At 40.8% G+C, this 144,179-nt stretch overlaps 2 protein-coding genes across 3 annotated transcripts; one reads left to right on the top strand and one right to left on the bottom strand.

Annotated features, from left to right (window-relative positions):
• The first annotated feature begins 40,512 nt into the window (after positions 1-40,512).
• Positions 40,513-111,437, top strand: LHFPL1 (LHFPL tetraspan subfamily member 1). Of its 2 annotated transcripts, XM_005227930.5 has the most exons (4): positions 40,513-40,652; positions 49,428-50,066; positions 61,967-62,065; positions 110,192-111,437. In XM_005227930.5, exons 2-4 carry the CDS (start codon positions 49,616-49,618, stop codon positions 110,371-110,373), a joined length of 732 nt encoding a protein of 243 aa, XP_005227987.1. In that variant the 5' UTR covers positions 40,513-40,652; positions 49,428-49,615; the 3' UTR covers positions 110,374-111,437. The 2 variants fall into 2 exon arrangements, with proteins under 2 accessions (XP_005227987.1, NP_001178056.1); NM_001191127.1 differs by lacking the exon at positions 40,513-40,652 and having other exon boundaries at positions 49,685-50,066; positions 110,192-110,373.
• Positions 98,037-105,087, bottom strand: LOC132344287 (uncharacterized). The gene has a single exon (XM_059883681.1). The coding sequence runs from the start codon at positions 101,384-101,386 to the stop codon at positions 99,248-99,250; it is 2,139 nt and encodes a 712-aa protein (XP_059739664.1). The 5' UTR covers positions 101,387-105,087; the 3' UTR covers positions 98,037-99,247.
• Positions 111,438-144,179: the final 32,742 nt, after the last annotated feature.

The following is a 144,179-nucleotide window of genomic DNA, read 5'->3' as shown; positions in this document are numbered from 1 at the left end:
GCCTTGACTAGACAGACCTTTGGAGAAGAGCTAATGCCTATCCTAAAGCTCTTTCAAAAAAATTGAAGAGGAAGGAACACTTACAAATTCATTCTATGAGGCCACCATCACCCTGATACCAAAACCAAAGACAACACAAAGAAAGAAAACTACAGGCCAATATCACTGATGAACATAGATGCAAAGGTCCTCAACAAAATTTTAGCAAACAGAATTCAGCAACACATCAAAAAGCTCATATACCATGATCAAATTGGGTTTATTCCAGAGATGCAACAACTCTTCAATATTCACAAATGAATCAATGTGATACACCATATTAACAAATTGAAAGATAAAAACCATATGATAGTCTCAATAGATGCAGAGAAGCTTTTAACAAAATTAAGCACCTATTTATGGTTAAAACTCTTTAAAAATGGGCTTAGAAGGAATCTAGCTCAACACAGTAAAGGCCATATATGATAAGCTTACAGTAAACATTATTCTCAATGGTAAAAAACTGAAAGCATTCCCCATTAGATCAGGAACACGACAAGGGTGTCCACTTTTGCCATTATTATTCAATATAGTTCTGGAAGTCCTAGCTACAGCAATCAGAGAAGAAAAAGAAATAAAAGGAATCCAGACTGGAAAAGAAGTAAAGCTCTCACTGTTTGCAGATGACATGATACTGTACATAGAAAACCCTAAAGATAGTATCAGAAAATTACTAGAGCTAATCAGTGAATTCAGTAAAGTTGCAGGATACAAAATCAGTACAGAAATCACTTGCATTTCTATATACTAACAATGAAAAAAAGAGCAATTAAGAAAACAATCCCATTCACCATTGCAACAAAAAGAATAAAATATCTAGGAATAAACCTACCTAAGGAGACAAAAGAACTGTATATGGAAAATTATAAACACTCATGAAAGAAATCAAAGATGACATAAACAGATGGAGAGATATTCCATATTCCTGGGTAGGAAGAATGAATATTGTGAAAATGACTATCCTACAAAATGCAATCTACAGATTCAATGCAATCCCTATCAAATTACCAATGGCATTTTTCACAGAACTAGAACAAAAATTTTCACAATTCATATGGAAACACAGAAGAGCCCGAATAGCCAAAGCAGTCTTGAGAAAGAAGAATGGAGCTGAAGAAATCAAGCTTCCTGACTTCATGTTGTATTACAAAGCTATAGTCATCAAGACAGTATGGTACTGGCACAAAAACAGAAATACAGACCAATGAAACAATACAGCCTAGAAATAAACACATGCACCTATGGGTACATTATTTTTTAAAAAGGAGGCAAGAATATACAATGGGGCAAAATAGCCTCTTCAATAAATGGTGCTGGGAGAACTGAACAGCTCCATGTAAAAGAATGAAATTAGAAGACTTCCTAACACCATACACAAAGATAAACTCAAAATGGACTAAAGACCTAAATGTAAGACCAGAAACTATAAAACCCTTAGAGAAAAATATAGGCAGAACATTCGATGAGATAAATCAAAGCAAGATTCTCTATGGCCCACCTTCTAGAGTAACAGAAATAAAAACAAAATAAATAACTGGAACCTAATTAAACTTAAAAGCTTTTGCACAGCAAAGGAAACTATAAGCAAGGTGAAAAGAAAACCCTCAGAATGGGAGAAAATAATACAAATGAAACAACTGACAAAGGATTAATTTCTAAAATATACAAGCAGCTCATACAACAACAATACCAGAAAAACAAACAACCCAACCAAAAAGTGGGAAGAAGACCTAAACAGACATTTCTCCAAAGAAGACATACAGATGGCTAACTAACACATGAAAAGATGCTCAATATTGCTCATTATTAGAGAAATGCAAATCAAAACTTCAATGAGATATCACCTCACACCGGTCAGAAAGGCCTTCATCAAAAAGTCTACAAACAATAAATGCTGGAGAAGGTGTGGAGAAAAGGGAACACTCTTGCACTGTTGGTGGAAATTTAAATTGATATAGCCACTATGGAAGACGGTGGAGATTCGTTTAAAAACTATGATTAAAACCACCATATGACCCAGCGATCCCACTCCTAGGCATATACCCAGAGGAAACCAAAATTGAAAGAGACACATGTATCCCATTGTTCATTGCAGCACTATTTACAATAGCTAGAACATGGAAGCAACCTAGATGTCCATTGACAGGTGAATGGATAAAGAAGTTGTGGTACATATACCCAATGAAATATTACTCAGCCATAAAAAGGAACACATTTGTGTCAGTTCTGATGAGGTGGATGAACCTAGAACCTATTTTACAGAGTGAAATGAGTCAGAAAGAGAAAGATAAATACTGTATTCTAACACATATATATGGAATCTAGAAAAATGGTTATGAAGAATTTATTTACAGGGTAACAGTGGAGAAACAGACATAGAGAATAGACTTATGGACATGGGGAGAGGTGAGGAGAGGGTGAGATGTATGGAAAGAGTAACATGGAAACTTACATTACCATATGTAAAATAGATAGCCAAAGGGAATTCGCTGTATGGCTCAGGAAACTCAAAGAGCGGCTCTGTATCAACCTAGAGGGGTGGGGTGGGGAGGGAGATGGGAGGGAGTTTCAAAATGGAGGGGATATACGTATACCTATGGCTGATTTATGTTGAGGTTTGACAGAAAGCAGCAAAATTCTGTAAAGCAATTATCCTTCAATAAAAATAAATTAATTAAAAAATTTATTTAAAAAATGCTAAATTTTAAAAATAAAGTGTAGTTGGGCTACTCCGAATCTTGCTTCCAGGTAAATTCTCCTTCTATTATTCATATGAATATTAAAATACAGTTATAGCATTGTAGGGTGACTGCAGCCATGAAATTAAAAGACGCTTACTCCTTGGAAGGAAAGTTATGACCAACCTAGATAGCATATTCAAAAGCAGAGACATTACTTTGCCAACAAAGGTTCGTCTAGTCAAGGCTATGGTTTTTCCTGTGGTCATGTATGGATGTGAGAGTTGGACTGTGAAGAAGGCTGAGCGCCGAAGAATTGATGCTATTGAACTATGGCGTTGGAGAAGACACTTGAGAGTCCCTTGGACTGCAAGGAGATCCAACCAGTCCATTCTGAAGGAGATCAGCCCTGGGATTTCTTTCGAAGGAATGATGTTAAAGCTGAAACTCCAGTACTTTGGCCACCTCATGTGAAGAGTTGACTCATTGGAAAAGACTCTGATGCTGGGAGGGATTAGGGACAGGAGGAGAAGGGGACGACAGAGGATGAGATGGCTGGATGGCATCACTGACTCGATGGACGTGAGTCTGAGTGAACTCCAGGAGTTGGTGATGGACAGGGAGGCCTGGCGTGCTGTGATTCATGGGGTGGCAAAGAGTCGGACATGACTAAGCGACTGAACTGAACTGATAGCACTGTAAACATAAAATTTCATAAGATATAACTTCCAGACACAGTTGTTGGTTTTGTTAGCTTTGGTCTTCTATAGGCAACTGTGTTAAGTAGCAGTATTTGCCTAAGTCTTTGTGCACACTGATTTCTTAAACAGTTCTCTGTTGCTTATTTGTTGTAAATATGAAGAAACTCCACTTACAACAGAAATAATGGAAGTGATGAGACTTCTTATAGATAAGAGCAGGAGAATGTGTTTTATGGTGTCCTTTTCCCTTTCCCTATCTCTCCTCCTCTCCTTTTGCCTTTCCCTACTTCCCTCCCTCCCCTCTCCCCTCCCTACCATCCCCTCCTCTTGTTCCTCTTTCTCTTTTTTTGCTGCAGGAGTCCTCATAAACCCTAAGTTGTTCATTATCTTCTAAACAACTAGACCTTTCTAAACCTGCCCTGCTGTGTAAAATTCTGTGTATTTGTACTGGCTATTAATGCATCAATGCTCTAACATAAAAGTATAATCTATATGAAGGAATATATAGTTATTTTTAAAATAGATTTTTGAGTATAATATCTAACAGATATAAGAAATTCCATAGAACAAATGTATAAGTCAACCAGTTTTTATGAGGCAGACAACTTTAAAACCACCACCTAGGTTAAAAAATAGAATTTTGCCATGTATCTACCCTACCCACAACCCCTTTCCTCTTCTCAAAAGTAATCACAATTCTGACCGTCATAGCATTACTTCTTTCTTTATAAGTTTATCACCCAAATGTTATTCCTGGATTGCGAAGATCCCCTGGAGGAGGAAATGGCAACCCACTCCAGTAATCTTGCTGGGAAATACCATGGACAGAGGAGCCTGGCAGACTACAGTCCTTGGGGTCGCGGAGTCGGACACACAACTAAGTGACAAAGACTTAACTTAAGCACTAGTCTAGTTATACTTCCCTCTCTGCCAGAAGTCTCTCTCTCTGTCTTTTAAAATCTTTATTGAATTTCTTACAATATTGCTGCTGTTTTATGTTTTGGTTTTTTGGCCATGAGGCATATGGAATCTTAGCTCCTCAGAACAGATCAGATGAGATCAGTCGCTCAGTTGTGTCCGACTCTTTGCGACCCCATGAATCACAGCACGCCAGGCCTCCCTGTCCATCACCAACTCCCGGAGTTCACTCAGACTCACGTCGATCGAGTCAGTGATGCCATCCAGCCATCTCATCCTCTGTCGTTCTCTTCTCCTCTTGCCCCCAATCCCTCCCAGCATCAGAGTCTTTTCCAATGAGTCAACTCTTCACATGAGGTGACCAAAGTACTGGAGTTTCAGCTTTAGCATCATTCCTTCGAAAGAAATCCCAGGGCTGATCTACTTCAGAATGGACTGGTTGGATCTCCTTGCAGTCCAAGGGACTCTCAAGAGTCTTCTCCAACACCACAGTTCAAAAGCATCAATTCTTCAGCGCTCAGCCTTCTTCACAGTCCAACTCTCACATCCATACATGACCACAGGAAAAACCATAGCCTGGACCAGACGAACCTTTGTTGGCAGAGTAATGTCTCTGCTTTTAAATATGCTATCTAGGTTGGTCATAACTTCCCTCCAAGGAGTAAGAGTCTTTTAATTTGATGGCTGCAGCCACAATCTGCAGTGATTTTGGAGCCCAGAAAAATAAAGTCTGACACTGTTTCCCCATCTATTTCCCATGAAGGGATGGGACTGGATGCCATGATCTTCGTTTTCTGAATGTTGAGCTTTAAGCCAACTTTTTCACTCTCCACTTTCAGTTTCATCAAGAGGCTTTTTAGTTCCTCTTCACTTTCTGCCATAAGGGTGGTGTCATCCGCATAACTGAGGTTATTGATATTTTTCCCGGCAATCTTGATTCCAGCTTGTGTTTCTTCCAGTCCAGCGTTTCTCATGATGTACTCTGCATATAAGTTAAATAAACAGGGTGACAATATACAGCCTTGATGAACTCCTTTTCCTATTTGGAACCAGTCTGTTGTTCCATGTCCAGTTCTAACTGTTGCTTCCTGACCTGCATACAAATTTCTCAAGAGGCAGATCAGGTGGTCTGGTATTCCCATCTCTTTCAGAATTTTCCACAGTTTATTGGGATCCACACAGTCAAAGGCTTTGGCATAGTCAATAAAGCAGAAATAGATGTTTTTCTGGAACTCTCTTGCTTTTTCCATGATCCAGCGGATGTTGGCAATTTGATCTCTGGTTCCTCTGCCTTTTCTAAAACCAGCTTGAACATCAGGAAATTCACGGTTCACACATTGCTGAAGCCTGGCTTGGAGAATTTTGAGCATTACTTTACTAGCGTGTGAGATGAGTGCAATTGTGCGGTAGTTTGAGCATTCTTTGGCATTGCCTTTCTTTGGGATTGGAATGAAAACTGACCTTTTCCAGTCCTGTGGCTACTGCTGAGTTTTCCAAATTTGCTGGCATATTGAGTGCAGCACTTTCACAGCATCATCTTTCAGGATTTGGAATAGCTCAACTGGAATTCTATCACCTCCACTAGCTTTGTTCGTAGTGATGCTTTCTAAGGCCCACTTGACTTCACATTCCAGGATGTCTGGCTCTAGGTGAGTGAGTACATGCTTGTGATTATCTGGGTCGTGAAGATCTTTTTTGTACAGTTCTTCTGATTATTCTTGCCAGCTCCCCAACCAGTGATCAAACCCAGGCCTCCTGCAGTGGAAGGCTAAATCTTAAACATTGGACCACCAGGAAATTCACGATATGCCTCTTTTTATTTCAGGGACTATCCTTCTATTATTGCAATTTATTTGTTGAATAAATGGTGTCCTTTGTCTCTAGAGTTTCCCACAGTCTTGATTTCACTTGATAACATTCTCTGTTGCAGTTTAATATGCTTCTCAGTCCTGAGTTTCCTGTAGATTAGTAGTTAGGTCTACAGGATTAATCAGATTTGGGTTTATTTTTGTTTGTCTTTTGGCTTCTTAGGCAGTGGTGTGTTCTATTTGGAGGTACACAATGTGGGTTTCCTCTCTTTTCTGTCATTTTAGCTGCCATTAATGATCAATGTCATCAGGCTTTAGGTTGATAATATTTCTGGATGTTTTGATTGTTAGAAGATAGTTCTCTAAAATAAGGAGAGAACTGTGGGAACAAGATTCCCTGATTTCTCACATGTTGGTAAATTTGTTGCCTTTCTATTTGAAAATCAGACTGGGTATAAAATCTTTGGCGCAGCTTTTCTTTCCTTGAGTATATTAAACATGCTATTCCATTTCCTGCTGGCATAATGATTGTTGTCAAAGTCTGACAACAATCTGGCTTTCTCTCCTTTATGAGCAATTTTGTCCTTTCACTGACTTTTTTCCCCTTAGACTCTAGTAGTTTTACTTGAATATGTCTCATTGCTTTGACTGGGTCAATTTCCTTTTATAATATGCAGTCTCAAATTCTATTTCAGATATATTTTCATGAACTATACTTTTTTGAAATTGTTCTGTTTCCTTCCTTTGATTGTCTTCTTTGAAGATTGAGAGCCTATGAAGAGTGAAACAATTTTGAACAGCTGCTTGAGGGACATCAACATAGGGGTGAAGAAATAAAGAATTGCCAATCAGTATTTAAAGCTGAACTGAGATTAAATGGCATTCACTTGTAGTGGAGCCAAGTTTGTATTGCAGAACTCAGCAGATATAAATAAAACAGATGTTTGGGTATGGTGACAAAGCAGATAGCATGGAACAGTAAGGGATTGAGGGATTCTAGGATGCTACTTATGGAGAAGGCAATGGCACCCCACTCCAGTACTCTTGCCTAGAAAATCCCATGGACGGAGGAGCCTGGTGGGCTGCACTCCATGGGGTCGCTAAGAGTCGGACACGACTGAACGACTTCACTCTCACTTTTCACTTTCCTGCATTGGAGAAGGAAATGGCAACCCATTCCAGTGTTCTTTCCTGGAGAATCCCAGGGATGGGGGAGCCTGGTGGGCTGCCGTCTATGGGGTTGCACAGAGTTGGACACGACTGAAGCAACTTAGCAGCAGCAGCAGCAGCAGGATTCTACTTAAAGTATAGCTGGAATAATTATCAACATATTCATTGCACAAATAAATGAAAAAAAATACATCTAGGTATTTCTGGGAGAGTTTCAATTTATTACTATTTTACTTAATTTTTTGTTTTCTTGAAATGATTTTCTATGTATTATGATTCTGAAGTATTTACTTATTTATGGCTACACTGGGTCTTGATTGCGCTGTGTGGGCTTTTCTCTTGTTGTGGAGAGTAGGGGCTACTCTCTAGCTGTGGTGTGCAGGCTTCTCATTGGGGTGGCTCCTCTTGTTGTGGAGCACAGGCTCTAGGCATGCAGACTTCAGTAGTTGTTGTGCATGGGCATTGTTGCCCAGCAGCATGTGGGATCTTCCTGGACCAGGGATCAAATCCTGTGTCCCCTGCATTGGCAGGTGGATTCTTTACCACTGGACCACCAGGGAAGTCCACTGCTTTATTTCAACTGAAGGGAACATAAATGTGTAAGTCAGTGGGGGTTAATTCTTATTCATTTGTAAGAATGTTCATAATATATCAACAAATCAGAAAAGATAACCTTGATAAACAATCTGTCTGGATTTTTTGTTTCAAACAAAAATATTCTGTGTGTGTATGTTATATCAGCTAGGTCACAAAAATAGTCACACATGGATTTTTGTTACACAGTAATAATGGCAATGAAAACAGTGCCTAGGAGTCAGGACTTTTTAGTTGGAAATTAGTTCTTATAAGTCACATTGGCAGATGTCTCAACAACATTATTTCTACTAAATTTTAGGTCTGTGGCACTGAAACTATCACTCAGAAAGTGAGCAAAGTTGATCTTTGTTCATAGGCTCTATTTCTGAAGTAGGAATTCTTCAGTTTCTGGTTATTTTCTACATTTACACTTACCTTGAAGTAATACTAGACATAATTGTAATGTTAGAAAAGTGTATTACTTTTTGGCCTCTTTTCCTCATAGTAGTGGTAAAAGGGCTCCTTGGTCAAATACTTTTTCACTCTCCTGTAAGATTTCCCGTGTTCCTCTTGTCATATCTGTACCTCTTGTCACATCTGCACAATAAGCACCATTGATGTTTATTGGTTGGTTTTCTTTGCCACTTTCCCCTAGGTGTCTGTTAAACAAGAGTTAAGATACTGATGTCATCTCAGATAAAAATGTTTATGTCCACATGGTCTTGCCCTGCATGGCAGAGGAGGGAGGAGCAAGCTAGATATACATCAAATATATATCCAAAGGAATTCTGCAAGCAACTTTAGAATCTCACATGAAGTTTTATTATTTCCAACCACAAACTCTTGTTCTTTCCATACCTACAAAGTCCATTCTTTCTTGATGCCCTCCCTTGTAGTTGTCCAGGCAGTAGCCATTTCTTGCTTGCTTTGACAAGAATGGTGAAATGCAGTTGGGATGCTTCACAGTGAGCTGAATAGGATCTTAAAGTGAGCTTCTTGACTAATTTGTTCAGCCTGCAACAATCTCCTTCTAAAGGATCTCAACCCATTTCTGTCCCTATCTATTGTTAAGATGCATTTTGGGGCTACTCTCCACAGATGGCTCCAGGATGCTGATGCTTGCACCAGGAACACCAGTGCCTAAACTCTTTGTTGGACCAAGGTGACATTGTAGATGTTGAATTCTTTGTTGTAACAACACTGCAGGTACTTGCACTTAGAGTACTGACACTGTATTAGAGGCCGTGCATCATGTTGCTGCCAAAGCTGTTGGCACCCATGCTACTGATTCTTTTGTTTTCAATGTCCTATGGAGATTTACTGCAGTAAAGCAGCCTCTTTGCTAAAGGGTTCAGACTCCAGTCTCCAAGGCCTGGCCTAAAATACAATCTGATATACACCATGCTATTGTTAAAGTCTACCTCTCCTCATCCTCAGATACTAATTTATTTCTGTTGAATCAGATTTGTTTACTTTCCCATACAACTGTTTCCCAGAAGAATCCTTAGGTCCTAGAACAATATCTTTTCTAGCCTCACCAATGATCCTGATAACGCTCAGATTGTATCTGGAGCCCCTGTTAACATTCTTCCCCTTCCCATTAACCCTAGTAAAAAGTTTGCTGTCTTTATTTAGAGTCTAACCCCACCCAATAACCAGCCTGAGCAACTGACAGTCCTTCCAGTGAGAGCTTACGCAACACTAAGTCATTGAGAAGAGACAAAAGTGGAGCCATCTGGTCTTGTTTATTAGCTCACACAAGTTGCCACAGCCCTGTTGATACTGACCCTGTCTGATGACTCATGGGACCCAGCAGGAAGCTGCTATTCAGTGCCTGCTTGGGACATGGTAATCTTTCTGTTGGGACATTGGTATATTTTATGAGATGTCTAATGGTCCTATCTTAGACGCACATCCCATAGCCATTTCCTTTTCAGAATCAGGAGACCTCACTATCCACACTGCCAAGAATCGGGATGCAGGCCTTTGTTTTTGTTATCCACATACCTCTTGCTTTCTATTTCCATTGTCTCGTAGCTCAAGGAACTATCCAGACTATAGGAAAAACCCCAGTGGCCCCACCATTCACAACGCTTACAAATTAATTTAACATACTTCTCCCATGTAGTTTAGCCAGAGTCAGGGTAGGGTGAGGTTCACAGGAACATTTTAAATATCTGTTAGAAAGAACTAAAGAGCCTCTTGATGAAAGTGAAAGAGGAGAGTGAAAAAGTTGGTTTAAAACTCAACATTTAGAAAACTAAGATCATGGCATCTAATCCCATCACTTCATGGCAAATAGATGGGGAAACAGTGGAAACAATGACAGGGCTTTATTTTTGGGGGCTCCAAAATCACTGCAGATGGTGACTGCAGCTATGAAATTAAAAGACACTTGCTCCTTGGAAGATAAGTTATGACCAACCTGCTACTGCTGCTAAGTCGCTTCAGTAATGTCTGACTCTGTGTGACCCCATAGACAGCAGCCCACCAAGCTCCCCCATCCCTGGGATTCTCCAGGCCAGAACACTGGAGTGGGTTGCCATTTCCTTCTCCAATATATGAAAGTGAAAAGTGAAAGTGAAGTCGCTTAGTCGTGTCTGACCCTCAGTGACCCCATGGACTGCAGCCTTCCAGGCTCCTCCATCCATGGGATTTTCCAGGCAGGAGTACTGCAGAGGGGTGCCATTGCCTTCTCCAATGACCAACCTGCTAAGTCGATTCAGTCATGTCTGACTCTGTGTGACCCCAGAGACGGCAGCCCACCAGGCTCCGCCATCCCTGGGATTCTCCAGGCAAGAACACTGGAGTGGGTTGCCATTTCCTTCTCTGGTGCATGAAAGTGAAAAGTGAAAGTGAAGTCGCTCAGTCGTCTCCAACTCTTCGCGACCCCATGGACTGCAGCCTACCAGGCTCTTCCGTCCATGGGATTTTCCAGGCAAGAGTACTGGAGTGGGGTGCCATTGCCTTCTTCATGACCAACCTAGACAGCATATTAAAAAGCACAGACATTACTTTGCCAACAAAGGTCCATCTAGTCAAAGTTATGGTTTTTCCAGTAGTCATGTATGGATGTGAGAATTGGACTATAAAGAAAGCTGAGTGGCAAAGAATTGATGCTTTTGAACTGTGGTGTTGGAGAAGACTCTTGAGAGTCCCTTGGACAGCAAGGAAATCCAACTAGTCCATCCTAAAGGAAATCAGTCCTGAGTGTTCATTGGAAGGACTGATGCTGAAGCAGAAACTCCAATACTTTGGCCACCTGATTCGAAGAACTGACTCATTTGAAAAGACCCTGATGCTGGGAAAGACTGAAGGTGGGAGAAGAAGGGGACTACAGAAGATGAGATGGTTAGATGGCATCACTGACTCAATGGACATGGGATTGAATAAGATCCAGAAGTTGGTGATGGACAGGAAGCCTGGCATGCTGCAGTCCATGGGGTCGCAAAGAGTTGGACATGACTGAGTGACTGAACTGAACTGAGAAAGCCTTGGAATAGGTATCTAGCATCTGCTTGAAACTTTTTTTTTCTTTTCCTTTTTGTAGATAGGTAGCTCCCCTGGTGGCTCAGACTGTAGAGTCTGCCTGCAATGCAGGAGGACCCATGGTTGACCCCTGGGTTGCAAAGATCTCCTGAAGAAGGAAATGGCTACCCACTCCAGTGTTCTTGCTGGAGAATTCCATGGACAGAGGAGCCTGGTGGGCTACGGGGCCGCAAATAGTTGGACATGACTGCGCGACTAACACTTTCACTTTCAGTTCACTCTTACTATCTTCAGCTTTGAGATTTTTAATTGAAATTGTGACCAAAAAGTCCCATTTGTAAGTCTGTAAATTTTCCCTCAATAAATGTCAATCTTCCCCCTGAGTATAGCAAAGTGCATGTACTTCCCTAACTCTTACCTGTTCTCTTAGTAATAGTCCTCTTCCAAGGCTGGAGAGGGCCCTTTCTAGCATCCTGAAATGCAGGCACACTTAGTGTGCTGGGGATGGATAGCATTGTGGGACTACCTCAAGGGGAGTGCTGGTCAGAGATAATGAGAAAAATAAAATAAGGAAGCATTTTATTTATTGTATTGTAGGGCAAACCAAGGAGAAGGCAATGGCAACCCACTCCAGTACTCTTGCCTGGAATAATCCCATGGGCAGAGGACCCTGGTAGGCTGCAGTCCATGGGGTCACTAGTAGTTGGACACGACCGAGCAACTTCACTTTCACTTTTCACTTTCATGCCTTGGAGAAGGAAATGGCAACCTACTCCAGTGTTCTTGCCCGGAGAATCCCAGGGATGGGGGAGCCTGGTGGGCTGCCATCTCTGGGGTCGCACAGAGTCAGACACGACTGAAGTGACTTAGCAGCAGTAGCAGCAGCAGCAGCAGCAGCAGGACAAACCAAGGATATGTACTTTAATTGCTTTCATTTACATAGTCACTAGTTAGTATAAATAAGTCAATTGTTAACATAGAATTCCAGGGCAGATAGTAAGCTCCTATATCCCAGGGATGCAAACACCTTATTTAATATATTGTGAGGGATAGGTAAAGAAGGGCATGAGACTGGCACTATGGAAAATACAGGTTATAGAGTGCTTTGTAAATAGCAAGTTACTGCAGCAGGCTACCTTGCTCATTAGGGGACTATATTACTAGATATAGACCATGCTCAGTTCAACTTTGGGATGCTATCAAGCACAAAGTTCATAGAAATTATGGGAATTAAAAGATTTGAAATGTGTATAACAGACCTTATGGGTAAGATCCAATGACTGGGGTGTACATGTGTATGTGGCAGTATTGCAAATTTTTGAAATTTTACAAGAAGACAAGGGTGTCTGATAAACACTCAGAGGAGATAGTGTGAAGAAGTGTACTTTCTCAAATATAAGGTGACCATCTTATTATCGATTGATTGATCAATTGGCAGACTTTCCTTTTATCCAGCATCACCTAATAATGTGTGGTAACCCAGGGTGGAGACTCCCTGACTGATATCTAACTGTGCTGCAATCTTTTAGTGACAGTGCCCTGCAGCCCTTCAGCCCAGATGACTGTCTCCTTTGAACAGTCTCCTCAGTTTTTGGAACAAAGCCAAAGGAAGCAAACCCCAGGGTTTTCAGGGAACTCTTTGGTTCATTCAACCAGGAAGCCCCACACCAGGACAGTCTCCAGGTGTCACACATGTGGTATGGTCACAGCATTCAGGGCAAAGCCAAGAACACATTTAATCGAAGGACAAATGAAACATGGGTTCAGTGGAAGGAGTAAGCCAAGACATTGAAACAAGGCTGCAGGGTGCACATCTATCAGTGAGGAAACCTTTAAACCTTCCAATGATGCATGATGGGAGTTTGGTCTAATGAACTATGAGACATTATTCTCTGTTAAATAGTAGGAATTCTTTCCACTTATAAATAAAAAGAGGAAAATAAAAACAAGTTTCCACATGGATCACTCCCAGCTGTATATGGTGCCTTGTAAATGTCTAGTTAGGTAGTTTCCTGAGGATTCATGGGGATTTTTCCTCTCAAGGTGAGATCTTCTTAATTAGGTGGCCTAAGAGTGTGAAGGCTGCCAGGAGGAGAGTCAGTCGTCTTGACCAAGGGAGTAATAAGACAGATAATGGAAAAGAAGTTTCTGACTTTTCAGGATCCACAGGGGATTGATCACCTTGGCTGAACTCATGATGTGCTGTTGTCCAAACTGAAGGAACAACAAAGCAAAAAATAACTGTGAAAACTAACTAACAGGCTAATGGTGTCAAAAATGGCAAAAGATATTTGAAAATTCTCTCCTCCACAAAAGCAATGAAAAAACAGGTAAAATGTGTCAGAATCAACTTTTTCAGAGCTCTGGAAATTAACAAAAAGTTTATGGCAACTTTGGAAATGTTTATTTAAGAAAAGTGGCTAAATCTGGAAACAGTGAACTTGTGGTTTTAACACCTCTTATTTACACTGCATTCTTTCCAGCTCAGTGGTAGTCTTGAAAACCAGTAGTTCATAATCACAATAAAAACCAACATAATGGGAGCACTAGAGGGAGCAGGACAGTTTTGGAGCTCCTTCAAAGTCTCACTCCAAGAGAACTGCTATTATTTGACTGATCCTGGAATGCTCCTACTTGCAAGGATATAGTCAGAGCTTACATAGTCCTAAAAGCCTTTTTTTGAGGGTATTTGTCAAAAATATATACAGGCATTATTTAACTTCAGTATTGCCTTAAGTGGTGGATAATAGGGCAAAAAACAAAAAACAGGCTAACCGAAATCTTAAAATGAAAAGCTGGAGAATGAGAAGTCCAATGGACTTTCATGTTGATATATGGCAAAACCAATACAATATTGTAAAGTTAAAAAAAAAAAAAGAAACAGTTGATCAGCAACATAAAGTTTAAAAAAAAAAGTTCTTATGTATTCCTGAAAATCTAGATGGCCAAACACATTCCTAGACTGTGAGCAGCTCATCAAAAGACTGAGAAAGCCCTAAGTACTGAAAAAGGTAACTATATAGGTAAATATAACAGATAATTAAATATATTTTTGTTTATAATTTTTCTATATAATTTGAGACATTTATCAATCAGTTATTATAAATCTGTGTTGATGGGCATACCATCAGTTCAGTTCAATTGCTCAGTTGTGTCCAACTCTTTGCGACCCCATGGACTGCAGCACACCAGGCTTCCCTGTCCATCACCAACTCCCCAGGCTTGCTCAAACTTATGTCCATCAAATTGGTGATGCCATCCAACTATCTCATCCTCTGTCATCCTCTTTTCTTCCTTCAATCTTTCCTGGCATCAGGGTTTTTTCCAATAAGTCAGTTCTTCACATCAGGTGGCCAAAGTATTGGAGTTTCAGCTTCAGCATCAGTCCTTCCAATGAATATTCAGGACTGATCTCCTTTAGGATGGGCTGGTTGGATCTCCTTGGAGTCCAAGGGACTCTCAAGAATCTTCTCCAATACCACAGTTCAAAAGCATCAGTTCTTCAGTGCTCAGCTTTCTTTATGGTCCAACTCTCACATCCATACATGACTACTGGAAAAACCATAGCTTTGACTAGATGGACCTTTGTTGGCAAAGTAATGTCTGTGCTTTTTAATATGCTGTCTAGGTTTGTCATAGATACCCAGGACAAATGAGAACATATGTCCATACAAGAATGTGTACACGAATGTTCATTACAGCATTATTCAATAGCCAAAGAATGGAAGCAACTCAAAAGTCTATTAGCTAATATATGGATACAACAAAATGTGATATATCCATACAATGGAATATTTTTCATCCACAAAAAGGAATGAGTTTCTGAGACAAGCTAAAATATGGATAAACATTGAAAACATTATGCTAAATGACAGAAGCCAGACAATTGTATTGCATTTACCTGAAATGTCCAGAATGCACATTAGTGCATTAGTGCTACCACATTAGTGGTAGCCAGGGGCTTGGACAGGACAGAGAAGTGTGAATGCTAATGGGTGAAAGATTTTTTTTTTTGCATAAATGAAAATGCTCTGATATTAGTCACTCTTTCATAACTGTAAATGGAATATAACCTTAAAAATTGTGAATCATTGTATTGTATACCTTTAAATTATATAATGTGGTGGTGGTTTAGTCGCTAAGTCGGGTCCAACTCTTGCAATACCATGGACTATAGCTTTCCAGGCTCTTCTGTCCATGGGATTCTCCAGGTAAGAGTACTGGAGTGGGTTGCCATTTCCTTCTCCAGGGGATCTTCCCAACCCAGGAATCAAACTTGGTCTCCTGCATTGCAGGCAAATTCTTTACTGACAGAGCTATGAGGGAAGCCCAAATTATATAATATTGTACATCAACTATATATATCACTTTAAAAAATAAAAACAAATCAAACAAAAGTAAAGGTGATAGAATAGGTAGGTAGACATTGATGAGGATGCATCTTTTAGGACAAATGATTTCACCTTGGCCAACCACATGACTGAGGTTCTGATATTTAAAAAGTATAACATTTGAAAAATATAGTAACTATTAGTATCCTTTCGTGGGATAACACCTGAAGGGCACCATTCCTGTGTGGTGCCAGTACACTTAGAATAAGATTTTATGGCTTAAGTGAATATGGAGTGATAATCTTGATTTTTGTGGGGGTACAAGGAAGAGGTTTACCAAAATTCTGGCTTCCAGTCAAAAAAAAAAAAGCCAGAATGCAGAGAGCCTCCTGGAAAGGCAAACTCCTTGTTTAGAGGTACCATTGGCTAGACTTGAAGTTAGGGTTCAAGAGGAAGCAGAATGCTCAGATTTTGGGACTCCAGAGTATATAATCATATGAGGAAATCTCTATGTCTTCATGAGAAAATCTCTCTAATGCATAGTGCAAATTTCCTTTAGCTAACTACGTGGTAGTATTCTCTGTCTTAAAGATAAGAAAATTCATCCATTTGCCAAAAGGGGGAAGAATTAAGACAGAGGAATCTACCACATTGAGGTCCCCAGTTGTTCATAATCTAAATTGCGAAGCCCAAATGCCAAGGCTGCTCCTAAGGGAATCACTTGGTCTGACCTAGAGGGTACAGTATGCTATTGAGTGATAGTTGCTCAGTCATGCCTGACTCTTTGCAACCCCATGGACTGTAGCCTGCCAGGCTCCTCTGTCCATGGAATTCTCCAGGCAGGATTACTGGAGTGGGTTGCCATTTCCTTCTCCAGGGGATCTTCCTGACCCAGGGATTCTGCATTTCTTAAACATTAAAGAATAGGTAGACACTGGTGAGAAAGTCTTTTAAGTTTTTAGGACCCACGTTGGCTGATGAAACAAATAATTTTTTGAAATAAAAGAAAACAAACATTTCAAAACTGAAAAATAGCAACAAAAGTATTGATTGCAGGGAGCACAAGAGAAGGCCACCACTCCTTTGTGTGATGCCAGGACCTATTAGAGAAAACTTTATGGTTTGCATGTTTTACATAGTGAGGTCTGAGGAGTATTGATTTTTGTGTGTATGCAGGAGGGAAGGGGGTTGATGAAATGAAAATTAGCTAAGAAGCTAGCAAAACTCAAGACACAGAAGGCCTCCTTCTGGGAAGGCCAACTCCCTATTAGAGGATCCATTGGCTAGACCCAAGGACAAGGTGAGCAGAGGGCCTGGAATAGGTAGTCACTAGTGAGAAAGTTTTTTCATCTTTCTGATCTGTCCTGAATATTTGCTTTAGCAAAGCTGAAGTGGTCATCTTTTATTAAAAGATAATAATATCTTCCTCTCACTAAAAAAGAAAAATAAAAATGTAATTGAGCAACAAAACAAAAAATACATGCACAAACACTGCAAACTACTATAACTCACTAAAATGGGGGCTTCCACATTGAAACCTACCAAAGATGTTTTTATCTCCTTAAGATGTGGTTTGTTTGTTTGTCTCCTGTGGAAAGCCTACCAAAACTTAGTTTTCAGTGATAGTGTTTTTATTGAAGGCTCCCTTTATTCCCAAGGGGAAACATTGGGAAACATTCCTTACCCCTGCCTCCCTGGTGGTCCAGAGGCTAAAGCGCCATGCTCCCAATGCAGGGGGCCCAGGTTCAATTCCTGGTCAGGGAACTAGATCCCATAAACTGAAACTAAGAGTTTGCATGCTAAACTAAAAATATCCTGTGTGCTGCAACTAAGACCCAGCATAGCCAAATAAATAAATAAATAATAAATATAAAAAGTAAAAGACAGTAAGAAGAGCTAGGGGGAAAACCAGGAGCTTATATACAAATGGCTCAATAAACTATAATTTGTATGTACTCTACACTTTTTATACCTTCATGTATATATTGAAAAGTCAATTTTTATAGAAATTACATATAATAAGACAAAAAACACCTGGAACCTCCATATATGGTAATTTCACAAAAGGAAAATCATGTTAAATGCATCAAATATCAGTTGCCTTCTTAGGAATAATGAAGAAAAACTGATGCAAGCTTCAGTTAAAGGTACAATCTATGTGTGATTCAAAAAGTTGATTGTCATCTCTTATTCTGGGCTAAAATGGAAGCTCTGAAGAGGCAGCTGTTGCTTTGTGTAACAATCCACATTTTAATAATTTCTAGCCAAGCTTGGACCAGATGACCTTCAGGACAATTGGCCCATTAATCAGCAGGATGCCTCATGATTATTTGATGTCATTCAGCTCTCTATTTTCACACAAAACTCTATTATTAGCCTAATTTCTATCAAAGAGCCACAGGCACAAAGCCAGCCATGGTCAACCTGAATATTTGCATTTACAGGAAGATGTTGTTCTGCAAAGGATGGAAGTCATTGAGAACTGAAGCTGGCTGTGGTATGAGAGATAAAAGTGGAAGTGCATGTCATTGGTAGACTTATTGCTGCAATATCTAGTTTTCTTGCCATTGCATTAGCTTATAAGTGGTCTTCCCTTTAGGTAGCCCTCTCAGAGATTACTTTGAAGGGTTCCACTCAATAAAAGGGTTCAGGAGTAGTCTTAAAAACTAAGTACTCAGATGTGGACAACAATATTCACTCTGAAAGCAGAGTTATGTTAGTTCAGAGGGCCTGACTTCCAAAAAAGTTAATTGCAGACATAACAAGAATTCTCATTTTTGTACTTTTCATTTTCCCTCACAGAAAAGACTTTGAAGACCTCCATAAGCCTTGAAAACAGCCAACTCTGGATTTTAAGGTCACAGAACACTCTTGGCAAAAGATGAGATGAAGGAGGCTCAAAGGGTTGAAGTTCCTTTATGCTCCATTCTATTTCAATGGTAAGCAATATCACAGAGACTCCCCTGTTCCAAGTCTGCATAGACCCCTAGATCGATTTCAGAAATGGAGAGAAACCCTGAGGTTTCTCTTACAAAAGGACTTAAGTTGTTGAAGTACCATCTCATTGGTCAGAGGTGATTACATAGGAGCAGTGGGAGATTTTAGAGAAATGGCCTCATGAATGTATAGGCAAGACTCTCTGGTACTCTACCAACCTCCTCTGAGGGGGGCTAGTCAGACCCATGGGCGATTATAGAACTTGCTCTTTAGTCCACTCATTTATGGGAAAAATAACAGAATAGCTTAGTAGCACACACCTAACTTCTAGAAGGAACTCAGGTCATCCTCTCTCACTCTACAAGAGGATACCTGAAGGGAGACAATGGATTGCAGGGTAGGGTGGATTGGAGTGTGGCCAAAAGAAAGGGCTATGATGCAAATGGTAAGCTAAAGACAGCAGGGATGGCAATACCAATATCAGACAAAATAGACTTTAAGTCAAAAGCTGTTACAAGAGACAAAGAAGGACATTTATAATGATAAATGGGTCAATTCACCAAGAAGATATAGAAATTATAAATATTTATGCACCAACCTCAAAGCTTCTAAATATATGAAGTAAATTTTGACAGAATTGAAGATAGAAATAGATAATATGACAAGAATAGATTTGAATACCCCACTTTCAATAACGTAAAGTACAATCAGGAGATGAGTAAGGAAACAGAGGACTTGACTAACACCGAAGACCAACTAATTGATCTAACAGAAATGAACAGAACATTTCATCCAACTTAGCAGAATATACATTCTTTTCAAGTACAGAGGAACATACTCTGTGATAAATCATAACTTAGGCCACAAAACAAGTCTTAACAATCAGAAAGATTGAAATCATACGAAGTATCTTTTCTGATCATGATGAAATGAAAATAGAAGCCAAGAGCGTAAGGAGAACTGGGAAATCCACAAATATGTGGACATTAAGCAGCACATTCTTAAACAACCAATAGGTCAAAGAAGGAGTCACAAGGGAAGTTAGAAAATACCTTGAGACAAATGAAATGAAAACACAACATACCAAAATTCATATGACACACCAAAAGTAATAACAGAAGTTTATAGTTGTAATGTGTACATGAAAAAGAAAGAACTCAAAATAACAATCTAACTTTACATATTGAGAAATTAGAAAAACAAGAGCAAACTAAACCCAAAGCTAGCAGAAGGAAGAAAATAATAAAGATTAGAGACAAAATAGAGAACAAAACATAATAGAAAAAACAATGAAATGAAGTTTGTTTTTTGAAAAGATCAACAAAATTGACTAACCCTTACCTGATTTAACTTAGAAACAAAGAGAGACGATTCAACTAAAATCAGAAATGAGAGAGGAGATATTAGAGATGATGGCAGAGACATAAAGAAAAGGTTATAAAAGGATACTCTGAAAATTATGTACCAAAAGGTTGGATAACTTAGAAAAAAATGAATAAATTCCTAGAAGCACTCAACCTACCAAGACTGAATCATTAAAAAATAGCAAATCTGAACTCACTGACAACAAGTTAGAATATAGAATCACTAATCAAAACTTCCTAACCAAAAAAGTCCAAGACCAGATGGCTTCACTGCAAATTTTTACTGAATATTTAAAGAAGAATTAATACCAATCTTCCTAAAACTATTCTGAAAAACAGAAGCAAAGGGAACACTTCTAAGCTCATTCTATGAGGTCAGCATTACCTTTATACCAAAGCCAAAGACAATACAAGAAAGAAAACAGATCAACATTTCTGATGAATATTGATGCAAGAATTCTCAACAAAATACTAGCAAACCAAATTCCACAGCACATTAAAACAATTATACATCATAATAAGGTGAAATTTATTCTTTGAATACAAGGATGGCTCAACATACAAAAATCAATAAATGTAATAAAACACGTTAGCGTTATGAGTGACAACTACATGATCATCTGAATTAAGGCAGAAAAAAAACACTAGACAAGAACCAGCATCCTTTTATGATAAAAGAAAACACTCAGCAAACCAGGAATAGAAGTAAATTACCTCAGCATAATAAAGACTATATATGAAAAACTCTTAGCTAACATTATACTTAATTGTGAAAAACAGAAAGGTTTCCCTCTAAGATCAGGAACAAGGCACAAATGTTCACTCTCACCACTTCTATCCAACATAGTACTGGAAGTTATAGCCAGAGCAATTAAGCAATAAAAATAAATAAAATTCATCCAAATTAGAAGAGAGAAGTAAAATAATCCCTGTTTGTAGATGACATTTTAAATGTAGAAAATCCTAAAGATTATACACAAAGACACACACACACAAACTGTTAGAGCTAAAAAACTATTTCAGCAAAGTCGTTGGATACAAACTCAACATTCAAAAATATGTTTCATTTCTGTACATTAACAAACAATCCAAAAAGGTAATTAAGGAAACAATTCCATTTAGAAATAGTAAAAAATTTAAGAATAAACCTAACCATGGAGTTGAAAGACTTATATACTGGAAACTACAAAACCATGATGAAAGAAATTTTAAAAGGCACAAATAAATGGAAAGTCAGCCATGTTCATGGATTATAAGACTTAATGTTGTTAAGATGTCCATACTACCCAAAGCAATCTACAGATTCAATGCAATTGTTATCAAAATCCCCATAGCAAATTTCCATAAAAGGAGTCAAAGAAGTTCATTACATATTATAGTTATTAACTGTTTATCACATATATGATTTGCAAATATTTCTCCATTCTAGAGGCTGCCTTTTCACCCTGTTGTTTTACAAAAGTTGCTAAGTTTGATGTCCCATTTGTCTATTTTTGTAGAAAAAGTTATCCTAAAATTCATGTGGAATTTCAAGGGATCCCAAACAGCAAAACAATTTGAAAAGAAGAAAGTTGGAGACCTCACACTTTCTGATTTTAAAACACATTACAAAACCACAACAATCAAAAGTGTTACTGACATAAAGATAAGCATATAGATAAATGGAATAAAATATAGAGTCTAGAAATAAATTCTCATGTATATGGTGAAATAACCTTTGACAAGGGTGCCAAGACCATTCAATGGGGAAAGGATAGTCTCCAAAATGCATTTGGAAAACTGAGTATCCACATGAAAAAGAAGGAGGTTGTACACTTATCTTACACTATATACAAAAATTAATTCAAAAATGGATTAAAGATGTAAACATAAAATCCAAAACTATAAAACTTCTAGAATAAAACATAGGGGGAAATCTTCATGACATTGGATTTGGCAATGATTTATTATATAGGATACTAACAGCAAAATAGTCAAATAGGACTATACCAAACTTAACGTTTATACATCAAAGCACACAATCAAAACAGAGTGAAAAATCAACCTATGGAATGGCAGAAAATATTTGAAAATTATATGTCTGCTAAGGGGTTAATATCTGTAATATATAATTAACTACTGCAATTCAAAAATATCAAATAACCTAATTTTAAAAATGGGCAAAGTACTTGAATAGACATTCTTCCAGTGATGATGCACAAATATCCAACAAGCATACAAAAAGATGGTCAACATTTCTAATTATCAGAGAAATGCAATGCAAATCAAAACCACAATGACATTGCAATCATTAGGATGGTCACTATTAAGAAAACAAAACCACTTTTCCAAAGAAAAATACAGATAGCCAATAAACACATGAAAAGATGCTTCATATCACTAATTAGTAGAGAAATGCAAATCAAAACTACATTGAGCACCAAGCATCCTGTATCCTGCATCGAACCTGGACTGGCAATTCATTTCTTATATGATATTATACATGGTTTCAATGCCATTCTCCCAAATCATCCCACCCTCTCCCTCTCCCACAGAGTCCAAAAGACTGTTCTATATATCTGTGTCTCTTTTGCTGTCTTGCATACAGGGTGGGATGATCCAGAGGGATGGTATGGGGAGGGAGGTGGGAGAGGGGTTCAGAATGGGGAACATGTGTACACTCGTGGTGGATTCATGTTGATGCATGGCAAAACCAATACAATATTGTAAAGTAATTAGCCTTCAATTAAAATAAATAAATTTAAATTAAAAAAAAAAAACTACATTGAGGTATCACCTCACACCAGTCGGTATGGCCATCATCAAAAAATCTACAAACAATGAATGCTGGAGAGAATGTGGAGAAAAGGGACCCCTCTTGCAGTGTTGGTGGGAATTTATTTTTATTTGTGCATCATTTATTTTTTTAATTAATCTATTTTTTATTGAAGGATAATTACTTTACAGAATTTTGATGTTTTCTGATATAGCCACTATGGAGAACACTATGGAGATTCCTTAACAAAAAAACTAGGAATAAAACTACCATATGACTCAACAATCTCACTACTGGGTATATATACCCTGAGAAAACCATAACTGAAAAGACACATGTATGTACCCGAGTTTTCCTGGCAGCACTATTTACAATAACTAGGACATGGAAGCAACCTAGACATCCATCAACAGATGAATAGATAAAGAAGATGTGGTACATATATACAATGGAATATTACTCAGCCATAAAAAGAATGAATTTGAATCAGTTCTAGTGAGGTAGATGAACCTGTTATTCAGAGTGAAGTAAGTCAGAGAAAAACAAATATATTAATACATATAAAATATGGAATCTAGAAATATGGTATTGATGAAACTATTTGCAGGGAAGAAATAGAGACTCAGATACAGAGAATGGATTTGTGGACACAATGGGGTAAGGAAAGAGTGGGATGAACAGAGAAAGTAGCATTGACATATATATGCTATGTGTAAAATAGATAGCTGGTGATAGGTTGCTATATAACACAGGAAGCCCTGTGTAGTGCTCTATGATGACCTAGAGGAGTGGGATGTGGAGAAATCTGGACCTTTGTGCACTGTTGTTGGGACTGTATAATGTTGAAACCATTATGAAAAAACATTATGGAGTTATAGAATTTCAATTCTGCAAAATGAAAATGTTCTGGAGATCTTTTGTACAGCAATGTGAAAATATTTAACACTGTTAGTATGAGTCACACATTCATGTCTTTTTGTGATGCCGTGGACTGTAGCCTGCCAGACTCCTCTGTCCATGGAATTTTCCAGGCAAGAATAGTGGAGTGGGTTACCATTTCCTTCTCCAGGGGATCTTCCCAACCCAGGGATCAAACCCAGTCTCCCTCATTGCAGGCATATTCTTTACCATATGAGCCACCAGGGAAGCCCCTTTTAACACTGTTAAGAAGTGAAGTCGCTCAGTTGTGTCTGACTCTTTGCGACCCCATGAACTGTAGCCTGCCAGGCTCCTCTGTCCATTGAATTCTCCAGGCAAGAATACAGGAATGGGTTGCCATTTCCCTCTCCAAACACTGTTAAGATGTAAACTTAAAAATGGTTAAGATGGAAAATTTTATTTACGTGTTTCTTACCAAAATTTCTTTAAAAAATCAAGGGCTCTGAGATCTGACTGACTGAAAACTGGTCATTGGTTTGAGTATGTTCATGAGCTGAGAGATCTATGACAAGTATGTTATAGTGGTGTTTCAGTATTTCCAATTATTAAAAAAGAAAATAACATAGTACCTCTCACACAAGTTTGCTGTCAGAAGCAAATGAGATAAACTATGTCAAAGCACTTAACCACAGTACTTACTAGATAGTATTTGTTAGCAATGATTGCTAGTTCAGGACACCTTTAGGCTACAGTTCCAGAGTAAGGGTTTTTATGTGATGAGGAAAGCAAAGCCTGAACTCTGATGACCAACATACTCTTTTCTCACAGGCCTTAGGTGAGTCAGAGAAGCAGGGTCATGAAGGTGTACAGATAGGATATTTCTGATACTCTGCCTATCTCCTTTAAGGCAGCCAGCTACATCTCTGGTTGGCCAAAACTTTATCTATTTAATCCTCTGAATTTACCAGAGAAAGAATTAAAGGTGTTAGGAGCATACCCCTAACTTTTAGAAGGATCACAATGCTCCCTCTTCTACCTGCAATGAGGGAGACCCAGGTTCTATTCCTGGGTCAGGAAGATCCCCTGGAGAAGGAAAGAGCAACTCACTCCAGTATTTTAGCCTGGAGAATCCCATGGACAAAGGAGCCTGGTGGGCTACAGTCCATGGGGTTGCAAAGAGTCAGACATGACTGAGCAGCTTTCACTTCACTTCTAACTCCACAAAGAGGAGCATTCCTGAGGGTCAGAGGAGACAGGGTAGTATGGTGTGGAGCTTAAGAACAAGTTTAGATTGACAGAACTTGGGAACTGCCCCTTATCTATGAGATCTTAGGCAAGATTTTAACCCAGCTATGGCTCAATTTCCTCACTTGTTGAACTCGTGTTACAAATGTGTAAAATCCTCACTAGATTGTTGTGTGGCTCAAATGAGATAACCTATGCAACACCTAGCATAATGCCTGGCACAGATAAGCATTCAATAAAATGTAGCTGTTAATGTTAGCAAGGTGATCCTTGGGCCACAGTTCTGGATAGTAGAGCTTTTGATGTTATGCACTTGGAACCATTGAACTTTCATATCCTTGGAACAAGCATATCATATCCTCACTCCATTGCGTCCTTGGTTGTATTCATGTCTCTGGAGCATTTAGTGAGAATTGGATGGAAGCTCATACCCTGAACAGGACTAGAGAGGATAGTTGGACTACCTCTGCTCTAGATGCAAAGAAAAGTACTCTCTTTCCCTGAGTTAGAGGGTTCCCTGATCTTTGATTTTAGAGGCCCTGGGCCTAGCACAATGAGGCCAAGAAAGCTGCTTAGCATATGTTTAGCATTATAAGCCTTAGACCTACGAGGAGCCTTAGGAAGATGGTATCCTTAGGTAATTTCCATCTTTGCCCCTTCTATCACTATTTTCCTATAACATTAGTCTGCTTTTTTTGTGATTATAACTTTGGTTGGTTGGTTGGCTGCTAAGTCGTGTCTGACTCTGCAACCCCCATGAACTGTAGCCCACCAGGTTTCTCTGTCCATGGGATTTCCCAGGCAAGAATACCGGAGTAGGTTGACATTTCCTTCTCCCAGGGGACCTTCCCGAACTAGGTTTTGAACCCAGGTCTCCTGTATTGGCAGGTGGATTCTTTACCACTGAGCCTTATTGACAAATAATTCACATATCATTCAGTTTACCCATTTATTTTTTTTTCAATCAGTAGAATCCTTCCCCTCTCAGCTTTATTGAGATATATAAATTCACCCATTGAAAATGGTTTTCAGTATAATCACAAAGTTGTGAAACATCACCATCATCTAGTTTTGTAATATTTTCATCATTCCTAAAGAAAACACTGCACCTATTGAGAAACCCTCTGTCCCTTCCCCCAGCCCCTAGCGAACAATAATCTTTCTGTCTCTGTAAATTTGCCTATTCTAGATATTTCATGTAAATTAAATTATATGATATATGGCCTTTTGTGTCTGGCTTATTTTATTTACCATGTTTTCAAGGTTCATCCATGTATCAGAATTTCATTCCTTTTATATGGCTATACTATAATTTGTTTATCTGTTCATCAATTGATGGATATTTGGGTTGTTTAAACCTTTTGGCAATTATGAAAAGTGCTTCTGTGAATTTTCATGCACAATTCTTTAATACTTGTTTTTATTTTTGGGGGGAGGGCGTATGGGTAGGATTAGACTTGCTGGATCATATGGTAACTATATGTTTAACTTTTGGGGGGAATTGCCAAGCTGTTTCCCACAGTAGCTGTATGATTTTATATTCACACCAGCTTATTGATCATTTACATATCTTCTTTGGAGAAATATTCACTTAAATCCTTTGCCCATTTTAAAACTGGGTCATGTGTCTTTTTTGCCCTTGAGTTGTAAATGTTCTTTATATAGTCTGGATATTAGGCCCTTACCAGATATATAATCTGTAAACGTTTCCTTCCATTCTATGGGTTGTCTTCTCACTAACTTGATAGTATCTTTTGATGCACACAAGTTTTTAATTATGAAGTCCAGTTTGTATATTTTTTCTTTTGTTGCTTGCTTGTGCTTTTGTTGTCACGTCTAAAACACACTGCATAATCCAAGGTCATGAATATGTATCTTTAAGTATTCTTCTATGAACTTTATGTTCTTTAGCTCTTATATTTAGATATTTAATGCATTTTGGGTTCATTTTTGAACATGGTGTGGAGTGAAGTAGGGGTTCAACTTCTCTCTTCTACACGTGGACATTCAGTTGTTCTTAACCCACATTTAATTCCTTAAACATTCTGAACATTTTTATGCCTCTTAATTTTCTATGTCTTCTGCCTCTGCTTTCCCTCTGGGGAAGTTTCTTACCTTGGCTCTTTGCATGCCTTGCTCCTTCTGATCTTTTAGGTCTCATGTCAAATATCACCTCAGAGCCTTTCTGAACTACTTCACCTAAAGTTGTCCTTATTCATACCTCAACACCTTATCTTATGATCAAATTTTATTTTTGTTTTAGACATTATCATTTTATTTTATTAGCTCACTTGTTTGTTTGTTTTCTAAATTTCTTCTTCACTAGAATGTGAGCTTGGTGAGAGCAAGGATCTTGTATTTCTGATACACAACACATGGTCAACACTTCATTGTAGAATGAACAGAGTGGTCCCATCAGTAGTATAATACTGACAACTATGTCCTCTAAGTCATTTTGGAACTTAATAAATGATCTGTTCCCGCTGTGCATGAGGCTGGTTTTTAATTTTCTAAAATCTTTCCCTAGATAGGAAAATTAAATTCTGGGAAGGATATAAGTGACTCCCCAAGGTCAAACAGAGAGTCTTTCACTTGTGGAGTGATTCCCACAGCATTAATTTAGCTTGTGGTATCCCACAAGAGTAGAGGAGGAAGGCACAGGAGAGACTGTTCAAGGCCAAATCCAAGGTGCTTGAGCCTGCTTTTAGCCTCCCTGCTGTTTCTCGATATGTCTCTAAACTCAAGGAAGAAAACTGGGTGGTACTGGAGTTGATGGCTCTTTGCCAAGCACAGCAAGCATCAGTTACTGAGTGGCTCATTAAAACTCATTAAAAATAAAAGAGACTTGTTAAACAACCTGGAAATACTGTAGTGAGATTGGTTTCTCACAGCGCATCCCTGGTTACCCTAGGACAGAGGTTGATCAATAAAGCACTTAACACTGAAAGATTTTTAACCACTCTGCTGCCTCAGCCTCCATATCCCCACATCCTTCCTGAGCCTGTTCTTCCTGAGCCAGCTCTGTTCTTGAGAGGTTGTGGTGTGTGGGAAGCAGGATGATAAGGGGAGGACTGAGCAATTTGTGTCTCCTTCATAGGTCCTTGTCTCTTTGCGTGAGTTCTCAGTCACTCAGTCCTGTTTGACTCTTGTGACCCCATGGACTGTAACCTGCCAGGCTTCTTTGTCTATGGATTTCTCCTGGCAAGAATACTGGGGTGGATTGCCATGTGCTTCTCCATGGGATCATTCCTGACTGAGGGATCAAACCTGTGTCTCCTGCATTGCAGGCAGATTCTTCTTTACCACTGAGCTACCTGGGAAGCGCTCCCCGCCATCTTGTCTCTTTGTGAAAGTTTCTCAGTTGTGTCCAAATGTTTACAACCCCATGGACTGTATTGTTTCTTTACCCATCCTGTTAATGTGGAGATAAACTTTATCAGGGTTATTCATGTCCTCAGCCCTCCTATTTGACAAACACCTTGGTCTTATAATCTACTCTTGAGGCTTCTGTCTTCCACATCTGAACTTTCAGTATAGACTTCCCTCTGAGCTTCAGGCTCATATAAACTATCTATTTACTATGTACTAGTATATTCCAGAGATGCTTCTAACAGCCAAGATGAACTCAGTTATTTCCAGTTCTTCGCTATCCATCACCAAAGAGAAAGGATGTAGGGAGGTCACAGTGCAATCTGCCTTTATTCTTATTTTAATGAAGGATGTCTCCATGCACCTGGTTTCTCAAAGCAGAAATGTAGGGTTCATGCCATGTTTCTCCCTTTCTCTCATACTCCTTTTGATCCATCCCCTCTGTTCCCAGGCAACCTGTCTTCTGTCTCCAAGTCTTTTTCTGAATATATTACTTAAGAGCTCCCTGGCTTTAGGAAAGTCATTTAACTTTTATTTATTTATTTTTAATATTTCATTTATATCTTTGGCTGGGCTGGGTCTTAGTTGCAGCACATGGAATCTTTGATCCTCATTGTGGGATCTTTAGTTGCCGCATGTGAAATCGTTTTAGTTGTGGCATGTAAACTCTCAATTGCGGCCTGTGGGATCTAGCTGCCTGACAAGGGATCAAACCCAGGCCCCCTGCATTGGGAGCATGGAGCCTTAGACACTGTATCACCAGGAAAATCTCCCCATTTAACTTTTCTAAGCTCCAGTTTTCTGCCCTGAAAATGGAGGTAATGTCTACTTTATAAGGCTGCTGTGAGGAACAACTTTACTATTCAAATTTAAGGGTCAATTACTAAGTAAAAGGCAAGTTCTGCTTGTGAAGATGAGGCAATGTCTGCCCCTAATTCCCAGCAAATATCCATGATGACAGCCTTGGAGGCAGGTCTTCTAGATAGAAGGCATTTTACTTTTAATTAATTAATTTTTTTTGTAGTTCTTCTTTACCTGGTGGCTCAGTGTAAAGAATCTACCTGCGATGCAGAAGATGCAGGAGACCCAGATTCGATCTCTGGGTGGGAAAGATCCCCTGGAGAAAAGCATGGCAACCCACTCCAGTATTCTTGCCTGGAGAATCCCATGAACAGAGGAGCCTGGCGATCTATAGTCCATGCGGTTGCAAAGAGTCAGACATGACTGAAGTGATTGAGTACCCACATGTGGATAAAATTTTATTTTCATCTTTAAAATATATTATTTTATCCTTAATAATAATGCTCTTTTTTCTGATTTTATTTATTTTTTTTAATTGAAGGATAATTGCTTTACAGAATTTTGTTGTTTTCTGCCAAATAGATGAGCCTATGATGTCCCCAGAAAGCAGGTACATTCCAGGAAGAGAATGAGCAAAGTTTTTTGGCTGCCAATTGTGTTTTACCCACAACTGCCAGGAAAACATGGTATATGCTGCAAGTCTCTAGGCAAATGCCCTCGGGTGGTCTTACCCCAGCACCCAAACACTCACCCAGAGAACAAAGCCAAGGTTCATAAAGCAGGGCCTTTCTTATTGTGTGGTCCTTCCTTCCTGCAGCTGTTGCTTCATGGGATTTTGTGGGCAAGTAGACTGGCTCATAGTACTGTCTCTGCTGGCCAGCCACTAGCCCTATCAGATAACCTCTATGGAAAATGCTGTCATATATTTCCTGAGCTCTACATCTCATTTCCTGAGCATTTGGGGGTTATCCTGTAACCCTCACTTTCCCTGCAGCCTTTAAGACTGTACTGAACTGGCAGGAGGCACATTCATCGTTTCAGTTCTTTTCATGTCCTTCTGGAGTATGATAGCCCAGGCGTTTTGGAGTAGCCCAGCTGGCTACACCAGTCAGCAAAGCCAGGGAAATGTAGTAATGCTGCAATAACCAATGGGATGTCCAGAAACCAATCTTTGGGAGTGAGGTCCCCAAATTGCCAAAGCTCCATGACTTGCTTCAGGGATCAAAGACAAGGATAATAAGGATTTCTTGGTTCTGGAATGCTGCTTCTCTTGTTTCATCAAAACTCTTATACCTCAGATTATCCCCTGGGAAATGAATCAGGGTGGTTTAGAAAATCAGTTATCCTATCAGAAGACACTCTCCACATGGTTTGGCTGGCTGTGAAGACAGGGGTTTACGCTGATGGCTTTGCAGTGAGAGGTGAGATAGAGAAGGACAGAGGAAATACTGTTGACAGACTTGGGAGAAGACTGTTTTTTTTTTTTTTTTTTAACTATGTGGACCATCATTTAGAACACTGGCCTAGGAATAGAATTCTAGTCACTTTTTTATTGACTGATGCATGAGAGTAGACCTTCTGTTCCTAGGCAAGACAATTTCATATTTAGTCAGCATTGGGATACCTTGAATGCAGAGGCTCAAAGGAAAAGAAAAGTGAAGTTTGGTGATTGTAAATGTAAGATGATTACCTAGAACAGATGAAAGCTTTGAGGAAGACCTGGACTGCAAGGAGATCCAACCAGTCCATCCTAAAGGAAATCAGTCCTGAATGTTCATTGGAAGGACTGATGTTGAAGCTGAAACTCCAATACTTTGGCCACCTGATGCGAAGAGCTGACTCATTTGAAAAGACTGATGTTGGGAAAGATTGAAGGCAAGAGAAGGGGACGACAGAGGATGAGATGGTTGGATGGCATCACTGACTCAATGGACATGAGTTTGAGTAAACTCCAGCAGCTGGTGATAGACAGGGAAGCCTGGCATGCTGCAGTCCTTGGGGTCGCAAAGAGTAGGACACGACTGAGTGACTGAACTCAACTGGAAATGCTAATATTGCATTTTTTTAAAGAGAAGACCATTTTCAAATATAAATCAGATAATACCAATGTATTCTCATTGGTCTGATCTGGCCAGACCAGAAAATCAGGTCAAAGGTCAAAGACTGGTGAAGATAATGACTTAGATTAGGTCAAGGCAGACTAAGTGATAAAGTACTAAAGCTCAGTTTACTGCTAATAATCTGTGAATAGTAGTACCTCAGAAGCCCTGAGATAAAAATAAAATGATGGTTACTGTTTCCTTGTAGCTGCTCCTGTTTTCACAGCAGTACATATGAAGTTGTGTGGTCTTAGAGACCTAGTGGGCTTCCCTGGTGGCTCAGCTGGTAAAGAATCCACCTGTGATGCGGGAGACCTGGGTTTGATCTCTGGGTTGGAAAGATCCCCTGGAGAAGGGAATGGCTACCCACTCCATTATTCTGGCCTGGAGAATTCCATGGACTGTAAAGTCCATGTGGTCACAAAGAGTCAGACACTACTGAGAAACTTTCACCTTCACTTTAGGCTTCCTTGATGGCTCAGATGGTAAAGAAACTGCTTGCAATGTAGGAGACCTGAGTTTGATCCCTGAGTCAGGAAGATCCTCTGGAGCAGGAAATGACAACCCACTCCGTTATTCTTGCCTGGAGAATTCCATGGACAGAGGAGCCTGGTGGGCTACAGCTCATGGGATAGCAAAGAGTCAGACACAATTGAGTGACTAACACTTTCACACTTTCATTAAAGTCCTTGCAGCATCTGCCGTCTGCTCACCTCTCTACCCTTACCTGATACCACTCCTGCTGGGTTCACTATGTTCCAGTGCCATTGGCCTTTCTGTTCCTTAGCATCCCAAGATCCTTCTGCAGAGCCTTTCCATTTACAATCTTCACTCAATTTCTTCCACCTCTTCTCTTACTTTTCATTCTTAAGCTTGTACACTCCAAGCCACATGAGAGAAGCTTTCCATGATTCCTCTATTTAAAGTAGGTCTCTCTCATTTATTCTTTGTCAGTTTTTTGATGATGGCCATTCTGACCTGTCTGAGATGATATCTCATTGTAGTTTTGATTTGCATCTCTCTAATAATTAGGGATGTTGAGCATCTTTTCATGTGTCTCTTGGTTATCTATATGTCTTCTATGGAGAAATGTCTATTTAGGTCTTCTGATCATTTTTTTGATTGGTTTGTTTGCTTTGGTGATGTTAAGCCTCATGAGCTGTTTGTAGATTTTGGAGACTAATCCCTTGTCAGTCACATCATTTGCATATATTTTCTCCCAATGGTTGAGTCCCTTTGCTGTCTACCTGAAACTATCACAACATTGTTAATCAGCTATTCTGCAATTCAAAAAGTTTAAAAAAAAGTAGATCTCCCTCAACCTCATTACTCTTTCAGTATAACTATTTTTTAAATCAGTCAGTATTCATCACTGTTTATTATTATCATGTTTTTTTCCACTTGAAACTATCACAACATTGTTAGTCAGCTATACTCCAAAACAAAATAAAAAGTTAAAAAACAAAAATAAAGTAGGTCTTCCTCAACCTCACTCTATCAGTATCACTATTTTTAAATTACTCAGTATTCAGCACTGTCCATTATTATCATGTTTGTTTGCTTGTTTAATCTTTTGCATCTCTTTGAGTCGAATGTAAACATCACAAGGGACCCTGTCTATCTTTAACTCTTGTGTTTCCAGCACCTAACACAGAGTCTGGCACACATTAGTGATTAGGAAGTAATTGTCAGGTAGCCTTTCTCCAAGAGGGAAACAACAGCATGAGTGATGGATCTCCCCACCTAATATATAGGACTTTTTAAGAATTTTGTTTGCTGACAAACTTTTTCCATATTTTTTTCTTTTTAAAAGTTAATTTCCATATAAACATGCTTAAAGAAAGATACTCATAGTAGTTAATATAATACAATTTAGTTTAGTTTATACTGCACAAGATGGACTAAAAACATTGTACATTATTTAAGTTTTTTTAAAAAAGGATTGCAATCTGTTTTTTTAAAATTTATTATAAATATAATAAAGATTCTCTCTCAGAAGTTGTTAAAGCAGTCAGTAATATCCATAAACAATTTATCTTTGGTTTACTTCTTAATAATACACCCATTGGACTCTAAAGACTCTAAGTTGGTGCAGTAAAAATTTTTGATATGTTTCAGTGTTGGCTGAATAGTGTGTTGAGAGTGGGGAGACGTCTGTGTGCAACACATAAGCAACTATGGTAGCTATTGTATTTTGGTTAATATCGTATACAACTTATAAATCTACACAAACCAAGACTGAAGTAATTCCCTGAATCTGAGTTCCAGTAATGTGTGGGAATTGGATTGTACCAGCTCGTGAGAGTAGACTGTGTATGTATCTTTCCAACTCCACTTTCATTGACTTTAAGTTGGTAGCTTGAAATTGGCCATGATGAGAGTATTTACACCATGGAGATCAGCAAATGTCACCAATCAGGGCTCTCTTGCTCCCATGATGCCAAAAACCAGTTATTAAATTAAGTATTTGCCTGCCCAACACACCACTAGTTAACACTAATAAGGTCATCGTCTGAGGGTAATAAGAAAACTCAACAAAGAGTTGTTAGTTCTAATTTTTATACAAAAAAAGAAATGTAAGTTTCATCCACACTGTGAAAACTCCATTAATAGCTGAGTGGATAAAGAAGATGTACGTATCTATATACAAAGGAATATTATTCAGCCATTTAAAAAATGAAAGCTTGCCATTTGGGACATCTTGAACAGATCAAAACAGTGTTATGCTAAGTGAAATAAGTCATATAGAGACAGACTAATACTATATGATTTTAAGTGTGGAATCTAAAAACTAAATCAAATAAGCATACAAAACAAAACAGAAACATACTCATAGAGAACAAGCTGGTGGTTGCTAGGAGGGTGGGAGAAGGGGCAAGTGTTGGATGAAATAGGTGAAGAGAATTAAGTGTACAAGGGTAGGTAATATGCAACATAAGGAACATATAAATAATACTATAACAACTTTGTATAGTGATAAATGTTTGCAAGATTTATGGTGATCATTTTGTATTAGATTTAATACACCTGAACCTAATATAACACTGTATATAAACTATACTTCAATAAATTTTTAATCTCTTGGTAATGTAAAAAAAAAAAGAAATATAAATTTCATTTCTAGGTTTTCAGTCTGGAACTGAAAATATAGTATAAGCAAAGTGGAGCTACTGTATCCAACCTGCATGAGTGACAGGTCATAGGGTCTATGTGCTTTTAAATTTGTATGCAAAGACCATCCCCATGGAAAAGAAATGCAAAAAAGCAAAATGGCTGTCTGGGGAGGTCTTACAAATAGCTGTGAAAAGAAGAGAAGCGAAAAGCAAAGGAGAAAAGGAAAGATATAAGCATCTAAATGCAGAGTTCCAAAGAATAGCAAGAAGAGATAAGAGAGCCTTCCTCAGCGATCAATGCAAAGAAATAGAGGAAAACAACAGAATGGGAAAGACTAGAGATCTCTTTAAGAAAATTAGAGATACCAAGGGAACATTTCATGCAAAGATGGGCTCGATAAAGGACAGAAATGGTATGGACCTAATAGAAGCAGAAGATATTAAGAAGAGATGGCAAGAATACACAGAAGAACTGTACAAAAAAGATCTTCACGACCCAGATAATCACGATGGTGTGATCACTGACCTAGAGTCCACATCCTGGAATGTGAAGTCAAGTGGGCCTTGGAAAGCATCACTACGAACAAATCTAGTGGAGGTGATGGAATTCTAGTTGAGCTATTTCAAATCCTGAAAGATGATGCTGTGAAAGTGCTGCACTCAATATGCCAGCAAATTTGGAAAACTCAGCAGTGGCCACAGGACTAGAAAAGGTCAGTTTTCATTCCAATCCCAAAGAAAGGCAATGCCAAAGAATGCTCAACCTACCGCACAATTGCACTCATCTCACACGCTAGTAAAGTAATGCTCAAAATTCGCCAAGCCAGGCTTCAGCAATATGTGAACTGTGAACTTCCAGATGTTCAAGCTGTCTTTAGAAAAGGCAGAGGAAAGTGAAAGTGAAAGTGAAGTAGCTCAGTTGTGTCCGACTTTTTGCGACCCCGTTGACTGTATAGCCCACCAGGCTCCTCCATCCATGGGATTCTCCAGGCAAGAGTACTGGAGTGGGTTGCCATTTCCTTCTCCAGAGGATCTTCCTGACCCAGGGATTGAACCCAGGTCTCCCACATTGCAGGCAAACACTTTAACCTCTGACCCACCAGGGAAGCCCAAAAACCAGAGATTAAATTGCCAACATCTGCTGGATCATCGAAAAATCAAGAGAGTTCCAGAAAAACATCTATTTCTGCTTTATTGACTATGCCAAAGCCTTTGACTGTGTGGATCACAATAATTTAAGCTATATGCTAGTAATTATATGGTTTGTTTTTGGGGTGGTTAAAATGTTCTGGAATTATACTACAGTGATGGAGTGTACAACTTTGTGAATATACTAAGAAAACCATGTTGATGTATGGCAAAACCAATATAATATTGTAAAGTAATTAGCCTCTAATTAAAATACATAAATTTAAATTAAAAAAATAAACATACCACATTTTCTGTTAAAAAAAAAGAAAACTATATTCTATACTTTTAAAGGGTGAACCTCATGTTATGTGACATAGGTCTATAAAATTGTCAGTTAAAAACTTAAGGCATATTGGAGACGCACATAAACGCAGGTTCAAAGAATAGCCAGTTAACAGAGAAACACATTTTTGTAGACCTAGTGAAAATTTGGCTTATACTGATCTCTAGTGCATTCTTAACTTCACAGATTGATTCTAAAGAACTGGCAAGGGTTGACTGGCACCTTCACAAAGCTGAAAGCAAGCAGCACTTCTCTTTATTTCACTTTCCCTCCCTCTTTTTTCAACACCTTTCTTATAACAATTAACATAATGTCTCTGCTGTGGTGTGGATCTAAACCAGTAGTCAGAATTTTTTTTAAATAGCCAGAGTGTAAATATTTTAGGCTTTGTGGACCATGAAATCTTTGTCACAACTACGCAACTCTTCAGCTGTAACATGAAAACAGCCATAGATGATACATACATGAATAAGTTATGTCTGTGTGTCAATAAAACTACAAAAACAGGCAGCCTATTGAATTTGGTGCATGGCACAGGCTCCAGCTTGCTGACCCCTTGTCTAGACTGCAAATGTTGTTGGAGTGTTGATTCTGCTTGGGAAATTCTATTGTACAGAGCAGTGTTTTGCAAACTAAGAATGAGGATGAGGTGGGGCAATGTATCAGAATCACCTGTCACCATATCTTATCTTCACAGGATCTCTTGTTTCATACTGATCAAAGGCAAAATGTAGGTATTCCCCAGGTCCCTGACCAATACCCATTTTAGTATTATTAAAATATTATATATCACCCTGTCCCTTAAATGACTAATAAGATGTGTTCCCTTCTCAATCCTTCCCATATGATATTATGGAAGCAGGGTTGAAAAGCCTTTTCAGATGTAAATTTACCAAGAGCTGCAAGATGCCAGCAAATTTTTTTCCCCAAGGTCACTATCAGTTGTTAAATTAAGAACAGGAAACAAAACTTTACCCAATAAATTTGATTGTTATTTAGCATACATTTAAGTTTACATGGTATTCCACTCAAAGGAACTGGAGGCACAGGAAAAAGAGGATAAAAAAGGTAAGTAAAAATTAGCTCTTCTTAGAATTGCAGATAGTGATGTTACCCAAATGTCAGGTGTAGCCACTAAGCAAAAGGCAATCTTTATCAATGCATAGCACAGAATCACTATCTTTCTGATGTCAAAATTTTTAGCCATATCTCACACACAGTGTCTGTTAATATTGACTTATTTTTAATGAGAAAGTGTCAGCATTTCTCTTTATATAGTAACCAGTCCGTTCTGAAGGAGATCAGCCCTGGGATTTCTTTGGAAGGAATGATGCTAAAGCTGAAACTCCAGTACTTTGGCCACCTCATGCGAAGAGTTGACTCATTGGAAAAGACTCTGATGCTGGGAGGGATTGGGGGCAGGAGGAGAAGGGGACAACAGAGGATGAGATGGCTGGATGGGATCACTGACTCGATGGACGTAAGTCTGAGTGAACTCTGGGAGTTGGTGATGGACAGGGAGGCCTGGCGTGCTGCAATTCATGGGATTGCAAAGAGTCGGACGCGACTGAGCGACTGATCTGATGTGATCTGATATCTGAAGCAGTACTACTCAAGAGGACATGAACAGGAAGATTATAAAACTTATCTTGGGAGTTTATACTACTGAAAGTTTGACATTCAACCTATGGGGTCACCTCTTCCTCCCCCAGAAACTGCCTTAGTAAGCCATCATTACAGATGGAAATGTGGTTTATCAGTGTGCTGGAGCAGGAAAAAAATGGTTAGAAAGTGCTGGTGGAAAGTAGCAAGACAGACAAATGCATACATTCATGAATATAAGGCTATATCACTGATGAAAGACAGAAATGCCCGTGGGAAAAATTTCAACAACTTCATTAAATACTCAGGCTACAGTGAATGTGCTAAACTGCTAGTTCATTTGCTCTCATATTCTGAATTATAACAGGTCTGATAACCTCCATAGCATTCTGAGAAGGTAAGTGGGCCATTATGGAAGGAAAGTTTCTTTGGATCAGTCTAGTATGCTCTATTGGGTACTCTTTCTGCCCCCTTCTGATGCCTATGTCAGAAGCTTTCTCTGTCTCCTTTATACTTTGATAAAACTTTATTACACAAAAGCTCTGAGCGATCAAGCCTTGTCTCTGGCCCTGGATTGAATTCTTCTCCTCCGGGGGCCAAGAATCCTGATGTCTTCGCGTGATTCAACAACAACCTTTCATCTTGGGGGCTCGTCCGGGATCCTTCAGGACAAGGTAAGGATGTTTGGAGCTCTAGTTCTTTGTTCTCTTAGCAAACACATTTTCTGCTATGCTTTACTAACTCTACGGTGTGCTTGTGTAAATGAATGACATGCCCTGCATGAAGCAAGTAAGGAGCCCTGCTCTGCGGTTCCACAGTGATCTCATACGGCTTATGGCAGAAACCTTTCTGGGGGTTATACCGACCTGCCAATGCCAAGAGGCACCCAATGTCTCCTTTGGGAACCAACCAGAAATGGGCAAAGCATGTGGACCGAACTCTCCTTTCTCGGTCAAACTTTTTGGTCTCTTTGACCATTTCATAACTCCTTGGGAATTAGAAGTACTAACCTAATCTATTGGATCAGAGACTTTCAAGGGACTTGTGATCTATACTGTTACTGTGTACTGTGGTTTAGGTCCCAAACTTGGATTGGTAGTCAAGAAAGCGCCTAGCCTCGCTAGGAATTGAAAGTTCAGAAGCTAGATGGAGCTCTAGCTCCAAGAACATCTCTGAGGTTAAAGGTTACTCAGATTGGGACTGCAATGGGTTTACAGGCACTCAGGTGACAAATGTTTTCCCCAGTGGTCTTAGCTTGGGAGGCATTCCAGAAGTTTACTCTGATTGCACCCTGGGTGGCTTCAGAGGCAAGCAAAGTTAAGGGTGAAGAGCTGGACGTCAAGTAGGGATGCTATCAAGTCTACCCCTGGTACATCCCCACCCCATCTTGGTGGTAGAACTGAGAGGGACTCGGACGGTGCCTGCGTGGGTAAGGGACAGACTAAATCCGACCGGGAAGGAAAATCTTTTGGTGTAAAGTCTGTCTACACCCCCATCTAGAGCAGGGAGGGATGCCTCCGCTAGAAAAATGGTGCTGGTCACTTTTTTCCTGTCTTACAGATGGGAGCTAACAATTCCAGCCTCACTCCTTTGAACTGTATCCTGAAAAACAGATAGATTTGATCCCCAGGGCTTAGAGGAGACACACCTGGTCTTCCTATGTGATGCTGCATGGCCACAGTATCCATTGGAGGATGGCGAACAGTGGCCAGTCAAAGGGTCTCTTAAGTATAATACTGTTCTACAATTAGACCAGTTTTGTAAGGAACAAGGGAAATGGGTAGAAGCAATGGCAACCCACTCCAGTACTCTTGCCTGGAAAATCCCATGGACTGAGGAGCCTGGTAGGCTGCAGTTCATGGGGTCGCTAAGAGTCAGGCACGACTGAGCGACTTCACTTTCACTTTTCACTTTCATGCACTGGAGAGGGAAATGGCAACTCACTCCGTAATTCTTGCCTGGAGAATCCCAGGGACAGAGGAGCCTACTGGGCTGCCGTCTATGGGTCGCACAGAGTCAGACATGACTGAAGCGACTTAACAGCAGCAGCAGCAGTATGCTCTATTAGGGCTTCCCTGGTAGCTCAGATGGTAAAGAACCCACCTTCAATGCAGGAAACCCCAGTTTGATCCCTTGTTCAAGAAGATCCCCTGGAGAAGTGAATGGCTACCCACTCCAATATTCTTGCCTGGAAAATTCCTTGGACAGAGGAGCCTGGTGGGCTACAGTCTATGGGTTCGCAAAGAGTCAGATACGACCGGACAACTAATACACAACAACACAACAGTATGCTCTATTAAGTTTAGCTAGTTACCATTCCTTCTTCTAACTCATTTTGTTCAGCCAAGTTCCCTGTTCACAAGGCAACTCAGAGGTGAAAGGATACATACATGCAAAAAGTTGATACAAGGTAGAAGGTAATAAATTTCCTGAAATAAATATATAGTGCCAGGGACATTAGAGGTGGGAGAAATGACATCAGCTTGGAGCAGAGTGTCAGGCAAAGCTTCATGAATCTCCAGACTTCTCAATTCTTCTCTCAAATATAAAAACAGTTATTGGTGCTTTGGGATATTAAACATTGACTTTTGGTAGTGCTGCTATTATTTTTTGATAGTACTGTTATTTTTTTTAAAAAAGTATTATTTAGCCTTTTCAATGTGTGATTTTAACTTTTTCAGTGTAAACTTGGGAGACCTTGGAGTCATGGATGGCCCTGTTGGAGCACCTTCCCCGTCATATAGTGGAAATCAGTTTGGGGAAAAGAGTTTATTCTGTCCTACTCCCTTCATGCATGTGTCTACTGAGTCATTTCCAGCCATGTAAATCTGCTATGTAATATACATGGTGAGATTATTTAGGGTTTGGGAAGTTAGGGAGAACCTCTATTCCTCAGCAGGCATTTGGGCAGCAGGTGAGGAAGTGAGACAGCTATGCAGTTCAAGTGTGGACATGCCTGCACACACTCATACACACACACATATACACACGCATGCACACTCTCACTTACTCACGCACAGCTGACTTGGCATCTGTGAGGATGGAGGTGGGGGACGCTGTGCCTGCTGAGCTACAAGTGCCTGCATGTCTGAGGCTGACTTTGAAGACTCCAGCATGTTTGGAGTTAATTCCCATTAGGTTAGACTCCGCCTCTCTCTCCCAAAGGTAAAGCAAGTTTTTTTCAGGCATCACTGCAAAGAGCAGCTGGAATTCCCATCCCCTCTGACAAGCTGTGAGGAGAAGTTGTTTCTCAGATGTGAGTCCGAAGACAGGGAATAAGTCAATCAGCCTTCGTGGTCAGAAGGTAAATTTGCAACTTGGGCCAAATACAATTGAAACAGCTGGATAAGAAACTGTTTGCTCTCCCCTTGCTCAGCCCCCCTTCTCCCCTTCCTTTCTCAGGCTTCCTGCCCTTTCATCTGACAGCTCAGAGAAGCTGTTTTCTTCCCAAAGGCAAACTGGTTCATTTTTACTTCCTCAAGTCTGTTGTTTGCACAGAGGCTAAGAGGAATCGGGGCTGGATTCCCGTTTCGTGTTGACACGGTGTGAAGACCTAAGAGTTAAATGCTGGTTGGTTTCCCCAGGAGAGTTGGTAACTTGAGGAGAGGAAGTCCGTGTCTCTGGGAGTGGAGGGAAGGATTTTGTTCTGACCTGTCTATAGAAATAAAAGTGGATCGGGTTTGCTGATGTGCTGGGTTGACTTCTTAGACTTGCCAAAATTGGGGTTACAGTACTGAAATGGGGTGCTTGGGTTAAACTGAAATGCAGATGTTGAAGTGAGTTGGTCTGGAAGTAAAAGATTGCATTTGCTCAGTAAATATTTGAGTTCCTACTGTGTGCCAAAGCATGATGATTTCCAGAAAAACCTGAAATAGTTTAGCTATAAATCCATTCTTGAAAGGAACACTGGGCCAAATAATTCTGTTTCGTGGTAGGAAACAAAGCAGAAATAAGTCTCATGGTGAGGAGAAATCACTGAGATACTGGTTAGGGGAGAAAGGGAAGAGGAATAATGTTCTCCTTCTTGAGTGACTCTGAGTCTTCTCTATTACTTAATGGGACGATATTGTCTTCTCTAGTAGATGGGAGAATTACCTATCCTGGTGTTAGGATAACAGCACAGATGATACTTCACTTGAACTCGGTGTTCCATCATCTTCATTTTATAGAGGAAACTCGAACTCATAGGTTTTAAGTGAGCCTTTCAAGTTCATCTAACTTGTAAGGGGCAGACCCTATCCCAGATCTGGATTCCAAAATCTGGACTCTTGTCCATGAAGATGCTATTTCTCAATCATTAGTTTCCATCAGAATCAACTGAGGATTTTTGAAAAATGCAAATTCCATAGATTCTAATTCAATGAATCCTAAAAGGAGGTTGTAGTCTACATTTTGGACAAGTACTGATGGTGATTCTGATGCAGAGGTGTTAGGGGACCCCATTTGAAAAACACTCTTCACATGCCAGGCTGCCTCTCATGTCTGCTGAAGTAGGAGAAGCATTCAGTGCACCTTCTTCCTACACTGGCTAGATTCATTGAATGGAGGAGGTCAGCTGTGGTGGCATTTTATTCATTACTGGAGGTCATGGGTAGAGGGAGTACTGGGCAACAATAGTAGGGCTGGGGCTGTTAACTTAAGGTTGTAGGGAAATGCTTTACCAGCTAATCCATTGATAGAACTTAACGGTGTCTTGCCAGAGCAGGCTGGTTGGAGTAGTTCCTAACCCATGGAGGGTGAGAGATAGGTCTCTTAGCTGACCAATTGAACACTAAATGTGGTGGCACTGGTCCAGGCAAAATAAGACCTGGGGTGAAGATCTCTGATTGATACCCCACTTTCCAAAGCAAAAGAGACAGGGAGCTCAATGAGCAGTATTTTATTTTATTTTTACAAAGAAGGGAGAAGCTCATATAAAATTTAGGGAAATCATTCCAATTTCCACCTTTCTAATCTCAGACTCAGGAGAAAGGGAATAGCCCAGGACATAACATGGAGGTTCTTTTTATGGGCTTTCCCTGTCTCTCCATGGCCAACGTGATTATTTAGAATTGACCTTCTAGGTTATTGATGACTCGGTTGGTCCTCTCTTGGCACTAACTCCCTGGCTTCCTGCCTCCCAATATCTTACCTCCTGGTGAACATCTTCACCTCAGGATGGAGAAATGCAAATAAATGAACAAACAAACCCAACACAGCTACTTTTGCTAGTCTTTCTACCCCAGATTAAAAGAGGATGGGAGGAGGGAGAAGACTTAGAAAGACAATCCACAAGCAAGAAATCTGAGGATTTGAAAGACAAGATTTAGACCTAAAGTGAGGTCTTTATAAGCATAGAGTAGAATGGTGGTTGCCAGGGGCTGGAGGAAGGGGGAATGTGGAGCTGTTTCTCAGTAGGCATAAAGTTTCAGTTACACAAGGTGAAAAACTTCTAGAGATATTCTGTACAGCTTTGTGCCTGTGGTTAACAGTATGGTGTTGTGCACTTCAAAAATACATTGCAAGGACAGACCTTAGGTTAAGTTTTCTTCACACACACAAACTCACAAAACAATACAAGGAACTTGTTTTTTCAATTCGTTTCTTTATTTTTAATTGGAGGATAATTGCTTTACAATGTTGTGTTGGTTTCTGCTGTACAACAACATGAATCAGCTATAAGTATACATGTCTCCTCCCTCTCCAGACTCCCTCCTACCGCCACCCCATACCACCCCTTTATGTTGTCACAGAGCACTGGGTTGAGCTCCCTGTGTTATACAGCAGCTTCCCATTAGCTATCTGTTTTACATATGGTAGTTTATATGTTTCAGTGCTGCTCTCTCAATTCGTTCCACCCTCTCCTTACCCTCTATGTCCACAAGTCCATTCTCTAGGTCTGCATCTCTACTCCTGCCCTGCAAATAGGTTCATCAGTACAGTTTTTCTATATTTCATATATATGGGTTAATACATGATATTTTTCTCTTTCTGACTTACTTCACCCTGTATAACAGGCTCTAGGTTCATCCACCTCACTAGAACTGACCCACATTCATTACAAGGAACTTTTTGAAGATTATGAATATATTCAGTGCCTTGGCTGTGGTGATGGTGTTACAGATGTAGGCATGTGTCCAAACTCATCGAGATATATACATTGAATGTGCGCAGATTTTCATATATCAAGTGTACCTCAATAAACCTTACAAAAAGTGAGGTCTTCTTCAAGTCACCACAATACAAATGGGAAACAAACACAATTCTGCAGGTAGATAAGTCATGAGATGATTTCAGGCATAGGAGAATCTGGAGAGATGCCCATTGGGGAGATGTATAGAGGAGAAAATTCTGGGTGAACTCAGGTGGCAGAAAATAAGGCAAGAAATACTTGGAAAGTGGTTATAGATTCTTTTTGAGGCTGTGTCTGAAGCAGGTCGCACTTGTGGTAAAGAATCCATCTGCAGTGCAGGAGACCAAGGTTCCATCCTGGGTCGGGAAGATCCCTTGGAAAAGGAAATGGCTACCTATTCCAGTATTCTAGCTTGGAGAATCCCATGGACAGAGGAGCCTGGCAGGCTATAGTCCATAGGGTCACACAGAGTTGGACACAACTGAAGTGACTTAGCACGCACTGAAGCAGAAAGATCTAGAATGGTCATGTTGCTTATATACCCAATTCGATACAAGAGCAAGAAACTCTTCTGGAGTAGGACTCTATTTACCTACTGAAACCATATGCCTATGCTTATTAATTATTTCTTAAAGTCTCAACACTGAGTATGATGAATAGGGTTGGCCAAAAAGTTCTTTCAGGTTTTTCTGTAAGCTGTTATGGAAAAACTTTTTGGCAAACCCACTATTTGTTAAAGGGTTGGCTAGTAGGCTATGCACATTGTTTGGGGGTGTGAGGAGAAATGCCCATTCATATTCCCTTGCCAATAACAGTGCCAACAAAGCTGCTTCTCACAAACCAGTCCAAAACAGGTAGTGTTTTGAGTCCTTTTCCATGGAGACTGGGGAGGAGATAAGGTGTTGGAAGAATTTGCTTTATTTTTCTCCACCAAGAAAAATACAAGAGCAATGTTTTCAGTTTCATTGATACTAAGTAAGTGCACACATATAAGTAGGAATACACAGGAGTGAAAAGTTGAGAAATGATGACAGGCTTGGGAAGGAGACACCACAGGGAGAGGTAGAGTGCTCATTTGGGGAGGAAAAGTCCAAAGGTAAGGTACCAGCAGGGCTTCCCTTGTGGTTCAGATGGTAAAGAATCCTCCTGCCAATGCAGGAGATGCAAGAGACATAGGCTCAATCCCTGGGTTGGGAAGATTCCCTGGAGGAGGGCATGGCAACCCACTCTGGTATTCTTGCCTGGAGAATCCCATGCACAGCAAAGCCTGGTGGGCTATGATCCATGGGGTCGCAAGAGTTTGACACAACCGAGCAACTGAGCACAAGATACCAGCAATCTGAGTTAATCTGTGTTGATGAAGGGCTCTTCTCTGGATGACAGTGGCCAATCTGTCCTCCATTTCCTCTGAGGACCTGACCAAAGGAATTGGTCTTAAGTTGGGAGTTGGTGATGGACAGGGAGGCCTGGAGTGCTGAGGTTCATGGAGTTGTAAAGAGTCAGACACGACTGAGCAACTGAACTGAACTGAACTGAACTGTATCAGAAAAAGGTTTAAAATGAGACATAAATTATTTATTGACAGTGAGAGTCATCAAGCTACTGAGAAAAACTGTTGAGTCCTCTTTTCTCTAGAGTTCTTTAAAAGCAGTATAGATAATCATTTGGTATGTATGGCTTAGGAGTGTTTCCTACATCTTATAGGTTGAAATGACCTCTATGCATGAGTCTATTTTAAAATGACCACTGTATCCTTACTACTAGTCTCTAATAAGGACAATAAATTTAGAACAGCCTTCATGCTTCCACCCTGGTCATTATAACTTTCTAGCCACACTCATTGCATCTCATACAGCCACTCTCAGAAACAGGCATGTGATCCATTGAGGAGCTAGAGCAACCAAGGCGGAGAGACCGTGTGATAAACAAAGAGAGAGGGACAGTAGCCAACTTAGCAATACCTGGTTACTGGACCATTTAGCAGGAGCACCAGGCTGAGTTCTTGGTTTCTGAAATCCAGTGTGGCTGGGTGGTGAGGCCTTCCAGGACAGGGAAACAAAGTGATTGCTACATGAAATACACAAGAGAAGTAAAGTGAAGTATAGCACTGTGTGTGACTTTTATTTATGTGAATGTAAAAGAGACTTGTCTAGCTCCTGGGAATGAACTTGATTGCTTTGGAGGGCTGTCATGAAGGGAGGTTACTCCATGACAGGTGGTACAGTAACTCAAAGCATTTGGTTGAATGCATTTCTCTGTGTGAACATATAACAGTGTACATGCAGACCCCACGTGGCCCATTGCCGTAGGAGAAGCTGGGCTGGGACTTATTTTGTGCTCAGAAAATATTGAGCAATGGGATCTCTGACCTCCCTTTCTTTACTGCATGAGGTCAAGCCTATGATTCAGAAAGATTTTACCTTCAGGATATAAAGATTTCATCTCTCCATTATTTAATTCCATGGTAACTTTTCACTTTATATTGTTTGAGTCCTGGAGAGAGAGCAAGAGAAAATTATCTGTGGCAGTGATTCTCAACCTGCTGTCCATGGATTATGCTGGCTCACCACACTTCTAGTCCTAGATAGAATGACTAACTCATCCATTTGGGGACTTTCCTATTAATAGTTTCATCCCTGACAATCCCACATCCCTTAGTCCCAAGTTAACTAGCATGGTTGGACATCCTAGTTCTAAATGAGATAAGGAGAATGAGTTTTTCCTGAAGTTGAAAGTATTTAATTTAAATTCTGAAAGCCAATGAGTTTTTCTAAAGCTAAACATATTTAATTTAAACTGAATTTTGTAATTCCACCTTCCTATCTCTTGGCTTCAAAATGGCATATTTAAAATGAAATGATGGCAACAGTGGTTGGTAGTCTTATAGGTTTTTAAACAGCCTGTCTTGGCACAGATGGTGATTACCTTATATCAGAAGCCCTCCTCCTATTTTAGTATAGCCTAGGTACCACTCACCGATTTAGTCCCTTTCTCCGCCTTATACTCTCTTCCCTTCTATTGGCTTTTGTCCTGGGACTTGATCTCAAGATGATAAACATTCATGGTGGACATACGGGGTTAGTTCTGACTACAAACTTGAAATATCTAATGCCCTGGTCCTGGTGGTGACATGCTGGGTACAGAAAGTCGCCTTCCTCCTGCCTTGCCTGTCCTTCCTGTCTGATTTTTTTCATCATCCTTAAACAGATTTGCCATTGTGGGTGGGAAACCATGGAGGCTTTTCGTTGAAACACTTTTGGGGTGATGAGGAAGAATATGGGGAGGGTGAAGTGAGAGGTGAGAAATGATGGTGTTGCCATTTGAGTCACTGTGTAAATTTGGGCAAGTTCCTTAGCTTTATTTTTTAAATTTATTTTTAATTGGAGAAAAATTGCTTTACAATGTTGGTTTCTGCCATACAAAATGCAAAACAGCAGGAATTATACATATATCCCCTCCCTCTGGAGCCTCCCTCCCCTCCCCACATCCCACCCTTCTGGGTAATCACAGAGGACCAGGCTGGGCTACAATAGCTTCCCACTAGTTATCTACTTTACACATGATAGTGTATATATGTCAGTGCTACTTTCTCCATTCATCCTGCTCTCCTTCCCCCGCTGTGTCCACAAGTCCACTCTCTACGTCTGCATCTCCATTCTTTCCCTGCAAATAGGTTCATCAGTACCATTTTTTTAGATTCCATATTTGCTCATTTGTAAACCAGGGGTACTACCTTTCTTACCAGCCTGAGGAGATTGTTTGCCAGAGCACATGAAACAATGGTCTTGGAAGGGAATATGATGGTGCACCCAGCAGCTGTTTATCAGCTTGTTTCCTCTCATCCTCTGGCCTGGGCTTCTTCACCAGGAAGTGAGCTCATAAAAGAGAGCTGCTTGCATTTTCCATAATCTTACATGCTCTAATATAGCAAGCAGAGGCATTACCTCATTGCGGCCAAGCATACCTGCTTTCTAACAGCAATTACTCAAGACTAGTTTCACTTATCCTGTTGGCTTTCAACCCTGCATCACATCTTTCTTTCATTCCCCCAACTCTCAGGCACAAAGCCTCATTCCCTGGGGCCCAGCTCAGGGCACTTTCTTCCCAAGCCCTAACATTCCAAAGTAAACACCTGCAATTTATAGTCTCTGCTCCCTTCCTGTGCAAAACACACAGCACACAATATATCTGTATTGGGAGGGGAATTGTGGTGAAGCAAGAAAAGAGCATTATACTAAGAATCGAATAACTGGACTCTGATCCAGCCAGGGTACTCCACTAATTCTTTACCCTTGAGGAAATCATTTCCTCTCTGTATTTCTATATGTAAAGTGATAGAGGAGGAAGGTGGTTTGCACTGTGGAGTACAACAGTACTGGCCTAGGCATCTGTAGATTGGGTTTCTTATTCCAGTCTGGCTGCTTGCTAAATTCTCTGTGATTTGGGGGAAATCACTACCCACTTACAAGGCCACACCTCCCCATATGTAAAAAAAAAAAAAAAGGTTGAATTAGGTGATTCATCAAGATTTCTGCCAGCCTAGAAATTGGATACTTCTCTAGAATGGGTTTCATTAAATATACATGGATGGCAGTGCCTGCTTCATGCCAGACATTGTTTGATGATAGTTGTGACATGGCTGGGAAAGGTCCCTGAGACTCTGAATACAACTGCTACTTGTTTCTGGCCATGTCTCAACTGGCAAGGTGGTGACCCCATGGACAGTTCCTATAATTCCCCTGCCTTTAGTCCCCTACCCCTTCTCCCCTTTCCCACCACCTGTAACTTTAAGCAGTGGTGATGAATCATGAAGTTTCTGAAACAGATTCCACCACCTGTTTGCTGGAGATGTTCACAGTGCTGTCAGCAGGCTGCAGTGTGGTCTCTGGCTGCCTTCATTGAGAAACAGGCCAGAATGCAATGGCAGATTAATGTAGTTGGGAAGGAAGCAGTTGATTTTTGACAGTGGGGTCTGTGAAAGCCATTTGTGAGCTGGGCTGAGGAGATTAAATCTAAAAAGGCACTCAGCGTCTTGAATCTGAGATGACTTGTTCCAAAAGGCATCTTGAAAGGCCCTTACAGCTCGAGATCTATGTTCCTGCAGCCAGGCAGGGGGAACCAGATCTGTTTCAGAGAGAGAAGTTTTGATGATTATATTCAGCAAAGGACTGGGCAGCTTTTCTTAGTAGACAGTTTAGTGTTAAACAACTCTCATTGTTTGGGATGGTGCCTCCTTTTTTGTTCTTGGGGAAAAGTGACTAAACAGAGCTCGCTCAGTGATGAACATAAGGATTGAGACTAGGTGCCCCTTATTTTATTTACGCATTTAAACCTAACTGATGCAATATTGGGAAAGCCCAAGTTAATGCTCTCTTGGATATCCTACTAAGGTCAAATGGGCACATCCTTTAACTCCATGGTGAGCGCTCCTTCCCTCTTCTCCCTTGGAGTATGGGCAGGCCCTGTGAGTGATCTTCCTTTTTCCTTCATTCTCTGAAAGCACCTTGGTTCCTGGCCCTCTTGAGGCAGTACCTCCTTCCAGGCCTCAGGTAAACAAGGTCATTCCATCAGAAATTGGGGGCTCTTTGGAGAGCCTAGGTTTGATTCAGGCCTCCCTCTTACCCCTTGTTCCAAATTAGATGTCAAGAACTGAAAGCTCTCTGTTTGGGTTGCACTGGGCTTCCCAGGTGATGCTAGTGGTAAAGAACCTGCTTGCCAATGCAGGAGATGTAAGAGATGTGGGTTAGGTCCCTGGATTGGGAAGATCCCCCGGAGGAGGGCATGGCAACCCACTCCAGTATTCTTGCCTGGAGAATCACATGGACAGAGGAGCCTGGCGGGCTATAATCCATAGTGTCACAAAGGGTTGGTCACAACTGAAATGACTTAGCATTCACACACTCAGGCAGGCTGCATTGGAGTAGACGAAACAGTCACTAATTCACTTCTGTGGTTCTTCCATTGCAGCCTAGAGATCATAGAAGTCTGAACCAGGTGGAAGGAAGGGAAGATGAGAAAAGTGGTGGAGAGCAGAATCCCATAGGGACCCAAATGGTCCTCAAGACAATAACCTTATCCAGAAGTAAGGGCCAAGAAGCACATGACTGAGCCCTGGGGCTGGCCAGGCAGATGAAAACTAGGCTGGTGGAGCCTACATGACAACTTTCTGCATTTGGCGCTGTGAACCGACTCATCTCCCCATCCCCACCGAGAAACCTGGGACTATGAGGAGCAGCCTGACCCTGGTGGGGACCCTCTGGGCCTTCCTGTCCCTTGTTACCGCCGTGGCCAGTTCTACCAGTTACTTCCTGCCTTATTGGCTCTTTGGATCTCAGCTGGGGAAGCCAGTGTCATTCAGCACATTCCGGAGGTGCAATTACCCTGTGAGGGGAGAGGGGCAGAGTCTGATCATGGTTGAAGAGTGTGGGCGCTATGCCAGCTTCAGTGCCATCCCCAGCCTGGCCTGGCAGATGTGCACAGTGGTGACAGGTGCTGGCTGTGCTCTGCTGCTCCTGGTGGCACTGGCTGCTGTCCTGGGCTGCTGCATGGAAGAACTCATCTCCAGAATGATGGGACGTTGCATGGGAGCTGCACAGTTCGTGGGAGGTAAGACTGTGTGGCTGAGATTGGAGAGGTTGGGGAGCTTTGCAGGGGTGGGCATAGTGGGCGTGTTGCCTTACAGGGAAATCCACTTTCAGCTTCTCCTCTTTGTCCAACTCTAAGGCTGTGAATGGACTAAGGCTGTGAATGGGCTAAGGCTGTGAATGGGCTTCCCTCGTGACTCAGATGGTAAAGAATCTGCCTACCAATGCAGGAGACACAGGTTCAATCCCTGAGTTGGAAAGATCCCCTGGGGAAGGAAATGGCAGTCCACTCCAGTATTCTTGCCTGGGGAATCCCATGGACAGAGGAGCCTGGGGTGCTATAGTACGGGGGGTTCACAAAGAATCAGACATGACTTGGCAACTGGATAACAACAACAAGACTCTGAATGGGGGCTCCTTTGAAATACCTGGTCTGGGACTCCCCAAAGCGCAATCTACATCAGGGTTTTATTCACAGCAAGATTGTCTAGTAGGCAGAATTGATATCTGTTTTTTTGGCCCTGATTTTCATCACATTCTTTTGCCTGCAGAGTGCCCATTTAACAATATTATCCAGGTCTGATTTGCAGAGGACGCAACTCTAGTATACTACTAGTATGGTATACAACTATATACTCTAGTATTACAGTTCCCAAATAAACTTGACCTCTAAGATCCCTGGTCGCTGGTAGTTATCTGAGGACCATGATCTCATTAACACGTACACAAAGGTGCTAATTACTGAATGAGTTCAATATGCAGTCCTCACCAAAAAAATATATCTCTAATAGTGAAATGCTAGCTACCAGGCAGACTGCAGTTGACCGCTTATCTGGCAATATCTAAGGCTAGCCCTGAATGGTAGCCATCAACAGTCTATCCAGGTTTCCTCTGGCCCCGACTCACTCTACTTATCTTTTCCCTCATTCAGTCTGCCTCTAAATTTAGTGCGGGAGACCTGGGATGCTGCAGTGTGTGGATGGGCTAAGAAAGAACAAAATGCAAAAATGGCAGACAGTAGGAAAGCAATGGGAGTGGTTTCATTTGAACTGAGAAGAAAAAGGCAAGTTTAGACACACAGGCAAATACGTGTGTGAATATATGAGCTATTTTTCACACCTGGATGGGGAAATGGAAAAAAGTGCTGGTAGAATCTATGGCTGAAGTTTGTTGTTGTTCCTGAAGTTTTAGAATTCCTATTCATTATAACTGTCATCTCCATTAGCAGCACAGTGTGGGTGACTGGAGCCAGGAAACTTCGATCCCACTTCTGGCTCTTTCACTAAGTTGCCCTGTGGTTGTAAGCAAATGACTGACCTCTCTCATGTTCACTTCCCTTCTTTCCTTGAATTGGTTCATTGGCAAGATAGCCCAGATCCTAATTTTCTTCTTCTCTCCGATGACTGCATTCAAGTAGCCTTGAGGTGCAATGGCAGTGATGAGCTAAGACAGTGCTTCTCATCAGGGACTGACTTTTTACACCCTTCACCCCCCCCCACCCCAACCAGAAGACATTTAGTAATGTCTTTGAGACATTTATGGTTATCACATATTCGGGAGAGTGTTACTGACAATCAGTGGATAAAGGTGAGGGATGCAGTTAAATATACCACAATGCATAAGAATAAAACAGTTGCCTACTCCCCAAAACAAAGAAATATCTGGTCCCAAATGTCAATAGTGCCAAGGTTGAGAAACCCTAAGCTAACGTATTATGATTTCCTTGCCTTCTTATGAAAAGTACCGGATTCTCTTTTGTGCCAGTTAAGATGATGTTTTCTGTTTCCCTCTTTCCTCTAAGGAAAAGGGACCAGATATTTCTTTGTTTTGGGACCAGATATTTCTTTCTTTTGGGGAGTAGGCAATTATTTTATTCTTATGCATTGTGGTATATTTAACTGCATCCCTCACCTTTATCCACTGATTGTCAGTAACACCCTCCCGAATATGTGATAACCATAAATGTCTCAAAGACATTATTAAATGTCTTCTGTTTGGGGTGTGGGGGGGTGAAGGGTGTAAAAAGTCAGTCCCTGATGAGAAGCACTGTCTTAGCTCATCACTGCCATTGCACCTCAAGGCTACTTGAATGCAGTCATCAGAGAGCTCATTGTAAAAAAATGGAGCCTGTAAAAAAAAAGCTCATTGTAAAAATTTTAAATTTGAATTAACATTCTAATCTAATGAACTAATCCATGAACTGAGTGGCAGATGTCATGCAGAGGCAACAGAAACATCAGTATCATTTTCATCTCATATGATTCTGCCATTTTATATTCCCCATTGGCTATCGCTCATAGGAACATAGTCACAGTATTTATGCTTAGATGAAGGTCTTTAAAACTCAAGAATAAAATGCCACTTGACAGTAGTCATGGAAAGAGTTAAGACCCAAGGTGTGCTACAAGGTTTCTCTCTGGACAAGGGAATAATATTGCACAGATGGCTGAATTTCCACAACTTCCCCATCTGTAATACCAGCCAACTAAGAGTCATTTTCATTTCCGTTTTAGAAGCTGGAGCCTGTCAAGGTTATATCAGATGTGAAGGAATGGTAAAGCCTGGTTGAATGTATCATATTTTCTAGGCACTCCTTGGCATACAAACATTATCCAAGGTTCTGCAGGATCTTGTGCCTCACTCCTCAGAGATGGGCACTGTTAGTGGCAGAAAGCCAAACCTGAAGAGTGTTTTGAGCTACACGGATAAAAGACATAAGAGAAAGAGCTGTGGGGGTTAAGTTGAAGCCTGTTGTTCAACCGAGGGAAATTGATTTCATTGCTCCAGGCCGGACTGCTTCTCAGCAGCTGGTGCATTAACCAAAATATATCAGGGGGAGGAGCCCATTTGTTTCAGGTTTGGTTTATCTCTGCCAGACCCCAAACCACTGAAGAGATGGAGTATCCATTAAGAACTACTCCCTCCCCTCTGCCTGATTTTTGTTCCCCAGTTTGGCGGCTGTCCACAGAGATGAGCGGTGGGAAGTGGGAGAGACAGGAAGAAATAAAGTACTGCTGGCCTGAGTCAGATTCAGCAAGGTGACCTGATGGGGCCCTTGGGTCCTATTTGCTCCACCTGCAGCCAATCCAGCTGGACAAGTGTAGGATCCAGAGAGCCTTCCACTGGGACCTTCATGCCCTCCTCTAACCAGGGAAGGAAACATCTGGTCAGGAGATTATTTCAACCCCTGGGATGCTGAGGTTTCCAACCAGCTGGCCCCTGATCCCAGAGAATAAGGTCATTATTTACATTCCCCTGTGTATACACATGCAAGATGCTTGTGAATTATCCTCTAACTTCAGTGAGAGCTAACTGAGGAAGAAATAGGTGAGAAGTAAATATAAAGAACTCTTGGCAGGAAAAAGTGTAAGATCTTGGATCAGGTTACTTGAGGGAGGCCAAGAATCTTTCTAGAGCAGGGAATGTATCAGAATCACCTGGAGGGCTTAAAAAAATGGTCTCTCTCACTCTTTCCCATACTGATATACATAGCAACAGGTGGAAGGCTACATGTTTTTAAAAATCTCCCCAGTGACTCTGATGTGTATTCTGTGTTCACTTTCCCCAACCCAAGTGAGAACTACCACTCTGGACTTTTTTATTTTGGTTTAGTTAAGCAGATAGAATTCAACAAACCCAGACAGGCACTAATGTTTTGCTCCATATAAGGTCCTAATACTACATGCTTCAAGCTGAATGAAATTGCCATTGGAGACAGATCACTGAGAATGTAATTCAAGGAAAGGGTGGTGTTTTCTAAAAACCATTATCTTCTCTGCAAACCAAGCATTTCCTGAAAAGTCTTGCAAACTGTCATCAGTCATCATTTAACTTAAATGTACCATGTTGAGCAAGGATTATAAAAGTGGCTTTCTGTTTGGGAAATGGTATTTAAAGGAGTTAATCTATTAACAAAGACTCATGTAGAAGATTTGAAGCAGAGCAGAGAATGTGGTCCAGGCCTTCTGACTCTCAGCCCTGGGCTTTATGCATTGGTGTCATTGATTTTTCTTTATCTCTTTAGAGAGGAAGTTCTATCACAGTGTTTTTCAGAGTGGTCCTTGAAGCACTTGTATAAGAATTTCCTGGTGTGCTTATTAAATGCAGATTCCTTAGGGCCTTCCTAAACTTCTGAAAGAGATGGGAATACCAGACCACCTGACCTGCCTCTTGAGAAACCTGTATGCAGGTCAGGAAGCAACAGTTAGAACTGGACATGGAACAACAGACTGGTTCCAAATAAGAAAAGGAGTACGTCAAGCTGTATATTGTCATCCTGCTTATTTAACTTATATGCAGAGTACATCATGAGAAACGCTGGGCTGGAAGAAGCCACAAGCTGGAATCAAGATTGTTGGGAGAAATATCAATAACCTCAGATATGCAGATGACACTACCCTTATGGCAGAAAGTGAAGAGGAACTAAAAAGCCTATTGATGAAAGTGAAAGAGGAGAATGAAAAAGTTGGCTTTAAGCTCAACATTCAGAAAACAAAGATCATGGCATCTGGTCCCTTCACTTCATGGGAAATAGATGGGGAAACAGTGGAAACTGTCAGACTATTTTTTTGGGCTCCAAAATCACTGCAGATGGTGATTGCAGCCATGAAATTAAAAGACGCTTACTCCTTGAAAGGAAAGTTATGACCAACCTAGACAGTGTATTAAAAAGCAGAGATATTCCTTTGCCAACAAAGATCCATCTAGTCAAGACTATGGTTTTTCCAGTGGTCATGTATGGATATGAGAGTTGGACTGTGAAGAAAGCCGAGCGCTGAAGAATTGATGCTTTTGAACTGTGGTGTTGGAGAAGGCTCTTGTGAGTCCCTTGGACTGTAAGGAGATCCAACTAGTCCATCCTAAAGGAGACAAGTCCTGGGTGTTCATTGGAAGGACATGCTGAGGCTAAAACTCCAATACTTTGGCCACCTCATGTGAAGAGTTGACTCATTGGAAAAGACCTTGATGCTGGGAGGGATTGGGGGCAGGAGGAGAAGGGGACGACAGAGGATGAGATGGCTGGATGGCATCACTGACTCGATGGACATGAGTCTGAGTGAACTCCGGGAGTTGGTGATGGACAGGGAGGCCTGGCGTGCTGCGATTCATGGGGTAGCAAAGAGTCAGACATGACTGACTGACTGAACTGAACTGAAACCTCCCGAATAAGAGCTGATGCCTGGCACTCTGGATTCTACATAGCCTCTCAGGCTGACTTATTTATTTTTGAAAATATAATATGAAATATTTCAGATATATGCATCATAAGGCTTAAGGAATAGACTATTACTGATGTTGTTTAAGTCTTCATACCCTGATCGTACTCCACTGTCTCCACAGCAAAGGTAACTACTCACATCCATATATGACTACAGGAAAAACCATAGCTTTGACTAGATGGACCTTTGTTGGCAAAGTAATGTCTCTGCTTTTTAATATGCTGTATAGGTTGGTCATAGCTATTCTTCCAAGGAGCAAGCATCTTTTAATTTCATGTCTTCAGTCACCATCAGCAGTGATTTTGGAGCCCCCCAAAATAAAGTCCCTCACTGTCTCCATTGTTTCTGCATCTATTTGCTATGAAATGATGGGACTGGTGGAGAAGGAAATGGCAACCCACTGCAGTATTCTTGCCTGGAGAATCCTGTGGACGGAGGAGCCTTGTGGGCTGCTGTCCATAGGGTCACACAGGGTCGAACACTACTGAAGTGACTTGGCATGTATGCATGCATAGTGGGGCTGGATGCCATGATCTTAGTTTTCTGAATGTTGAATATTAAACCAGCTTTTTCACTCTCCTCTTTCACTTTCATCAAGAGGCTCTTGAGTTCTTCTTCACTTTCTGCCATAATGGTGGTGTCATCTGCATATCCGAGGTTATTGAGATTTCTCCCAGCAATCTTAATTCCAGCTTGTGCTTCATCTAGCCCAGCATTTCACATGATGTACTCTGCATATAAGTTAAATAAGCAGGGTGACAATATACAGCCTTGACATACTCCTTTCCCTATTTGGAACCAGTCTGTTGTTCCATGTCCAGTTCTAACTGTTACTTCTTGATCTACATACAGATTTCTCAAGAGGCAGGTCAGGTGGTCTGGTATTCCCATCTCTTTAAGAATTTTCCAGTTTGTTGTGATTCACATAATCAAAGGCTTTGGTGTAGTCAGTAAAGCAGAAATAGATGCTTTTCTGGAACTCTCTTGCTTTTTTGATGATCCAATGGAAGCTAGCAATTTGATCTCTGGTTCCTCTGCTTTCTCTAAATCCAGCTTGAACATCTGGAAGTTCACGGTTCACGTATTGCTGAAGCCTGGCTTGGAGAATTTTGAGCATTACTTTGCTAGCGTGTGAGATGAGTGCAATTGTGTGATAGTTTGAACATTCTTTGGCATTGCCTTTCTTTGGGATTGGAATGAAAACTGACCTTTTCCAGTCCTGTGGCCACTGCTGAGTTTTCCAAATTGCTGGTATATTGAGTGCAGCACTTTCACAGCATCATCTTTTAGGATTTGAAATAGCTCAACTGGAATTCCATCACCTCCACTAGCTTTGCTCATAGTGATGCTTTCTAAGGCCCACTTGACTTCACATTCCAGGATGTGTGGCTCTAGGTGAGTGATCACACCATCGTGGTTATCTGAGTCATGAAGATCTTTTTTGTACAGTTCTTCTGTGTATTCTTGCCACCTCTTCTTAATATCTTCTGCTTTTGTTAGGTCCATACCATTTCTGTCCTTTACTGTGCCCATCTTTGCATGAAATGTTCCCTTGGTATCTTTAATTTTCTTGAAGTGTTCTCTAGTCTTTCCCATTCTATTGTTTTCCTCTATTTCTTTACATTGATCACTGAAGAAGGCTTTCTTATCTCTCCTTGCTATTCTTAGGAACTCTGCATTTAGATGGGTATATCTTTCCTTTTGTCCTTTGCCTTTCACTTCTCTTCTTTGCTCAGCTATTTGTAAGGCCTCCTCAGACAACCATTTTGCCTCTTTGCATTTCTTTTTCTTGGGGATGGTTTTGATCCCTGCCTCCTGTACAATGTCATGAACCTCCGTCCATAGGTTCATGGTCAGAGTTCATAGGCACTCTGTCTATCAGATCTAATCTCTTGAATCTATATGTCACTTCCACTATATAATCATAAGGGCTTTGATTTAGGTCATACCTGAGTGGCTTATTGGTTTTCCCTACTTTCTTCAATATAAGTCTGAATTTGGCAATAAGGAGTTCATCATCAGAACCACAGTCAGCTCCCAGTCTTGTTTTTGCTGACTGTATAGAGCTTCTCCATCTTTGGCTGCAAGGAATATAATCAATCTGATTTCGATATTGACCATCTGGTGATGTCTATGTGTAGAGTCTTCTCTTGTGTTGTTGGAAGAGGGTGTTTGCTGTGACCAGTGCATTCTCTTGGCAAAACTCTGTTAGCCTTTGACCTGCTTCATTCCGTATTCCAAGGCCAAATTTGCCTGTTATTCCAGGTGTTTCTTGACTTCCTACTTTTGCGTTCCAGTCTCCTATAATGAAAAGGACATCTTTTTTGGGTGTTAGTTCTAGAAGATCCTGTGGGTCTTCACAGAACCATTCAACAATGAGGATAAATGACCCTGTGACTTTGTTTTTAAAATAATATGTCTCCTTGGACATCTTTATTCATCTGTGATCAAATGTATTATAATCCTCTGTTACAAGTGCAATGAAGTATGCACTTGTATGTTACAAGTCCATGAAGTATGTTTACAACCTATTGTGCTCACCTGTCTGAAAGGCAGGAGGGAGACTGGGGGATGGGAGGGGTGGTAGGGCAGGTTGAGAAGAGCATGTGGCCACCTGCACTGGGGCAGAACACATACCTGGCAGATTCCTACTTTCTGGCTTGGTGCCTGAGAAAAATTGCAAGAAAACAACACCAAGCAGGTGACTTTTGAATCAAGCCTTGTTCAGCTTTTGACTTTTCATCTGTTATGAGGACAAAAATGTGAGGAAGAAATTAGCATGGCGAATATAAGTAGAAAGTTAGGGAAGAGCGAGAGAGAGAGGCTGCTGTTTAATAATAGTAATAAATCTTTATTGAGCACATTCTATGTGCCTGGCAGCTTTATGAGTACTACTTTTTGAAACAGCCCTGTAAGTTAGAGTACTATTATTTCCATTTTAAAGATGAGGTAATTTAGGCACAGAGAGATTAAGTAACTTGCCAAAGTCACACAGCCTCTAGGGGGCAGAGCTGGAATTAGAAATTAGTTCTAGGGACTGCTGCTGCTGCTGCTAAGTCACTTCAGTCGTATCCGACTCTGTGTGACCCCATAGATGGCAGCCCACCAGGCTCCCTCGTCCCTGGGATTCTCCAGGCAAAAACACTGGAGTGGGTTGCCATGGACTACAGAACCCAATCTCTTTCTCTCTCTCTTTTTCCCCAGCTTCATTGAAATACAATTAACATAACATTGTGTAAGTGTTAGGTGTACAATACACTGATTTGATGCACGTATGCATTGTGAAAGGATTATCACAATAATGTTAGAGAACACATAAATCACCTCACATAATTGTTTTGTGGTGAGATCATTTAAGATCTACTCTCTTAGCAACTTTCAAGTATATAATATTGTATTGTTCTCTTGCTGTGTCTCTGAATCTTAATGCCTATAAGATTCCTAGTGCCTACTATAGATACTGTTGCCAAAAAGTGATCATTTCTGGACACCTGTCTCTAGAAGAACAGCACTTCTAAGGATCTCTCTTATTAGTAAGAAAAGCATTGCCAGCAACTGGCTCTGCGACCTTGAGTAAATTGCTTTCCCTCTCTGGGTCTAAGCACCCACATCTGTAATGGAGAGGGATTGGAGCAGATACTCTCCAAAGGCCTTTCCTTCTCTAAAATTCTGTAGCTGTATTGAATGTCTAGGATGACCTCTCATCTCTACTATGGAGATCCTTTCAGAAGGCTCCCCCCTTGGGAAGTGGGAGCAAAGGAAGCTATCTGTTAGATAGGCAGAGCATACTCTGACACAGGTACATTTATTGAGCACTTATTACATACCAGGTAATAAGTAGGTAACAAGGATACATAGTTGAAGAGAAATATGGTACCTGCCTTCAAGGAATGCACAGTCCAGTAATGAAAGCAAGTGGCAGTTTTAAGGGCTTATATCACAGAATATTCTTATCACAGAAGTAAGCACAGGGTATTTCTGGAGCAGAGGTAAGGAATATGTAACTTTGCTTGGGGTAGGCACTGGGGATGGTGAGGAAAGGTTTCTGGAAAAGGTAATCTGTGACTTGAACTTCTCAGCATGATAAGGTCTAAGGAGCAGGAGGGCTGAAGAAGGTGGAAGGTTTCTCCTGCCATGTCGGGAAAGGCATTTAGCTAACACAGGCCCCTGCTTGAAAAGTCAGAGCTCATGCCCATCCCAGAGATCTGAGTATGGAGGCTGGAATACAGAACTGCTGTTTTTTTTTATAAACATGTGTTTTTTTCTTCCTACTCTGTGTGGGAAAGCTCATTTTTTATTAACTCTTCTCTCAAAGGGTAGACACTGAAAGCAGGAAAAGGCTGAGGTTTCATTTCCAGTTCTGTCCTTAACCCATTGTATATACTCTGGGATCACATACTTTGGTGCATACCTCTTCATATCATATGATTTCAGTTTATCTGTAGTAAGAAAAAAATGAGTGCTGTTCCATTGCCACTGGACAAATTCCAGAGCCTAGAAAAGTCTTTTGAGTGACCAGTTTCATTTCCTTTAAGACTATCAGACAGATAAGAATGTCTTCTAATTTTAAGCATTCCACTGAAGGGAATTTCTAACCTTACTTGGTCACTCTTTTTAGTTTCTAAACGCTCTCTCACCATCAGAAAGCTCCTTCTGTTTTCCTATTTAAACTCTTCTTGTTTTTTCTTTAGGTCCATATCTTTTTCTCTGGCCTCACTGAATATTGAGAACAGCTCATGTTGCCATTGGAGAAGGCAATGGCACCCCACTCCAGTACTCTTGCCTGGAAAATCCCATGGACGGAGGAGCCTGGTAGGCTGCAGTCCATGGAGTCGCGAAGAGTCGGACACGACTGAGCGACTTCACTTTCACTTTTCACTTTCATGCATTGGAGAAGGAAATGGCAACCCACTGCCGTGTTCTTGGCTGGAGAATCCCAGGGTCATGGGAGCCTGGTAGGCTGCCGTCTCTGGGGTTGCACAGAGTCGGACACGACTGAAGTGACTTAGCAGCAGCAGCATGTTGCCATGTTGCTGACAAGCTTAGCGAGTATGTTAAGATCTTCTTCAAAAAGGCTTCAGCTGAAGGCAAAGTGGGCTTATTAGCTTCTCAGAGTGTATACAGAGAATCTTCCTCATTGAGGAAAGAGAAACAAAGGTGAGGCCAGCAGTTCCTGGAGCAGCCTGCCTTTCACTGTCTGGAACCTTTCTGGAACCTCTGAATATGCCAGTCAGTCACCATTAATCAACCTGTCTATGGGGTTGCACAGAGTCGGACACGACTGAAGTGACTTAGCAGCAGCAGCAGCAGCATACTATGTTAGGTTCTGCATCGACACTCGTAGTAGGTGACCATCCCATGACCTGTGGTGTAGCACTCAAGTATAGTGTTCTTGTAGTTAGACTCTCTTGGTTGTAAGTAGCAGAGACTCGAGTTCTCCAATGAAAAAGGGGATTTATTATAACATAAGAAAAGTGGAACTGGAAAGCCATTGACAAGAACTGAATTCCCTAACTCTTTCAGGAACAGTACGGAGTTTCCCTTCATGGTGTATCTGATTTCTGCCACTGTGTTCTCTTCTTTTACCAATCAGTTTGCTCAGCTTACCCAGAACTGATGTCTATTCATAACTTTGGATTGAACTTGGCTTCAGCTTGACACAGACTTGATTTTACCTCCTGGTGTTTTTTTCCTATCTTCTGCTCCATCTGCTAACTAGCACAACGTTTCTGTGTTCCTTGATTAACATTTCCAGAAACAAGAATCTGGCCCAGCTGTTCTCTTCAGAGCATGATATATGACCCATTACTGGCCAGCCAATTAATTTGGTTGCTCTTGTGTCAGATGCCAATGCTTAGTCCAATTCACGATCACCAAAGGCAAGGGAGAGTAGGTCACAGGTTACAAAATGTAAGCCTAGGCAGCAAACAAGAGCTGTAGTTGATGCAAATGTCCTTAAAAGGCAATGACAACAAGTAGACCCAGATTTATATCTCTGGTCAGAAAAGTAATGTTATCACTAAGATTGCACAGAGTTGCCCTCTAATAATCAAATGACCTCAACAAAATGAGATGAAGGCAAGGGACACAATGGAAGGTTTTGAAAGCTAAAGAAAGTAGGAATGCTTAGCATGAATCTGGAATGGTCTCTCGAAGTGTTTCTGGAGGAGGGGATGTGGTCCCCTGCTCACCAGTAGAAGCCTACATACTGTGTATACTTTGTGTAGATCTCAGTCTGGCAACTGATTTCAAGTTACAGAAATCATGACCTATCTTCAACTAGTAGGGACTGACCTGACTCTTAGAAAAGGCTGAATTGTAGGGACAAGTAGCTGTCTCTACCTTGCTGTTCTTTGTAAATCAGACCAACATAGAAAAGGACTCTGGTTGGAGAAGCCAACTCAGCCATGTGAATCATTGGCAAAAACATTTTGGCTGTTAAAAGTACATTGGTTGGTCTCAATCCCCAGTACTGTCCTTTTTTATGATTTGGCCCCTTTACTATCTGTTGCAGCTCACCACCTCTGACACTGTAAAGACATCCTGTTGAGTTGATAGTGTCATAGAAATCTAGGTTAAAAGAGGAAAGGTAAACTCTGAGTGAAAGAGGCAGAATTTGAGCTGAGCTAATCCAGAGGGGATTTTGGGATGACAGAGGCCTGTTGTATTTTTTTCTGCCTGTGTGTATTTTTTTTTTTTCTAGGACTGCTGATAAGTTCAGGCTGTGCATTATACCCTTTAGGATGGAATAGCCCGGAAATAATGCAAACGTGTGGGAATGTCTCCAATCAATTTCAGTTAGGTAAGATGGTTTGTGCAAGATGGCAGTGACGGGGAATCAGTTTCTCAAAGTGCTCTTAGAGGGGCCTGTACTTGCTAGTGGTGCTTGCCTGAGTCTCTCATTGTGTTAGCTTGTGGGAAGTGCTATCTTGGTCAGTCTCATGTGGCCTTGATAATTTACAAGGATTGAACATAAATTCTGCTTCTTTAACGATGTCTTACCACACCCTTATGTACTTTTACCCAGAGTTCTGTGACCGATTTAGGGCAACCCTGTCTACAGAGAGCTTCCCTGGTGACTCAGATGGTAAAGAATCTGCCTGCAATGCAGGAGACCTGGGTTCAATCCCTGGGTCCAGAGCATCCCCTAGAGAAGGAAATGGCAGCCTACTCCAGTATTCTTGTCTGGAGAATCCCATGGACAGAGGAGCTTAGTGGGCCACAGTCCATGGGTTCTCAAGGAGTTAGACATGACTAAGTGACTAACAGTTTCAGTTTTATCTACAGAGGGATTCTAAATGCTTAGAGACTGCAGATCTGTCATCCTTTGAATAAGTCCTAGACTCTATTAGTATTTCTTTCTAGGCAACTATTTTCCAAATACAAATCAATAGTATCTCTTCTCACTCTCCACTGAGCATATAACAAGAGGTAATTTGTTTTATATCATGCATTAGGAACCTAAGTTAAACATTGGGAATTGTTACTGGCATTTTTACATTGTTACTGGCATGTTAATGACAAGAGGTGTTAAATATTAAAATAGGTGACAGAAATAACTTTGGACTCTTCTATGGTTGCCAACTTCTCTGAGAATGGCTTGAGTTCATTATTGTGAATTGGGAATAGATTAGACTCTACCTGGAAGATTTCAAAATACTTGTCCAAACTACCAGGATGGAATGTCTAGGTTTCCTTGATTATTTTCAATTGTAGTAGAGGATTTTGGAACAACGAGGCCACCCATTTGCAGTAGCTTATGCTCCCATACTTCCCTTTTCTCTCTGTTGCCTCAGACTGTTTTTTGAGCCTTACCTGACTCATTTTTGGAGGGAGTTGTTTACTGTACAAACATAATATAAGGAAAGGGCTGTAGAGAATATGTGACAAAATGAAGACCCTAGAATGCATGTCCAGTGTTCCTGGCTCAGGGTGGGGCTGACTGGTAAACACAATGATTCTGCCATAGGTGAAGGAAGGAGTAAAGAAATTCAAAAAGAAACTTTGGGGGCAGGGACTGAAGAAAAAAGAAGCAAGACACTGATGCTGCTAACCAGGGTAGAGAAAGCTGAAGATTTAGCACACATCTCCTACTGGGTTCTTACTCCTATAATTCTACTTTTTTTGTTGTTGTTGTTGTTGTTGTTTTTTAAAACAAATAATGGCTTTAACAGAGCATTTTTAGGGCAGTGAAACTATTCTGTCAGACTGAGTATCTACTATAATGGTGGACACACCCAGGTGGCTCAATGGTAAAGAATCCATCTGCCAATGCAGGAACACAGGTTCAATCCCTAGGTCAGGAAGATCCCCTGGAGAAGGAAATGGCAACCCACTCCAGGATTCTTTCCTGGAGAATCTCATGGACAGAGGAGCCTGGTAGGCTAAAGTCCATAGGATTGCAAAGACTTGGATACAACTGAGTGACTAAGTACCTTTGTCCAAGCATATTGCATGTATGATACCATGAGTGATTTGTAATATACACTGTGGACTTTGGGTGGTTATGATTTGTCAATTTTGATTCATCAATTACAAAAAATTTTCCACTCCATTGTGGGATGTTGACAATGAGGGTGGTTGCGGGTGTGTGGGACAAGGTGCAGAGGAGAAATCTCTGTAACTGTCTGCTCAACTTTGATGTGAACCTAAGACTGCTCTAAAAAGTAAAGTTTATTTTTTTAACTTAAAAAAGTAACAGTTTTATTGATATAAAATTTGCCCTTTTAAAGTGTACAATTAGTGGGTTTTACTATATTCACATGGTTGTGCAATCATCACTACTATCCAATTTCAGAATATTTTCACAATCCCCAAAAGAAACTCCTTACCCATTAGCAGCCACTTCTCCTTCCTCCCTGTGCCCAGCCCCTGGCAACCACTGTCAATTTAGATTCGCCTGTTCTGGACATTTCAGATAAATGGAATCATATAACATGTGGCTTTGTAGGTCTGACTCCTTTTACTTAGCATAATGTTTTCAAGGTTCATCCCTGTTGTAACTTGTATCAGTACTTCTGCCTTTCATGGATGAATAATATTCAATTGTGTAGCTATAGTTTATTTATCCACTTATCAGTTGATGTATGGAGAAGGAAATGGCAACCCCCTCCAGTATTCTTGCCTAGAGAATTCCGTGGATAGAAGAGCCTGGTGGGCTGCTGTCCATAGCGTTGCACAGAGTCAGACACGACTGAAGCGACTTAGCATGCATGCATGCATTGGAGAAGGAAATGGCAACCCCCTCCAATATTCTTGCCTGGAGAATTCCAGGAACAGAGGAGCCTGGTGGGCTGCCATCTATGGGGTCACACAGAGTCGGACATGACTGAAGTGACTTAGCAGCAGCAGCAACAGCAGCAGCAGCAGCAGTTGATGTATACTTTGGCCTTTCTACTTTGGGGCTATAATGAATAATACTGCTATAACAATTTGTGTACACATTTTTGTATGGAAATCTATTTTTATTTCTCTTGGGTGTAGGCACAGAATTACTGTGTCAAATGATAATTCTATATTTAAGCCTTCTGAGGACCTTGCAAGTTGTTTTCCAAAGTGGCTGCATCATTTTACATTTCCACCAGCAATGTACAAGGGTTCCAATTTTCTAGCATCTTCACCAATACTTATTTTACATTTTTGAAATTATAGCCATCCTAATGTGTATGAAATGATATCTCATTGTGACTTTAATTTTCATTTCCCTCATGACTGATGTTGAGCATTTTTTCATTTACTTATTGGCCATTTCTATATCTTTGGAGAAATGCCTATTCAAATCCTTTGCCGATTTTTAACTGGGTTATTTGCCCTTTTTTGTTGAATTGTAAGAATTCTTAATGTATTCTGGACACTAGACCCCTTTCAGATATATGATTTACAAGTACTTTTTCTCATTTTGTAGGTTGTATTTTCACTTTCTTGATGACATCCTTTGAAATACAAATTTATTTAATTTTAATGAAATCTGCTTTTATCTAATTTTTCTCTTGTGGCTTGTATTTTTGGTGTCATATCTAAGAATACAATTAGTAGTGCCAAATCTAAAGTTATGAAGATTGTTTTGGCTACTCTGGCCTCCTTGTGTTTCCCTGTGAATTTTAGGTTCAGCTTGTCAATTTCTGCAAAAAAGTGAGCTGAGATTTTGATGAAGATTGGATTGAATCTATACATCAGTTTGGAGTATATAACCTCTTTAGCCATATTAAGTTTCCCAACCCATGAACACAAGATGATGTTCCAGTGAATCAGGTTATCTTGAATCTCTTTTTATGATATTTTTTAGTTTTCAGTATACAGTATACACGACTGAGCGACTTCACTTCACTTCACTTCTTCATACAGGTCTTACAATTTGTTTGCTGACATATATCCCTAGGTATTCTGTTGTTTTTGATGATATTGTAAATGGAATTGTTTTCTTAATTTTATTTTTGGATTGTTCATTGTTAGTGTATGTGTGTGTGCTAAGTCGCTTCAGTCGTATCTGACTCTGTGCCATCCTATGGACTGTAGTCAGGCTCCTCTGTCCATGGGATTCTCCAGGCAAGAATACTGGAGTGGGTTGCCATACCCTTCTCCAAGGGATCTTCCCAATCCAAGGATCGAGCCTGGGTCTCTTTCATCTCCTGCATTGGCAGGTGGGTTTTTCACCACTAGTGCCACCTGGGAAGCCCATGTTAGTGTATAGAAATATAAATGACTTTTCTGGATTGACCTTGTATCCCGCAACCTTGCAGAACACCTTTGCTAATTCTAATGATTTTTAGTGGATTGTTTAGGATTTATTATATACCTGATCATGTCATCTGAGAAAAGAGAAGTTTTACATCTTTCTTTCCAATCTTTTCCTTGTGTAATTGCCCTGGCTTGAACCTCCAGGACAATGTTGAATAGAACTTGTGAGAGTGCACATCCTTGTCTTATCTGTGATCTTAGGGGTAAATCATCCAGTTTTTCACCACTAAGTACTGATGTTGGCTAGGCTATTTTTGGACTTTCCCAGTGTCTCAGCAGTAAAGAATCTGTCTACAATGCAGGAGACACAGAAGACATGGGTTTGATCCCTGTGTCAGGAAGATCCCCTGGAGGGGGGTAGGGCAAACCACTCCAGTATTCTTGCCTGGAGAATCCGATGGAATGAGGAGCCTGATGGGCTACTGTCCATAGGGTTGCAAAGAGTTGGCCATGACTGAAGTGACTGAACATACATGCATAGGCTATTTTCATAGATGGCTTTCATTGGGTTGAAAAAGTTCCCTTTTATCTATTCCTAGTGTTGTGTTTTCATTATGAAAAGGTGCTGAATTTTGTCAAGTGATTTTTCTATACCTACTGAGATAATCATATGTATTTATTGATTGACTTTCATATATTAAACCAACCTTGAATTGCTGGGACAAATCCTAATTGATCATGGTATGTAATCCATTTTATATGTTGCTGGATTTGGTTTGCTCATATTTTGCTAAGGATTTTTACATCTGTATTTGTTAACCTGTAGATTTCTTGAGATGTTGGCTGGATTTTGGTATGGGCATAATATTATTCTAATAGAATCAGTTGCTGCTTTGATTAATGTAGCAATAAAATACCAGAGTGAAAACCTGGAGATGTGAGTTGCATGTAATCATTTGGCAATTTTCTGCACCAATCACCACCGCTAAGGACTTAGTTCCCAAAAGGGAAATTTTGTTTATGGCTGTCTCTGTCCCAGGTTGATGGCCTTCAATTGTGTTTACCACAGGATCATTACTTTTCTCATCTCCTTTATTTAACCTTCTCTCCTGCACCATATATTTGCCTAAGGACAACAGCGCCCCTCTCCTTAGTGCACTAAACACTGTGCTCTGTGAATCCATAGGGATGAAGGAATTGCAGAATTTTGCTTGAATCAAGTCCTCCTAGTTCCTTGTTTGATTCACTGTTGCATTCTTCCAACTGCTCATGTCTCTTATTCTTCTGAGGCTCGCATTTGCTGCCCATATTTTCCAATAACATGCCCCTATATTAGGACCTTCCTTTAGTTCAGTTCAGTTCAGTCACTCAGTTGTGTCCGACTCTTTGAGACCCCATGGACCGCAGCACGCCAGGCCTCCCTGTCCATAACCAACTCCCGGAGTTTACCCAAACTCATGTCCATTGAGTCGGTGATGCCATCCAACCATCTCATCCTCTATCGTTCCCTTCTCCTCCTGTCCCCAATCTTTCCCAGCATCAGGGTCTTTTCAAATGAGTCAGCTCTTCGCATCAGGTGGCCAAAGTATTGGAGTTTCAGCTTCAACATCAGTCCTTCCAATGAATACTCAGGACTGATCTCCTTTAGGATGGACTGGTTGGATCTCCTGTCAGTTGAAGGGACTTTCAAGAGTCTTCTCCAACACCACAGTTCAAAAGCATAAATTATTCAGCACTCAGCTTTCTTTATAGTCCAACTCTCACATCTATACGTGACTACTGGAAAAACCATAGCCTCGACTAGATGGACCTTTGTTGGCAAAGTAGTGCTTTTTAATATGCTGTCTGGGTTGGTCATAACTTTCCTTCCAAGGAGTAAGCGTCTTTTAATTTCATGCTTGCAGTCACCACCTGCAGTGATTTTGGAACCCCCCAAAATAAAGTCAGCCACTGTTTCCACTGTTTCCCCATCTATTTGCCATGAAGTGATGGGACCGGATGCCATGATCTTAGTTTTCTGAATGTTGAGCTTTAAGCCAACTTTTTTACTCTCCTCTTTCACTTTCATCAAGAGGCTCTTTAGTTCTTCACTTTCTGCCATTTGTCATCTGCATATCTGAGGTTATTGATCCCAACAATCTTGATTCCAGCTTGTGCTTCATCCGGCCCAGTGTTTCTCATGATGTACTTTGCATATAAGTTAAATAAGCAGGGTGACAATATACAGCTTCCTGGTTAATACTAAAAACATGAGATAACCTGTGCCATTCTTGACCCATTTCTAGTCAACTGGCAAAGCATACATGACAATGACAATTCTATTAGCAGTTGTTCCCTTGTAATACAGAGGTGCCAGGAGCAATGGTAAAACATGTAATAGAATTTAAAATAAATATTTTATGATGTGACAGGAATACCAAGCTTGTGAATACCAAGATTTGGGAATGCCAATGCTAGAAGTACAGCCTTTCTTCTTAGACCTTTCTTTAATACTCTAGAAATTCAGGTAGTGTGGAAGCATCCTCACATACCTTAGATATTGTGAGGATGGATGATAAACTAGGAGAAAAGTACCCTGAGTGTCCAGTGTCCAGGCTTTTGTTCTCTTTTCCTTGAGAGGCAGCATGGTATACCGGAAGATCATAGCGTTTGGAGTCAAACGACTTGGTTGGTATCCAGGCTCTGCCACCTATGGGGTAAAGTCAGTTGATGTTTGTGTCTCAGTTTTCTTCTCTGTGAAATGGGGGATACTAATGATACCATGGGGTTTTCCAGGTGGCTCAGTGGTAAGGAATCTGCCTGCCAATGCAGGAGATGCAGGAGATGTGGGTTTGAGCCCTAGGTCAGGAAGATCCCCTGGAGAATGAAATGGCAACCCACTCCAATATTCTTGCCTGGAAAATTCCATGGACAGAGGAGCCTGGTGGGCTAATCATGGAGTGTTGTAGTAGCAATGAAATAAGAAAAAGTGTATTGAAGGACCTAGCACAGTATTTGACTTACAATAGGTGGTGGGCTTCCTAACAAAGTAGAATGTCCTGGGGAGTAGAGTCAAATGATGGCATTACTTTGATTCTGCTCTAGGCTCTGTACCCTACTATGTGCTCTGTAGTTTGGGAAGGGAGAGACTCAGAGCCAAGAAATACATGGAACCTACCCAAGGAACAAAGCTTCTTACCCTGACTGGTCTGAGAGAGATGAAGGGGATAGGAAGGACAATAGAAGCAGAGATTTCAGTTGTTTTCAACTGATGTCCTAATACACATACTTCAGCTTTGCTGTGATATTCAAATCCTCTTAGAGCTACAGAACTATTATGGGATTCCTTCATACCCAATGGCCTATAAGTGTTGCATATACAAATGATCCCCATTGAGAATTTAGAGAAGCTAAATACTTCTAATGTCAGATTGCTGTTTTCAAGCAAGTTTATAAAACCATTGTGTTATCTTTAGCATGTGATTCTAAGGTAAGGTCTCTTTGTACTTTATGAATGGATCACATTTGCGATGTTTTCTCATGAATATGAGCTAATCTGATCCTGAAAATTGCATGCACAGAAGATGGCAATATGCCTATTTTATAATGAAGAAATCCTGAGATATAGAGAGGTATGGCAATTTGAATAAGGTCACACAGCAAGTTGAAGTCAGAACTATGAGTGGAGCCTGTGTCCTGATTCACTGTCCTGTGTGTACTACATTGACTCTCCCCCTCTCTATTGGTGAGTGTGCGTCTTGAATCATTTGAGATTTTTTTCCCCTTAAAATACACTTAAGCTCTATTGTTTTTGGAAACAAATGTCAGAAACACCATGGAAAATACCCAGTATTGCATCCTTTCTCCCCTACCCCCACCACCTGGACTCAGCCTGAGTTCCCTATCAATCTTTTAGTGTAATCAGAGTACAAATAAATAAGGCAGTGGCTGGACCTGATGGAATTCTCAAAGACTTTCAGTGGAATGAATATTCATGGGAAATTTTAAAGTGCCTTTGGGTTTGAATTGCATCATAAAGGCACCTAAATGGTCCTTTAAAACTTGATCATAGAAGAAAGATATAAAGATATATAGAAGAGTTTTTGTGTTCCAAATTCTAAGATCATATGCAGTCTACCTAAGGTCTCTCTCTGGTCTTCTGGGATATCTACTCCTTATGTGTATTTTATCTTCCTGAGAGAAAGAGATTGTATGTGTGTGTATGTGTTTGGGTGTGTGTGGGTGTGTGTGTGTCAGATAAACAATCTGAGGCAGAGAGGGAAGATACAGATCTCAAAATAAAAACTTACAGTTGCAAAATATATCTCAACCCCCTTGCCTTCCAGAAGTTTGAACTCTTTCTTTCCAACCTTCTCCTGTTTCTAGGATCTGCTCTCCTATTTCTCAGTCCATCTTCCAGGTGCCCTGGGGTCCCAGTCCTCCCCTAGTGACTGCTCTACCCTGCTGGAAAATCACTTACCTGGCTCTTACCCACCAGTCAAGTTTAGGGAATTGACTTTCTTCTTTTTCTTCATTTAAAGAAAAAATTAACTTTTATGGAACCACACAACACCCTGAATAACCAAAGCAATCTTGAGAAAGAAGAACAAAGCTAGAGGCACCATACTTCCTGATTTCAAACTATATTACAAAGTTACAGTAGTCAAAAGCAGTATACTGTTGGGGTAAAAACAGACACATAGATCAATGGAAGAGAATACAGAGCTCAGAAATAAGCTCACACATGGGTCAGTTAATCTGTGATAATGGAAACAAGAATATACAATGGGAAAAGGGTAGTCTCTTCAATAAATGGTATCAGGAAAACTTGATGTCCACATGCAAAAGAATGAAACTGGACCACATCTTGCACCATACATAAAAGGTAACTCAAATTGGGTTAAAGACTTTAACATAAGACCTGAAACCATAAAATTCCTAGCAGAAAAACATAGGCAGTAGACTCCCTGACATGGATCTTGACAATGATATTTTTTTTTTTTTAATTTTACCCCGAACACAAAGGCAACAAAAGCAAAATTAAACAAGTGGAACTACATCAGACTAAACAACTTCTGTACAGCAAAGGAAACCATCAACAAAATGAAAAGGTAACCTACCAAATGGAAGAAAATATATGCAAATCATATATCTGATAAGCTGCTGCTGCTGCTAAGTCACTTCAGTCATGTCCGACTCTGTGCGACCCCATAGACGGCAGCCCACCAGGCTTCCCCATCCCTGGGATTCTCCAGGCAAGAACACTGGAGTAGGTTGCCATTTCCTTCTCCAATGCATGAAAGTGAAAAGTGAAAGTGAAGTCGCTCAGTCGTGTCCAACTCTAGCGACCCCATGGACTGCAGCCTACCGGGCTCCTCCGTCCATGGGATTTTCTAGGCAAAAGTACAGGAGTGGGGTGCCATAGCCTTCTTCATGATAAGCTGCTAGTATCCTATATATATATATACATATATATATGTGTGTGTGTGTGTGTGTGTATATATATATGTAGAGAGAGAGAAGTCATATAAATCAATAATTTAAAAAATCTAATTTAAATATGGTCAGAGGGTATGAATAGACATTTTTCAAAAAAAAAAAAAGACGTGCAGATGACAGTTGTCCAACAGGTACGCGGAAAGGTGCTCAACATCACGAATCATCAAGGAAATGCAAATAAAATCCACAGTAAGATATCACCTCACACCTGTCAGGATGGCTATCATCAAAAAATACAGGAAATAGCAAGTGTTGGTAAGGATGTGGAGAAAAGGGAACATTTGTGCACTGTTGGTGGGAATGTAAATTGGTATAGCCACTATGGAGAACAGTATGGAGGTTCCTCAAAAAATTAAAAATAGAACTACCATATGATCTAACAATTCCACTTCTGGGTATTTATTCAAAGGAAACAAAGGTACTTACTTGAAAAGATATATGTACCCCAATGTTCATTGCAGAATTATTCATAGTAGACATGACATAGAAACAACCTTACCATGTCCACCAATGAATGAATGTATAAAGAAAATGTATACAAAGGAATATTATTCAGCCTTAGAAAGCAAGGAAATCTTGACATTTGCAAAAACATGGATCGGCCTTGAGGGCATTATGCTAAGTGAAATATCAATCAGTCAGACAGACAAATACAAGTACTGTATGATCTGAAAAAAACAACCAACGACAAAAGATAAAAATAAATTCTTAGATACCGAAAATAGGTTGGTCGTTGCCAGAGGCCAGGAGTGGGCACTGGGTGAAATGGGTAAATGGAGTCAAAAGGTACAAACTTCTGTTTATAAAATGTATAAGTACTAGCGATGTGATGTATAGCATGATTACTATAGTTAATGATGTCTGCTTAGTCACATCTGACTCTATGACCCCATGGACTGTAGCCCACCAGGCTCCTCTCTCCATGGGATTTTCCAGGCAAGAATCTTGGAGTGGGTAGCCATCCCCTTCTCCAGGGGATCTTCCTGACCAGGGGCCAAACCTGGGTTTCCTGCACTGCAGGCAGATTCTTTACCATCTGAGCCATCAGGGAAGTCATATTTTATGATACTATATTGTATATTTGAAAGTTGCTAAAAGAGTAGATCTTAAAATTTTTCATCATAAGAAAAAAATGTGTGGTGATGGATGTTAACTAGACTTACTCTGGTGATCATTTCATAATATATGCATATAGTGAATCATTATGTTGTACATATGAAACTAACATAATTTTATATGTCAATTGTATCTCAATAAAAATAAGAAATTAATGAATCATATTTTAAATAGAAAAAAAGAATCATGAGCTTGAACTGAAACCTACAAGGCGAGGGACCATGCAGATCAACCAGTGGTCTCATTTATAGCTAATAAGATCCAACAAGCACAGTGACTTTCTCAAGTCCCCACTAGGGATTTGAGACTAGCCCACTGATCCTCATATATACTACTAAGATATTGCTCAATGGCAATCCAATATCTGTTCGTTAAATGTATCACCTATCAGTAAGAAGGGAAGAGTCAGACAACAGCTGCCAGCAATAGCCAAGTGCAAATTTCCTCACACTTAAATTTGACTAAGTAAATGAAAGATGTAAGCTGAGAAAGGTGTTTTGATGGTTATTAATTGAACTCTAGATATCAAATAAAGATTTCATGGACTTGATCCATACAAATGAATCTATCTTGGTTCAACTTTAGCTTTGATGCATTTAATGCCACCTTCACCAAGCCTTTAATTGGCTTCACCAAGAGTAGGAGCCAGAGAAGAACCCATGAAAGGATTGCCTAGTGGTAAGAGTGGGCTTTATCATCACTACACCCTTAGTTCTGTGACCTTGGGCAAATCTTTCAGCATTTGGGAGCTTATTGCTACTTCCTGGGGTTGTTGTGAGGATCAAATGATATCAGACATGCAAAACACCTAGTACAGGGTTTGGAATATAGTACCCTGTCAGTAGTTGTTGTCTGGTATTATCATCATCATCATCATTATAATGATACCAGTTGTTGAAATGAAAATGTTCTCAGTACTTTAGTTTTCAGAAAAAGCCTCTATTACAGCAAGGAGCCACTTGTACAAAGCATGATGAATAACAACACAGGCTATTAGTAGAAAGATCTGGGTTCAAATGTGAGCCCTGCCACTTAAATAGTTGTGCATCTCTGGGTGCACTACTCAACCTCTCTGCATTTCCATTAATGGGGATGGATAAAAATATGTTTTTTCCTAAGGTTATTTAGAAGGCTAAGTGAAGTAAAACATGCATAAAAACATTTAGCACACTCAGTCAGTCAGTTCAGTCACTCACTCAGTCATGTCTGACTCTTTGCGACCCCATGGACTGCAGCACACCAGGCTTCCCTGTCCTTCACGAACTCCCAGAGCTTGTTCAAACTCATGTCCATCGAGTTGGTGATGCCATCCAATCTCTGTTTTCCCCTTCTCCTCCTGCCTTTAATCTTTCCCAGCATCAGGATCTTTTCCAATGGGTCAGTTGTTTGCATCAAGTGGCCAAAGTATTGAAGTTTCAGCTTCAGCATCAGTCCTTCCAATGAATATTCAGGACTGATTTCCTTTAGGATGGACTGGTTTGATCTCCTTGCAGTCCAAGGGACTCTCAAGAGTCTTCTCCAACATCACAGTTCAAAAGCATCAGTTATCAGCACTCAGCTTTCTTTACAGTCCAACTCTCACATCCATACATGACTACTGGAAAATCCATAGCTTTGACTGGACAAACCTTTGTTGGCAAAGTAGTGTCTCTGCTTTTTAATATGCTGCAGAGGTTGGTCATAGCTTTTCTTCCAAGGAGTAAGCGTCTTTTAATTTCATGCTTGCAGTCACCACCTGCAGTGATTTTGGAGCCCCCCCCCAAATAAAGTCTGTCACTTTTTACATTGTTCCCCCATCTATTGGCCATGAAGTGATGGGACCGGATGCCATGATCTTAGTTTTCTGAATGTTGAGGTTTAAGTCAACTTTTTCACTCTCCTCTTTCACTTTCATCAAGAGTCTCTTTAGTTCTTTTCTTAGGTTGCACTAAATATAACCTGCTGTTAGTAGGTAATCAGCCCATTTCTCAAGAGCCTCTTTGGAGAGGATGTCCCAGGCTTGACTTCTGGGAGGGAGGGTGGGAGGGACCCAGTCAGCTTGATAATGGCCCACAACAGAGTCTACCTAAAGGCCTTGTGTGCGCTCCCTGTTTCCTCTCTCAGAGGCCCATTTCCTCTATTTTCCCATCATTTCCTGTCATTCTTGCCAGTTCAAAGCCTTTTACGGTGACTTGGAGTTTAGCTTTTATGGTTTCACTTTACAGGGATTTCCTGTTACCTTTCCTCTCTGCCAGTTTCCTTCTTTAGGGACGGAGTGTTCTTATGCTCATCAGAGCACAATAGAACAGCTTAATACATGCTCATGTCCACAGAGGGGCAGCAGAGTGTGGTAGAAATAGCCCTTGCCTGGGTTTCAGAACAGTTGGGTTTTAATTTTCCTGAGCTTACTTGGGCATGTCACTTTCCCATTCTGAGCCTTGGTTTCCCTGTTTTGACATAGAGAGCCTTGGACTAGCTGATGAACAACCAGAGGCCCCAAATACCTACTGAGCTCCCTGTCATGACCCACCTACCTTTTTTTAAAAAAATCTTCTATTTTATGTGTTTCCTAAAAATGTTACGCAACATTATTACATGCTTTTATAAAAAAAAACCCACAAATCTACATTTAGCTGTTGATGTAAAGAACCAATTATCTTTCTTCACACATGCTTCATGTGGGATGAATTTGATGAGTTAAATAATATGTTTTTATTTTTTTATTTAAACCTTCCTGCCAGCCAGATACACTCCCTGTTTTTCTAAACAGTTTCTCACTTCCACATGAGCATTAGCACAATCCAAAAACCTTAACGGCATATGGGTGCAATTATCTTTTCTCCTGAGGAGATAAGTCAACCGATTTAGAGAAGTGTTTCTCTAGGCCTCCAATGGTGTCAGCCATGGGAATGGTGTCTTAGGGTTTCAGTCATGCAGTGCTGGCTCTCCCACCTCCTTTGTGGGGAGACATTTGATCCAATTTCATATTTACTTTGTTCTTAAAAACCAGAAATAGTGACAAAATAAGCCAATCTACTTAAGGCAACCCTCCTAGAAGAAAGGAGCCTTTTAGTATCGGTCATCCATGGCATCACCAATATTTGAGCAAACTCTGGGAGATAGTGGAGGAAAGGGAAGCCTTGTGTGCTACAGTCCATGCGGTGACAGAGTCAGACTTGACTTAGCAACTAAACAACAACATGGGGGTGGAGTCCAAGGATTGGCCAAAGGCATTGCCAAAAGCATCTCATTGATGGGCAGCATCAACTAGAATGCCCTGGGCAGCCAGTCCTTCCAGAAAACTTGTGGTTCAGGTGTTGCCTAAGGTTTTTCAGTTGCCCTCTTAGTTCACTCAGAGAGGAGTCTCCACCCAGAGAGGAGTCTCCACCCTGAGAGGAAGCTGGGCTAAGCTGGAGGAGGAAGGAGGGAATCAGTGGATGAAGGAGAAACTTAATTCAACTGTGGATCCCTGGTACCTGGCATGCTCTTGGCATTCTCTAAATGTTGCATTGAGTAGAATGAACAAATTGTAGAGTGGTTATGTTGCCATCTTACTGTGATGGCATAGCCAAGTGATTTAGTTCTTTATTTTTTGTGTGTTTTAATTGAAATACATTTGGTATATAACATTGTATAAATATAAGCTGTACAATATGTTAGTTTAATACATTTATATATTATAATATGATTGCCATTGTAGTGATCACTAGCACCTATATTACATTGTGTAATTATAATTTCTTTGTAATGATTGGAATAATTATGTTCTAGTCTCTTAGCAAGTTTGGTGACTATAATACAGTATTGTTTTCTATATTCACTGTACTATGTATTAGATCTCGAGGTCTTATTTAATATTTGTTGCAAGTTTGTATCCTTAACATCTGTCCTATTCCCTCACCCCCAGCCCCTGGTAACCATTTTATTCTTTTTTTTTAATGATTTTGGCTTTTATAGATTTCACATGCAGAGTTCAGTTCTTTACACCTATTTCCCTATGGCTAAAGTGGGGATAATTTTATCTACTTTCAGAGATGGTTTCGTTCATGAAATGACAAAGTCTACTTGAACCTGATTTATGAGAACAATGCCCAACAAGTGTAAGTGATAAAACATGAGAAAGCTGCTTTGTTAACTTCCTCCTCCCTCTCATTTCAGTAGCTAAAATTCAGGGCAAGTTTTTTCACTGACCATCTTCTATTAAAAATAGAGACAAACTTAATGAGATTCTACACATCTCATGGAATGCTAAGCTATTTTCATTTTGAATGCAATACAAAAAATGGTGGTTCTTATAGACATTTCTGTCTTTCCTGAAATTCCCCATATGAAAGGAGGGTGCTTACCCCTAGAGTAGTTAATCTCTAGGGTGGTGTCTAGCCTGGTGACTCCAGAGTGAGTGTCATGTGTGCTAAGTCACTTCAGTCGTGTCCCACTCTTTGCAACCCCATGGACTGTAGCCCTCTAGGCTCCTCTGTGCATGGGATTCTCCAGGCAAGAATACTGGAGTGGGTTGTCATGTCCTCCTCCAGGGGATCTTCCCGACCCAGGGATCAAACCGGTGTCTCTTAAGTCTCATGCATTGGCACGTGGGTTCTTTACCACTAGCGCCACCTGGAGGGAGACAAGCTCTAAAAAGTCCCCAAGGGCAGGTCCTCAGCTTCACTTGGCTTTATTTCCTTATCCAGTGTCCTGGAAAGGGTTTCAGATCAGATCAGATCAGATCAGTCGTTCCGTCGTGTCCGACTCTTTGCGACCCCAGGAATCGCAGCCCGCCAGGCCTCCCTGTCCATCACCAACTCCCGGAGTTCACTGAGACTCACGTCCATCCAGTCAGTGATGGAGAGGGTTTAGTAGGCTCATAGAAACAAGGCTGAATTGTGAACCAGTTGTCTATACATCAGACCACCATGAGGTGGCAGTAAAGTCAGGCGGATTTCTTCTTTTCTCTGCCGCTTTCCCAGTCCTGCCTCTGGTCCTCCGGTCAAAGAACATTATTCACGCTTCATTTCTTTGTTTCCGTTTTCCTCCACTCGATTTCCCTCTGTAAACCTCTACATTGGCTTTCTTTGTTCTCCTCACCTTTAATGAGTGTTTGTCTTTCCCTGCTACTCTAAGGATTATACTGTATCCTAAACCTTTGTTTTAAAATCAGAAACCATTTTTTAATTCAGTTCAGTTCAGTCACTTAGTCGTGTCCAGCTCCTTGCGACCCCTTGGACTGCAGCACGCCAGGCCTACCTATCCATCGCCAACTCTCGGAGTTTACTCAAACTCATGTCCATTGAGTCGGTGATGCCATCCAACCATCTCGTGCTCTGTCGTCCCCTTCTCCTCCTGCCTTCAATCTTTCCCAGTATCAGGGTTTTTTGTTTTTTATTTTTTTTTCAAATGAGTCAGTTCTTCACATCGTGGTCAAAGTATTGAAGTTTCAGCTTCAGCATTAGTCCTTCCAATGAATATTCAGGACTTATTTCCTTTAGGATGGACTGGTTGGATCTCGTTGTAGTCCAAGGGACTCTCAAGAGTCTTCTCCAACACCGCAGTTCAGAAGCATCAATGCTTCGGCACTCAGCTTTCTTTATAGTCCAACTCTCACATCCATACATGACGGTTAGAAAAACCATAGCTTTGACTAGACAGACCTTTTTTGGCAAAGTAATGTCTCTGCTTTTTAATATGCTGTATGGGTTGGTCCTAATTTTTCTTCCAAGGAGCAAGCGTCTTTTAATTTCATGGCTGCAGTCACCATCTGCAGTGATTTGGAGCCCCCCAAAATAAAGTATCTCACTGTCTCCATTGTTTCCCCATCTATTTGCCATGAAGTGATGGGACCAGATGCCATGATCTTAGTTTTCTGAATGTTTAGTTTTAAGCCAATTTTTTCACTCTCCTCTCTCACTTTCAACAAGAGGCTCTTTAGTTCTTCTTAGCTTTCTGCCATAAGGGTGCTGTCATCTGCATATCTAAGGTTATTGCTATTCCTCCCGGCAATCTTGATTCCAGCTTGTGCTTCCTCCAGTCCAGCGTTTCTTATGATGTACTCTGCATATAAATTAAATAAGCAGGGTGACTATATACAGCCTTGATGTACTCCTTTCCTGATTTGGAACCAGTCTGTTGTTCCATGTCCAGTTCTAACTGTTGCTTCCTGACCTGCATGTAGATTTCTCAAGAGGCAGGTTAGGTGGTAAGGTGGGTATAATTTTTTAATTAGTGGTGTTAATACTGCAGCAACCATTTCACTGGGTTCTTGTGATAAAATGAAATTATATACCTAAAACATTTAGTACAGTGTCTCCACTCAGTAAATGTTAATGATAACTGCTATTATTATACATTAGGCTAAGCCAGAAGGAATTTTTTTAAAGTAAAATGAAATGTGTTTCAAAGGCGGGAACCAGAAAGAAAACCGGGGACAACTTCTACACATGCTAAAATCAATTCTCTGGCTAAGTTAATGATACAGGGGTGAAAATATATGTCTGTCTATTGTGTCATATGACTTTTCCAAACCATCTTCTCCAAGCCCCATCCAGGTGAACTGGAAAGAATTGTGTACAAATGTATCTTTCAAATGAAAGCCCCTACCACTGCACTGAGCATACTGTAGAGTCTCAATAAATGTTGATTCCCTCCTACTTTTTACCTAAAAGCTCTGAATATGATCTGGTTCAGGTGATTCCCCAGTGCACTGTACATCAGAATCATTTGGGCCCTCCCCTGAAAGATAACAATTCTGTACATCTGGAGTAGAGCCTAGGAATCTGTGTTGTAAAGCTCTTTTGTAAAGCTCTTCCTAGACACTTTTGGGAACTAGTTCATTAATTGAAAAGTGTTTAGTTGAGAGAAAACAGAGCTGAGAAATATTGATCATTCTAGGTGCCATGCTAAGTGCTTTATATGTGTCATCTCATTTGATCTTCACAGCTGCTCTGAGAGGTAGGTGGTGTCACTTCTATTTTCCCCATGGGGGACCTGAAACTCAGAAAGGTTAAATGCCTTGCCTAGAGATTCAGTAAATGACAGGGCATGGTTTCAAACACAGTTCCTTGTAATCCTCGTCCCAGGCCCTTCTCCCTGTATTGCAGACTTGCCAAGCACACATGGGCCTGGTCCTGTCTCTACCCTCTGACCAAGTGAAAATCTTGGTCAAACACTTCATCTGGCTGCTCATTTCCTTCCTTGATAACAGTATTCTTGCCTCTGACTTAGACTTGATGAATGAATAAAACAAACAAAAGAGAATTAAGCGAGATAATGAATGGAAAAACTAGCTTGTAAAGTGCTATATACATATTGTATTATTTGTGGCATTGGTTATTGTTTAGTCTCTAAGTCCTGTCCAACGCTTTTGTGACTCCATGGACTGTAGTTTACCAGGCTCTGCTGTCCATGGAATTTCCCAGGCAAGAATACTGGACTGGGTTGCCATTTCTTCCTTCAGGGGATCTTCTCAAACCAGGGATCGAACCTGTGTCTCCAGATTCTTTACCAATGAGCCACCTGGGAGACAAGGCATTGGTTATTGCTCAGGGATCCTGGATCTCAGGAAAGTGTGTATGGCCTATATCTATTGACCAATGGAACCTGGAAGGAAATAGATGATACACAAAGCTGGCATTGCTGATATGGCATGAAGTCAATAGCTGGAATGAGGGTGCATTCACTCCAGAGTTCTGAGGTAGGTCAGCTTGCCAGGTCTGGCTTTTTAGCACTTTTAAGTATTTGAATATTATGTCAAAAATAGATAACAGTCACTCAATAAGCATATTCTGGACACTTACTGTATACAAGACGGTGAATGGAGCACTGTACATAATTCACAGAACTCAAGATTACAGTCTTCAAGGAGCTTGTAGTTTATTTGAGGAGACATTATATATATATATATATATATATATATATATATATATATGTATGTATATATATATGTATATATATATTTTTTTTTTAAACAATGGCTATCTAATGAATTCGACCATAGTAATGTCAACCCCAAACTATAAGAATGCTGGTCATCAGAAGGGATAAATACTGCAAAGGTATACAGTGAGACCCCCATAATCTATCTTCTTTCCCTTAGTATCAGTTCTTATCTGGATTATAGAAAACAGCCCCTGACTTTCTCTCTCTCTCTATTCCTTAAGATACTGCACACGACTGCCCTAATCTGTCTCCTGTTCTGTGTCCAAAAGTGATGTTTCAAAACTGCAAATCTGATGTCATTCTCACTATTTGGCAATGGTTTCCCCACTGCCTTAAGGATAAACCCCAGATTCCTTTACATGGTCCATAGGGACCCCGACCATCATTTCCATCACCACCCAAGTTTCTCTTGCCCAGCCACCCTGAAAATACCATGTTCTTTCAAACTTTGGCAACCTTGCATGTGTTCTGCCCTTTGATCAAAAGTACCCTTCTCAGCTTCCTCACCTTGTTGTTGTTGTTGTTCAGTCGCTCAGTCTTTTCATTCTTTGTGACCCCATGGACTGCAGCATGCTAGGCTTCCCTGTCCTTCACAATCTTCCAGACTTGCTTAAACTTATGTCCACTGAGTTGATGATGCCATACAACCATCTCATCCTCTGTCATCTCCTTCTCCTCCTGCCTTCTATCTTTCCCAGCATCAGGTGAGTTGGCTCTTTGCATCAGGTGGCTAAAGTGTTGGAGCTTCAGTTCAGCATTAGTCCTTCCAATTAATATTCAGGATTGATTTCCTTTAGGATTTACTAGTTTGATTTTCTTGCAATCCAAGGGACTCTCAAGAGTCTTCTCCAACACCACAGTTTGAAAGCATCAATTCTTCAGTGCTCAGCCTCCTTTATGGTCCAACTCTCACATCCATACCTGACTACTGGAAAAACCATAGCTTTGACTATACAGACCTTTGTTGGCAAAGTAATATCTCTGCTTTTTAATATGTTGTATAGGTTGGTCATAGCTTTTCTTCCAAGGAGCAAGCATCTTCTAATTTCATGGCTGTAGTCACCATCTGCAGTGATTTTGGAGCCCCCCAAAATAAAGTCTCTCACTGTCTCCATTGTTTTCCCATCTATTTGCCATAAAGTGATGGGACCAGATGCCATGATCTTTGTTTTTTGAATGTTGAGTTTTAAGTCAGCCTTTTCACTCTTGACTTGTTCACCTTCATCAAGAGTCTCTTTAGTTCCTCTTTGCTTTCTGCCTAAGGGTGGTATCATCTGCATATCTGAGGTTATTGATATTTCTCCCAACAATTTTGATTCCAGCTTGTGCTTCATCTAGCCTGGCATTTTGTATGATATATTCTGCATAAAAGTTAAATAAGCGGGGTGACAGTATACAGGCTTGATGTACTCCTTTCCCAGTTTGGAATCAGTCTGTTGTTCCATGTCTGGTTCTAACTATTGCTTCTTGACCTGCACACAGATTTCCCAGGAGGCAGGTAAGGTGATCTGGTATTCCCATCTCTTTATGAATTTTCCACAGTTTTTTGTGATCCACACAGTCAAAGGCTTTAGTGTAGTCAATGAAGCAGAAGTAGATGTTTTTCTGGAATTCTCTTGCTTATTTTATGATCCAACGGATGTTGGCAATTTGATCTCTGGTTCCTCTGCCTTTTGTAAATCCAGCTTGAACATCCAGAAGTTCCCAGTTCATATACTGTTGAAGCCTAGCTTGGAGGATTTTTAGCATGACCTTGCTAGCATGTATTTCACAATTGTGTGGTAGTTTAAACATTCTTTGGCATTGCCTTTCTTTGCCTTTCTTTGGGATTGGAATGAAAACTGACCTTTTCCAGTCCTGTAACCACTGCTGAGTTTTCCAAATTTGCTGGCATATTGAGTGCAGCACTTTCACACAGTATCATCTTTTAGGATTTGAAATAGCTCAGCCATAATTCCATAACCCCCACTAGCTTTGTTTGTAGTGATGCTTATTAAGGCCCACTTGACTTCACAGTCCAGGATTTCTGGCTCTAGGTGAATGATCATATCATTGTGGTTATCCAGGTCATTAAGATCTTTTTTGTACAGCTCTTCTGTGTATTCTTGCCCCCTCTTCTTAATCTCTTCTGCTTCTGTTAGGTCCACAGCATCTCTGTTGTTTATTATGCCCATCTTTACATGAAATGTTCCCTTGATATCTCTAATTTTCTTGAAGAAACCTCTAGTCTTTCCCATTCTCTATTTCTTTGCATAGTTCACTTAGGAAGGCTTTCTTATTTCTCATTGCTATTCTTTGGAACTCTGTATTCAATGGGTATATCTTTCCTTTCTCCTTTGCCTTTCATTTCTCTTCTTTTCTCAGCTATTTGTAAGGCCTCCTCAGTCAACCATTTGTCTTTTAAATTTCTTTTTGGGGATGATTTTCATCACTGCCTCCTGAACAATGTTATGAACTTCTGTCCACAGTTCTTCAGGCACTCTGTCAGATCTAATCTCTTGAATCTATTTGTCACTTCCAGTTATAATCATAAGGGATTTGATATAGGTCATACGTGAATGGCCTAGTGGTTTTCCCTACTTTTTTCAATTTGAATCCGGATTTTGCAATAAGGAGTTCATGATCTGAGCCACTGTCAGCTCCTGGTCTTCCTCACCTACCTTTTTATTTTTCTTGAAAACACCCTGCCCCCTTCAAACTGGATTTGACCCCCCTCATCTGTACCCTTTTGTCACTCTATGTCATAACACTCATCACATTAATACTGTATTTCCTTGTTCTACATCTGTCTCTGGTACCCTTTTACTCATCTGATTTGTTGATCTTGCATATGTGAGAACAACACGTTTAAAGAGCTTAACACAGCACCTGGTACATGGAGGCATTTGACCAATATTAGCTATTTCTATTCCAGTTGCAGACATAATTAGCTGAGAAAATTCTGGATGTAGCTTGATGCAAGAAGAGGTCTATTGAGCAGATGTTAGAGAGGTCCAACACTTCCTTAGCTGTTTTTTTTTTTTTTTTTTTAATTAAAAAAAATAAAACCTGTCTCTTGCGGAGAGTACGTGTCTTAGTCTATTTGGGCTGCTATGAGGGATACCAAAGACTGGGTAGCTTATAAACAACAGAATGTTTTTCTCTCAGTTCTGGAGGTTGGCCAGTCCAGGATCAATGTGACATCAGATTCAGTGGCTGATAAGGAAATGCTTCCTTATTTGGTACATGACCATCCTCTTACTGTATTTTACATGGCAGAAGAGGGCAAAGGAGCTCTCCTCCTTTATTAGAAAACTAATTCCATTCATTAAGGGTCTGTCCTCATGACTTGATCACCTCCCAAAGGCTCCAACTCCAAAGGCCATCACACTGAGCATTAGCATTTAACATAGGAATTTGGGGGACACAGACTTTTAGTCTCTAGTAATCCCCAAAGTTCTTGTGAGAAGCTGCTCCAAGTGTGCGGTGTGTGCTCGATTGTTTCAGTCATGTCCAACTCTTTGCAGCCCCATGGACTGTAACCTGCCAGGCTACTTTGTCCGTGAGATTTCCCAGGCAAGAATACTGGCATGGGTTGCTATGTCCATCTCCAGGGGATCTTCCCAACCCAGGGATCAAACCCGAGCCTCCTGCAGTTCCTGCATTGGCAGGGAATATTTTTTACCACTGAGCCTCCAGTGAACCCTAAGTGTAGTTGATGGAGTATACAAAGGACAACACAGAGTGACATGGAGGTCTTTTTAGGGGCAAGTAGGGGGTCAATCTTGGTAAAGACCCAGTAGCATAATTTATATTGGTCTGAGACATAATTCCTTCTCCTCACCCCCAGTGGAATAAAAAACATGAGCAGAGTAGCTGGACCTCAGGCTAGTGATGCAAGAAATAATATAAATAGGAAAAGCAGGCTGGCAAAGTATGAGGATAGATGAGAATCAAATGCTCAGTAGTGGTGGGGAAGATTTCAATAGGACTCAATTTGTTTAGCAGAAGTTTGTGTAAAAACAAGAAAACAATCAACCAAGTCAGGACATCTCTGTCACTGTGAGGACTTGATTCTACAGAGTGCTACCCTGACTTTCTAGAAAGTGCCCTGGTCTTCCCTTGCTTTTTAGAACATCAGGTTGGACCAAGATGGAGTTGGCAACTCAGAAAGTCCTACCTCCCTGGCAGACCTGACTGAGCCAGCCAAATAGTGGCTACTAGAAATAATATGGTTACCTGAACTACTGAAGTTTTCAGAAGTTTTCTTGTTTATTTGTTTGATTTGCCTTCCTCCCTAACAAGGGAGCCTGAGAGGCTCCTGGAATCTTCCATAGGTTCTTGGCTTCCAATCTAAGCTCCTACTAATACTCATATTCAGTGAAGCAAGTGAGAAGAGAGCTATTCTCATGGCTTGGGTATCTTTTCACTGGGGGCTGTGGTGGGTGTGGGTACCTTTGAATTCACTGGCTTTGCTTTATCTTTGACAATTATGCATCTGTACTGAATCTAGCATAGAAGCTTCTCTACTCATTTAACTTGGTCTTGCCTGCATTAAAAATGTTTTTATACTGCTACCTATGGCCTTCCCTGGTGGTTCAGATGGTAAAGAATCTGCCTGCAATGCAGGAGACCTGTGTTCAATCCCTGGGTCAGGAAATCCCCTGCGTAAGGAATGGGTATCCACTGCGGTATTCTTGCCCAGGGAATTCCACGGACAGAGGAGCCTGGAGGGCTACAGTCCATGGGATCATAAAGAGTCAGGCATGACTGAGCGACTAACACTTTCACTTTCATGGAGACCCTGAAGTCAGCAGTATGCTTAGCACTAAATTCAGGTCCCAGTGGAAAAAATACGTTGAGTTAAGCAAGTAACAACCTGCCCTCTTCCTCACTGCCTTTCTAGTCCACCAACTACACACATCAAGCAGCAACTGGGGCAGTGGGTTGGAAATTTGGTCTCATAAGCTTAGAGGGTGCTGCAGTGTTGGAGGGAGTACCTGTTTTTCCTGAGCTGAGTCTGCTTGGGAAAAAATAAGACCCTCATGAGGAAGAGGTTTGTTGAAAATCTCAACTCAGTGTGCATTGTGTTCTCAAGGGTTCTGATCTTCTCCTAATGTTCTCTCAACAAACTCCCCCTGCCTTTCTTCTCATATTCTTCCACCTTCCCCTTTAGTCTTTGTCTTATTTAGTCTCACTGCCTCCTTTGATCTTTCTCTAGTCCTTCCCCTCTCAATCTACTCCTTGGAATTCCAAAGGAAACTTAGGTATCTCTCTGTAGCTGAGGGTCTTTCCCTCAGGGCCAGTGTAGGCAGCCTGATTTGATATGATGAAGGCTATGAAAGCCCCAGACATCCTGCATAGCTCATATCTATGCCATCCCTCTGTTCTGGGTACTGAGGTTGAGAGCACTATGCTGGTTCCCACTGCAGGTCCTTCTACATCCTGCAATCACTCCTTCCCTTATTTTGCCTACCTAAGTCTTTAGCAGTATTTTTCACATTTCCTGGTTATTGGAATAAATTAGACAAAAAAAAAAAAAAAAAAACAAAAAACACAACAAACAACAGCTGTTAATATGGTTCTCTTGGCATTCTTCATCAACCACTTCCCAACATTCTGACTCCATGAGTTGCTGGAATTTGTATTTTCTCTTTGTACAGAATTTCAGTCCTCTCTACACCCTGGAGCTGCTTATATTCTCAAAGCAAATTTATTACTTCTTGTCCTACCTTAAGGCTTGCCTCCATCAGCCTCTCCTCTACCACACTAACATCTAGGTGTTTTTTCCACTGATCTCAAGTCACAAGCAAGTCTTTTCCTGAAGTATTAGCTCTCAGAACTTGACTTTTTGCCAACTCTTGTGTCAAATCAAGGGCTTCCCAGGTGGCGCTAGTCATAAAGAACCAGACCTGCCAATGCAGGAGACATGAGACATGGGTTCAATCCCTGAGTTGGGAAGATCCCCTGGAGTAGGAAATGGCACCCCACTTCAGTATTGTTGCCTGGAAAATTCCATAGGCAGAGGAGCCTCGTGAGCTACAGTCTATGGGGCTGTAAAGAGTTGGACACGATTGAGCACATATGCACATGTAAACAGAGAAGGCAATGGCACCCCACTCCAGTACTCTTGCCTGGAAAATCCCATGGACAGAGGAGCCTGGTAGGCTGCAGTCCATGGGGTCGCTAAGAGTCAGACACGACTGGGCTACTTCACTTTCACTTTTCACTTTCATGCATTGGAGAAGGAAATGGCAACCCACTCCAGTACTCTTGCCTGGAGAATCCCAGGGACAGGGGAGCCTGGTGGGCTGCCGTCTATGGGGTCACACAGAGTCAGACACGACTGAAGTGACTTAGCAGCAGCAGCAGCAGCACGTGTGAAATCAAAACTTAGTGTATCTATAAATTCCATTCCATTTCATTTAGCCCTCATCAGTTTTCAGGTGTTAGTGGTTGCTATATTCTTTCTATATCTCTGCTTCTCTGTCTCCTCCTCCAGCCTTTCAGGAACGTAGCATCTCATCAAATGATTCTAAAAGGGAAGACTTGAGAAACTGAAAAGACAGACTTCCCTCAGTCTTTCTCTCTCATTTTATTAAGACTTTAATAAATAAGTTTTAGTTCACAGCAACACTGGGGGGAAGGTACAGAGATTTTCTATATACTATCTGCTCCCACACATGCATAGTTTCCCCCATTATCAACACCCTTACCAGAGTGGTACATTTGTTACAACTGATGAAGCTACATTGACACAACATAATCACCCAGAGCCCATGTTTGAACACTATGGTTCATTCCTAGTGTTGTACATTCTATGAGTTTGGGCAAATGTATAATGATGTACATCCATCATTATTTTGGGTTGGCCCAAAAGTTCATTTGGGAAAACATCTTCCAGCAAAAAACTCAAATGAACATTTTGGCCAACCCAGTAGTATCCTACAGAGTATTTCACTGCTCTATCTTCTGTTATTAAAAAAAGCAGAGGCATTACTTTACCGACAAAGGCCTGTCTATTCAAAGCTATGGTTTTTCCAGTAGTCATGTATGGATGTGAGAGTTGGACTATAAAGAAAGCTGAGTGCCAAAGAATTGATGCTTTTGAACTGCAGTGTTGGAGAAGACTCTTGAGAGTCCCTTGGAATGCAAGGAGATGCAACCAGTCTGTCCTAAAGGAAATTAGTCCTGAATATTCATTGGAAGGACTGATGTTGAAGCTGAAACTCCAATACTTTGGCCACCTGATGTGAAGAACTGACTCATTTGAAAAGACCCTGATGCTGGGAAAGATTGAAGGCAGGAGGAGAAGTGGATGACAGAGGATGAGTTGGTTGGATGGCATCACTGACTCAATCGACATGAGTTTGAGTAAACTCTGGGAGTTGGTGATGGACAGAAAGGCCTGGCGTGCTGCAGTCCATGGGGTTGCAAAGGGTCAGACATGGCTGAGAGATTGAACTGAACTGAACTAAGCAATCCTCTGTGCTCTGCCTAGTCATTCCCATACTCTTGCAACTCATGGCAACCACTGATCCTTTTACTGTCTCCATCTTTTTTCCTTTTCCAGAAGATCATATAGTTGGAATTTTACACTATATAGTCTTTGGGGAATGGCTTCTTTCAACTTAGTGATATGCATTTAAGGTTTTCCCACGTCTTTTCATGGCTTGAAAGCTCATTTCTTTTCAGCACTGAATAATAGTCCGTTGTTGGGATGTACCACAGTTTACTTATCCGTGTACCTAATGAAGGACATCTTGGTTGCTTCCAAGTTTTGGCAATTATGGATAAAGTTGCTGTAAACATCTGTGTGCAGGTTCTTCTGTGGCTGTAAGTTTTCAACTCCTTTGGGTAAATACCAAGTAGTGTGATTGCTGGATCATATGGTATGAATATGTTTAGTTTTGTAAGAAACTATCTTCCAAAGTGGGCACACTCTCTTTTTATGCCTTTCTTCTCTTCCTCCAAGGAGGACTCTTTTCTTTGGATTACTTCACTGGAATTGTTGGCTTTCAAGCTGGAACTACAACCATGCCCCCTGCAAAGAAATATTCTCCATCAGACTCATTCCTACTCTTATTCCCAACTCTGACACCCACACCACTGTTGGGCCCCATGAAAAGCATTAGCTTGTGGCTAACCCTTCCCACTTACTCATCATGAACCATTGACATTTGGCCAGATACCAAGTCCCTGAAGAGCATAGGACTAGATCTCTAGGGAGGAGGGTCAGTTTAAGTAGCAGACAATGATAATTTGTTCTCTAAACAGTGTAGATGTAATAACATAACTTAATGCTGAATCAAAGGAAATAGTCAAACTCCAAACCAATTTGATTTGCAGCTTGGAATAAAAGGCAACATGTCTTGATTTAAATGTCAGGCCCACTGCTGAGTGATGATTTAATAACTCTTATGAGGGATCTTGTCACAGCAAATTCAACACTGGAATAGAATGACTCACAGAGAGGGTGTTAGAAATGATACAGAAGAGCACAAAAAGAAACAGGATTATCTCAAGGCTTATCTAGAAGCTTTGCATAAAGCTAATTTGCAGTTAGGACCTCTTCTCTCACCCTATCCTGCCACCCAGTCTTTCTTGTCACAGATAACTATGCATGTATGTAGATACAATCCCCAGGTGTGATGTCAGCTCACTGCAGTATTTTCTGGGGACACAGGTCCAGCATGCAGGCTCAGTCCATGCATTCAGGCTGAAAGGCTAAGCACCTGTGAGCCTGGCTATTTTTGAAGGTGATCTCAAAAATTCATCCCATCCTATTGCTGTATCTTTACAAAGGTACTTAATTATTTTCTCCCATTTTAAGAGTGAGAGAGCTGAGATCCTATAGAGTTAAGAGATTTCTTCAAAGACTCCAGTTTCTTGACTCTCAGGGAATCAGTAGTTCCTTCTCAGTACGTTATGAGATCTCTCTCCTTGACCTGTCCCAGCTTCCCTGGGCTAGCACACTAGAATGCTCAAGGCTGACCAGGCCCCAGTTTCAGCCAGCTTGCCAGGTCACTGAGGAACCATGCATAGCTGTTCTTAAGGAAGAAGAATCCATTCTTCTGGGGTAATCTTTCAGTCATCAAGATTCATTTTGGAGGTAATGCAAAGTATAAAATTGTGATGTTTGCCTCGATGACAGTTGCTCAATCTTGAAAATATGAACATGTTTGTCCAGATCATTTTTTGTGGTGGGAGGCTGCTTTGCATATTGTTGGATGTGTTGCAGCGTCTGTGGCCTCTGGTTAACTGGTCTCTGCCTATAGCAAAGGATTACTTCCAATCCCTTTTACACAGAGCTTTTAGGTTAATCTCCCAAACTGTACTTCTAACTCAGTGATTCTTAATACCTCCACCCTGGGGACATGGCCAAGTCTGTCAATATTTTTGGTTTTCACAGTTCAGTGGAGCAGGGATAAGTTGAAGACATCTAGTAGGTAGAGCCAGGGTGTTACAATTCACAGAACAACACTACCCACCCCCATTACGACAAAGAATTCTTTGGCCTAAAATGTCAATAGTAACAAGGATGAGAAACTTTATCATATCATTAGATAATTAGATAATTATTTCTGATGATTAGATAATCATCAGAAATTACCATTGTTCTCCACTCCTGGTGGTAAAGATGACAGAGTCATGATCCTTCCTTGTCTAGATTCAGCTCATTATTTGCCATCTACAGCTTCTTTTCTGAAATGACTCTGAATGGAGTGCTGTTTCTGAACCATGTGGTCTGCATTCTCACTTGTATAACTTTGCTCACACCAACCTCTCCCCCTGCCCAGAATGCCCACTTCTCATGACTAAAGTCTTGTTGAAATGCTAGCTACTCTATAAAACCCTACCTGAACCTAAATCCTCTCAGCTACAAGTAATTCTTTCCCTGGATATTATGTACATTTTTTACTTGTATGTCTCTCAAAACATTTATCATATTCATAATAGAATGGAAAATTTGAATTGGAAGCTGCCTTTAGAAATGTCTCCAGTAAAATTCCCTTTACTTTAGAAAAAGGAAATTGAGACCAAGAACAGTGAATTAATTAGGTGAAGGTATCATGAGTGTGTGTGTGTGCTAAGTTGCTTCAGTTGTGTCCAACTCTTTGCAACCCTATGGACTACAGCCCGCCAGGCCCCTCTCTCCATGGGATTCTACAGGAAAGAGTACTGGAGTGGGTTGCCATGTCCTACTCCAGGGGATCTTCCTGACTCAGGGATTGAACCCGAGTCTCCTACATCTCTTCCATTGGCAGGTGGGTTCTTTACCACTAGCGCCACCTGGGAAGCCCAAAGTTATCATACTTTCTCATAACACTTGGGCCATAATAACGTGTATTGTTGATTCCACTCTCCTGGCATGGTTGAAATGGATAACCATGGGCTTAGTCCTGGCATTCAAATTTCAACTCTGACACTTGTAAGTTGATAAAGTAATTAAGTTTCTGAGATTACTAAATCTTCAGCTCTAAATGGAAATAACCATGGCTGTTGTGAGAATCAAATGAGATGATGTATTCAAAATGTATGGCACATAGTAGATACTTAATAAATAATTGTCAGATGAATAGAAGGATCAATTGTATTTCAAGAAATAGAATTTAGGGATTGGTGATGTTCCATGGGGCTTCACTAAAAGTTGATTGGAGGTAAAGTGTGGTAGCTTATTCCCATGGCTTCCTACTTTTACCTCCTTCCACAGAAAACACTAGTTCCTCTGTAGGCCATGAGACCAGTGTCCAAGCTTTCTGTGGAGTATGTGAATAATGACAGCATCTCTCAACTTGGGAATGTAGTTCTTAAAAGGTTTGCTCTTTCCCCTCGTTTGCAATGCTAATGTTGTAACCTCTCTGTTCCCTCAGGTAAATAACAGGTAGGGTTGTCCAGAGAGGATTGGATAGGAGATATATTTCCTCTATTTCTCTTTGATTTCCTGTGTGATAGCAGCCTTGGGCTTAGATGCTTTTCAGTGGCTTAACTGGCATCTCTGTGAGAGGAAATTCTGCACTTCGAATGGCAATGGGGGCACTTTGGTGTTGGCTTTTAGCCCAGGGATACCTGGTTCTGACTTGGCTTCAATAAGGTTTATTAAGACCTTTCTAGCTAGCTCTTCACTCTGGAGCTGCCCACTGTGTCAGCTTTCTTCCTGCTTAGGGCTTTGGAGTAATGGCATGCTATGCATTTATTCCTTTCATTTACAGAAACAAGTCTTTCCCTGGCCCCAGGGTGCATGGACCTAATAGAAAAAGCTCTGCCCCTCCAATGGGGGTGGGGGTGACCAGACAGGAAACTGAAGCAGCAGCTTGAGGCTTCTGATACCTGCCTAGACTAGATTGGAAGCATTGCAGAGAGGAGGAAACTCTCCAACAGTGGCCCTTCCACAAAGCTGGCTTCTGCCTACTCTGTCATGTGAGCACAGGAGCTTTTCATTTGAGGGGTTAGGAAAGAAGCTCTGGTGAGTGAGTCTACTGCAAATTGACACAGGATCCCCCTCTGTACGGTTTACAGATTAAGGGTCCTGTAAGAGGCAAATGGCTTTTGGGAGGATGAGAAAAACAGTAGAGGGCAGAGAACCAGATTGAAAGTAAAGATACTTGATCTGGATCCCTGCCTGTACCTGCTATTTCTGAGAGAGTTTCTAAAGGCTTTAAATTGAGCCTCACATTCCTGTCTGTGAAGCAGGTACAAATAGCCTGTAGCCTTCCTTGTAAGGATGGCAAAACTGGAAGGTTTGCCCTTCTCTAGAATTTTCACTCTGTGAAATCCTAAGTATATAAAACCTCCTACTTTTACTGAGTGACTGAGTGAATGAAAAAGTGAGTGTCTAAAGGAAGGTGTGACAAGGTTGGAATAGGGGATCCAGCTCTCTTGTCTGCTTGCCTCAAGATGGTATTTTTCACTTTACTCTTCCCAGAGTTCTACTGTCATTGTTCACATTGCAGTTACTCAGAAAGTTGGATTCCTTTCTTCTCTATCATATTCAGAGTTGAGCTCTGAAGAATGATTGAACATTGACTACTCAGAGTGGTGAGAAGTGTATATGTATGTATGCACATTCAATAAGCATTTTAGGCAAAAGAAACAGAATACACTTATGCCTTATAGCACATTCCAGAAACAAATAAAATAGCTGGTTTTGTCATTTTAATTCAAATTTTAAGTCATAGTTTTGGGTGTTGAGGTTTGAAAATGCAAATATTTCTATCTTTGAAGTATTGTTAGGCTAAATCATACTGAGCATCCACTGTTGACAGAGCATGGGGGGCATTATCAAAAAAGAAACAAATACATTTACTCTATTGAGCCAACAATCTGGAAGGAGGTAAAAAGTAAATGAAAAATACATGATATGAAAATCTTCATTCCAACATTTTGTCTAACAGGTATACTTATGTAAGTGGTATATAGATAAATTCCTGGAGGGCTACCTGGTTGAGGTGACTTGCGCTCACTGGGGTTAGCCAGGGAAGATTCCCTGGAGGTGCTGAATACTGAAGAGTATTCTTAGGAAGATATGAATTGGTGAACAAAAGGAAAGAAACTGTTTATAGCAAGAGAGACAGCATGAGTGATGCCTTGGTGCTCGAAAGATTATTTCTAAGGTGGGAAATTAGCGATAAATTAGCCTGGCCCTAACGGAAAAGCAAAGCAGCCTAACTTGGGGGTATTTTAGACTCATTAAATAACATGCCAACCAGACAATAAAAACAAGGAAAATTAAGGGTCAGTGGGAACCATGTGAAAAGAAATAATTGTTTATTGAAAAATAAATTGTCATGAGGGGAGATCAATCAAGATGGTGAAGTGAGAGGACTTGGGGACCACATTCCCCCCATACAAACATCAAAAATGTATTATGTGTGGAACAAGTCTCTCTGAAAATCATCTGGAAACTGGCAGAAGGACTCCTGCACAAGCAAGTCTATATGAAAGATACATACGTAATTTAATAGGAAGGAAGAAAAGGACCTGAGTCTCTGGGAAGGGAGAATGCAAGGATGGAGACAGTGAGAGTTACAAATTGGGTCCCCAGTCCTGGGGTCCTATGTGTAGGAGACAAGCCATTTTGGCTGGTTGGAAAACCACAGGGATTATTGAGGGGTGGTGGAGTAGGGTTGCAGGAAACCTGAACTCTGCTCATGTGCTTGTGTACACATGCTTGCTTGTTCCCTAGGCAGGGCATAGAGAGCTCTTCTCTGGTGACTGCCCAGTTTCCCATGAATGCCTTGCTGTGCCTCAGCCTAAACCAAGCAAATGCTCCAGCCCTACTCACTCCACATCACAATGCAGCACTGAATCTGGGGCAGCCACAACCAAGGAGAAGACTCAACCATGGGATACAGAGGTGATCAGGTCCTAGGGCAAAGTCTCCGTAGAATAGCAGTGGCTATCATGGGTGCTTATTCAAGCAGTATATCAGAAGCAGCCTAGACCTCTGAGGAGTCCACTATAGCTCAATCCCCAATTTACACTGAGAGTTCACATGGACCCTGCCTGCCTTGTGATATGGCATGGTAGCATGGGTGGCAGAGGCTGGAACAGTAGTCAGCTATGAGGAACAAAGGGAACTTGTATCTAAGGCTTTGTTTGAGCAGAGAGGAAACAGTTTCAGGTGCCCATATAGGCAGCTTATTGGAGACAGTTTGGATCACTATCTGCAGCTGACTTGAGCAGAGAGCCTGCATGAGGCCCCCTTACTTTAGCACTCCCCATCTCTGGGACAAGGGTCCTGGTTTAGGGAGAGGGGAAAATACATGCATAAAGGCAACAGAGCCAGCTTGAACTCAGACTTCAGAGCTTTTCCTCCAGCAACATGGGATTAGATCCAATCCTTGATAGGGTGGTAATAGCCACTGAGCAGAAGTCCCACCTCACACTGGCTCCAGCTCTAGCCCCTCCATTTCAAGCCCAAACACATGGAACTGAAATAACATGCTACTGAAAAATCAATGAGTCAATGAAGAAACCAAAGAGGAAATCAGAAAATACTTGAGACAAATGAAAATTGAAACACAACACATCAAAATCTATGAGATTCAGCAAAAGCAGTTCTAAGATGGAAGTTTATAACAATGAAGGCCTTGCTTAAGAAAAAAAAAATATTGAATAAACAACCTAACCTAAGGAATTAGAAAACAAAGAACAACAACAACAACCAAAAAAAAAAAAAACAAAGTCAGTAGAAGAAAGAAAATAAAGATCAGAGGGAAAATAAAGATAAAAACATAGAAAAAAATCAATGAAACCAAGATCTGTTTTTTAAAAAGGTAAACAAAATTGATAAACTTTCACCCAGCATCACCAATAAGAAAAGAGAGAAGGCCCAAGTAAACAAAATAAGAAATGGAAGAGGATAAAGCACAACTGCTACCACAGAGATACAAAAAATAATGAGAATACTAGGAATAGTTATATGCCAACAAATTAGGCAGACTAGAAGAAAGAAAATTTCTAGAAACATACACTCTGCCAAGATTCGATCAAGGAGAAATAGATAATTTGAACCAACTGATCACTAGTAGTCAAACTGAATTTGTAATTTCAAAAATACTCCCTGTAAACAAAAATCCAGAATTAGATGGCTTCACATGGGAATTCTACCAACCATATGAAGAAAAGATGATACTTACCCTTCTGAAACTATTCAAAAAAAAAAAAAATTAAAGAGGAGGGAACACTCCCAGATTTATTCTATGAGGCCACCATTACTCTTCCCTGGTGGCTCAGATGGTAAAGAATCCGCCTGCAATGCAAGAGATCAGGGTTTGATCCCTGGGTCAAGAAGATCCCCTGGAGAAGGGAATGGCTACCTACTCCAGTATTCTTGCTTGGAGCATTCCATGGATAGAGGAGCCTGGCGGGCTACAGTCTATGGGGTTGCAGAGTCAGACGCAACTGAACAACTAACACTTTCATTTTACCATTACTCTTATACCAAAAGCAAACAAAGATACTGCAAAAACAGAAAATTACAGGCTAATATGTTTGATGAACATAGATGAAAATATCCTCAACAAAATATTAGCATATGGGATTGTTACCATCTAAATTCCGTATATATGAATAGCATTGAAACATGTATAATATCATATAAGAAATGAATCGCCAGTCCAGGTTTGATGCAGGATACAGGAAGCTTGGGGCTGGTGCACTGGGATGACCCAGAGGGATGGTATGGGGAGGGAGGTGGGAGGGGGCTTCAGGATTGGGAACACGTGTACACCCGTGGCAGATTCATGTTGATGTATGGCAAAACTAATACAATATTGTAAAGTAATTAGCCTCTAGTTAAAATAAATAAATTTAAATTAAAAAAGATAAAAAAATTAGCAAACCAAATTCAACAAAATATAAAAAGTATCATATACCATGATCAAGTGGGATTTATTCCAGGGAAGCAAGAATGCTTCAGTATTTACAAATCAATCAATGTGATACCCAGATTAATAAAATTAAAAAATCACATGATTATTACATGATTAATAGATGCAGGAAAAAATTTTTGACAAAATTCAATATCCATTTGTGATAAAAACCCTCATCACAGTGGGTATAGAGTGAATGTATCTGAGTATAATAAATACCAGTTATAGCAAACCCACAGCTAACTTATGCTCACTCAGTGGTGAAAAGCTGAAATCCTTTCCTCTAAATTCAGGAAGATGACAGTGATGCCCAATCTTGCCCTTTCTATTTAACATAGTATTGGAAGTGCTAGCCATAGTAACCAGACAAGAAAAAGAAAAAGCATCCAAATTGAAATGAAGAAGTAAAACTGTCACTTTTTACAGATGACACAATACAACATATAAATAAACCTAAAGTATTCACCAAAAAAACTATTAGAACTAATAAATAAATTCTGTAACATTGCAGGATATAAGATTAATATACAGAAGTCTGCTGCTTTCCTATACATTTTTAATGAACTATCAGAAAAATAAAGTTAAAAAATCTATTTTAAAACTGCATCAAAAAGAATAAAATTCTTAGGAACAGACTTAACCAAAGAGGTGAAAAACCTATACCCTGAAAGCTGTAAAACATTGATGAAGGAAACTGAAGATGACACAAAGAAATGGAAAACCTAGCTCATGCTCTTGGATTAGGAGACTTAATATTGCTAAAATGGCTATACAACAGAAAGAAAGAAATCTACAGATTTAATGCAATCCCTATTAAAATACTAAATATTAAAACCCTAAACCTAATAAAATACTCGTAATATTTGTCACCAAGCTAGAACACATAATCCTAAAATTCATGTAGAACCACAAAACACTCAAAATTGCCAAAGCAATCTTGAAAAAAAAAGAACAACTGGAGGTATAACCCTTCCAGATTTCAGACTATACTACAAAGCTACAATAATCAAAATAGCATAGTACAGGCACAAAAACAGACAGATAGATTAATAGAACAGAATAGAGTGCCCAGAAATAAACCTACACACTTGCTTGCTTGCTTGCTAAGTCACTTCAGTTATGTCCAACTCTGTATGACCCCATAGATGGCAGCCCACCAGGCTCCCCCGTCCCTGGGATTCTCCAGGGAAGAACACTGGAGTGGGCTGCCATTTCCTTCTCCAAAACCTACACACTATGGTCAATTAATTCATGACAAAGGAGGCAAAAATATACAACAGAGAAAAAACAGTCTTTCCAATAAGTGGTGCTTGAAAAATTGGACAGCTATATATAAAACCATAATATTTCCTCATACCACATACAAAAATAAACCCAAAATCGATTAAGAATCTAAATGTAAGACCTGAAACCACAAAATTCCTAGGAAAGAACATAGGCAGAACAGTCTTTGACATAAATTGTAGCATTGCCTTTTTTTGGTATCTGTCTTCCAAGGAAAAGAAATAAAAGCAGAAATAAGCAAATGGGACCTAATTAAACTTAAAAGCTTTTGCACAGCAAAGGAAACTATCAACAAAATAAAAAGAGAACCTGTGAAATGGAGGAAAATGCTTACAAATAACATGATCTACTGTGATTAATACCCAAAATAGAAAAAAATAGCTCATACAACTTAATATTGTAAAAACAAAGAACCAATTTAAAATTGGACAGAAAATATGAATAGAGATTTTCCCAAAGAATATATACAGATGGCCAACAGGTACACGAAAAGGTACTCAATATTACTAATTATCATAAATTCAAGTCAAACCAATGAGACATCACCTCACACATGTCAGAATGGTTATCATCAAAAAGTCTACAAATAACAAATGTTGGTGAAGACGTGGAGAAAAAGGAACACTGTACATTGTTGGTGGGGATATCAATTGCTGTAGACATTATGGAAAACTGTTTGGAGAGTCCTTAAAAAATGACTGTATGATCTAACAATTCCACTCCTGTGTATATATCAGGAAAACATGAAAACACTAATTCAAAAAGCTACATGCACCCCAATGTTCATAACAGCATTATTTACAATAAACAGCGTATGAAAGCAACCCAAATGTCCATCAACAGATGAAAGGATAAAGAAGATGTGGTATATATATATATATATATATATATATATGCCGAGGACCAGCCCCGGCTGATCCAGGGTATTCGAAGGGGAGACGGCGTCGGCGACTATTTATATGCTAATTAGGGATATAGAGAACAATAGAATGAGGATAGCTCAGTAGGAAATTTCAGTGGAGAAAAGAAGCTGAGTAGCTTGGTTTACGCGGGAGACCAATAAAACTTCAAGACAAGAAGTTTGCACCACTTACGTAGGCCGCAGGCGCCCTCTCGAATAGCGGAAGGTGTCTCACCCTAGACACCTTCTCGAGTGGGTCTTAGAAGCCCAGGCATGATTAGTAAGCGTGGTGGGTTCCGCGCTCCAGATGGAGACTCAGCTGGAAGTTAAAAGAATGACATGGGGAGACCAAGCGTTGGTGAGCAAGGCCCGTAGCTTTATTTTTAACAGGGGCTTTTATACCCTAAGTTACACATAGAGGATAATAGGGGATGCAAAGTCAGCAGTCTTTGATTCTTATCAAAAACCAAGGTTTCTTTCCTGCAAATGTATCGTATACAAATGGTTTAGGTGATTTACATCATCTTCTGGCCAGAAGGCCTACTAACATTTTATGACTCTTGACAAGGACTTATCAACAAAGACTTACTTTCTCTAAGAGTAATTATTTCAAGGTTTGGCACCATCTTCCAAAGATAAAATTGCATTCCTATAGGGCGGATGTGTAATGGGTTTACAACAAAGAAAGAATTTATTACCTTAAGGGTCTAAAGTTACTAACACCAAGGCCACTACTTATTTTTTCTACATACCCACTATTAATTGATACATATTCAAGGATACAATTCAGGGGATGTGAAAACTTGGCAACAAGCATTGACTCATCAATGAAATCCTTTACTAGTTTATTCTGACAGTTTTTAACTCTCTGAGAGGCTCTAAGCTATTTGAATATCTTAAGCTTCCCATGCCTCTCGAGGCTGGGAGACTGTAAACAATCGTATGCATAGCTGCAGGAGTCCGGGTAAACTTGTCAGGCGAGTTAGAGAGCCATCAGAGGGGTTTGGATTTAAACACTCCTAATTGCCCAGGAACTTTATTAATTGGAGCTGTAAGTTAACTCTTTGACAGAGAGAGAGCGAGATGGTGGTAGGGGACAGCCCCCAGTAAAGTCAGAGGTGAGAGCACAAAGCAATAAAGTAGGCAGACTCTGGTTTTTTGGGGGAAAATGCTCGAGAATATCCGGGGGGACTCCTGAGGCTCGATCCCGCCTTTGCGTATGCCGAGCCTCCTTCCTCATGACCTTTGTCACGAGTGGAATGCCTCACCGGCTCCCCGCATCTCCCCCTTTTTTATTTCTTAAAACAGCCAGATGTAGCTCAGTCGCGAGCCTCTGAATGCTCTGCCGAAGAATCCTGACAATACAAGGAAGAATGATTATTAGAAATAAAATTAAAACAGCCAAGGTAGCGTAGCCGAGGAAGGTAGACAGAATATTTTTTCCTGAAATGTAGTTAGAGAAAGTATGGAAGAAATCATTTGCTGTTCCAGCGGCAGTAAAATCTAATCGGGAGTGTTCCAGGGTTGCTATTTGATTGTGAAGTTTCCCTAAGTCTAAGCTAATGTCAGAGCTGTTCCAAATACCTGAAATATGGTTTTTAATCTTTTCCCATTCAAAATCTGTCTCATTTACTTTCAGGGGTGTTACACATATCCACCGGTAGTCAGCATGACAGGACAATGCCATTTTCACCTTTAAAGCCTGCAATTCAGTCCCAATATGTATTACTGCTTCCTCTAGGGCATCTACCCTCATTTCTAATTTCCTGTCTATAGCTTCCTGTGTTGCCAATGCTAAAGAAACATTTTTGGACATAGAATCAACATATTGAGCAGTATGTACTTGTTGAGTCAATGATATTGCTGCCACAGTAACAGAAGTAATTGCACTTATCAAAGCTGCTATTCCCAAGATAAGTAAGCCCACAAACCGTCGTGTTCGCATTAAATCCTGCAGTTGTTGCAATACAGCCAAACCGTAATTATCATACCAATAAGAATGCACAGACACAGGTATCATGAGATAGGGTGGGCGTTTCAACACAACAAAAGAACAAACATTATATTGGGGGGTCAAACAAGATGAAAGCATACATTGTTCACAAGTTACGATATTAGGTCCACCTGAATAATTCATGTGTACATTTAATCTTTTGGAGTCATTAGTAAAGAGAAAAACATAAGGCGAGGGTACACAAGCTAAAACAGAATAAGTAGAATTGCTATTTGGACGGAATAAGGAAATGGGAGCAGTGGCAGCAAGGGCCCTCCAAATTTCTGGCTGCCAAGAGGTTCTGTTCTTAGTTGTATAAGACAATATAGGCGAAACAAATCGATTATTATGCCATCTAGTAATGCTTAAAGGCCAAGAAACCAAATCTTTCTTCCAATTATAAAATCTGCTGGGAAAGTCATCAAGGGGCAATGGGCTCCTATCTAGGTCTGAGTTACTCCAATCTTGAATCATGTAATTTCCTCCTCCCGGTATTCTATAATCAGCTCTTAAACGATAAGTACAAGATTTCCAAATCGGATACCCTGTACGATCATCTATAGTGTTCCATATGGCATCTGAAGGCTCGGTATTATAACAACTTGGATATCCAGGAGGGGGTCTATGGATTATAAGTTCATGGGGATCAAGGGCCCCGGGCATACGAGCCTGTAAAACCCAAAGCGCTAGACGCCCTCTATGTTCAATACCTGAGGCTGGAGAATGAGTCAGAACTGCCTTTTTAGAGGCTCCGACACATCCTTCTTTAGGGGGAATAATAAAGCTTTCTATATCACTGGGAAAGTTGAAACAAACAGGAAGGTCGTCTGCTAATCCCCTGAAGGTAAAATTGAAATTAATAGGATATTCGTCTGTGGTATAGGAAGTATATGACCCTCCCAGTAACTGAGGCTGGTTTGTGTGGACCCGTAGGGGGTCACTGTTCCAGGTAACTACTTGAAGTGTTGGAGGATCTGGAAAGTAAGCCCAATACTTTTCAGGAGTGGGGGAGGAGGCGCTTACCTGGCAAGATAATAAGGCAAGCATAGCAATAAACATCTTCTCAGGGGAGGTTGGAGAGCCCTGCAAAGAGGTTATTCCCCGTGCCTGATGGCAGAGTGTTTTTATTTGTCCCCAAGTAGGTATGGAGGCATTCCGGGTCGCCTGAGTCAGGCGGCCTGACCTCCTTTTGTGAGGCAAAGGATCGGGGGGAGCGATATCCTGTATGTGAAGTTGAGACATCTGTTTGGTGGGCGGATCCGTCCCCTGCTCATCCGGGATCCCTGATGTCAGTTGCTCCGATGTCAGTGGTGTTTCCCGTGCTGGCGGGGGGAGCGAAGGCAGAGGAGGCCCTTTTCTCTTTCGGGGTCGCGGCGGCCGTGGAACCCGGTATCCGAGAGGCTGAGACATGGCGAATCAATCTATCCGGAACCCAAATTGGAGAATCTGCGTCCTGTGGAAAAATACAAGCATATCCTCGACCGCTGGTTAACAATGGGTCAGGGCCTTTCCATTGTCCGGAAAGGAGGTCCTTCCATTTAACTAATGGTTTTGCATTCAATTGCTCCGGGCACCAATGGCGAAGCATTGCAGTCATTCCAGCTGAATCAGTATTTAAAATATTTATTACAAAAAGAGCATGTTGCAAGAGGTGATGGGGAGAACTATATTTAAACTCCCCTTCTTTTAGTTTTTGAATTTGGGTTTTTAAAGTTTGATGTGCTCTTTCCACAATGGCTTGTCCTTGTGGATTATAAGGGATGCCTGTATTATGTTTAATTTGAAACTTTAGACAAAATTCCTGAAAAGACTTAGATGTGTAAGCAGGAGCATTATCAGTTTTCAAGGCTTTTGGCAGACCCATATATGAGAAACAAGTAAAGAGATGTTGTATTACGTCTTTAACTGCTTCCCCTGTGCGAGCAGTTGCAACAATAACATGAGAAAAGGTGTCTACTGTTACATGAACAAAAGACAATTTTGCAAATGAAGAGATGTGAGTTACATCCATCTGCCAGAGTGCATTAGGTTTAAGACCGCGAGGGTTAACTCCCATAGGTAAACTATTTATAGTAGTGGGACAATGAGAACAGGAACGAACAATCTCCCGAGCAGAGTCTCGAGGAATCTGAAATTGATATCTTAGCGCAGTAGCATTTTGATGGTGGAGTGAATGAGAAGCTCGGGCTTCTTCAAAAGCAGAAGCCACTGTGACCTTAGTTAGTGAATCTGCCAGGTCATTTAAGGCACTTAAAGGTCCAGGCAATCCAGAATGAGCCCGAATGTGACCAATAAAATATGCTCGGCTTCGTCTCCAAATTTGCTGCTGCAGTTTAGTTAACAAGTGAAATATTGCAGTTTTATTCTCAGGCAGGATCGCAGTCTCAATGTGTGGAAACAGCCTGACCACATACTGAGAATCAGAATAAAGGTTAAATTCCTCCTCTGCAAACATAACAAAGGCCTCTATAACAGCTGTGAGTTCAGCTCTCTGGGCCGAAGTCTCCTGCGTATGTAAAACTTTACGCTGATCTTTTGTAACTATAGAAGCTCTGCCATTAGCAGACCCGTCAGTAAATACCATTTGAGCATCTGAGATGGGAGAGTATTTACACCTAACAGGGAAAATAACTGGGTGTTTAGACATAAAATTTAGCAAAACATGTGAAGGTAAATGATGCAGAATTTGGCCAAAATAATTTCCTATAGCAATCTGCCAATCCTCATCAAACATTAGGAGAGCATCAAGTTGTTCTTTATTATATGGAATTACAATTTCTGCTGGTTCTTTACCAAACAATTCAATACTACGTTTTCTCCCTTTCAATATCAGTGTAGCTATCAGTCCTGGATAAGAGGCCACTACTTTTTTAGCCTGGGCGGGGAGATGGACCCATTCTAGAGGGCCATTTTGCCATAAAACTCCCGTAGGTGCTGTTGGAGTAGCTAGGCAGAGGAATTGCCAATTTGTTTGTAAATTAACTCTTTTAACATAGCTATCAGATAAAGCTGCTTCCACTTTTTCTAAGGCCTCCTGAGCCTCAGCAGTTAATTGTCTCTTAGAAGTTGGATCGGGATCCCCACGTAAAATGTTAAAAAGAGGTTTTAATTCAGCAGTAGTTAATTTTAAATAAGGCCTGATCCAATTAATGTCGCCTAAAAGTTTTTGATAATCATTTAAAGTAACAAGGTGATCTTTTCTCAATTTTAATGGGGCATGAGTCACAGTTTCTGAATTGATAACCCGCCCTAAGTAAGTTATGGGCGGATTGACTTGAATTTTCTCTGGGGCAATTTTTAAGCCTCTGTCTGTTAAAGCCTGAGTCAAATCCTGGAGAACAGTTTGTAAATGAGCTCTATCAGGGTGAGCTATTAAAATATCATCCATATAGTGAATCATATACAGTTGTTCATATTTAGCCCTAATATCTTCTATAGCTGCATTAACAAATTTTTGACATAGAGTAGGGCTATTTTTCATTCCCTGGGGCAACACTTTCCATTGAAACCTTAAATAAGGCTGTTTAAAATTTTCAGCTGGTAAACTAAAGGCAAATCGCTTTTTATCCTCAGCATTTAAGGGGATGGTGAAAAAACAGTCTTGTAAATCAATTACAATAATATTATATCCTTCTGGGACGGCTACTGGGGAAGGAAGCCCAGGTTGTAAGGCTCCCATATCTTCCATAGTGGCATTAATAGCTCTTAAATCTTGTAAAAGTCGCCACTTGCCAGATTTTTTCTTAATAACAAAAATAGGAGTATTCCAGGGGCTATTGGAGGGCTCAATATGTCCCAGTGCTAGTTGTTCAGAAATTAACGCTTTGGCTGCCAGTAGTTTTTCTTTAGTCAGAGGCCATTGTTCTACCCACACCGGGTCCTGAGATTTCCAGGTAATGGGGTCGGCAGCAAAAACAATGGCCTCCATCAAAAATTTGGATACCCTAACCCAGCACGGAACTTTAGAGGAGCAGGGCAAATTGGTTCAGTTATTCCTGTCTGCTGTTTACCTAACCCTTTTGAAGGGTCATAGCCCATTTGTAGCATTTGCAAAGTTACTTTATCATCAGGGCTAAAAAGTAACATGCCCATTTGAGACAGCACATCTCTCCCCCACAGCGAGAAGGGCAGCGAAGGAATCATATACGGTTGGAATGTTCCACGGGTATCCTCAAATTGCCAGTCTAAAATTTTTGCACTTTGGGCTACTGCAGGAGCTCTCCCGATGCCCACTAAGTTATTTGCAGTAGTGTGTGTGGGCCAGGAATTGGGCCAGTCTTTCCCAGAAATACAGGAAACATCTGCTCCTGTGTCTAAAAGCCCTTCAATAGACTTGCCACTGACAAGAATAGATTTCATAGGACGCTTTTTAGTAATTTCTGTTACCCAAAAAACCATGTCACTAGACCCAAATCCTTTGTCCTGTCTTTCATTTTGGGTGGCTGTTTGCCCAATTGCATTATGATAAGGCAAAAGTAAAAGTTGGGCTATTCTCTGTCCCTGATGTATTTGGAAAGTTTTAGTTGGGGGTGAAATCATTATCTGAATTTCTCCTGTATAATCTGAGTCAATTACTCCAGGAATAATTGTAAGACCTTGTATAGCTAAGGAACTTCTGCCTAGTATAATTCCTACCAGGCCTGTCGGTAATGGACCTTTAACTCCTGTAGGGATTTTTACAGTGGGGCTATCTGGTGTTAATATTGTTGAGGTGGTGGAACTGAGGTCCAGTCCTGCGCTGCCTAGGGTTGCTCTGATGAGCTCTGCGACGGGACGAAGGGAATGAATGGGTTCAGTGAGGCTGCCCCAATCGTTGTCGGGGCCTGGGGCTGGCCCCTCAACCCGTTTCCCGACTGCTGGTCAGGGCCTAAAAGGGCTCCATTTCTGTGGAGTCTTGACCTGCAGTCCCTTGCCCAGTGATATCCTTTCTGGCAGCGAGGGCAAAGAGACCTAGCATTCATGGGCGGGGGGGCAGGGTTTTGCGGAGCAAACACAGCTGGTTGGGCCAGATTAGGTAGATAAGAACCAGGTGTTCTTTGAGGGCAGTAACGAGAAGTGTGTCCCTCCTGGCCACAGGAAAAACAAGTTTTAGGGAATGCATTCTTGCTTTGGTTATTGAGATCACTTTGTGATGGCTTATTCTTGTTAGTAAAAAAGGACTGGACTGCCTGCTGATAAGAATTCCCTGTTATTGCTGCAGCTATCGCAACACCTTGTAGCATTGACGGTCCTACATCTGCACACTGTTTCATATAATCAATTAAAGATCCAGTTCTTCTAAGAGGGCGCAATATAGCCTGGCAGGTAGAATTAGCATTTTCGAAGGCCAAGTGTTTTGTTAACAGTTTAGCTGCCTCAGAATCAGAAATTATTCTCTGGACAGCTTCTGAGAGTCGTGAGACAAAGTCTTCAAATGGCTCTTCTGACTTTTGTTTAATATCAGATAGAGCGGCACCTGATGCTTTACCATCGGGCAATGAGCGCCAGGCAGTAAAGGCACAATCAGCCACCTGTTGTATAGTAGTCCTATCTAATTTCATCTGTTCGTCATACGAGGGGTAGTCGGCCTGACCAAGTAATATAGGTTCAGTGATATGTGTAAAGTCTCCATTTTGGTTAGAAAATGCATATATACGAGCGAGATCATCATATTCAGATTTCCAAAGTATAAAATGTCCTCCGGACAGGCAGGCCCTAGCAATTGATTTCCATTCTCGAGGAGTTAAGCACTGACCTGCTAAATTTTCTACTAGCTGCATTGTATATGGGGCTTTAGGCCCATATGAAATACATGCATTTTTAAGTTCTTTTACCAATTGAAAAGAAACAGGCTCCCAGTCGATAGCCTTTTGTTCACTTTCATCATTGTCAAAAATTAAAGGGAAACAAGCCTGAAGCTGGTGATCGAATTTCTCGCCAGGGGCAAAAGAGGCCCGTCTCCGTGGGATCGATTTTGGAATTTTCCCACTTCGATAGGGAGGTGGCAGCAATAATGTGGGTTTAATAGGACCTGTACGGCTTGGTATGGGGGGTGGTATGGGGGGAGGTGGTATGGGAGGTGGTATGGGAGGAGGTGGCAATGGCATAGGTTTTATATTCTCTGCTCTGTACTCTGGAGCTCTTTGAACTGTTTGGTATGCAGAAGTTACATATGGATTAACTGGGAAGCTCTCTTGGGAATCCCTGGGGGCATATAGCCTGATGGGAGACGTTTCCCTTAAGCTCTTTGGAGCTGATGGCCTGACAGGGGAGGTTTCTCTTAGGCCTTTTGGGGCATCTTTGTTTAAGAGATGCCAATCTTCATCGGAATGATATTTAGCTGTTATCTCATCTAAATTCTCTTTTCCTTTTGGGGAAGGCTGATCTTCTTTCTCATCCCTATCTTTAAGTTGTTCCTGAGTAGTCATGGCTGCTAACATTTTTCTTAGTTGCCGATAGTCAGGCGGGTCTTCGTTTTTCTCATTTTCCTCAGGTTTAATTACAGTTTCGACCTCATTTTCCTCTTTAAAAGTTACTCTTTTAGATTCAGGGGCAGGTTTAGCTACAGCATTTTCTTCACTATCACTTTTAAGATGTACTTTTTCTGAATCAGGGGCAGGGTCTAAGACATCTCTAATGATATTCCATAAGGAAAAGGCGTCATTAGGCACCTTTTCTGAGCCATGTTCTGCATGGTAAGTTTTTAACTGTTTTCCTACTTTTTCCCAGACATCTAAGTTAACAGAGCCTTCGTCTGGAAACCAGGGACAGTGCTCTTGTACAAATGAAAGAAATGATTGAATGGCAGATTTTTTAACTTTAATTCCTCTTTTACCTAATAACTGTAAAATTACTCCTATAAAGAGCTGTCTTTCATTTGATTCAGTATTACCCATGTCAGAAAATTAAGTATAGTAAAAGATTTTGCTTTTAGCTATCAAAAGATTAGGCCTTTTTTGTCAGCCTTTTTAGAAATCGTTTTTTCTCTCTAACTCTTCAACACTTTCAACACTTCCCACTCCTCTCTCCCTGTCTATTCTACAGGGGGGTCTGCAGCACCCTAAGTGGGGTCCTATCCGTCCCGAAAACTCAACACTGGGGGAATGGGGTTGGGGACTTACCTTCGAAATTCCTGTATCGGGCGCCACCTGCCGAGGACCAGCCCCGGCTGATCCAGGGTATTCGAAGGGGAGACGGCGTCGGCGACTATTTATATGCTAATTAGGGATATAGAGAACAATAGAATGAGGATAGCTCAGTAGGAAATTTCAGTGGAGAAAAGAAGCTGAGTAGCTTGGTTTACGCGGGAGACCAATAAAACTTCAAGACAAGAAGTTTGCACCACTTACGTAGGCCGCAGGCGCCCTCTCGAATAGCGGAAGGTGTCTCACCCTAGACACCTTCTCGAGTGGGTCTTAGAAGCCCAGGCATGATTAGTAAGCGTGGTGGGTTCCGCGCTCCAGATGGAGACTCAGCTGGAAGTTAAAAGAATGACATGGGGAGACCAAGCGTTGGTGAGCAAGGCCCGTAGCTTTATTTTTAACAGGGGCTTTTATACCCTAAGTTACACATAGAGGATAATAGGGGATGCAAAGTCAGCAGTCTTTGATTCTTATCAAAAACCAAGGTTTCTTTCCTGCAAATGTATCGTATACAAATGGTTTAGGTGATTTACATCATCTTCTGGCCAGAAGGCCTACTAACATTTTATGACTCTTGACAAGGACTTATCAACAAAGACTTACTTTCTCTAAGAGTAATTATTTCAAGGTTTGGCACCATCTTCCAAAGATAAAATTGCATTCCTATAGGGCGGATGTGTAATGGGTTTACAACAAAGAAAGAATTTATTACCTTAAGGGTCTAAAGTTACTAACACCAAGGCCACTACTTATTTTTTCTACATACCCACTATTAATTGATACATATTCAAGGATACAATTCAGGGGATGTGAAAACTTGGCAACAAGCATTGACTCATCAATGAAATCCTTTACTAGTTTATTCTGACAGTTTTTAACTCTCTGAGAGGCTCTAAGCTATTTGAATATCTTAAGCTTCCCATGCCTCTCGAGGCTGGGAGACTGTAAACAATCGTATGCATAGCTGCAGGAGTCCGGGTAAACTTGTCAGGCGAGTTAGAGAGCCATCAGAGGGGTTTGGATTTAAACACTCCTAATTGCCCAGGAACTTTATTAATTGGAGCTGTAAGTTAACTCTTTGACAGAGAGAGAGCGAGATGGTGGTAGGGGACAGCCCCCAGTAAAGTCAGAGGTGAGAGCACAAAGCAATAAAGTAGGCAGACTCTGGTTTTTTGGGGGAAAATGCTCGAGAATATCCGGGGGGACTCCTGAGGCTCGATCCCGCCTTTGCGTATGCCGAGCCTCCTTCCTCATGACCTTTGTCACGAGTGGAATGCCTCACCGGCTCCCCGCAATATATTTGGGGAGGGGGGTGGTTTGCCAAAATGTTTGTTCAGGTTTTTCCATATGATGTTATGGAAAAACTAAACATTTTGGCCAACCCAATGCAATGGACTATTACTCTGTCATAAAAATATTGATAATGTAATTCTGCCATTTGAAGCTATATGAATGGATCTAGAGAATATTATGCTTAGTGATTTGTCAAACAGAGAAAGACAAGTACTGTATGATATCACTTATATGTGGAATTTAAAAATATAATATAAATGAATGTATATGGCAAAATAGAAACAGATTCGCAGATATGGAATAGAAACTTCATTACCAGTGGGACTAGGAAAGGGGGGAGTGACAAGATAGGGGTATGGGATTAAGAGATACATACTACTGTGTATAAAATAGAGAAGTAACAAGGATATATTGTATAGCACAGTGAATTATAGCCATTGCCTTATAATAAATTTTAAATGAAAGTATAATCTGTGAGAGCTTCCCTGGCTCAGGTGGTAAAGAATCTGCCTGCAATGCGGGAGAGCTGGGCCCAATTCCTGGGTTTGGGTTTGATCCCTGAGTTGAGAAGATCCCCTGGAGAAAGGAATGGCAACCCACTCCAATATTCTTGCCTGGAGAATCCCAAGGACAGAGAAGCCTGTTGGGCTACAGTCCATGGGGTCTCAAAGAGTCGGACATGACTGAGTGACTAACACTATAATTTGTAAAAGTACTGAACCACAATGCTGCACATGTAAAACTAATATAATCTTGTAAATCAACTACACTTCAATTAATAAATGTAAATTGCCCTGAAAATCAGTCTTGACATCACCACTGACTGACTATAGTCAGGACTTGCTTTCTATAGGACTGTGATATAGGTGAAAGCCACTTTTTATTCTCAGGATTCCTCTGCCATTTTGTATCACTGGGCATCTACTCCAATTTCTGGAGTCCTATTCTCTTAAGCACTTGATTTCAGCAGTTACTTATTACTCTGATCCCTTGTGATATAATAGCTTTCTTTCTTTGGGGATTGACTTTTTCTGATGGATCTCTGAAAAAACTCAAATACTTCAAAGGAAAGAATCTACCTGTGGTAGAATAAATGATGGGTGGAGTGGATGTTTGTGAACAGGTGACTTTTCCCATTAACCTTCAGACTGAAACTACCCCTTAGAAGATTGGCCTTGATTCCAGTGCATATTTCTTCCCTGAATGTTGAAAGATTAGGTTAGAATAGAGACACATGGCATGGAGCAAGTAATTTGATTTTGCCTGCATATTTCCCATGATACAGGATATAGTTCTTTGAAAACAGTTCATGCAGTGTAGTATATCAGTGTGGTTAAAAGTGCAGAGCTGCAGAGTTAGGATGAGCAAGTGTTTATATCCTGATTCTACCACTTCCTATCTGTGTGATTTTCCTCAAACCTGTGCCTAGGTTGCCTCATCTTGTATAAAATAGGTAGGGATAATAAGAGTACCTAACTCCTATAGTTACTATAATGTTCAATGAGATATATGTCTAAAGAATTTAACATAGTTCTTAACACTTGATCCAGTTGTTCTTCTCATCACTGTCATTAGCATCACCACCACTGCCATTACCCACACCACTTCCATTCTGTTACAGATGTGTAACAAAATAACATTTTATAACCTCTTGCTAAAGCTAATATCAGCCATCAGCAAAGGAAGAAAGAGTGAGCCTAGTCTCATTCACTGTTTCCTACTCTCACTTTAACCCTAACATCTCCAAGAGAATGTATGAGAAGACAATCTAACACTTATGTCTCTATCCCTGTTTCCACAGGTACCTGTCGGCTTGGCTGGGCCTATTACTGTGCTGGAGGTGGCGCAGCTGCAGCCATGTTGATTTGCACCTGGCTCTCTTGCTTTGCTGGAAGAAACCCCAAGCCTGTCATGTTGGTGGAGAGCATCATGAGGAACACCAATTCTTATACCATGGAGCTTGACCATTGCCTCAAACCTTGAGATTTGGCAGAATTGGAGAGGGTGGGAAAGAGGAAGGAAGGGAGCCTTGAAAAGAAGTACTAAGACTAGGCCAGTTGCTACCCACTTGCCAGTCATGTAACACAGTGTTTGTATGCTTTTTAACTCATCATTCATTTTCACTTTGCCTTAAATCAATGGGTCAGTGGCTATTTACAAAATTCACCAAGGACAATAATTCTCTCAAATGTTTATCTAGCTGGTGAGTACCCACTGGCTTTCAAGTCCCAAAGTGCCCTTTCATACAAAATAATAAGAAAGATCCTCAGTTGAAAGCTGTACAATCAAGCAGTTCTTCAGAATTCTGCATCTTCTGTGACTTACCCCAAAGCTTAAACGTTGGGTAAAAACACTTATGGGCTTTCCAGGTGGCTCAGCAGTAAAGAATCTGCCTGCAATGCAGGAGACATGGGTTCAATCATCCCTGAATTGGGAAGATTCCCCTGGAGAACGGCATGGCAACCAACTCCAGTATTCTTGCCTGGGAAATCCCATGGACAGAGGAGGCTTGCAGGCTGCAGTCCATAGGGTCACAAAAGAGTCAGACTCAACTTAGTTACCAAACAACAGCATCAGCAGCAACAACAAAAACACTAGTGCAGGGAGGAGCCATGAGATGAACAGGGCTGGTTCCTACTGCTCCATTCCTTTGGTCCTCCCTTGATATTTGTTGCCATCTGTAAACATCTATGAAGTGCCCCTGCCCAATTTTTTATGCCTCTCTCATGATTGTGCTTTGACTCTTCTTCTTTTTTCCTGCTTCTCTTCCTTTCTGGTTGTGACGAAGCTTGTGGGGAGAGCGACTGCCAGTGGAAAAAACAGTAATCAAGGATGCTTGCATGTAGTCTAAGATTCCTTCCTCATTATGCTTTAGAAAATATTCATAAGAGTTCATTTTGTGTTCTGGCCAGGTGACTGGCATTAAAATAGTAGCAAGTATTCCCTCTTCCCTTATAGATACAGGAATGGTTTTCATCAGATGTTCTGAGCAGAGACTAGCATTTGTTGTGTGCTCAATAAATACTAATTCAAAATGATGATGACAAGGATGTTTCTGCTGGTTCTTTATTGAAATTTTTCAATAGACAAGAGTTCATTTTCACTGACAAGGAAATCCACAGTGGCCTTTTGCCCCCATAGTCATTCCCAGCATGATACATGTTTCTCTGCCTGTTTCAAAGACTTTCAAGTGCTTTCCCTTCCATATGGGGTGAATTAGACATAAAAGAACACAATCCTGATGTCACCTAGGGCTGATGTATTTTTAGGCCTGGCCTCTATCCCATCTGTGCTCAAGGCTGATGGATGGTGAAGAACTTGGTGTTTCTCAGGAAGAGAATTTATCTCCCCTACTCTTCCTTAATTAATTCAGGCCAGCTCTATTGTTCCATAAGTACAGTTTTAGGGACTAGGGACGGCCTGTGACTCAAAATGCCAGTTCATCTTTTTCTATTCTTAATCACTCCAGTGTGGTTTTTATACAGCCCAGGACAGCCCTACCTGGAAGGAGAGAAATGGCAAAAAGTGTTCTCATTAGTTACAGGCCACCCTAAGAAGGGCCACTCAGGGTCCATATATCGGCCTTATGGAGGTAAGTGAATTCAAGTGTATACTCTATTCATGAGCTCATTCATTCATTTAATCCCTCATTCAGGACACACTTTTAGAATATCTATCTATATGCCACTTTCTATGCTAAGTACTGGGGGGAAAAAAGATAAAGATAGTTACCCTAAAAGTGATAGGATATTGACAGACATGTAAATAAGTAATTGTCAAACAGTGTGTTAAGTGCTAATAAGTGAAGGGGTGGGGGTTAAAGGTTCACATAGAGGGGCTGTTAAACCAATTTGGGGATGAAGGAGTTCATGGGAAAGATTTCTAGAAAAGATGATGTCTAAGATGAGTCTGAGAGATGAATAGGGAGAGTTAGCAAAGGCTAAGTGTGTACCTTTGAACTGTGGTGTTGGAGAAGACTCTTGAGAGTCCCTTGGACTGCAAGGAGATCCAACCAGTCCATTCTGAAGGAGATCAGCCCTGGGATTTCTTTGGAATGGGAATGATGCTAAAGCTGAAACTCCAGTACTTTGGCCACCTCATGCGAAGAGTTGACTCATTGGAAAAGACTCTGATGCTGGGAGGGATTGGGGGCAGGAGGAGAGGGGGACAACAGAGGATGAGATGGCTGGATGGCATCACTGACTCGATGGACGTGAGTCTGAGTGAACTCCAGGAGTTGGTGATGGACAGGGAGGCCTGGCGTGCTGCGATTCATGGGGTCGCAAAGAGTTGGACACGACTGAGCGACTGAACTGAACTGAACTGAACTGAAGTGTGTACCATACAAGGGAACATGGAAAGCAGGGCATGGAGACTTGACAAGACATGGCTCCATCACAAGAACGACGAATAAAGGTGTGAAAAGAAAGGTAGCAAAAGCTGAGGCTACAACGGGAAATACTAACGGGATCTTTAAAACCAGGATAAGGAGCTTGGATTTTATCTTAAAGGAGGGCCATTGAAAGGGAAGTGAAGTGAACGTATTTGTGTTTTTCAAAGATCAGTTTGACTAATGTGCAGAGAATGGAAGAAAATAGGGAGAGACTATAGATATTTCAATAATCTAGGTGTAAGATGATCAGGTCCTGAACTAAGGCAATGACTATGGAGCTAGAGCAGATGGACTAATCTGAATGAAGGTATTTAGAATATTTTGTTACATACCAGAATTAAAATACCTTATTAATAATTTTATAGTGATAAGAACATACTACATTTGATTTTAGCCAAAAGGCCAAGTAATGTTGAAATGATAATATTTGGTGTATACTGGGTTAAATAGAACATATTAAAATTGTATAAAGGTATCTAGGAAATAGATCCCATAACACTTGATGTCTAGGGGTTTTGTGATGGTGAGGACAAGTGAAAATTTTGGTATGATCACTTTGGGATGTCCGCTTTCATCAAGATGGGGAATAACATAGGAATACCAGATAGTAGGGAACTGATATTTGAATTAATAGCAAGTATTTTCCCCATGAAACTGGATTAAGTATTTAAGGTAAAGAAAGTTGAGCAGACCTCACTGGGAGGAAAACAATGTAATTAGGTTTGTAGCACTCCCTTTCCCCGAGAAAGATGACAAAGAACAGGTGAAACAAAAATGGAACTGGCTCAAAGTTCATTTCTATTGTGTAAGCACAATAATGCAACCTTAATTTAGGAGAGCTTGGTATATGGAGAATATGTCTGTCATTTGAGAGAATGCAGATCAGTCTCTTTAGAAAAGGCAGTTGGATGAGGTCATCTTTCTTCTCAGAAGTCTAGGGAACCTTTTGGAATTCTGCAGGATAAAATTTGTGAAAGTGATGTAAGTGTTAAGTTAGGGTATTGGCAGGAAACAGATGGTACACTCAAGGAGTTTTCCTAGCTGAGCTTAATGAAGGGGCTATTTATGGTGGTACGGGTAGAATTCAGGGAATCTACCATGATGGTGGGGCATGCAGAGACGATGAATGGTAGAGAGGTGATATCACCCCAAAGACTGAAGGGGCAAAGGGAAGAAACTGTGTTATTAGAACCCAGCCAGAACTCTAGTAGTGCAAGAAGGGCTACCTGATAGGAGCTGTGTCTTTAGGTAGAAGAGTTGAGTGAAAAAAAGTGTCAGTCGTGTCCGACTCTGTGACTCCAGGGACTGTACCCCACCAGCCTCCTCTGTCCATGGGATTCTCCAGACAAGAATACTGGGTTGCCATGCCCTTCTCCAGGGGATCTTCCCCACCCAGGGACTGGATCTGGGACTCCTGCATTGGCAGGCAGATTCTTTACTGTCTGAGCCACAGGGAAGCCCACTGCCTAAATGTAACATACCTGGGAGGGAGGCAGGGGCACAAAATCTTTATTTCCCTCTCTTTCTGCTCTCTGATCTCCTACTGTTGCCCACCATTAGCCAGCCCCAGCCAGATGCCAGCTGACAAAAAAGCCTGTTGCTATAGTCCATTGAGGTCAGCCTCCTTTGGCACAGAGCATGGCAGAGAAGGGCAGAGCATGGACCTTGGGGATTTCAGAGGCAAAAGGAAAATAACAGCTCAGTGAGTGTTCTCAGTTCCCGATTTCCTTCCACATTGCTTCCCCAATGCCTCGCTGCCCTCCCTGGCTCAGATACCTGAACACATTGTGAAGTAGCTATACCCTAGAGAGGAGACTGAGCAGAAAGGGATTAATTCAAAATAACCATTTAAAATGACTGTCATCTTGTATAAGGTAGTTCATTGGTCAGTTTCCTCTCCTTTTCCAGGGAAAGGGGATAGGACTTAAAAGGGATTTATTTTTTTTTCCCCTGTGAAGAAACCAGGCCCATGGGGGCTTATATTCAAAGAGGGATACAGCCCCTTGTTCAATTTGAATTTAAATTTCTCACTGCCGTGTCTGGTTTCTTTCCTGCCAAGTCTTGTTTTTGCATAGAATAGACATCTGACTAGCCTGCTTGTTTTTTTCCCCCTGTGGCCTAGAGCGGACTCTGGATGCTAAGCCAGCCTTGTCTGTCCCTGTTAAGTAGAGAGGAAGGAGAGCCCATGGATTAGGGGAGGGTTGAAAGAGCAAAGGGAGGATCTGAGAGACAGGGATCTGTCCCAGGCCTGGCTGGCTAACATGCTCCCCGCCTGTGCACACAAATCGAGTGCCTAACCATGGATCCTCTCTGTCTCTCAGAACCACTTAGATCTTGTGTGTAGAGGGGTGACGGGTGGCAGGCTAGCTCAAAACCAACTGAGCATTTCTGAAGAGTCTACTTAGCAGGATATTCCTTCAAGAAGGAATGTCAGATTGACAGCACCTACCCAATTGACATGTCTGTTCAGTTCAGCTCAGTCATGCCAGACTCTTTGCAACTCCATGGACTGCAGCACACCAGGCTTCCCTGTCCATCACCAACTCTAGGAGCTTAGTCAAACTCATGTCATCGAGTCAGTGATGCCATCCAACCATTGCATCCTCTGTCCCCTTCTCCTCCCGCCTTCAATATTTCCCAGCAGGAGGGTCTTTTCCAATGAGTCAGTTCTTCGCATCAGGTAGCCAAAGTATTGGAGTTTCAGCTTCAGCATCAGTCCTTCTAATGAATATTCAGGACTGATTTCCTTTAGGATGGACTGGTTGCATCTCCTTGCCGTCCAAGGGACTCTCAAGTCTTCAACCACATCACAGTTCAAAAGCATCAATTCTTTGGCGCTCAGTTTTCTTTACAGTCCAACTCTCACATCCATACATGAATACTGGAAAAACCATGCTGCTGCTGCTGCTGCTGCTAAGTCGCTTCAGTTGTGTCCAACTCTGTGCAACCCCACAGACGGCAGCCCATCAGGCTTCCCCGTCCCTGGGATTCTCCAGGCAAGAACACTGGAGTAGGTTGCCATTTTCTTCTCCTATACATGAAAGTGAAAAGTCAAAGTGAAGTCGCTCAGTCGTGCCGGACTCTTAGCGACCCCATGGACTGCAGCCTACCAGGCTCCTCCATCCATGGGATTTTCCAGGCAAGAGTACTGGAGTGGGGTGCCATTGCCTTCTCCGGAAAAACCATAGCTTTGACTAGATGGAACTTTGTTGGCAAAGCTTTTTAATATGCTGTCTAGGTTGGTCATAGTCTTTTTATTTCATGTCTATAGTCACCATCTTCAGTGATTTTGGAGTCCAAGAAAATAAAGTCTGTCACTGTTTCCATTGTTTCCTCATCTATTTGCCATGAAGTGATGGGACCGGATGCCATGAGCTTAGTTTTCTGAATGTTGAGTTTTAAGCCAACTTTTTCACTCTCCTCTTTCACTTTCTGTAGGGTTATAATTTCTCCACGTTGGGTGTCCCTCAGTATACTGCAAGTATCAAGTCACTCAGGCCTGTCTTGAATGATCCTTCTCCCTAATGTCACCTCTCATTATGCCAGTCCTAGGGGAGTAGCTGCCTCCATTGATTTTCAGATGCTGGTGACTTCCAGGCAGTGGGTCCCTGCCTTACAGGAGCATGTGCCCTGAACCAAAATGGACCAGCTCTGGTTTCTGAGTTTCTGCAAGAGCAGGTGGTAATATGAGGTTTGGGTTGGATGAGGAGAAAACCTGGGAGGATGAAGGCATGAGGAAGCTGCTGGCAAGCCGAGATTTTATAAACTGTCCAACAGTTTGCACTAAGACAGAGGTCTGGCCCCTTCAAAATGTGATAAGGACACTTTCTTCAATCAGGTATTCACTCTTGGTAGAAATACTAATGTGGAGAAGCTTCTGGATGGTATTTAGTCCCAGGAAGTCTGTTGGTGAGAAAAAAATGGAAGTTTCCAGAAAACTAATAGTGCATGCATTTTGTAAAAGATGGAAGGTAGCACACTCAGTGGCCTGAGAGGAAAGTTGTATGGTTTCTAGAACTCACAATCAATCTCCAACCAGACCTAGTAAAGCTTTTTTAGCAACCAGACAGAAGGAGTCATCTCCTTACAAGGAGTCATCTCTGCTCTGTGTCACTGATTTAAAAGCATTTTTCTGAGCCGGAGGGGGGCTGAAGTTGAAGGATATTTATTACCGGCCTCTCTTTCAGATATGGAGGGATGCATTTTTGGCTTTGTTTTTCATTTTGTCTACTTATGAGATTAGACTCTCCCAGTGTTGATCTCTTTTCTAAATGTATCGAACCCCTACTGTGTCCTCAAAGCTAACAGCAAATAAACAGTTGCTATGTGTGCACACAAATGATTTAGATTTTCATTACACAGAGCTGCTGCTATGTCAGGAGGCAGAAGTAGTAGGAAACAGAATGCTTGGTTTTGACTGCAGCACTGTATCCTGCTTCTTCCTCTCTCTCCAGAAATGAGGCTCCAGGGCACAGTACTTGGGGAAGGAGGACATCAAAGCTGGCTGGCCTCCGTGAGGGCAGCCTGCAATGCTGGCTCCTTTTCATGTAGTGCCTCCACTTCTGAAAGAGGTGGTGGCAACTACAGAAAGGAAACAAAGCTACTGGAAAGATCAAAGGGAAGAAAGAGGGGTAGATGAAGAGGTAGACGTGGGGATCATTCCAGAGACACAGTGCCTTTTGCCAGTGTGGCCTATTAAAATCTCATTTGGGGAAACATTGCATTTTTCCCCCTGAGATATCTCTTTGTACAGTTCAGGTTTTGGAGTCAGATAATGGTTGGGTTTTTTCCCCTATCTTTTTTTTACTTTTTTGGCCACACTGTGCAGCATGTGGAATCTTAGTCACCTGACCAGGAATTGAAACTGCATCCCTTGCATTGGAAGCATGGAGTCTTAACTGCTGGACCACCAGGAAAGTTCCCAGACAGATCAAGGTTTGAATCCCAGCCCAGATATTTGTGAGTTGTGTGTTCTTGGGCAAGTTACTTATTTGAGTTTACAAAGCTTTCTGAGACAGCCTCTCCTGTCTGCTTCTCAGTGTCCAGAAGCTATAGGATGCACTTATCATCCAGTGGCCCCATACTTTTCAGTTTGCACTGATTAACAGTAATTTTGAATTCTGGTTCACATTAGAATTGGGCTTCTCTAGTAGCTCAGATGGTAAAGAGTCTCCCTGCAATGCAGGAGACCCAGGTTCAGTCCCTAAGTTGGGAAGATCCACTGGAGAAGGGAATGGCTACCCACTCCAGCATTCTTGCTTGGAGAAATCCATGGACAGAGGAGCCTTGTGGGCTATAGTCCATGGGGTTGCAAAGAGCCGGACACAGCTGAGTGACTAACACTTTGTTTCATACTCTTGCTACTCAATGTGTAAGCTTTAATCCAAAAGCTTGGGATGGCATTAGAGATTTAGAATCTTGGGCCCCACCCCAGGCCTACTGAATCATCATCTACATTTTAGTAAAGTCCTCTGGTGATTCTTATTCATTAAAGTTTGAGAAGCACTGTTCTATGCCAATTGGTCTCAGCTTTGATTGCAAGTTGGAATCAGCTGAAGAGTTTAAACCCTGCAAATGCCTATGCCCACTTTCAGAGGTTCTAATTTAATTGGTCTAAGGTAGGGCCCAGAGAAGGCAATGGCACCCCACTCCAGTACTCTTGCCTGGAAAATCCCATGGATGGAGGAGCCTGGTGGGCTGCAGTCCATGGGGTTGCTAAGAGTCGGACACGACTGAAGGACTTCACTTTCACTTTTCACTTTCATGCATTGGAGAAGGAAATGGCAACCCACTCCAGTGTTCTTGCCTGGAGAATCCCAGGGACGGGGGAGCCTGGTGGGCTGCCGTCTATGGGGTCCCACAGAGTCGGACACGACTGAAGCGACTTAGCAGCAGCAGCAGCCCCAAGGTAGGGCCTTGATATATGCAAGTTTTGTAAGTCACTGTGTGATTTTACTTTGCATCTATGATGGAGAACCATTGATTTAAATATTGATGACTCCCAGAGTAGTATCTCTAGGCTAGTGCTGGCTCACTAGTGGGTGGAGCCCATGTCCAGAAGAGTTTGGGGCTGTTCCCCACCCATTGGTGGATGAAGCCAGGTCCTGTGGTTAGTGCTGGACTACTGGCAAGCAGAACTGGGTCCCATTGTCTGGTTGCAGGACCCAGGGTAACCAGAGTAGGTGTCAGATTGCTGGTGGTGGGGAATGGGCAGTTCTTGACACAGCTGGGTTTGGGACCTGGAGTGTCCCAAAGCTTTTACTGGCTTGCTAGTGAGCAGGGACAGGACCCAGCTGGTCTAAGGGAAGGGTCTGGCCTACTGATAAGCATGCTGGGTCCACAGGATCCAGGACTGTGGTTTTCTTGGCATCTGGTATGTGCCCCCTGGTGGGTGCAGCTGGTTTAGAGGCTAAAGCAAGCTTCTTGGAAGGCAGGGCTGGGGCCCAGGGCATTCTGGGGCTGGTGGGTGGAGCTGGGACCTCTGGTGTGCAGGGCCTTGTCCAGAGGCGGCTGTGGGCTCAGAGGGTCTAGGCAACTTTTGTGCTGCCTAGTGGGGCTGTGTCCCTGCCCAGCTAGTTGGTTGGCCTGAGGTGCCTCAAGAGTGGCAACTGCAGGCTCTTAGGCCAGGGCAGGACTGGGTCCTGGGGCTAATAAGCTAGAGGGAGGAGCAGCAGTATCCCTGTGGTAGAAGGAGCTCCCCAAAATGGCTGCCACCAGTGTCCATGTTTTCAGAGTGAGCTGCACTTGCCTCCTGCCTCTTGGGGAGACCCTCCAAGACCAGCAGGTGGGTCTTACCCAAGCTCCTACTCAATTATGGCTTTTGCCCTGGGTTCCAGAGCTTGTGAGATTCTGTGTGAGCTCTTTTGTGAAGTCTCTATTTTCCCCAATCTAATGTCATGTTTCTGTCTCAGCTTCCTTGCCCCCTGCCCCCAAATGTAAAGCCCCTTTTGGCTGAACTCTATATGCTTCATCTCTCTTTTCTAGGTCAGACTTGCTTTCATTATTTATACAAAATTCTGACTCAATAGTAGCATTCCAGGATCCTGAACCAAACTCTAAACTCTCTGGAATATAACCTAGGAAAAAGAATCTATTTCATTATTATGTGAGCTTTAAGCTCTTGCACACTTTTGCTTTCTCAGCCAGGACTAGCTCATCTCCACACCATCCTTTTAAGTCTGAGTCAGCAGTAGTGTAGAACATTAACTCATTAACAATGAAATCCTCTTTCCTAACTCTTGCCAGGCTAAGGTTGTTTTCAATTAGCAAATTTGGAGAGAGAGGTTTTTCCCCCCCCTTTATTGCACAGCCCTTCCTTTTACAGGGTAACTGGGATCTCTGAACTCTGCCACAACCACACAAGCACGGAAGAGAGTCCTGGGCTTCCACACGAAAATGCAGCTCAGCTGACAGCTTAGAAGACCCTGAGCAGAGGTTCCTATTACACCATGATACACTTGTGACCTACAGAACTGTGAATGAATAAATGGGTATTATTTTAAGTCATGAAGCTGATGGTAATTTGTTAGGCAGCCAGAAAAACGAATACATTACTGAATTCTGTCCCAGGATCGTGAAGCTCCTGAAAGCATAGATCATGTCATCTTCATGGAAAAGGCCCACAGTCCCTAATGCAAAGTCTTGTGTCCAGTAAGTATTCCAGAACTGCTCACTGATGATAGATCAGCTCACTAGTCCAGGTGCAATTGCTCAATCTGCTCACAAGCTTAGAGTATCATTGAGCTGCTTCTCTGATTTCCTGCCACTATTAAAATACTGGCTGGAAGACAAGGGCCAGAGAGCTAAGTTGCTCAGCTTCGGTTCTCTCTTCCCCTGAAACAGATAGGAAGTGTCCCTCAGGCACACACGAGTTTAATAACAATATTGTGTGGTCTTAAATACGACAGGCTGGGCCCCTCTGGGATCTGGGAGGTGATGGGAGTGGTTTATAAAAATAAACCACGAGGCACTTTCTGCCCTCATTCTTGGGCTGATGAGCCTGATGATGAACTTACACTTTAAACACGATCATGAGAATGGACCACTCATCTTTCAGTTCCCATTAGGGTCTTTGTCCAGAAAAAGTTTGTCTATGTAGAGATGCTTTGCAAAATGTGAGAAGGGTATAGCAACCCACTCCAGTATTCTTGCCTGGAGAATCTCATGGACAGAGGAGCCTGGTGGGCTACAATCCATAGGATTGCAAAGAGACAAACACTACTGAAGTGATTCATTAGGCATGCATGCATGCAAAATGCAGCTCTCTTCCTATTCTTGGCAGGAAGGGCAGCACGGTGCTGGAAATGGCTTGGCTTTCCCTTCCACCTTCATTGCTTTCTTTGCTTCCTTCTTCCCTGCCCCCTATACCTAATTTCACTTTTTGCTATTGAGCTGCTTTTTGGGGACAGTGAGAGCCCCAGAGCTGCAGCAGGCAAAAACAAACAAACAAAACCACAAAAAAACCTCAGCCTCTCAGAGTAAGATAAATACCCTTCAATTCTTATTTGAGTTTCTCACTGCCTAGAGTGTAAGGATAGAAAATAGAACTGTCTAAGAGAAGCAGAGAGCAAGACCTTTTCCATTGTGTTTGGAAAATACTGAAAAAGGGAGCAGAAAGGGGGATGAGGTGACCCTGTTTCTGTCCCTCAGCAGTCAGTCAACATTTCTGGAGTGCTGTGACATTTACTGTCATTTCATGTAATGTCATTAAATAGGGCATAAGGTGGTTTTAGTACATGTGTCCCCTGTGTGCCCAGATGTTTGCTACCTGTTCTGGTGCTCCAAAAGAAAAAGATGATTTGGGCTATGCCCTTGAGGAGCTAATAGGGTTTCTTGGGAGCATAGAACCCATGTATGAAAAACACATGCAGAAGATAAAGACAGCCCCAGGACCAGGCCACAAAACTGGGGACAGGGTGTTTGGGGGCTGGAGTAGAAGGGATGTGACTTGAGGAAGCACCAATGATGGTTATAGAGATGTGTGTGAAGGATCTTTGTGGAATGGGGTTGGGAAAGAAGTTGGAAATGCAGTTGCATAGATGCAGGGAGCGACTTAGCAGCAGCAGGGTGAATGAGGATAAACATTCTTTGTACCCAGTTGTCACAGTTTTCATGTTCTTTTGGACTGATCTTGTTGTTGTTCAGTTGTGTCCAACTCTGCGACCCCATGGACTACAGCACACCAGGCTTCCCTGTCCATCACCAACTCCTGGAGCTTGCTCAAATTCATGTCCATTGAGTCGGTGATGCCGTCCAATCATCTCATCCTCTGTTGTCCCCTTCTCCTCCTGCCTTAAATCTTTACTAGGATCAGGGTCTTTTCCATGAGTCGGCTCTTCACATCAGGTGGCTGAAGTATTGGAGCTTCAATGCTAATACTTTGGACTGATCTCTGTTCCCTCAAATGTATATGTTGAAGCCCTAACTCCCAATGTGACACTCTCTGGAGATAGGGCATTTACAGAGGTGTGTGGCTGTTAAATCATTTCAGTTGTGTCCAACTCTTTGTGACCCTATGGACTTTAGCCTGCCAGGCCTCTCTATCAGTGGGATTTCCCAGGCAAGAATTCTGGAGTGGGCTGCCATTTCCTTGTCCAGGAGATCTTCCCAACCCAGGGATCAAACCTGTATTTCCCGCGTCTCCTGCATTTACCACTAGCACCACCTGGGAAGCCCTCTAGAGAGGTAACTAAATAAATAAAGTCATGAGGTGGGACCTGAATCCAATAGTATTAGTGTGTGTACAACAAACAAACAAACAAACAAACAACAGACACCAGGAGGCATGTGCATAAAATGTGCTGTGTAAGAACAGAGCAAAACATGTTCATCTGCAAGCTAAGGAGAGGGGCCTCAGGAGATCAATACCACTGATGCCTTCATTTTGGGCTTCTAGCCCTCCATAATTGATAAAATAAATTTCTATTGTTCAAGCCACCCAGTCAGTGGTATTTTGTTTTGGGAGCCCAAACAGACTCATACATATGTGAAGGAAGATTGTTTGCAAGCCCCAGTTCTCAGGGCTGGATGCCAGTTGCTGTAAGTCACTTATTCTCATGGTCAAACATTTAAGAGGACCAACAGTGATGGCTATGTAAGCACTTGAAGAGACAGGCAGCTTCTGCATGGTTCTCAGCTAGGTGATGTTTTGTAGGTCATGTTACTTATCTGGGCCATTTTTGTCTCTTCAGTGAATTAGAAAATTAATAAGAGTAACTTGCTAATGCATGGATATAAAGTTAAAGGTAAGGATCATAATAACCTTGGCATATCTTTCATAATAGTCATGCTCTATTGCTTGGCTCCCTGTTCCTACTGAGAATCCTACTGCTTTTGATATTACAGGTCAGTAAACTCTGCAGTCTTACCCATACCTCCCTACTTCTTGTAATTGATAAGTTCTTCGAATCCTAAGAGAACCAGTATCATCTGCCTTTTCGCTGGGTAGAGTCAAGAACTTAATCCATCCTATGGTAGCACCATTAGGTGCTGAGAGGAAAATGCCTCTTCTGATGTGAAGGTTGAGGGGAACCTGAGAGTGGTGAATCAGGGTTTGGTAACTCTCAGATGGTCAAATAAGTGTGACTCAGGTTAGGAAACACCAAAGCCTTCACTTCCTGTTTTATGTTCACTCTTAGAAAACGTGCCCCTAGCTCTGGAGGAGGTGGCATGGAGTAGTATGACTTCTCATGGGCTGAGGGGAGCATCCCCATCCTTAGCAACCTTTGCTTCCCACTTACCAGGCATGTCTTAGCTGTAGTTCTCATTCAAACAACCTGAATATAGGTCTGTTCACAGAGACTAGGGGCCTAGGTACAAGAATGAAGCTTTGAACTCATAGGCACAGATCACCTGGTTCTACCCTGCCACTAAAACTAATGACCTCTCCCACCGTGTTTGAACCTCCACTTTCCGTATACATCTGCCACCCTTCTGAACGGGGGAGGATCAAAGTCTCCTGAAGCCCATGCTAGAAATCCTGAGTGCAGCTGATTTAGTGCCAGAATGATTGAACATCTTTTCCTTCAGCTTTGATGAGCCTCTAACCCAGGCAGGAGATTTATTTCTGTTGTCAATGTTATTTCAAGGCTCAGGAACTAGTTGTCTACCTGGCTCCTCAGCCAGTCACAGGCAGTGGTAAAGAGAAGCCTGGCAGGCAGCAAGGTCCGCTGGGGATAGTGCAGGTTATTTTAAGCTTATCTTATTCTTAGCCAGCAGCCTGGGGTATTGGTGTCTGCACATGATTCAGTTTTGCCTGGTGGCGGTGGCAGCAGGACACTTTGCTTCAGGTGACTGGTGTGCAGGATTACAGAGATGAATTATGGGTAAAGCAGTTTCCTGATGCCAACTCAGTCTCCCGGTAGACCTAGAGGGTCAGGGGGAAGATTTCAGGCAGGCAGCCTTCTATGTGAGCAGATGCAGAAATGCCAGTGCCCACAGGGGAGCCTGGTCCTTAAAACAGAAAACAACCAACTTGGCACCACAATCTATCTGGCCTGATTCCGAGATGCAAGAAACCAAGGCCCCCATCATTCTGATGTGGCAAGACTGGCAAGGGACTGGGCAATAGGAGAGGGGCTGGTAAAATGCACATGGAAAGGGATGCTTTATTCTTTGTGTTGCTCCCTCTTTGGGAACAGGATGGACAATTAATACCCACGCCTTCTCAATACATAAAATACTAGGTGATGAGTTACTCTGGTTCCCAGAAAGTCGCTCCCCATGGCCTTAGATTTCCAAATCCTTGGTGTGTAGAAGCCATTAATAACTCCCAACTCTTTCCTAATTGCACATAGGAATGCTTAGCACAGTGCTGGGCACATTTGCATTAATTCAACACATTCAATAAATGCTCTCTATTGGTGGTTTTCATACATAAAAAGTTGACAGAACCCTGTTTTCCAAATATAATCTTACTCTGAAACTGAATACACAGAATGGATAAAGAAGAACCACACTATTATACTGGTACTGGGGGAAGGGGAGGGGAAGAACTATGCCTCTGTCTTCCCTTCACTGTTTTCTATGGAACAGAGTCAAGAATGCCAAGATTCCCTCAATGAGGATTCATTAAGTATCTATGGCTTTCTCAGTCTCATATGCATTCTGGAAAACTTAAAATGAGTAGAAAACTTTATTATGGATAGGACACAGTTTAAGATGAATGATAAGCAGATGTTAGATGCTGTTATTAGCAAGCCTCATTTTACAGCAGCACTGGGCACTGAAAGTAGTAGAAGAAATGAGAGACATTAGGGTAGATATGTTGAGAGGATGTAGAAAGGGCCCCTATAAGAAATAATAAAAGTGTTAATAAAATGGAAAAAATTACAATAAAATGTATACGTGAAAGATATATGGGGGAACCAGAGAAACATGAGGAAAGAAATTCATGGGCTGGATTTCACAGAAAAGCTTGTCTTTAACCTAGGCCTTAAAACAAATGAAAGATTTCAGTTTATACCAACAGGGGTAAGTGCTGCAGATTGAGGCTACAGGGTAAGCAAAGGCATAGCAGTGGGAATGAGCATAACAATGGCACCAGGATGGAAGAAAGGGACTGATAGTGGAGCAGCCTAACTATGTAAGTGGAAGAGGTGTGTGTGTTGTGGGTGTGATGTTGTGTTCAGAGGGATAGGATTTACTAGGCATCAAAGTGGAGTCAGATGATGGTGGTCTTTTAAAAACATTTTGTTTTATTATTTTTTTAAATATTTATTTTAATTGGAGGATAGTTACAATATCATGGTGGTTTTTGCCTACATCAACATGAATCTGGCACACATATACATGTGTCCCCTCCATCCTGAACCTCCCTCCCACCTCCCTCCCCACCCCATCCCTCCAGGTTGTCCCAGAGCACCAGCTTTTGGTGCCCTGCTTTAAGCATTGGACTTGCATTTTATTTTTTAAATTTATTTTCAATTGGAGGAAAATTGTTTTACAATGTTGTGATGTTTTCTGCTGTACAACAAAGCAAGTCAATCATAATTATACATATATTCTCTCCCTCTCAAGTCTCCTTCCCCTCCCGTCATCCACCCCTCTAGATATCACAGAGTGCCAGGCTGAGCTCCCTGTGTTACATGGCAACTTCTCACCAGCTATCTATTTTACACATGGTGGTGTATATATGTCTATTCTGCTTTCTCCAATCATCCCATTCTCTCCTTTCCCCACTGTGTCTGGAATATTACTCAGCCATGAAAAGAATGCTTTTGAGTCAGTTGTAATGAGGTGGATGGACCTAGAACCTGTTATACAGAGTGAAATAAGTCAGAAAAACAAATATCATATATTAACATATATATATGGGATTTAGAAAAATGGTATTGATGAACCTATTTGCAGAGAAAGAATGGAGATGCATATATATATATATATATATATATATATATTTATTTTTGGCTGTGCTAGGTCTTCATTGCTGTGTGGATTTTTCTCTAGTTGTGGAGAGTGGGAGCAGGAGCTACTGTCCAGTTGCAGTGCAAGGGCTTCTCACTGCAGTGGCTTCTCTTGTGGAGCATGGGCTTCAGAAGTTATGGCTCCTGGACTTTAGATCACAGGCTCAATAGTGTGGTGCATGGACTCAGTTGCTCCTCAGCATTTGGGATCTTCCTGGATCAGGGATGGAACCCGTGTCTCCTGCCTTGGCACATGAATTCTTTACCACTGAGCTACCAGGGAAGCCCGATGGTGGTCTTGAAAGGCTGCCAGAGAAACTTAAGAGTTGGTAGGCTGTGAGGAAGCTATGGGAGGTATTTAAGCATGTGAATAGCTCAGTGAGAAATTTCTCTGACAGTAATCTAGAGAACACATGTATGGAAGAGATGAAAGTCCGCAAGTCCATTTACGAAGTTACTGCATTAACCCAGGTCAGAGGCATGTCCCTTTCTTTTTCTGTTTAATATGACTTAGTCCCTGTTGAGTTGGGTCAGACCAACTGATCTAGAAAATGATTATTTGCATCCCACTGCAGGCTATATGGCCTGCTAAAGTGTTATCCATTTTTAAAGCAAATAATGCCCTTAGTCTATAGCAAACCGGCTATGAATGTTTCAGATTGTTCAGTGAGTTTCAGATCAAGAGAAATAACCCAGGGAAGGTAGCTTCTAACGACATTGTCACTAAGTACTGTCTTGAACCAACACAGGTCTGCTTTGAAGCATTAAATTAATGTCACATCATGTTGGGTGGCACTCAGGTTGGACATGCAATGAGGATTTGTTTTTAAAGTATCTGGAGAAAATTACCCAGTACAATTGGATTATAAGCATCCTGGGAATATTTATGGAGTTACAAGTTCTAGATAATACGTTTAAGCATCCCAGTCTATGCACAAGCAGTGAGCTGGATTTGCCTAGAGCAGTGTGATAAAATCAGGCATTAGTGCATTTATCCCCTTTTGCCTCTCCAGGCAGACTTTGCCAATTCTCAACCCAACCTCAAGTCAGATACTCCCATGAGAATTTCAATTTTACAAGTCCTCTCTAAGTTTGGGTAATAAGGCAAAGAAGTGGGAACGGTGGTAAGTAAAAAAGTCACAAGACCTAGGCAAAAGAAACCCATAGAGATGGAAATATCAAGAGAGGCAGATGTGACTAAATAATAACTTTCCCTGGAGCTTGGAGATGTGATGGCAGTTGTTATGAGTGACTATGATTCCTCATAAGAGAACAAAGAATAAAAAAAAATACTGAATGGGAGATGGTATTTCCAAATCATATATTTGATAAGGGGTTAATATCCAAAATATGTAAATAACTCATATAACTTAACAATGAAAAAAATCAAATGACCTGATTAAAAAATGGGCAGAGGACCTGAATGGTAATTTTCCCAAAGAAGACATACAGATAGCCAATCGGTACATGAAAAGAAGCTCAACATCACTAATTATCAGGGAAATGCAAATCAATACCACAAAGAGATATCACCTCACCCCTATCAGAATGGCTATTGTAAAAATACACAAGAAATAACAAATGTTGGATGTGCTAAAAAGAAAACCCTAAGCGCTTTTTGTGGGAATGTAAATTACTGTGGCCACTATGGAAACAGTATGGATATTCCTCAAAAAATTAAGAATAAAACTACCACATGACCCAATTATTCTACTTCTGGATATTTATCCAAAGAATACAAAAACACTAATTCGAAAAGATATGTACCCCTATATTCACTGCAGCATTATTTGCAATAGCCAAAATATGGAGACAACCTAAGTGTCCATTGATGAATGAATGGATAAAGAAGACACAATATATGTACACAGTGAAATGCTACTTGATCATAAAAAAGAATGAATTCCACCATTTGTGACAACATGAGTGGACTTTGAAAATATTATGCTAAGTGAAATAAGTCAAAAAAGAAACACAAATACTGTATAATTTCATGCATATGTGGAATCTAAACAAAGCAAATGAACAAGTAAACTCAAAACAGATTAGCACTAACCAGAGGGGAAGGGAGTTGGAGATAAGGGAAATAAATGGGTGATGGATGATAACTAGACTTGTGGTGGTGATCCCTTTGTAGTGTATACAGATGTCAAATTATAATGCTGTTACCTGAAACTTATATAGTAAAAAAAAAAAAAAGAAAGAAACAAGGAATAGGAGGCTAGAATAGGCCCAAGTGCCATCTATTGAGAGATATTTAATGAAAAACATAAAATCATTCATTTTGCATGTTCAATGAATTTTTAATAAGTGAACAAATTTAGGCACTAAAGAATCACCAGTAAATAGAAATAACTGCTTGCACGGAGCTTACATTCTAATGTGGGACTGGAGCAGGCAAGAGACAAAATAAACAGACTGCCTAAATGATTTCATCCAGATTCATGGTTTTATTTACCATCTATATTTTGACTCCTAAATGTACATATCTAGCCCTGATGTCTCCCTGGGACTCCAGATTTATTTACTTGATTGCCAATTCAGTGTCTTCATTTAGGTCTTATAGACCTATCAAGTAGAACATGACCAAAACAGAATTCTTATATCCAGCCCTCCAGATCTGTTTCTCCTATCGCATACTCCATCTTGATAAATGATGTCCTTCAGTTGCTCAGATCAAGACCTGAGAGTCATTCTTGATTGTTAACTTTTCTTCACCTTCCAGTCTATCAGCAAATCTTGTAAGTTCTGCCATTTCTCGCCACCTCCATGACTATCATCCTATCAAGCTGTTATCTCTCACCTGAAAAACTGCAAGCCTAAAAACTTACTACTTGGTCACTCTTCCTCCACTTTTTTCTTCTTATAATTTATTTTCCACACAATAGTCAAAATGATCTTATATACTAAGAATTACATCACATCACTCTTGCACTTAGAAACTAAAGTCTTCCCATGAGTTTAAGAAGTAAACAAAAACTCCAACAGAGTCTGGTCAAAATCTGGCCCCAGCATCTTTCTACATACTCCTCTCCTATAGTCTCTTACTCTCTTGATCAGTAAGCTCCAAGTACTCTGGTCGCCTTTCTTCTTTTTTTCTTTAATTGAAGTATAGTTGATTTGTAATATTGTGTTAGTTTCAGGTATACAGCAAAATGATTCAGTTTATACATACACATATTTACATATATATATTTCATATCATTTTCCTTTATAGGTTATTATAAGATGTTGGGTATAATTCTCTGTTGTCGTCGTGAAGTCGGGAAGTCGCTCAGTCGTGTCCGACTCTTTGTGACCCCATGGACTGTAGCCCACCAGGCTCCTCCATCCATGGAATTTTCTAGGCAAGAGTACTGGAGTGGGTTTCCATTTCCTTCTCCAGATAATTCTCTGTACTATACAGTAATTCCTCCATGCTTGGCTATTTTATGTATAGTAGTTTGTATCTGTTAACCTCATATCCATAATTTATCCCTTACCCCTGCTCCCTTTCCCCTTTGATAACTATAAGTTTGTTTTCTGTATCTGAAGTCTGTGTTTTGTATATAGATTCATTTGTATTATTTTTTTAGATTTCCAAATATAACTGATATCATATAATTGACTTTTTCTGTCTGACTTACTCAGTATGATCTTCTCTATGTCCATCCATGTTACTGAATAAAATATTTTATTCTTTTTGTTTTTATGGCTGAGTAATATTCCTTTGTATGTATATACCACATCTTCATAAGCCAATCATCTATTGGTGGGCAGTGGGGTTTCCATGTCTTGGCTATCATAAATAATACTGCTATGAGAATTGGGTTGTGTGTATCTTGCCAAGTTAGATTTTTCATCTTTCTTGGATATATGCTCAGGAGTGGGATTGCTGGATCATATGGTAGCTCGAATTTTAGTTTTTTTAAACAATCACCAGGTTGTTTTCCATAATGGCTACATCAATTTACTTTCCGATCATCAGTGGGGGAGGGGTCACTTTTTCCATACCCTGTTCAGAATTTATTATCTAAAGACATTTTGATGATGGCCATTCTGATCAGTGTGAGGTGATACCTCATTGTAGTTTTGATTTGTATTTCTCTAATAATTAGCAGTGTTGAACAACTTTTTATGTGCCTGTATGCCTTCTTTGGAGAAATGTCTATTTCAATCTTCTGTGCATATTTTGATTGGGTTATTTGGGGATTTCTTGATATTGAGTTGTATGAGCTGTTTGTATATTTTTGAAATTAAACCCTTGTCAGTTGCATTGTTTCCAAATATTTTCTTCCATGCTGTAGGTTGTCTTTTTGTTTTGTTGTAGCTTCCTTTGCTCTGCAAAAGCTTATATATTTTATTAGGTCACATTTGTTTATTTTTGATTTAATTTCTTTTGCCATGGAAGATTGATGTAAGAAAGTATCACCATGATTTACACACAAGAATATTTTACCTATGTTCTTTTCTAGGGGTTTTTTAGTGTCATGTCTTATATTTAGGTCTTGAACCATTTTGAGTTTACTTTTGTATTTGGTGTGAAGATGTGTTCTGATTTCATTGATTTACATGTAACTGTCCAGCTTCCCCTACACTGCTTTTTGAAAAGACTGTCTTTTCTCCATTATATACTCTGCCTCCTTTGTTGTAGATTAATTGACCTTTTAGGTGTGGGGTTTATTTCTGGGTTCTCTACTCTGCTCCATTGATCTATATATCTATTTTTGTGCCAGTATCATGCTATTCTGATTTCTATAGCTTTGTAGTATAGTCTGAAGTCTGCAAGATTTACCCTTCCAGTTTTGTTCTTTTTTCCTCAGAATTGCCTTGAAAGTTCTGGGTTTTTTATGGTTCCATGCACATTTTAGGATTATTTGTTATAATTCTGATTAAAATGTCATGGGTGTTTTGATAGGGATGACATTAACTCTGTAGATTCCTTCAGGTAGCATGGCCATTTTAACATTAATTCTTCCAGATCAAGAGCATGAGATGTCTTTCCATTTCTTTGAATCATCTCCAGTTTTCTTTATCAGTATCTTATACATTTCAGCATATAGGTCTTTCACTTCCTTAGTTTATTCCTAGGGTTTTTTTTAAACTCAATTTTAAATGATACTTTTCTTTAATTTTATGATATTTCATTGTTAGTATAAATAAATGCAATAGATTTCTATATATTAATCTTATATCCTACTACCTTACTAAATTAATTTATTCTAATAATTTTGTGCAGAGACTTTAGAGTCTTCTGAAAATAGTGACAGTTTAAGCTCTTCCTTTCCAATTTGGATGACTTTCTTTTTCTTGTCTGATTGCTATGGTTAGGACTTCCAATACCATGTTGAATAGAAATTATGAGAATGGGCATCCTTGTCATGTTCCTGAATTTAACAGGAAGGCTTTCAGCTTTTCACTGTTGAGTATTATGTTGAGTATGGGTTTATTACAAATGGCTTTTATTATGTTGAGATATATTCCCTATATACCCACTTTGGTGAGAGTTTTTATCATGAATGAATATTGAATTTTGTCAAATACTTCTTCTGCATCTTTTGAGATGACCATGGTTTTTGTCTTTCCTTTTGTTCTCATGGTGTATGACATTGATTTTCTGCATGTTAAACTATACTTGCAACCCTGGAATGGCTCCAGAGTTTCTTGGTGTATGATCCTTTTCATATATTGTTGGATTTGGCTTGCTAATATTTTGTTGAGGGTTTTTATATCTATATTCATCAAAGATATTGCCCCATAATTTTCTTTTTGTATTGTATTGTCTGGTTTAGGTATCAAGGTGATGGTGACTTTATAGCATGAATTTGTCAGTGTTTCCTCATCTTCAGTCTTTTGGAATATTTTGAGAAGGATAAATATAAGTTCTTTGTCTGTTGGATGGAATTCCCCAGTAAATCTCTCTGGTCCTGGACTTTTGTTTGCAGGGAGTCTTCTTTTTTTTTTTTTTGGACAGAGTCTATTTCACTTTTGGTGCTCTGTCTGTTCAAAGTATCTGTTTCTTTTTGGCTCAGTTTTGGTCATCTGTATGTTTCGAGAAACTTGTTCATTTCTTTAGGTTGTCCAATTTAGCTGTTCACACTATTGTTTTTTTATTTTTTAAAATTTCTGTCTTATCAGTTATTTCTTCTGTTTCGTTTCTTATCTTGTTTATTTTGCTCCTCTCTCTTTTCTTCTTCATGAACCTGGCTAGAGCTTTGCCAATTTTGTTTATCTTAACAAAAAACAAGATCTTGGCTTCATTGATTATTTTTTCTATTTTTAAATTTCCATTTTATTTATTTCTTCTCAATTTACTTTCTTCCTTTTTCTGAGTTTGGGTTTTGTTTTTTTCTAACTTTTTTAGCTGGTAGATTAGGTTGTTCATTTGAGGGATTGTGTGTGTGTGTGTGTGTGAATGTGTGTGTGTGAGTGTGTAAAGAAAGCCTTTACTGCTGTGGACTTCCCTCTTAGAACTGCTTTTAATGCATCCAGTAGATTTTGTAAGGTTGTATTTTCATTGCCATTTTTCATGAGGTATTTTCTGATTTCTTCTTTGATTTCATTATTTTCCTATTGGCTTTTTAAATAGGATATTTTTCAGTTTCCATTTGCTTGTTCTTTTCCCATTTTTATTCCTGTGTTTAATTTCTAGTTTCATACCATTGTGGTCAGAAAATATGCTTGAAATAGTTTCTATATTCTTAAATATATTGAGGCTTGTTTTGTGACTTATTGTGTCATTTAGGACCTCTGCTGCCTTGTTGATTTTCTGTTTGTAAGACCCATCCATTGATCTCAGTGGAGTATTAAAGCCTCTTACTATTAATAGTTTTGTATTTCTGTCAGTTTCATCCTTTATGTCTGTTCATATTTATTTATATGTTTAGGTGCTCCTGTGTTGGTTACAGGAAAAGGCAATGGCACCCCACTCCAGCACTCTTGCCTGGAAAATCCTATGGACGGAGGAGCCTGGTAGGCTGCGGTCCATGAGGTCGCTAAGAGTCAGACACGACTGAACGACTTCACTTTCAATTTTACTTTCATGCATTGGAGAAGGAAATGGCAACCCACTCCAGTGTTCTTGCCTGGAGAATCCCAGGGATGGGGGAGCCTAGTGGGCTGCCGTCTATGGGGTCGCACAGAGTTGGACACGACTAAAGCGACTTAGCAGCAGCAGCAGCAGCAACATGTTTGTTACATATATGTTAACAAGTGTAATATCCTCTTCTTGAATTGATCCTTTTATCATTATATAATGTTCTTCTTTGTCTTTCTTTATGGACTTTGTTTTAAAGTCTATTTTGTCTGATATGACTATTTCTATCCCTGCTTTCTTGCCATTTTCATTTACATAAAATATCTGTTTCCAAATTCTCACTTTCAGTCTATCTGTGTCTTTGACACTGAAGTGAATCTCTTGTAGGCAGCATACTGCAGGTTCTTTTTCTTTTTTAAAATCCAATCTGCCTATGTATTTTGATCAGAGCCGTTAGTCCCTTGTAATAAACTGAGTTCCTTTCTTTTTGGTTTTTGTGAATGTATTGTGTGTTTTTGAATTTCAGCTACCATGGAGTTTAAGTATGTTGACCCATAATTATATCTACTCCCTTAATTGATAGTCTTTCAAATTCGAACACATTAAAAAGATTTTTAAATTCCCCTCTCCCATATTTTGTGATTTTGATGTTCTATTTTATATCTTCACACTTTTATTTTCACTGTTTATTGTGTTAATAGTTAAAATAGTATTTACAATATTTTATTCTTTTTTTAATCTATGTACTGGATTTGTATTTAAGTGATCTTCGGTTCTTTTATACATTTGCCTTTCCTATCATGATTTTCTTTTTTCTAAAGGTTGTAGCTTCTTTTCTATTTATAGAATACCCTTTAATATTTGAGTGTAAGTATAGTATTGCTTAATTTTTTTAGTTTTTGCTGTCTGAGAAATTCTTTACCTTTCCTTGTATTCTAAATTATAATTTTGCGGGATTGAATATCCTAGGTTGCATGTTTTTCCCTTTCAGGACTTAGAATATATTTTGCCACTCCCTTTTGGCCTGCAAAGTTTCTGTAGAGGAATCAGTTTATGGGGTTTCCCTTGCAACTGACTCTTTATTTTTCTCTTGCTGTCTTTAGAATTCTCTGTTTATCTTTAACTTTTGCCATTTTAATTATGATATGTCTTGGTGTGGGTCTATTTGTGTTCATCTTGTTTGGGACCCTCTGTGCTTCCTGTACCCGGATATTTGCTTCCTTTAGTTTTGTAAAGTTTTCAGTTGTAACTTCTTCAGATACATTTTCAATCCCCTTTTCTCTCTTTTCTTTCTAGGACCCCTATTATGTGTAGGTTGGAATACTTTATATTATCCCATAAATTTCGTATGTTGATTTCTTTATTATTATTTTTTTCTATTTGTTTTTTGTCTGCTGTTTTGATTGGGTGGTTTCCATTATTCTATCATCCAGGTCACTTATTCATTCTTCTGTATTATTTAATCTGTTATTCATTGCTTCTAGATTGGTTTTTATCTCAGCAATTGAGTTGGCTAATTTTTATTGGTTCCTGTTTATAGTTTCTAGTTCTTTGTTACAGTGATCTGCATTTCTATTGAGAATCTTTCTTAATTCCTTTCACATTTTTATTACCTCCTTTTTGAATTTGGGGTCTGTTTCATTATTTGTTCTTTCATGGGATTTCTCATATTATTTTAATTAGGAGTAGTTCCTCTGCTTTTTAATATTACTTAAATCTATCTCTGTGAATTTAGGAGAATCAGTTATCTACTGTGGTTTTGAAGGGGTATTTTTATGTGGGAATGTCCCTGTGTAAATTGTGTGAGTCCAATATTATTGGTGCTGCTTTCTGTATGGATGCCATCCATGTCTTTCCTCAGAGTCTGATGGCAATTTAACCTTGATAGGGGATGTGATTGATGTTGTGGTGTCCAGAGCCTACACTGGATGTTGACCAGGGCTTCCTCGTTGCCTCATGGCTGCCACAGCCTTGTCAGGGACAGGGTCTACTCCCCAGTTATTGGAGTAGAAGCACTGATGTTCAGTTTTGATCAGCCTACATTGCCCTCTCATGCATGCCCTGCCTCAACAGAGGTGATTGCTGAAGCAAGTGAATCCCACCCATATGGTCAGAGCCAACCTATTCACTGCCTGTGCAGACATCCACAGGTCTGCCCATAAGCAGCCCAAGGTCATGTCCCTTTCTCTGTTATGCTCATCCCAGACCTAGCACTAGGCTATGGTGTGGAATGGGCTGATATTGGGGGCCCGGGTGCTGGCTTCAGGAGCCTAAGTACTTGTGCTGCTGCCTGGGACCTGGGTTGCTCTGGAGCAGACCTCTCTCAGAATCTGTCCACCCCAGATCCAGCTCTAAGCTTCCATGTAGTCGGGGAAGAGCCAGAGTGCTCCTGCCAGGAAATGAACCACTGTCTATTTTCCCCAAGGGCTGTCCACCTGAAAGTTGTGTTTCTGTGATGCCACTTGTGTGCACACCAACCAGTACCCACCATGAGTTGGTTAATAGTGGACTCCATAGCCAGACCCACCCCTACCGTGTACACACTGACAAAGGGCTCCATGGTTCTGGCTGGGCCAAACCCCAGGTCCTCCATGCTGTCCTTATGTAGCTAGATGAGTCCTTTCCTAGGGCCTGTCAGTCTGAGATTCAGTACTTAGCAGCTCTGCATAGTTGTGGCCCCAACTAGTGTGCACTTCAGATTAGGAAGTGGGGGAAAGTGGTAGCCAGTGCTGGTCTCTTTCTGCCCTGATTGTTAGTAACCCAGCATGTGCACACTCACAAATAGATTTTGGGCTACTCCAGCCCCTCTATTTGGCCCAGTGGATTTCTTAGGAGGCAAGGAATCTCCCAAGGGTGAGGGTATGCCCCTATAGATTTTCTGCTCTTTACAGATACTTCCCAGGGCCACTGATCCTGTCCTGATGACTTTTTTCCTCTGTCCTACCTGGTTATGGGAAGATGTTTCTTGCAGATTGGTTGTTTAGGAGATCATGTGCCAGTTTCCAGTTGGTTTTCTGTGACATTCCACATGTAGATGTATTTTTGGTGTGTTTGTTGCAGAAGGTGAGCTCTGTATTCTTCTACCCCTCCATCTCAATCCCCCTCCTGCCTCACTCCACATTGGTCTCCTTTCTGTTGCTGAACTATCCAAACCCTTTCCTCCTGCCCTTTGCTATTTCTCTTCCCTGTGTCTGCTGTGCTCTTTCTCTGGCTCTTCACATGACTAGCTCCTTTCTCTTTCCAGCTTACTACCTCAGAGGGACCTTCCCTGACAATCTAAAATAGACCCACTTCTGTTTTATTTTTTTGGCAATAGCTCCCTATTTGTTTCCTTTATCATACTTATCACTTGTATGAGTGCATGTGCACATGTGGGTGTTGTCTGCTTCTCCCACTAGGCTGCAAGCTTCATTAATGTCAGGGTAATGGCCATCTAGTGCCCAGATCAATAAAATGTTTTGAATAAATGGGTGGAGAAGGGTTTTTGGATATAAGCATCATGAAGGTCCGGAGAAACTAAAACTATGAATGTTCTGGGCTCTAGATCTTCATACCAAAGACTCTTGGGATTAGGCACAAACTTTCAGGATAGGGTCAAAGCCAGAGATTATCATGGCCAACGTGCATGATGTGGAGGTCGGAACAGTGATTGAATCTATACTAGGTCAAGAATACTGAAGTAACGAATTCATGTGTAGTGTGAATCTTCCCTGATAACTTATGTCCCAGGGACACAGAATTTTCTTTCATCAGAGGCAGAATATTACTTAGAAGGAATAAATACTTTGGCATCAGACAGACCTGGGATTAAATATCTTCTCAGTCATTGACAAGCTGGGTGACTTTGGGCAATTTATTTAACCCATCTAAACATAAATTACAGAGAAGGCAATGGCAAGCCATCCAGTACTCTTGCCTAGAAAATCCCATGGATGGAGGAGCCTGGTGGGCTACAGTCCATGGGGTCGCTACGAGTCGGACACGACTTAGCGACTTCATTTTCACTTTTCACTTTCACGCAATGGAGAAGGAAATGGCAACCCACTCCAGTGTTCTTGCCTGGAGAATCCCAGGGATGGCAGAGCCTGGTGGGCTGCCGTCTATGGGGTCGCACAGAGTTGGACACGACTGAAGCGACTTAGCAGCAGCAGCAGCAAGCATAAGTTATCTCATTTTCAAAATGGATATGATAACACAGTTACTGCATAGGATTATTGTAAGGACTAATGAGAAGGCAATGGCATCCTACTCCAGTACTTTTGCCTGGAAAATCCCATGGATGGAGGAGCCTGGTAGGCTGCAGTCCATGGGGTCGCTAAGAGTCAGATACAACTGAGCGACTTCCCTTTCGCTTTTCACTTTCATGCACTGGAGAAGGAAATGGCAACCCACTCCTGTGTTCTTGCCTGGAGAGTCCCAGGGACGGGGGAGCCTGGTGGGCTGCCATCTCTGGGGTCACACACAGTCCGACACGACTGAAGTGACTTAGCAGCAGCAGTAGCAATGAGTTAAAATGTAGAATAGGACCTAGAGCATAATACAAATCAGCAATGAACAAGAGAGGAAGAAGAAGGAGAAGAAGAAAAAGAAGAAATGAGTTCTCACAAGATTATACAGTACTAGGATTCTCTCTGTCTATATCATTGGTTGGCCTGGGATTTCAGGAAAGTGATTGTGATGACCCGGGCATGATTGTATGGGTTACAATCTTGAGGGCTATGGTCATAGCTCCATAACCGTACCAAAACCCAGTCAATTAAATCAAGAAAAAATAGAATCATTCAAGCTATTATAATTGTATGTCCCAGGGCTCAGACCATGGTCCATCAGTGGTTTACTAGCCCAACAGTTCCATGCCACCTATATGGGTCCCTATAGACTGACTCCTTCTTGTACTTTGAGGTAGAGATGTACTGATGTAGCATGGAATTACAGATGGCCAGGGAGCCAGGAAAAGCTTCATTATGGCTTCTTTCAAAGAATGCCACAAATGCAATACAATAAAAATGAAGTCACTTGTCTCCTGAATGAGGGCATAAATTCTGAGAAGTAATGATACTTCTAGTTGTTCTTGGTGCACAAAATAGAAGCAGCAATGAATTATCAATCCTAAAATTAGAAAGGAATATTTTCTATGAATATTTGTAGTTCATTATTGACTTTTGAGGCTCATTATATGGGAACTAAAATATGGAATTTTGTGATTACTTTGTATAATTATGTATAGACAGAGGGAGCCAAACTCCCTTTAAAGTCAGTGGGAGATATGCATAAAGAATGAGAGCTAAAATTGGCCCCTCTGTATCTTTCAATTTTGCTGGATGTAGAATTCAATATTTTAAAATGACAAAAGACTCATCTTGTTTTCAAATTGACTATAAAGCATAATAACAATAATTTATGTACATAGCTGTGTTCTGAGAGCTTATAGCATTTTGCAGCTGTTCTCTTAGTTATTTTCATAATGGAAAGAGTAAGAAATCTAAATCTCTGCTTTTTTCCAGCTATGGAAACTGAGTCAGAGAGTGTCCAAGTCATTTACTAGTAATAGCACAGTAGATTGTTGGTACTTTTAGAATGAGAATAACAAATAATGCCCACTCTATCTTATAGTGTTGCTATAAGGGCATGTATAGGAGACTTCTTGTATAGTATCAAATCATCTCGACCTTACCTCCTACCCTAGCCACTCCTGCATTGTTTATTTCCTCATAGACTTTCAATCTGACACTGCTTCACATTGGACCCATTGCTCCCGTCTATTGTTCCCTACTCTGTGGTTTTGAGGACATCTTGGAATTGAATGTTCTTGGAACCACCCTTGACCAATGGAAGTCATAGTTTATAGATAAATGCTTCCCTGGTGGCTTAGACAGTAAAGAATCTACCTGCAGTGCAGGAGACCTGGGTTTGATCCCTGGATCAGGAAGATCGCCTGGAGAAGAGAATGGTTACCTGCTCCAGTATTCTTGGTGATAATAGCTACCCACTCCAGTGTTCTTGCCTGGGAAATCCTATGGACAGAGGAGCGTGGCCAGCTACAGTCCATGGTATCCTAAAGAGTTGGACACAACTGAGCAACTAACACCTTCACTTTCTTTTCCTCATTTTCCCCCTGGGCTAGTAGTTCTGAGACACCCTCTTTGAGTTTCCTCAGCTTCCCAATTAATCATGAAGATAGTCTGTTCAAGAATGTATCATTTTTCTCTCCTTTCCCATTTCACTACCCTCTCTCTCTCTCCTTTGAATTGTTTCTCTAATATACTACCTGCACCCAAACCTTTCCCTTAGTCTCTGTTTACAGATTAACTAAGGCCAAAGAGAAGGACATAAAACAGTAACATATATGAGAAAACTTGAAAACCCCAAAATGCTATGTAATAGAAACTATTACTATGACATATAATAGTAGTCATATTTGTACCAATTATAGTTGTTATAATTAATTTTCAATTTTAAGCTATTGAAGCAATGAAGCAAAAATTGTCAGGTCTTTCTGAAACTCTGGAATCATCATAAAAAATCAGCAGTATTCCTTTCTTGGGGGGGCACAATGACCCCCCCCCCAAGGGATACACAGGCAAAAGAAGTATTGAGAATCAATTTTGAGCGTCATTTCAACTTCCATATGTATAATTCTTAAAATTGATCTGCCTGAGAATGTGCCTGCAATTAAGGTGTCCTACTAAGATATTTTTTTCCCACCTGTCCTTTCAGAGTTGTCCTCCTGCTACACAAAAGAAAGGCAGAATATGCATCCTGAAACTTCTGATCATGTAATTCATCTTCTGACTACTGCTTAGAAACAATAGCAACATTCCTGAGAAAGAGTCCTGTGAGAGAAGACCAAAGAGAGCACAGGTAAGAAATAACTTTTGTCAACCTGTTATTTCTTTTTTTAAAAATTTATTTTATTGAAGTTTAGTTGACTTAAAATGTTGTGTTAATTTCTACTGTACAGCAAAGTGATTGTTATACATGCATGCTGCTGCTGCTGCTGCTAAGTCGCTTCAATTGTGTCCGACTCTGTGCGACCCCATAGACGGCAACCCACCAGGCTCCTCCATCCCTGGGATTCTCCAGGCAAGAACACTGGAGTGGGTTGCCATTTCCTTCTCCAATGCATGAAAGTGAAAAGTGAAAGTGAAGTCGCTCAGTCGTGTCCGACCCTCAGCGACCCCATGGACTGCAGCCCTCCAGGCTCCTCCGTCCATGGGATTTTCCAGGCAAGAGTACTGGAGTGGGGTGCCATTGCCTTCTCCGTTATACACACATACATATGTATATTATTTTTCATATTATTTTATATTATAGTTCATTGTAGGATATTTTCTATAGCATTTATTTTCCTTATTATAGAATATTGAATATAATTCCCTGTGCTATACAGTAGGACCTTGTATCGATCCCTCCCTCACCTTCTCCTCCCCCTTGGTAATCACAAGCCTGTTCTCTATGTCTGTGGGTTTGTTTCTGTTTTGTAGATCAGTTCATTTTCATCATATTTTAGATTCTGCATGTAAGAAATATCATATGGTATTTGTCTTTCTCTTTCTGATTTACTTCACTTAGTAAAATAATCTCTAGGCCTATCCACGTTGCTGCAAATGGCATCATTTTACTCTTTTTTTATGGCTGAATAGTATTACATTGTATATATGTACTATTAATTCATTTTATCCATTCATCTGTCAATGGCCATTTAGGTTGTTTCCATATCTTGGCTATTGTAAATAGTGCTGCTATGAACACTGTGGTGCATGTATCTTTTTGAATTATAGTTTTGTCCATGTATATGTCCAGGGGTGGGATTGCTGGATCATATGGAAACTCTATTTTTTGTTTTCTGAGGAAATTCCATACTGTTTTCCATAGTGGCTGTATCAATTTACATTCTCACCAACAATGTAGGGGGATTCCCTTTTCTCCATACCTTTTCCAGCATTTATTGTTTGTAGATTTTTTAAATGATAGCCATTCCGATTGGTGTGAGGTGGTACCTCGTATTCATGTACCTGTTGGCTATCTGTAGGTTTTCTTGGGAGAAATGTCTATTTAGATCCTCTACCCATTTTTTGATTGAGTTGTTTGGTTTTTTGTTGTTAATTTGTATGAGCTATCTGTATATTTTGGAAATTAAGCCCTTGTCAGTTGCATCATTTGCAAATATTTTCTCCCAGTCTGTGGGTTGTCTTTTCATTTTGCTTATGGCTTCCTTTACTTGTGAGCTGGATTAGATTGTGGACCTCTCACTTCTTAATGGTTCTATAGCGTCTCTTTCATGTGCTGTTAATTTCTATGTATAGATTAAAATTGCCCTTATAAAAGTGAGCATCTGCCTCTACAAGTGTAGGACAAAAGATTTCTAAAATGCTTTAGAATGTGATATCCAGGACTTTAGGAAACCATTTGCATTTAATTAGGGAAAAAAAAACTCTTTCCTCAGCTTATATATATTTTTCTAATTCTGTCAAGTGAATAATTATAAGCAATAATTTCAACAATAAAATTACTAATCTATATATAAAATTCTTAAGTGTCTTTCTCTCTGTCTACCAATTTTAAACACATTTCTAAGATAGTTTGATTATCCTAGAGCTGGAGTAGAGCATACAAAATATGTATGTATGTATTTATGTGTTTGTAGTCCATGAGACAAATCTTAAAAATACACAGCTTCCAATTTTTAAATTTATTTTTAACTTTTTACTTTGAAATAATTTTAGATGTTCCCTTTGTAATTAATACATATCTTGGGAGAGATACTTTGAGACTGCAAATGTCTAGGTCCTCCTTAAACTTTTGCCCACTATTTTTACCATCCATTGGTAGATGTTGTCTGTTACAGTTTGGTGTACTAATAGTGTTTTTGTATTTCCCATATTCCTTCTATATTTATTACCTGGAATTCTTTCTTTCTTTCTTGAATCAATATGGACTTAACAGATATTTCTTGTATTCAATGGGCTATAATCCCGTACCATTATTTATTTTCCTCAAATTGTTCTAGCTTTGACCATTGGGATTTCCAATAATTGGGAAAGAAATATGTTTGTAAGTCAGATGGTTTAAATTATTTACTGTCAACAAAATGGAAGGATTAGTCGGTTTATGAGCTGATTGATCATTAAAAGGAATGTTGATAGAACACTGTGAAATTTAAGTCTTTTTTGAACTTTAAAAAATGTTTGAGATAATCTCAAAAATATACAAGCAACTCCTGCAGCTCAATTCCAGAAAAATAAATGACCCAATCAAAAAATGAGCCAAAGAACCAAATAGATATTTCTCCAAAGAAGACATACAGATGGCTAACAAACACATGAAAAGATGCTCAACATCACTCATTATCAGAGAAATGCAAATCAAAACCACTATGAGGTACCATTTCACACCAGTCAGAATGGCTGTGATCCAAAAGTCTACAAACAATAAATGCTGGAGAGGGTGTGGAGAAAAGGGAACCCTCTTACACTGTTGGTGGGAATGCAAACTAGTACAGCCACTATGGAGAACAGTGAGGAGATTCCTTAAAAAACTGGAAATAGAACTGCTTTATGACCCAGCAATCCCACTGCTGGGCATACACTTTGAGGAAACCAGAATTGAAAGAGACACTTGTACCCCAATGTTCATCGCAGCACTGTTTATAATAGCCAGGACATGGAAGCAACCTAGATGCCCATCAACAGCTGAATGGATAAGAAAGCTGTGGTACATATACACAATGGAGTATTAGCTGTTAAAAAGAATACATTTGAATCCATTCTAACGAGGTCGATGAAACTGGAGCCTATTATACAGAGTGAAGTAAGCCAGGAAGAAAAACACCAATACAGTATACTAAGGCATATATATGGAATTTAGAAAGATGGTAACAATAACCCTGTATGTGAGACAGCAAAAGAGACACTGATGTATAGAACAGTCTTTTGGACTCTGTGGGAGAGGGAGAGGGAGAGGGTGGGATGATTTGGGAGAATGGCATTGAAACATGTATAATATCATATATGAAACGAGTCGCCAGTCCAGGTTCAATGCACGATACTGGATGCTTGGGGCTGGTGCACTGGGACGACCTAGAGGGATGGTACAGGGAGGGAGGAGGGAGGAGGGTTCAGGATGGGGAACACATGTATACCTGTGGTGGATTCATGTTGATACATGGCAAAACCAATACAATATTGTAAGGTTAAAAAATTAAATTAAATTAAAAACAAAACAAAAAAAATGTTTGCACAATTTTAAAGGTTACTTTCCACTTATCATTGTTATAAGCTATTGACTCTATTCCTTGGGTTTGTACAATAAGTCCTTGAGCCTTACACCCAGTAGGCTGTTCCTCCTACTCCCAGACCCCTGTATTGCCCCACCCCCTATTCCCCTCTGGTAACCACTAGTTTAACATTGTGAAACTTTTTACATGTAATACAGACAACCTTCAAATAATTAAGTGACACTGTAATTAGAAACCTTTATTCCCATATGCCTATCCTATGGCCCAGAAGTTTCAGTCTTCAGTATTTGTTGAAGAGAAATGAGCACATATAGTTACCCAGACTTGTAGCAAATGTTCATAACCATTTTGTTCATAAGAGCCCCAAACTGGAAACAACCCAAATATTCCTGATTAATAGAATAGATAATGAAATAGTAGTCTTTTCATAAGATGGAATAAAAGACAGTCCTTTTTTGTAAAGAACAAACTGCCTATATACCCCAAAACATTGGTGAATGTCAAATACATTATATTAAGTGAAAGAAGTAACACAAAAGAGTATACACTGAATGTTTTCATTTCTATGGAATTCAATAGCATGTTAAATTCCATTTAGGGTGATAGAAGTGAGAACTGTATTGTTTGGGGAAGGGCACAAGGGAAACTTCTGGTGTGCTGTAAATGCCCTCTATCTTGATCAGGATGGTGGTCACAAGGGTGAACACTTTTATCAAAACTCAGGATTTGTTCACTTTTTTG

The sequence above is a fragment of the Bos taurus genome, chromosome X (genome assembly GCF_002263795.3).
Source record: "Bos taurus isolate L1 Dominette 01449 registration number 42190680 breed Hereford chromosome X, ARS-UCD2.0, whole genome shotgun sequence".
Lineage (NCBI taxonomy): Eukaryota > Metazoa > Chordata > Mammalia > Artiodactyla > Bovidae > Bos > Bos taurus.
This window is presented reverse-complemented; position numbering and strand designations above follow the sequence as displayed.

Coding starts and splice junctions, on each gene's coding strand:
- LOC132344287 (XM_059883681.1), bottom strand. CDS start 101,386: ATGTCTCAGCCTCTCGGATACCGGGTTCCACGGCCGCCGCGACCCCGA.
- LHFPL1 (XM_005227930.5), top strand. CDS start 49,616: ATGACAACTTTCTGCATTTGGCGCTGTGAACCGACTCATCTCCCCATC. Junction 50,067..61,966: donor AGCTGCACAGTTCGTGGGAG/GTAAGACTGTGT, acceptor TTTTTTTTCTAG/GACTGCTGATAAGTTCAGGC. Junction 62,066..110,191: donor CTCCAATCAATTTCAGTTAG/GTAAGATGGTTT, acceptor CTGTTTCCACAG/GTACCTGTCGGCTTGGCTGG.